The sequence below is a fragment of the Neopelma chrysocephalum genome, unplaced genomic scaffold (genome assembly GCF_003984885.1).
Source record: "Neopelma chrysocephalum unplaced genomic scaffold, ASM398488v2 Primary Assembly neopelma1_253, whole genome shotgun sequence".
Classification (NCBI taxonomy): domain Eukaryota; kingdom Metazoa; phylum Chordata; class Aves; order Passeriformes; family Pipridae; genus Neopelma; species Neopelma chrysocephalum.
Genome location: NW_020897915.1, coordinates 1,630,752 through 1,741,390, shown reverse-complemented (window position 1 = coordinate 1,741,390; position 110,639 = coordinate 1,630,752). Strand labels below are relative to the sequence as shown.

Sequence of the window (110,639 nt, the reverse complement as noted above, 5' to 3'; positions counted from 1 at the left end):
GCGCCCGGCGCGCGCGCGCGCCCGCCCACCCGCGCGCGCAGCCAATCGCGGCCGACCCCGGCAGTGTGGCGGGCCAATCGCCGCCCGGCGGCCACGCCCCCTCCGGCGCTTCGCCGGCCGCGTGACCTTTCGGCAAAAACCCCGCCTCCGCCGCTCCGCGCGCGCCTGGCCACGCCCCCGGGGAGGCCACGCCCCCTCCCCGCCGCGTCCCGCCCTCAGCGCCGGGCCAAGATGGCGGTGGAGGGTCTGTGGGGTTGGGGTGTTTTGTAGCTGGTCCTGCCACCACTCCCCGGCCTCAAGAGCCTTCTCACCCTCCCAGATACCCCCTTGGATTTAGCGGGCGAGGGCAGCAAGGCTGCCAGGACCTCAGCTCCCCCCCTCACCCCGCCTCAGCGGCGCAAAGGCTGGGGCGTTTGCCCTGGGAGGGTTTGGAGTCATAGATTGACAGGAGGGTTTGGGTTGGGAGGGACTTTAAAGATCATCCAATTCCAACCCCCTGCCATGGTCAGGGACACCTTCCACTAGACCACGTTGCTCCAAGCCCTGTCCAACCTGGTCTTCAACACTTCCAGGGATCCAGGGACAGCCACAGTTTCTCTGGGCAACCCGTGCCAGGGCCTCACCACCCTCACAACCAAGAATTCCTTCCCAATATCCCGTCTACCCCTGCCCTCTGGCAGTGGGAAGCCATTCCCCTTGTCCTGTCACTCCAGACCCTTGCTTGGATAATTTTCATCTCTGGGGGATTGTTTTTGGAGGCTGCATTCTCCCCTTGGACAAGACGTGCTGGGAAGGGCCTTGTTCAGACTCCAACGTTGTGAGTGAGGGTTTTTCTTCATTTTCAATAAAAAAGCCCAACTCTGAGATCGTCTCAAGAGACTGTTTCATGAATAGCTGAGGTCAGGGCACGCATGTAGCTTTGAGCAGAACTGGTGAGCACAATAATTACACAAAATGCTTCTGAGACATGATTTTCATTTTCCATGCGTCTCCCCCGTTATTTTACCCTCTGAATGAATCACTCTGTAACCGTGGAAACAATCAACATTCCTTATTTTTGACTTCTTCAGGCCCAGAGTGACCAGATGACACACGCACCAACCTCCCTGGGTTCAGGCACACCCAAAATCTGGGGGCGAAGCTCCCAGACTGGAGCCAGGGGAGTCACTGCAACATTTAACCTTTTATTGCAAGGGAGAGGCACAAACTGGGTATGAGTTTCCCCTTCTATCCCTTCTCTGTTTATTTCCTTTGTTTTAAGGGATTAAGAGGACCGGGAGTGTCCCATCCACGATAAAAATGAACATTATTTTGTGCTGCTTTGGCTTGTTGGACAGGGAAACTGGGAGTGTGGACACGTTTCCCCTGCATGAAAAATGACAGAGGTTTATCTTTACTGCCTCCATGGTGCCTATTCCTCATTGGAAAGATTTTATGGATATGAGGTAGATTTTACATTTTGCCTAAGTCACTGGGGGAAGTCAAGGCTTTTTAAAACCAAAATCGTGCCATAACAGGGCCACGACCACATGGGGTCAGCCCAGCTCTCCCCAGTGAGGTTCAGAGCAGAGGTCCTGTACCTGCACTGGGAATACGGTGACTTTTGGACGAGCCTCATCCAGGTGCATCCTCCCAGTTTCCAGCGACCTGCTGTGTAGGGACATCCTGACCCAGAGGGTCCATCAGGCCCATGGGATTTAACAGCTGAGCAGCACAATCCTCTGTGTGTGTATCTCAGCTCCCGACCTCCAGAGCTCCTGTGCTGCAGTGGGATATTGAAAAATGATGAAAAAATCCTTTTTTTTTCCCAGTTAAACCTTTTGTCCTTCCTCAGCAGGGCTGGGTTTGTCGGTCCTGGAGACCAGTGCTGCCCTATTTACCACCACAGGTGCTGACAAATCTTTCTGCACATGGATTTTGTGGCACCAAGAGTCTAAACCAGAGTGGGGAGATGATCTGGATCCTGTCATTCCAGGCCCTCGTAAATTGTCCCTCTCCGTCTTTCTCGTAGCTCCCTTCAGGTACTGGAAAGCCACAATTAGGTCACCCCAGAGCCTTCTCTTTTCCAGGCTGAACAATCTCAATTCTCTCAGCCTTTCCTCGTAGCAGAGGTGCTCCATCCCTCTGATCACCTTGGTGGCCTCCTCTGGACTTGCTTCAACAGGACAATTATATTGATTATATTGCCACTTTGCTGAGTCAACACTTGAAATGTGCTTTGCTTCTGTCTGGTGACCAGTGACAGGACCTGAGGGAATGGCTGGAGCTGTGTCCGGGGAGGGTTAGTTTGGATATTGGGAAAAGGTTCTTCTCCCAGAGGGTGTTTGGGCATTGCCCAGGCTCCTCAGGGCAGTGGGCACGGCCTCAAGGCTGACAGAGCTCAAGGAGGGTTTGGACAACGCTCTGAGGGACAGGGTGGGATTGTTGGGGTGTCCTGAGCAGGGCCAGGAGTTGGACTGGATGATTCTTGTGGGTCCCTTCCAACTCAGGATATCCTATGATTCTTACCAGGGCCAGGGAGGATCCACAGCAGCCAACAGAGAAATCCTCCCGAGGCCAGGCTTTGGTTGCTGAAGACCAAGGGGAAAGTTGAAATAACACATTTCCACTGCTTTCCACATTTCCACTGGTTTCCACATTTCCACATGTCCTCTCTGACAATTCCACTGCGGCATATTCTGTTGCAGAGGGAATAAAAACCTCTCCAGCCAAGTGATATCTTCTGGCTGCTCCGAATTTGCCAGCGCTGGAACAGGGCGGTCACAAAGCAGGGAAATTGAAAATTCCTGACAGCAGGACAGTCAGAAGGATGGGAAAGGAGCCATGCACTTGCTTGATGTCAATGTCTGAGCCCGAACACACCCTGCTATTTGTGAGGGGGGAAAAAGTGCTCTCCTTTCCTTCGGCTCCATGACACAAGGCAGGAAGAACGAATAAATCCCTGCCACAATAAAAGTGTTTACATTCTGTTTTGGAAACATGCTTAGGGCTTAGAATACCCAGGGACCAGACTCTTTGGTTCTTTTTAACCTCTCCTAGACAGGGCTGTATCCAACCACCAATAAATCCTGGGGGGTGGAAATGTATGAAAAGCTGCACAAACCAGCTCCAGGCACCTGGATTTTGCAGAGGACCCAGCTCCTGTTTATCCCCTGGAAAGAAAGATGCTGCTGTGTGTCCCCAAGTGTTTCCTGCAGATGGATAAAATAAAGTCAAGAGGAAACCTGGCAAAGCTCTGCTGCCATCCAGCTGGCCCCCTGGGACCTGGGAAATGGCATTTCCTTGGGGCTTAGGATGGTGTTAGAGCAGTTATGGAAGGAGAAGTGCATCTGGACTGTGTCTGCCTCGCTGGAAGTAATTATCCCATCATTATCCCAGCAGCCAAATGTAATTTAACTGCAGGGGAAGTGTTGGGAACCACAGGTGTGTTGCAGCCCCAGCCTGCCATCCATGGAGGCTGGATGTGTTCAGTGTCTTCAGGGTTTCTCATCTTTCCTCTTCATTTCCCAAACCCACTTTTCTTTTTCATGGAGAAAATCCCTGCCTGAGGCTGACAACATCTCGCCTCATTAGTGCTCAAATATCCTGGCCTAGAGTCCAAGTCAGAGCTTAAAAAATACACAAAACCAGCTCCAAACTTATTTATGGCTGTCACCCTCCTTTGCACGTGTTTTGTGGGAAGTTAAGATAGCATCAACTCGTCCCAGAAAACTGGTGCTGAGATCAGATCACGAATCTGGCTGATATATGGGGGATGAAGCCCAAATGGTGCTTTTGATCCCAAAGTGCTGCAGATACAGAGGTATGTGCACTGCAGGTGACTCCAGAGATTTGGGATCCCTGCAGGTAAAAGGACATTTTCTCACCAGCCACAGGCAGAGCACTCCCAGTGACAGATTTTTCCGTACAAAATGAGCACACTGTGGATTCCACAAGCCATTTTTCTAGATGGATTAAATAGTAAGTTTTATCTGTTTCCCTTCCATCAAGGTGACACCAAGGTGACATTTGTCTGGTGACTGTCTCTGCAGACACGTTGTCACCCGACGTCCCATCAGTGGGACACTTAAGGAGCATCTTCTTGTATTTCCCAAAGCTTGTATTTCTATGAACTCCATTAAATTCAGAGTTGAAGCTTCCCCAAAGGAAACACAGACTTGATCTCTCATCCTCTCCTTCCATGGCTGCTGGGGGATACATGTCAGGGACAAAACTGGCCTCTCTGCAGCCATGGGGCCCATCCTGCATCATCAGATCAGCTGAAACCTGAGGACAAAATTGCCACCTTGGTGGGATGAGCAGCGGGAAGGGCTCTATCCCTGATCCCTTAGTGCTGATGAAGCCATGAGCAGGGAGAACAATCCCAAATTTCCCTCTGAAGGAAGCCCCCTCCCATTGCACATAGTGGGGAGACAGTGTCCAACCTACCCCAGCTCTGATGGAGCTGGATCTGCCTGGAGATAGGCAGAGGATCTGGATGAGACAGGAGGCACTTCCCAGCTTTTATTACCTCTGACCCAACTGCAGATGGATCTGCTGTTGAAAAAAAAGGGGAAATGAAGCCAGAGCAGGTGGTTGTGGAGAGCAAAGACTTGAATTTGGAGGATATTTTAGCTCTGGGTGTATCAGAGCACTGGGAGGGGACTGTGACAAGTTGCATGTTTGCTCTGATTTCCCCCCTCTGGTTCCTGAGCTATGTTACCCATCCATGGAGATGTCCATGCCCTAGGAAGTGCTGAGGAGGGGTGAAACTCCAGGTGCCAGAATGGAGGAAAATGCCCCGAGTGAAGGACTTGGAGAGTTGCCAAGGCCTCTGGGATGGCCACAAATCTCCGATGTGAGACCAGTAAGTGGAGGTTGGTCCTGGGGATGGAAAGGGACCTGGGGATGGGCTTTCAGATCCAAGCTAGCTTTGGGCTCACTGGGAACTGATGATGGCAGATACACCCATGAGACTGAGGGTTTAAACTGACAGAGGGCAGATTTAGGTGAGCTATTGGGAAGAAATTCCTGGCTGTGAGGGTGGGGAGGCCCTGGCACAGGTTGCCCAGAGAAACTGTGGCTGCCCCTGGATCCCTGGAAGTGTCCAAGGCCAGGTTGGATGGGGCAGGGAGCTGGAACGAGATAGTCTTTAAGGTCCCTTTAACCCAAACCATTCTGGGATTCCATAATTCTCTGGTTGTCTCAGTGGCCATCCCTGTGTCCAGGCCATGTTCCCTCCTCGGTGCCAGACAGGCAATTGGGAACATGCTCGGCCGTGTCCCTCTCTCCCAACCATCCCTTTTCCCTCTAGGTGGAGTTATTACACATCAGATTTCAGCTTGTTCCATGTCTGGATCTGCTCCTGCACCCGGGCAGACGGCGAGATTCCTGCCACTGCCTGCATCCCCCTTGCCTGGGCTCTTCCTGGGAATTTAGTGACCTGAATTTAATGAAGCCCAATGTATCTTGGAGAGCTTACACGCCTGGGATGGGAAAGGTGAGCTGTGCTTTGGGTGTGCCTGGGCAGGGGAAGACAGGAATAGCTCAAAATGAAAGGAAAAGAATTAATCAGGGATGTACCGTGGGCTCCACGGAGCATCTTTCCCTTAATTCTGCTTTATGAGCTTCTCCTCCTTCCCCTTGCCTTGTGCTGTAGTTGGATGGGAGGGAAGGCAGGAAATCCTGCAGGGTTATTTCTGAACTCTGCTTAATTAATGGTATCATTAAGGGGTGGGGATTGACTTGGCCACAGAGGGCTTGAAGGACAATTCCTGAAGCGTAGGTTCCAGATGTTCTCATTCCCAGGCCGTGTGGATGTCTGGGACAATGCAGGGTTCGGCTGTGGGTGCTGGGGGAGTAGTTGGGGCCTGGAAAATGTTCTAAGCTCTCACTCGATGCTTTCCCTGATGCTCATCTCATTCCCTCACCAGTGGCATTCCGTGTTCTCACTGTAGTTCTCTTCCAGGATCCGGCACTCCAGTGCTTTTGAAGATTTAACACCCCTTTTCCTCCCCCTCTTTCATTTCCCAATCCATCTCAGACACGTTCCCATCCTCTCCTCCTGTTTATGGGAAGGGGAAAAACATTCAGGAGATAAAGCAGCTGCCCACAGCCATCACCAGGACCCTGTGGCTCACCCCGAGCTCCAGGGGAGCCCCCCGGATGTAAGGCTTGTTTCCTTGGAAGTGCCTGACATGGGATTTTCAGCTGTGAGATGATGTGAATCAGATGTGGTCCCTCGTGATGGGAACACAGCATGGATGGGGGCTGGAGGTGGCCTTGGGGGAGCTCTGTCCCTCTGGAAGGACAGGCAGGGTTATTCCCAGGTTTGCCATTCCCGAGAGCTTTCCTTGCCCTCTTTGTCAGGGCAAAAGCAGAACACACAGAACTTTCCTCAGGGTCACTGCTGGAGAACAGCAGGTCTCTGCCCTCCTGACTAAATCTGCTGAGAGCCATTAGGGAAATCAGGAACATGATTTTTCCAGAGTGTCCCAGATGAGGTCTGTCCATCCCTGCCTTCTGGGTGAGCAGGAATTAGATGGGCTTATTCAGCATCTCCTCTCCCACTGGTGGGGAGCTCAGAGGGCCTAGGTGCTCTGAAAGGAAAGAAGATGTGGAAAAGAGGGCAGGTTCAGAGGGATATTGGGAAGGAATTCTTCCCTGTGAGGGTGGGGAGGCCCTGGCACAGGTTGCTCAGAGAAGCTGTGGCTGCCCCATCCCTGGAAGTGTCCAAGGCCAGGTTGGACGGTGCTTGGAGCAACTTGGGATAGTGGAAGGTGTCCCTGCCCATGGCAGGGGGTGGAACTGGATGAGCTTTGAGCTCCCTTCCAACCCAAACCATCCTGGGATTCTATAAGTGATTAAGGAATTACACACAAGGAACAACAGAACCACTGTCATCCCATCCCATGCGCCCAGTTTGGAGGGCAGTGCCTTGGGATATGGTGCCTTTCCTTGGACAGCCTGGGATGAGGGAGATTCACTTTCTCTGGGAACCCCTGAAACTCCCCTGTGTCCCCTCATACTTATCCCTGAGCAGATCCAGTGCCTCCCACTGGAACATGTCCCCAGGCAAGGGATTAATGGTAGCAGCTCCCAGCCGGGATCACTGGTGTGAGTCAAATTTCTAACCCAGATCCTCTCCCATTTCTCACCCCCTTTTCCAGGCAGGAAATCAAAGCCCAGCTCGCTCATTAGGGACTGACCAGCTGTTGACCACAAGCCAAAAATAAAACCCAGAGCAAATGCTTTATTTGCTCAAACTGCTGCATTCTCAAGAGGAGGGGGAGTGGGATTCCTCCAGCCAGAGGCTTCCCACCAGCTGGGAATCTGCAGCTTCACCAGGAGCTGACAGCACATGGGAGCTCTGTTACCAGGTCTTTGTCTCAACTAGGGATCAAAGGGAAAAAATCCTGAATTATTTCAATGTCTGACAGGTTCCTGCGTATTTGAGCCACTGTGAAATATAGGATCGGCCTTTCCGAGCCACTGGGGATTTAGGAAAATATTTTGCTGCTCCTGTGTCAGGCTAAAAAAAGGAAAACTCCTGAAGTGCAGCTCTGCAACCTCTTTCACGGATCAGATCAAATGCTGATCAAAGCCTTGGGCTCCCTGGCAGCTTTTTCGGGATGATTTTGGCATGTTGGGTTTTTAAATTCTCCTTAAACTGGTGTTTCCCACCCTCTCCCTCCCCAGCCCACCAGGCGTTTTCAGCTCCCCACGGGAGGGAGGTCCAGGTTTGCATCCCGAGGGTATCACAGCCCTGCAGCCTGGGAAAAGTCCCTGTTTGCATTCTGGAGTTACAAAAACCAGACAGGGAGAGCTTAAAGGAAACCAAAGGAGCAGTTTCTGGGGGGCCACTCAAGCCTGAAATATGTGGAACAGCTGGAAGGATGCAGGGGATTTCAAAGGGAAGACTGGGATGCCGATGGAAGCTGCATTGCACTGGTGCTTACGGGAAGGAGCTGCAAGCAGGGAGGAACTTAATTTTTTTTAAAAAATCTATAACATCCAGCAGATATTTATGGATCTTTTATCTCTTTAGTTCCTCGGTGCCACAAATAAAAGCACACAGGGCTTTTGTGAGGCTGAAAGCAAACAAATAAACCCCTCCGCTGGTTTCCAGAAAGGTTTTGAGCAGAGTCACTGATCAGTCAGAATTTAATTAGACCAATTAAACCGTTCCTGGTGCTGTCACTGAGGGCTTTGGATCTTCACCATCCCTTCCTGCGTTGGGAGATGAGGGTTAATACACCTGGGAAGTGCAGCCGGATTGAAGCAGGCAACTCACATCCGTGTGTGGTTCCGGCTCTGGGCTGGATCCTGGCTGGATGTGCCAACACCAGGTCTGGCTTCCCTGCATCCCCAGTCAATGCCAGCTAAATGCCTGGTGGTCCTGAGCGCCCTCAGAGGGTCCCTCTCCTGGGGCAGGGCAGGGTGAACAATGCTGCTGATCCCAGCCCTGGGATGCTCAACCCAGGAGGGGTTGGACAAGGCAGGACAAGGTCGGACAAAGCTGTCACGTTCCCTCGTGGTGCGAGCACCAGGAATTTGGGAGACTGTGCCTTTGCACACAGCCAGCCCCACAGGGAGCTGGTGCCGGCCACCCAGGAGCCCCTTCCTGGCCTGAAGGCTGGAGAGTCTCCAACGTGCTTCCTGAGACACTGAAGTGACTCATCCAGCTTGGTTTTACTACGGATTAATTTAAGGAGGTTTCTACAGCCCCCGCCTGCCACAGGAAAGCCCCAGTGCCTGGGGTGGCCATCCCACAGCGGGAGGAATGGGAAGGCTTTTGGAAACCCACTTGTCCTGGTTGTAGGCAATAACCCTTCTGGAGTGGTTTGGGGTCAGTTTGTGTTATCACAGAATCACTGAATCATGGAATGGTTTGGGTTGGAAGGGACCTTAAAGCTCATCTCATTCCACCCCCCTGCCATGGGCAGGGACACCTTCCACTAGACCAGGTTGCCCCATACCCTGTCCAACCTGGCTTTGAACACTTCCAGGGATGGAGGTTTATTGCCTCCCCAAACCAACAGCTTCCCCAAATGATCCTTTTCCATCTATTCCTGTCAGCGGGATGTCCTCAAACCCGGCTCTCACCCCCTCCTTGCTGCAGGGGACAGCCCTGTTTGGGATGTATTTCTTGTTTGCTTTGTTTTTAAAAGCTCCATGGGTCTGCAAACCTCTCCCCCATCCAAAACTCCACTGATCCCACTTTAAACCCGCTCCAGGCCTTGCCCATCTGCACGGTATTAAGTTACTTGGGGCTTAAAACTCCATAGGAATCCCAGCCGACCCCCCAGCCCATGCCGGGCTCACACAGGCATCCAAATCCCCTGCCTGCATTCAGAGAGGTGGGTTTTCACCCTGGCAGCCGGTTTGCATCAGTACCTTGACAAAAAGTGATTTATTTTTTCCTTTTCCGCCCTCAAGGGCCAGGAATGGGGTCAGCGAGTGAGGAACATCATCCCCCTGGCCCTGCTGCCTGCTGGAGAGCTGGAGTTGTCCCATTTTCAGGCATCCCTGCCACTTATTTTGGCTAAACTGGGGGCTGAGCAGCCCTGTTGGCTCTGAACCTCCCTCCCCATCGTGTGCTTATCAAAATAGTTGGAAATAGTCCCTTTTTTCCCAGTGCAGCTGTGGATGCCAGACAGTCACAGCTCTTCCTCCTCGAGGCTGAGTCACTCCCGGGGGCTGTGGACACCCACGAGCTGGTTTCTCCCCGGGTTTGGTTTTGGTTTTAGTTTGGTTTACTCCAAAAGGGACAACCACAGCCAGATATTGCTGCATCAGCAGAATAAACCTCCGTGTCTGCCTCCAACGCTGGAGCTGTGGGAAGTGGGATTTGCAAAGACTTGGCTTGCCAAGACCTTCCTCATCGTCCGCTTTTGGGTTTAATGCCCAAACACCCCCAAAACCACCTGGTCTGTGACATCTCTCCCCAGCACGTCACTGGAAACCCTCTGCGCCCACTACATCCTGGTTTTCCTTTGGATAAGGAGCACGGAACAAATGGCCATAATCCCCCTTGTCCTCGCTGCCTGTCCCTGAGGTGGATCATCCATCCCTTCCCACGGGCTCCAGCTCTTACCACCTCCCTCCTTGATCCATTTTCCAGTGTGCTCCTCGTGCTTCCTCCTCACTCCCATGTCCATCCTCTGTGTGTGGTCATTCCCATCCGTGCTGTGTTTTATCTGGTGTTTCTCCAGATTTTAGGAAAACCATTTTTTTTTTTTTTTTTTTATCCCCCTAGGCTGCAACTGCTCATTTTCACTTGCATCTTTTCGTCTGAGGAGAAAGGAGAGATCACCTTGAACCCCCTGCAACCCTCTCCCTGCTTCCCAGCCTCCTGCAAGTGCCTGCAGTGCTTCCCACCCGGCTTCTCCCAGCTCCCGTCCTCGGGGGGCCGTGCGCGGCAGGGCTGCGACCGACAGCAGCCTCTGCCTTCCCATGCCCCTTCCCGACCTCCTCTGCTTTTCTGCTCAGCGTTTCCTGCCTTATCACCTCCCCCAGCTGCAAATTCAGGCCCCGGAGCAGCATAAGGGAGCCCTGTGGGATGGATGGACCGAGGGGACTTGGTCCATCTTCTCCCTCCATCTTTCCTATCCACGTTACACCTCCCCATCCAGCATAACCCCAGGCTGGGAAACGGGAGGTAAATATTTTTCAGCGAGCCGTCCCCATCACACACCCAACTCTGGAGCTATTCCAGATTTGTTGCCGTGCCTCACCCGCTCCTGCATCCAGCCAAAATCCCGGCGCTGCCTGCCAGGAGCGCACACGCCACCCCTCCACTCGTGTGCCTCTCTGGGGCTGCCTGGACTTGCCAGCATCCAGAAGAACAAGCCCTCGGGTGTGGGGCAGGATTGGGAGCATCCCTGGCACATCCTGAGCAAACCTCCGCCCCGGCTGCGGTCCCACTTGCAGTGGGAACAAGGAGTGGGAGGAATCGCCCGGCATCATCGGGCCACCCCTTCCCCTGGATTTTATGGAGCAAGGGCGCAAGGGCGCAGCCTTTCCTGGTGTGAGACTCAAGAGGATCAGTGCAGAAATGGAGGAATGCATCATTTGTGCCAGGGGAGGTTTAGGTTGGGTATTGGGTAAAATTCCTTCATGGAAAGGGGGGTCAGGCACTGGCATAGCTGCCCAGGGCAGTGGTGGAGTCACCAGCCCTGGAGGGATTTCAAAGATGTGTAGATGTGGCACTTGGGGACATTGTTTAATAGTGGGCTTGAACTAGATCCTGTGATTCCCTGCATCCTTGGGCTGCTTCCCCACTGCCTGCCTGGCCAGGGATTGGGATCTAAAGGAGACCTAAAGTGGGCTCCAAGACATCTGGACAAGGGCCTAGAGGGACAGGACAGGAGGGAATGGCTTCCCACTGCCAGAGGGCAGGGGTAGATGGGATATTGGGAAGAAATTCCTGGCTGTGAGGGTGGGGAGGCCTTGGCACAGGTTGCCCAGAGAAGCTGTGGCTGCTCCTGGATCCCTGGAAGTGTTTCAGGCCAGGTTGGATGGGGCTTGGAGAAACCTGGGACAGTGGAAGGTGACCCTGCCCATGGCAGGGGTTAGAACAAGATGATCTTTTAAGATCCCTTCCACCTCAAACCATTCCATGATTCTATGACTTGTGGGTCCCTTCCAACTCAGCATATTCTGTGATTCTGTGACTTCTTTTGCTTTTTGGTGGCATTTGTTTCAGCAATCTCAGGACAGAGCAGTGTGAGGGAGCGCAGGGCTGGCACAGGATGGATCTATCCTATGGGAGTTGCTTATGGCCCTTCCATAGCTCAGTTAAACCACAAGAACCAGGAGTGGCAGCCGAACATTAAATAAAAGATTTGACTTTTATTTAAAATAAAATGCATTTTTACATAGTCTTGAAACCACAGAGTACTCGAACACAACACTGGTTATTCCTCGGCATTGGGTGGGGGACGGGATTCTCCTCATTGGCATTAATGTGGGAATGGCTTAATGAACCTGGCCCCAGGTATCAGTTATTGAGGGTGTTGTGGCACAGCTCTGAAATCCCCTTTAACTTAAGGTAAAAATTCACTGAAATTGTATTTTTTGGTTTTTTTGTTTGTTTTTTTTTTTAATTCCTTGGTTTCTCCCCGTACCCCTTCCAGAAATCCTATAGGTACTGCTGATACACAGGATCTATGCAATATTCTAGCTGGCTTGTGAGACTAGTTAACAAAACTGTACAATTTTATAAAATTTGTGTTTTTTACATTAGTTACACAAAACCTTTACTTCATAGACCTTTTACTTCATATCGTAATGAAAAACTTTGCATATCAGAGGCAGAACAGTGACTATGCTGGTGAATACTAAAAGTGTCATAATACAATATGGTGTACAAATAAAATTAAAAAAAAAAAGGACAATATAAATGATTATCAAAAGGCAAGTTAAACAAACAAAACCAAGCTATAACAGACTAACAGAAGATCATCTTCAAGGCCACACAAAAGTCACGTCAGGCACCTGTCGCAGTCCTGGTGTGTGTAGTGTGAGAGGAGAGATGGCAGCTCTGTTTAGGAATTAAAAACTTCCAAAAAGGACAAATGTACAGAATAAAAACACAAAAAAAAAAAAAAAAAGGAAATAAAACACTCATGCATTAAACATGAAAAATAGACTTCATATAGGTTAAGCCCCTGGATGGCTTTACAAGAAGATGGCTTAGAGTTCTCTTCCAAAATTAGCTGTTTTAAGTCAGTTAAATCTTATCCTGATCTGCCCACCGAAATCTGGATCCACGACCCAGACATGGTCTTGTTATAGCGAATTAACAGAAGTGCTCATTAGTGCACACAGATTAACTGGTCTGGTAATGCAAAAAAAAAAATTTAAAAAAAAAAATTCCAACGATAAAAAGAAAAAAAAAAAAGATACATTTCAAGCTTACTTTATTAAGCAGCATTATCTCAAAGAAGAACAGCTTTGGAAAGTTAAATATTAATTAATATGGCCATGGGGGTTTTCCTCCGGGTGCGGGGCGGGCGGGGCTCACACCCAGCCACTGGTCAGTTTGTAGAACATCTCTTCATCTAAGCTCTCGTTCTGGTCCTTGGCCCGCGTGGACAGGAAGATGTACCCGCCGATGAACTCGTGCACCACTTTGCAATCCACCTCCGTGCAGATGAAGGACACCCGGACGTCGTCTGCGAACTCCACTGTCACCTGGAGCGTGGGAGAGCACAGCGTCAGCCCCCCCGGGCTTCCCAAGGGAACTGCTGCCTCCTTTCTCCCTGATTTTTCTGTCTACTCAGATGCTTTTTCCCCAATGCCTAAGTAAAATCCGGTGATGTCAATGCTGGAGTGGGTCCAGAGGAGCTCCGAGGGCTGGAGCCCCTCTGCTCTGGAGCCAGGCTGGGAGAGCTGGGGGTGTTCACCTGGAGAAGGGGAGGCTCCAGGGAGGCCTCAGAGCCCCTTCCAGTGCCTAAAGGGGATCCAGGAGAGCTGGAGAGGGACTGGGGACAAGGGCTTAGAGTGTAAGGACAAGGGGGGAATGGCTTCCCATTGCCAGAGGGCAGGGTTAGATGGGATATCGGGAAGGAATTCTTCCCTGTGAGGGTGGTGAGGCCCTGGCACAGGTTGCCCAGAGAAGCTGTGGCTGCCCCTGGATCCCTGGAATTGTCCAAGGCCAGGTTGGACAGGGCTCGGAGCAACCTGGTCTAGTGGAAGGTGTCCCTGCCCAGGGCAGGAGGTGGAACTGGATGATCTTTAAGCGCCTTCCAACCCAAACCATTCCATAATTCTGTGATTCTATAAATGATGATTTGGCCTCAACGATCATTATGGGTCCCTTCCACCTTTACACATCCTATAACTAACTCCATGATGACTGTTAGTCAAATATTTAGATACAGAAATACCTTTTATTGCCTTTTTTATTATTTTTATTAATTTTCTATTTATTTACCTCTTCATTTATTTATTTAAATTAGCATTACACCTTTTATTCCCCCATGACTCAGAAACAATCCCCCAGCATGTTTCCACCTCTCCGTGGCGGGCACGTGGCCAGATTTTCTTTACTTCCAGAGAAACAGAGACCAGGCACAGACCCCTTGAAGTCTGGGCTTTCTTTCCAGTTTTCCCTGGTTTTCTAAGTTGAATTTTTGCCTGAGAAATACTTTATGGGGGCTGGGGGAGCTCGTTTTGGAGGCGCTGAACAGACCAACCATTTATTGATGCTCCTTCTCTTTTTGTCCCCCCATCACTGACAGCTCTGTGGGAGGGAGGGGGATTCCCAGCAGAGTATCCGAGCTGAATAATTGGGATTTTGGGGCTTGCAACTGGGTCAAAACAATGACTCTGAGGCAGAGGGAAGCTGAATAATTTTTCCAACAACTCTTAACGAGCCACAAACCGCAGGACAACAGCCCTCATGTATCCCTGGCAATTTTAATTAGGTGTGCTGCCAAAAAGGAGACCAAAAATTTGTTCATCCAAACGTAACAGTGAGGGAAAAGCCCATCTCAGAGCCTGGGGAGGTGTCTACTGTTTCTTTTCACTACTTACTTAAGTGAAAGCCTGAGCTGTACAGCAAATAAAAGGAACTTGGGTATGGATAAGGCCCTGTATATTTATGTTACTGGTTAGGATGAAGCCTGAGCATCAATGCTGAGGTTTGATTTTACTTAACTGCCTTGGAATGGGTGTTCAGAGACCAGAGAAAATTATTCCTGGCTGCAGTAAAGAAAGATTCATGTTTTTTTTCTTTATTTTAAGGGTCACACTCTACTCCACCAGCAGTTGGGACAAGTTCTGCTTGATCTCCAAGGAGGGTGGAAGAGGAGGGAGGAAAAACTGTATGACATCAATATAGTAACATCAACATCTGGAGCACTGTGTCCAGCTCTGGAGGCCCCAAACAAGAAAGACATGGAGCTGCTGGAGCAAGTCCAGAGGAGGTCATGGAGATGTTCCGAGGGCTGGAGCCCCTCTGCTCTGGAGACAGGCTGGGAGAGCTGGGGGCGTTCAGCCTGGAGAAGAGAAGGCTCCAGGGAGACCTGAGAGCCCCTTCCAGTACCTAAAAGAGCTCCAACAGAGCTGGAGAGGGACTTTGGACATGAGCATGAAGTGACAGGACAAGGGGGAATGGCTTCCCACTGCCAGAGGGCAGGGTTAGATGGGATATTGGGAAGAAATTCCTGACTTCTCAGGTTGCCCAGAGAAGCTGTGGCTGCCCCTGGATCCTTGGAAGTGTTGATGGCAAGGTTGGACAGGGCTTGGAGCAACCTGGGATAATGGAAGGTGTCCCTGCCCACGGCAGGTGGAACTACAAGATCCCAAACCATTTTGAGATCCTTCCCAGATCCCTTCCAACCCAAACTATTCTGGGATTCCATGATCCTAGGAGTGGTGCCTGTGTCAGGGACAGGAGCCAGGGAAGAGGACAAGTTGTAAAAGGCCATCTCACCATTTTAATCTCCCAGTTCACGTTCCACTGCTTCATGTTGCTGAAGCGCCAGGTCTTGACGGCGTCTCCTGTGCTGGCGTCCATCCGGATCAGCCGGTTGTAGGCGATGCCGATCAGCTCATCCTTCTTCCCACCCTGGAACCTGTGACAGGGTGAGGGATTAATAAAATCAAGCCTGTGATACGCGTAAATTCAGCAGCTGAGTTAACTTATAAAATAATTTATGTAAGTCGATGCCATTAATGCTTTTTAATTTCAGTTCCAGCGCAACTTCCCCAGTTAAGGATGAGCACAAGGGTGTCCCTGCCCATGGCAGGGGGTTGGAATGAGATGATCTGCAAGGTCCCTTCCAACCCAACCCATTCCATGATGATTCCGTGATTTTTAACACACCCCACACATTTATTAAGGAAAATTTCTCCTGCCCAGCCCAGCGGCCCCACCGACCTTGCGTTGAAGTGCGTGATGCCGAACTCCGGCAGCGACTGCCAGGCTTGGATAAACCGCATCTTGGCCTCGATGAGGCTCATCTGGGCCACGTTCTGGTGGGCTTCCAGGATGCGTGCCGTGATCTGCGGGCGGCCAACACACCGGATTTAGGGAAGGGGGGGCACCTCGGCGGCACCTCGGGAGCCGCCGCGGATCCGAACGCGGATAATCAACGATCTCCACCCCAAGGTCTTATTTCAGCCCCGACTGCTCAGAGCCTGCGACCACGGCGGATAAACGTGGAGCTTCCCCATCTCCAGACATATCAAAGCAAATATAGATCTGGGCTGTCTGGAGGTAGAAGAGCCGCTTGGGCTCTCAGGGAATTTTAAGGCGCGGGATGTGAGCGAACAACAACAACAAGGCAAATTTGTGGTGTAGGGTTTCCAGTTTCGCAGCATAAATCACTGGGGATCACTACAAAAAACCAAGCAGGGCCCAGGTTTCTCAGGGAGGGTGTAGGTTTTGTTAGTGTTTTCATCGCTGCTCTCTAAACCAGAGGGGTTCTAGATTATTTTAAGTTTTATTTTAAACGTATCTTAATTTTATTGTTGCTGTCACTTACCAAGTCTCTTACATAGCCTGGCTGTAGATGGCAAGGCGAGATGGAAAAAAAAAAAAAAGGAAAAGGAGGCAGAAAGAAAAAAAAGCAATCAGAAATATGGCAACAAAGCAAAGAAAAAGTGTAAATTAACTGCAAACCAAAGTTCAAGCAAAAAAAAAAAAACCAAACCAAAACACATGCACAATTCCTTAGGTGGAAAAGCAGCCAAAGTGAATGTGAGCAGGGACAAGCGAGCAGAGATCCGCCGCTCGTGCCGGCCCTGCCGGAGCACCGGTGTGATCCCAGCTGGGTCCTGGCATTGGTTTTGGTCCTGAGATGGTTTTGGTTGGATCTCAGGAAAAGGTTCTTTCCCCAGAGGGTGGTCGGGCACTGAACAGGCTCCCCAGGGCAGTGGGCACAGCCCCAAGGCTGACAGAGCTCCAGGAGGGTTTGGACAACGCTCTCAGGGACAGGGTGGGATTGTTGGGGTGTCCTGGGCAGGGCCAGGAGTTGCACTGGATGATCCTTGTGGGTCCCTTCCAGCTCAGGGGATTCTGTGATTCTATGGACCAGCTGATGGATGAAGGGGAGGGTGAAGCTGCTGGCTTGGAAGAGAATTCATGTCCTCACATTCCTCCCCACATCTCTGAACAAACTCCAGGCCGCTCACTGACAGAGGAAGCTCAAGAGCTCACTATGAGCTCAAAAGCTCCTTTTATTTGGGATATGCAGAGAAATTATGGGGATGATGCCCAGGGGAATAAGCAGATGTAGGATAACATCAGCTGGGCTTCCCAGGGATGTCTGCCCTTGCTGGCTCTGACACCAAACCCCAGAAAGGCACCTGAGAGCTGTGAAAATGCTTATTTTGGGTTGGTTTTTGTTTATTTGCATTTAGGATTTGGTGCTTCCAAACCCAGACTGCCAATCCTATGCTGCCGCACGGGCACATGGAGACAAACATCACCAAGTGAGTTTGGGGCTGGAGAGGACCAAGAGCTTCTAGTAAAGCCTCCAGCAAGGCCCACTGCCAATTCCCATTCCAGCACTGTCTGTGGGCTGCACGACCTCCTCCTTTTCCTTCTCCTCCTCCTCCTCCTCTTCTTTCCCTGTGCCGGGGCCACGGAGGGACCCTTGCGGTCAAATTCCTTGCATTCCCACAGCCTCCATCCCTCATTCCTCCCAGCAAACATCCTCTGCTGCTCCAAGCTTTGCCTCTGGCCACGAGGAAAACCCTAAATCCGCTGTTTAGCTGATGTCTATGAGGGACCAGCATCGGCATCGTGGCCGCTGTTCCAGCTGGGATCAGGACGAGGGCTCGTGCCCATCCCCACGATCCCATGGATTTTATTTTTATAACCAGGATACCTGCACAGTAAGCAAGTTTTTCAAGCTAATATTTTTCCAGGTGCCTCCGTTTTACCGGAAACCCAGAAAGTATCACATATATGTTAAAACAGTATATTTATGCAGCCTCTCCTCCATCCAAGTGGATATAAAGGCTTATTCAGAAGAATAATAAGGGCTATATAAAATATAACTCCACTGCCAGGAAATCACCGTGCTGTGCCAATAAAAAGTTACATTTTTCCTGCTTCTCTGACTTGCAGCCTTCTTCTGGGCTCGGAGGAATCGCATCCAGCCAGAGGCTGAAGGATTTAAGTCACCAGAAGGCCACAGAGCAATGCTTTACTTATTTTTTGCTGCTGTTCTGACATATAATGTCTTTCAGAGAGTCAGGCATTGATTTCCAGCGTGGAACAGTTCAGCCCTGTCCTGCAGGGATGGGATGGAGCGCGGAGTTCAAGCTCGAGTCACAGCAACTCAAAAATGAAGCAATGTTTCAAGGACTGGCATTTGGAAGCAGTGGAAAAGCAAAGACAGAAAATATGCAAACTGCATTTCAGCCAAGTGTGGATAAAGCACTGCAAGCAACTGCAACTCCGCTGATCCTGGGGATTTCTCCATGGATTCTGTGCGGGGAATGGGGTTTTAATCCCAGCATCGGGGGATTGAGTCCAGCTGTGGGGAGAGATGGGGCAGCTGACCCCATCGCTCCACCATCACTCATCAGCAGGGGCCGAACCATTCCCAAAATTCATTTAAAATAAATGCAACCCAATTTTAAATGTTATTTGCAACTAAAGGCTCCCCGCTGCCCGGGCTGTGCACGTGCACAATCACACATCACACCCGGCACTGTTCAGGTGGTGGGTGCCATCCCCAGGTGCTGCATCCAAAACCGCGCCCTTCGGTCAGTCACGCCTCGTTTTAGTAACCACGTGCACCCCATGAAAAGTGAAGACATCCAAAAAACCACGTCGTGTTAGACACCAGCTGCCGCCAAAACACGTGCCCAGTCAGCCCAGACCACACCAACACCAAAGCCAACGCCAACGCCAACGCCAACGCCAACGCCGCGCCAGGCCAGCACCTACCTGCTTGTTCTTGTACTTCTTCAGGTAGCGAGGGGAGACCAGGCACTCGGGATTGATGTCGGTGTTGATCTGCTCGGGGATCAGCTGCGGGTCCGGGTTCAAATGCTGCATTTTCAGGAAGGACAGGATGTTCTGCACTTCCATGCCGTAGGAGCTGTCGGCCATGGTCTTGCCCTTGGAGGCCAGGCGGCAGGCGGCCATCCAGCTGGCGTACTGCGTCTCCTGCCCCCCCAAAAACAGAGAGCAGAACCCGTCAGACCCCCCAGATAAAACTCCAGGGAGCCTCCATTCCCCTTCCAGCCCCCCCAGAAGATTAAAACATGCACCAGGACAGCCAGAAATCCAGCCAATGTGTAGGCTGAAACCAGGGGACAAAGCCAAGGAAGAGCAGGGAATGATTTTCTGCTCCGCGCTCGCAGGTGAGGGAGTTGGAATGCGTTTGGAATGCTGAGGTCAGACACAGGCGAGGGCATTTTCTACCTGTTTTTTACTTAACAGCACCTCAGCATGAGCTGATGGTGGGGAAAGGGTGAAGAGGTGGCCAAGTCCAAGCGATACTTACGGTGTCGCAGCGCAGCCAAATTTCATTCATCCCCTCCGCCACCGGAATCAGGAGTTTGATGTTGAACTTCTGACCAGAGATGTTCACATCAGGAGTAACTTCACATCCTGCAATGAGGGAGCCAGTGTTTAACGGGGGGTGTGAGGAACTATGCTTGAAAAAGAGAGGGAAAAAGCAAAAACAGGGAAAAAAAAGGCTAAGTTCTCCAAGGAGAGGGTCTCAGTGCTGCCAGATGTTTGTACCACATCTTCCAGGGGATGAACACTCCACACAGCAGGGACAAAACCCACTGTCAGCTGTCTCTTTTTCCAAGTGACAGGAAAATTGGGGGGAAAAAGCAAGACCTGATTTGAAAGAAACAAAGCCAGAACTAATGTATGCCCACAGAATTAACCTCATGGATCCTGCCTGGCCTTGTGAGTGGATCCCATGGCTGGCAAATACCGCAAAATTTCCCTGGAATATGCTGAATTGGAAGGGATCCACAAGGATCACTGAGTCCAACTCCTGGCCCTGCACAGGACATCCCAACAATCCCACCCTGTCCCTGGGAGCGTTGTCCAAACCCTCCTGGAGCTCTGGCAGCCTTGGGGCCGTGCCCACTGCCCTGGGGAGCCTGGTCAGTGCCCAACCAACCTCTGGGGGAAGAACCTTTCCCTGATATTTCCTTTCATGAAAGGATACAAAAAGGTGACTGGATGGGTGTTGACTCCCACCCTGAAACCCCTCTATGTTATTTATGCCAGGATGGGATGCCCCATCCCTGGAAGTGTTCCAGGCCAGGCTGGACAGGTCTTGGAGCAACCTGGGATAGTGGAAGGTGTCCCTGCCCATGGCAAGGGAGCGGAACGAGATGGTCTTAAAGGTCCCTTCCAACCCAAACCAGTCTGTGATTCCATGATTTTGGCTGCTACAGTGAGCGGTGAGGTGTGAGCATCCCGCTCCCGGAGTCTGGAGAGAACTCCAAGTGGTTGGATAAACACGGAGGGTGATGAACTGAAGCAGCCAAGTCCTCCCAGGCGCCGCTTCAACGCCGCCTCCGAGATTTTTTAAAAGTGCCGTCACAGCAGATCTGTCAAAAGCTCCCAAAAAGGTCCTGCGGGCCGGGCTTCGCTCCGACAGCAGCCCGAGGTCGCTTGGCATCCCATCTGCTCCTGCCTCCACGGGGAAAACAAATGAGCTCTCTCTGCAGCCCCGTGGCTGCCGGAGCAGGAATGTTTAACTTGACGCAAGGAAAGCCAGCAACTGCAGGAATTTAAAAACCCGAGGCTCGCAGTGAGGCTGCTCCCAACCAGCACCGGGCTGAGGAGGGAAAAAAATCTAAGGCAGCAGAGGAGGAGAATGGTCTGTTCTTCCCAGTTTAAACTCTTTTTTCTGCCGTGGGAATTGTGACTGAACTAAGTATGACAAAAAGAAGTGCAAGTGGAAGGTGTCCCCGCCCATGGCAGGGGGTTGGAATGAGATGGTCTTGAGGGTCCCTTCCAACCCAAACCATTCCATGATTCTGTAAGTTGTCTCCTCGTGCCACTGGGGAGCTGTTGGCGCTTCCCTGTGGGATCACACTGTCTAGAAGTCCAAGTCTGTGCCACGCCATCAAACCCAGTCACCTCATTCCTTTAAACACGTTTACCCAACCCTGGGACGCCGTGACGAGGTAATAAAGCAGTGGGAAAGCAAGATGCAGGAGGAACAGCCTGTTACTGGAATAAAAAGCAGCTTCTCTTCCTTCACCTCACACTTCTCTTACCTCTCAGGTTCATCTGGTGAGCAGGAGTCCCGTTGGATTCCTCTTTGCTTTTGTAGCAGGAGATCGAGGTATCTTTGAAGGTGCACCAATAGGGCTTGTAGCCTTTCAACGTCAGCTTCTTGGGCCTGCCAGACACATGGAGGGACATCACGCTTGGTTTAAGCTCCTAAAAACAAGCTGCTGCACCAGGAAACTCATTATTTCACCCCTGGAAACCTGCTGTCAGCAGCCTGGGTTATTCCCCCACCCCTGGGATAGTCCCTGCCCGGGGGCTCAGCCGAGTTGAGCTCCAGTGGCAAGTTTGGGCTCTTCAATCCCATGGGGGCAATTTGGGACAAGGTGGGGGGAGCTGGAGAACTCTGTTACAAAAACAGACACAGCCCTGAACCGCTGCAAAACCTGCCTCTCCACCCACCACACGAAACTGGAACCACTTTGCTCGAGCTCCGAAGGGAAGCGGCACTTCCAAGGACTCGTCAGCTGCGCGCACGCACCAGTGCACTTGTTTTGCATTTAAACGCTCCACATCCCAAAAGGTTCACTTCTTTTCTATGGAAAACATGGATTTTGCTTGATTCTGCAGGAGAACTGACAGCCCTGCAAACCTGCAGCAAAGCAAAGCGACCACTTGGCAGGGTGGGACCCTGAGCTCATCCCACCACGAGCCCAGGGCCTTTGCAGAGCTCCAAGTGTCCGAATTTTTTTAACCTTCCCTAATTTATAAACCTTATTCTAAGGCTGGATCTTCAGCCTCTCACGCATTTCTCATATTTCCATCCCGGAAACAGCTGCTGATCTCTCATCTGCAGGGATCAAATATGTGATGGCCCCAATTGCTTGTCCTCAGGGATCTGCACTTCCATTTCCAAGCAAAAGCGAGCTGGAGGCTGCTCAGGTCAGAAGGAAATCAGGGGGGTGGGGGAGAAACAGTGTCTGCCTGAACCTCCCTGCTCCCACTCCTGTGATGGACACCTGAGCTGGGGCATCTGCTGCTTCCTCCTGCCCTTGCTGGATTTCCTCCTCCTCCAAAAGCCCTGGCACACCCACAGCCCTGCCCTGGGAAAACTGTACAACCACAATTTCCTTTGAAAGCTGCTTCCCACCATGGAAGAAGTCACCAGCCTCCAGCCAAGCCATCCCACACGTGCAGGTTTTTCCACCCTTCGTTAAAGGTGCCTTAATGCATCTTTATTGTTTTTGGATTTTTTGGGGGGGCTCCTTTAAATTGCAGGAAGGGCATTTTGATGCTGGATATAATATACGGAGATATTGGGAAGGAATTTTTGGCTGTGAGGGTGGGGAGGCCCTGGCACAGGGTGCCCAGAGAAGCTGTGGCTGCCCCATCCCTGGAATTGTCCAAGGCCAGGTTGGATGGGGCTTGGAGCAACCTGGGCTAGTGGAAGGTGTCCCTGCCCATGGCAGGGGGTTGGAATGAGATGGGCTTTAAGGTCCCTTCCAACCCAAAACATTCTGGAATTCTATGATTTTGGCTGGCAGGGGAGAGAGAAACATCCCAACTCTCTTGCAGCAACACCAGGCACATATAAGGACATATTTACAGGAGCTAAATCTATGGAATATTAGGGACACATATTGCAGCTCCTCTCCAAGTGAAGTGTGACAAGAGGCACATCCAAAGCTGGGCCAGCTCTGAACACTGTGCCATTTACATTGGATTTCTGGCACTAAAATACCTCTTGACCCCCATTTTTAGGAGCAAATGGAATTCTCTGTTCAATTTGACAGCTTTAAGTCCTAACCCCAGGGCGTTTTAAGCTTTCACTGGGCAGAGGAACCGGCAGCTTCTGGCTGCTCCATCTCCTGGTGCTCCAATTTGCAGGCAATTAGCTCCCTGAGTCCTGCCTAATTTTATTGACAAATCAGCAGATCAAAGGGAAGAACAAGTTTTTTTGTTTGTTTGTTTGTTCAAGGGAGGGAAGAAACACCCACTGAGGGGCTGCAGCCCTGAAACCTTGCCCTGATTAAGCCAGACCACAGGCCCAGACAGACGCAGAGACCTCGTTAATTTGCCTTTGGAGAGGGAGAAGGACTTTTTCAGAGCCAGGTTCTGGCTCCAGAACCAAACAATTAATAAAATAAAGGCTTGTTCCAGAGCTATTTTGCTGCCTACAGCCTTTTCCCCTCCCCTCTATCCTGCAGTTCTGCTGTGAAATCTCATCACTATTCCCAGTTTCCAGAACTTTCACTGTATCCCTCGCCGCAGCCGGCAATAAATTGCAAAAGACAGTCGTGGCTGCCAAAAATGTTACTCCAAAGCCCAGACGCTGCTGTTCCCGGTTTCCACGTTCCACCATCCGAGTCAAAGCAAACTAAGAAAAAATCCCTAAATCCTGAGCGAGCTGGAAGAGGAGCAGAGTCAACTTAACCTGCTCCTTCTGGCACGGAGAGGCTGGAGAGACTGGCTTAGAATTCATCCAGCCTCCTGCAAACGAGGAGAAGTTTTTAGGTCTCACTCCTAATTTTAGGATGGGTTATTATCTTTCAGGATGGTTTATCATCTCCAGGGCAGTAAATGTGTTAAAGAAATAACCCAGCACACGTTGCTGAGGCTATGGGCTGCAGCAAACTCTCCCAGTAGGAAAAACATCCTGAATTTTGTATTTAAGAACTAATCAACTTCGAGTATTGAATATTTTGAATATCTTATGGCCAGGAGATGGGGAAAAAAAAAAGGACGTTAAGAGGTAGGACCATTAATTATTCATTGCCATTACCAGTTTCACAAGCAGCTCTTCCCATCAGCACTTACTTGAAGACTTTAATGTAGTCGGCGAGCTCCGGGATGGAAGTGATGTCACCCTGAAAATCAAAGATTATCCCATTCACCCGCCTGCCCCAGCGGAGCCGGGACGGTGGATCCGGGAAGGGAAGGGATGTGGTGCAGGGGAGGAAGCCGGGGGGGGGGGCAACATCGCGGCTCAGGGGTCACGGAACGGCTCCTGAGAAAGCCTCAGAGCCGCTTCCCGGGAGAATCAAGCGGTGAAAAATCTATGGCACAGCCCAGCAGCGCTGTTTGGAAAGCAGAGGACAAGGTTTTTATTTTCCTTTGAGGAATTCCTGCTGTTGCTGGAGCCAATTCCCACCCGCGAGGTCACGGGCGGTCACAGCGGCTCGTGTTCGCACGGGGATTTTTCTCCTCCTTCAGTTACTTCCCTGTGCTCCAAAGAAAAGGAAAAGATGCACCTCCACAGAGAACTGACTGGAGAAGGGATTTCTGTGTCTAGAAAGATTTTCCCCTCCCCCACTGGATTTTTAAATATTGAGTTTAAATTCCCTTTTCGCATGAGGAAAATGTACAGGGGGGCACTCGCAACTCCCGGGAGCTGAAACTCAAGGGTTTTCAAGGGATAGAAAAAGGAAGGATTGCTCCAGCAGCTTCCAGTAGCAGGACAGTTTACTTTCAGTCTGCAGTGAACTGTTTATAGATACCACAGGGAAAAAAACCAGCAGAATCTAAACAAACAATCCAGTAATTGCCCATTATCCGTATTCAATTACTCGAATGCATCTGGAAATGGCTCCTGGTTGCAAGCCCTACGGAAAGGGATGGGGGTTTTTTTTGGATGAATCATTGTCCTCTGTGCTCTTATCTGGCAGGGCTTGTTCCTTAGTGGTGTGTTCCAAATCTGGTTTTGAGAAGAAATTAGAAAATATGTCTCGGTGATAAAAATTTGTCGTCGTTTCTGTCGCAGCCACTGCTTTATATTGCAAAGCTCTGCTGTTGTTAATGCCAATAATACAGCATCTAAGCATGGATGTAACTTCAAAAAGACCCTTCATAAACACTTAAAAAAATTATATGAAGTGCAAAACCGGAAAATTTCAGGGATTTTAAGGTTGGAAAGAACTTAAAATGAAATTTAGAGACGGTATAAATGTGCAGAAAGCCTGGAAAAGCTGTGCTGGGCCAAGGCTGACAGGACTGAGTCCTTTTAATGCACTTTAATTTTAAACCTTTACATTTTTAAAGGTGGAAAACGAGTGTTAAAACAGCATATTTGAAACACCCCCCCCAAATCCTCTGAAATAGAGACACAGGCTAAAATCCAGTCCAATAAAAGTAAGGTTTCATAAGCATAAATTAGTTCTGAAAATCACAGCAGCCGTTTTAGGTGCTGTAAAACGTGAATTAGAAACAGAGGAAGAGAAACCTCAGCGTGGAGAACTCAGTATTTGGGAAAGTCAGTAGTGAGGACAGAAATCACATCCATTTAAATTTAGTTTTCCATTATTTCATCAGGCTTGGTGTAGGGGGGGTTCAGTAAGATCCTGGTTCCTCCAGGACTTCTCCAGACGCTTTCTGTGGTTCCCCGCCCCCAGAACTATCCCTCAGTATCTAAAAAATCCCCTATTTTAAAGCAAATATTATTGGGGTCTATGTTTTGTGCCGCTTCACTGGGCTGGGGGCAACTTTCTCACGGAGAAATAGAAAAAAAAAAGGGAGAGGAAGGAAATGAAAAAAGGTTGTAAGCCTGAAAAGATTCCCAGGAGGGAAGGAGGGGACACACATGGTGTGTCTGCAACCCTTACCAGGATCGTGGACGTCTTGCCCCCTTCCAAGGTAATTTCCAGGTCTGAGAGCGCAGCATCCACCTCATCCACGTCCTTGTCGCTGTTGTTCAGGTGGTTTTCTGAGGACATGATGGACAGCTTGTTGATGTGGTACTGGAAGGCAAGGCACAGGAATGACCATCTTGGATGTTTTCAGCTCAAGGAGTCTGTGGCACAACCCCTGAAGGACCTCTCTGGGCCCCACAGGGCAGAGCTGCTCTTTCCACAGCATCACAGACTGGTTGAGATTGGAAGGGACCTCTGGAGGTCACCTGGTCCTAACTCCCTGCTCCAGCTGTTGTCCAGGACCACGTCCAGTTGGATTTTGAGTAACTTTGATAGAGACTCCTCAACCTTTCTGGGCAACCTGTGCCAGTGCTCAGTCACCCTCAGGGTAAAAAAGTGTTTCCTGATGTTCAGAGGGAACCTCCCGTGTTCCAGGTTGCGTCCACGGCCTCTGGTCCTGCCACTGGGCACCTCTGTCCATTTCCTTCCCTGCCTCCCACCAGGTATTTATGTACTTAGTAAGACCCCCAGAGCCTTCTCCTGGATGAACAATCCCAGCCTTTCCCCTCCTGGACCTTCATCATCCCTGTGGCCCATCACTGAGGACTCTCTCCAGTCTGTCCACGTCTCTCTTGCCCTGGGGAGCCCAGAACTGGATCCAGTATTCCAGGTGTGGCCTCATCAGTGCTGAGCAGAGGGGCAGGATCACCTCTCTTGACCTCTGGAAATGCCTTGCCCAGTACAAACCAGGACACTTGCTGGTGGATGGGGCTGTTCCCTCCAGGGGCACCTTCCCAGTGCCTAAAGGGGCTCCAAGAGAGCAGGACAAGGGCCTGGAGTGACAGGACAAGGAGGAATGGCTTCCCACTGCCACAGAGCAGGGTTAGATTGGATATTGGGAAGAAATTCTTGGCTGTGAGGGTGGTGAGGCCCTGGCACAGGTTGCCAAGAGAAGCTGTGGCAGCCCCATCCCTGGAAGTGTTCCAGGCCAGGTTGGATGGGGCTTGGAGTAACCTGGGCTAGTGGAAGGTGTCCCTGCTCATGGCAGGGGGTTGGAACAAGACAGACCAAGTCCCTTCCAACCCAAACCGTTCTGTGACTCCGTGTCTTTGCATCTGTTTTTGCCCCAGGAAACCAAAACATCCATGAAATCTCACAGGAAGGACTGTGCCCAACCCACTCTGGAGTGCTGGGATGTAAACTGAGTCATTATATTTCTGTTTTCTCTCGTTTTTTTCCTGGGAGGGGCCCTTGGAGCAGACAGCCCTGCTCCTGAGGGGGACATTCCTGCATCCTACAGCGACGAGTCGTGCCAGACCACACGGAATAAATGTCTGCCACCCGTCCCACAGAGGTCAATAGCAGGTGTAGGTGTAGCATTTATGCCAAATCACACCGAGTATTTCAAAAAACACATAAATAAATAGTTCTGGGAAAACCCACAGATTATCCCCAGCTGTTTGGGGGGCACAGGGCCAGAAAGGCACAGTTCAGTAACACCCTGCATGTATTGGGTGGGTTTAAGAAAGTGCAAAACTAAAAGTTAAGATAGATATAAACATGTTTGGTAAAATAAGGTGAAGTTATTTTTCATGAGAAATTATCAGCAGCGAACATTTAAATTCAAAATAGATCTAATAAACTCAATTGAGGATTAGGAGATGGGAAGTGATCCGACTTCTACCAGCTTGAGAAGGCCAAGCTCCCACCAAGGATGGCTCCCACCAAGGGTGAGGCTTAAAATACATGATTTAGATAGGATATTGGGAAGAAATTCTTGGCTGTGAGGGTGGGGAGGCCCTGGCACAGGTTGCCCAGAGAAGTTGTGGCTACCCCATCCCTGGAAGTGTCCAAGGCCAGGTTGGATGGGGCTTGGAGCAACCTGGGCTAGTGGAAGGTGTCCCTGCCCATGGTAGGGGGTGGAACGAGATGGTCTTAAGGTGCCCTCCAAGCCAAACCAGTCTGTGATTCCATGATTTCACTTATCAGGTTAATCAGCGGAGAAACCTGCAAAGCCACGAAATCAAGTTTAACCCAAACCATCAGCGTCTCAAGGCTGTGTCCCACCTGCAGTGCTGCAAACATCATCATCTCCTCCTCCGTGCACTCGATCTCCTCCAGCAGAATCGCCCACTTGGACTGCTCGTACAGCTGGTTGATCCTGATGGCGTCGTACTGCGGCACAGCACAAAAACACGGAACCGTCGGAAAACGCACGCGCCCAGTTCAGGACAAACCACCTCATGCACTGGAAGGTGTCCCTGCCCATGGCAGAGGGTTGGAATGAGATGGTCTTTAAGGTCCCTTCCAACCCAAACCATCCTGGGATTCTCTGATCTCTCAACACAACGCTTCAACCCGAGACTGAAAATCCTCTGCCACCGAAGCGAAGTGGCTCTAAGAACCCCCAGAGCATCTCTAGCAACCCCTAAACGTTAGGAAGCTGATATACAGGGAGCACAAATCCTGTGTTTGATTCTTGCACGACCCATTTTCAAACTCCATTCAAATTTTCATGCTTTTTTGGGAAGGTTTTACCAACACAAAAGCACGTTAAGAGATCCAGTCATCCTTTGCTCCAAGCCTTTGCCTGCAAGATGCAAGTGAAACAAGTAGCTCTGTACCTTTGGGTTCAGGTCAAAAAAGCTGTAGTACTTGAACCGCAGTAGCAAAGCCTCGTTTTCTTTCACCTCCTGCTCCATCAGGGATCGGGACGAATCCAGCCACCTGTGAATTGCCAACACGGGATAACACACACAAAAACACTCCGGCGACGCGATTTAAAATCAGCAAAAAAACCCCCCAAATCCTCGACTCCTCGACTCACCCTTGGTTGATTTTGGCTTTGTCGAGCAGCGTCTGGGGCTTGTACATTTTTGCTAAGGACTCTGGGGAGGTGACGGGCTGGCTCACGGCCAGGATTCCCGGATTCCCTTCCGACAGGGCGCTGTCACCGAACCAGGCGGAGGTGGGTGACAGGGGGCTGCCGTCGTGGGCGTCGTAGGTCGGCGTCATCGTTTTGCTGTACAGTCCTGGGCTTGAATAGATATTTCCTACCAGCAAGGGGAATAAAAGCCTGGAGTTAGCTTTGGGACAAGCCCTGCCTTGCTCCCAACCCAGCCAACGGATGAAAAAAAAAACCTTCCCTTTTTCCACCATTATCTTTCCACAATGGGAAAACAACTGCGCTGCTTGTTCTCCCACGGAAAGCTGTCCCTCTCCTCTCTCTCTCTCTCTCTCTCGGCTCTTCTCCAAGAGCCAAACCGATGGAAAACTCATTCCATCCCACACGGTGGGAAAAGACACAGGTCTCCCACGCCTGGAAAATCCTGCCCCCTGAGTCTCTGTGGCACCTGGGACATGAGTGGCCCCCGACTTACCGGTATTACCTGTTGCTTAAAGATTTTGGAAGTCAAAGGTTTTAGAGGAGCAGGAAAATAAACTAAGGGTGCAGCCAAAGAGACCAGAGGCAGAGGGCAAAAGTCCTACTGAGGTGGAGCTCACCTTTGACGGGGCCGATGTAAAGAATATCGGTGCCTATGGAGAGGGAAAAGAAAGGAGGGAAGTGAGAAGGCGAGAGAAAGTCACCCGGAGAGCAGGAAAGGACAGAAGCCAAAAATGGGCATTTTTAGAAGGAGGCAGAACAGCACAGGTGAGGTTGAACCACCCCAATGGAGTGTTGGCAGTGGCGCTGGTGGACTCGGCAGCAAAGCAACCAGAGTGACTTCACGTTATTTTACTCATGTTACAAGGACAGCCGGGCACGGAAACGCGGCGTTTCCCGGATGGAAAAGCTTGCTGAGATGGCCACACACATTTGGTATTAATGTGCTGAGCGAGTGGTGCGACGTGGTGCAGAACTGATCCCAAAGCTCAACGTTACTCACAGGCCCTTTCAAAGCTCTGCAGCTCGTACGGACTCACAGCATTCGAAAAACCCACCCAAACCTTTTAAAATGAGTCTTTTTGAAGAGAAACAAGCAAATCACAGCTTGGCATCTCACACCCCAAAATAGCTGAGAGCTGAACAGAGAGCTGCCTCATCCCTGGAAGCGTTCCAGACGCTTGGATTGGGTTGGATGGGGCTTGGAGAAACCTGGTCTAGTGGAAGGCGTCCCTGCCCATGGCAGGGGGTGGAACTGGATGGGCTTGACATCCCTTCCAACCTAAACCACTCCATGAAACAGCCCCTATTCATCTCACAAGAACATTGATTTTCACATTAATATAAAATCCAGATTTTCAAGAGAAGGGAGGATCAACCACCATGTCCTAATGCCAGGAGTTCCGCTGCGTGCATACGTACACTGGGCAATGAACTCACTCAGCAGCATCTGCTGGACATAAATCTGCCCACCAGGACCTGGAAGGTCCTACAACAAACTGGATTTTTGGGAAAGGGCCGTGTCCTTTTTAAATCACCCGCCTGTGATTCAGACACACAGTTCGATGCATCCCAACTCTCCCTCCCAGAGCACTGCTGAGGGTGTTGAAGGCAGTGACAGGGTTGAGATGCCACAAACAAGGTCATGTGTGCCACCTCCTGCTGCTCTGAACCGCCACCTCAGGCCACACTCCACCTCCTCTACTCCAAACCATCCCTCCTCCCTCGCTGCACAAGGAATGGCACACAGCTGAGCTAGACTGGAAAATTCCAAGACCAAACCAATAAAAAAACCTTTCCAAACCCTCATTTTTCACGACGGGTATCTCAAGGAGCAGGAGGAACTGTTTGAATCAGCAGCATCATGCCCATGACTGCCAACTTTCTGGCTAGGAGACACCAAATAATATAGAAATGGGATTCCAAACTGCCTGACGGGATGGAAAATAAAAGTGAAAACCACCAAATAAAAGAAAACCATCAGGATGGTTTTAATGCCCCTCCTAGTTTTGCTGGCATCCTGGTTTGGATGGGACCAGTGAGCACTGTGGGTACCTCCATCAAGACAGATCCAGGCATGAGCAAAAAAAGCAGCAGAAATGGTGAAGGGATGGAGATACCCCCCTTCAGGCTTCACACTTGCAAGGAGAAGGCCAGGGATGATTTGCCAGGTACTCAGACCAGGTACTTACATGTTGGGAGTTGGACTCGATGATCCTTATGGTCCCTTCCAACTTGAGATATCCTATGATTCTATGGTTATAAAAGCAGCAGAAAGGTGCTCTCCCCATGGGCTGTTACAACACTGGAGCAGAGCAGCCCAACAAGAACCAGCAATAAACCACCATCGCCATCCGTCAACCACATCCCGAAGGATGCTCCTGCCTCCTCCCCATCCATCCTTGCAGTGTCTCAGTCTCAGCCTTCACGTGGCTCAAGCGCACAGGGCCGAGCATCAACTGGACCAACAAAAGAAAAATCCCACTTCTTGCCCCAAATTGGGCAGGTTTTTCCACGGATATCCCCCCACATTCCTCTGATTGAGTGTTCGCTCCATCAGAGCAAAGCTTCCCCTCCACTGTTCTCCTCATCACCTTCTCCAAACACCCGAAACATCTCAAAAGAAGCTTCCCTTAAAAAATCTGCCCTAGGCCAGGCAATGTCATGGAAAGTTCCAGTAGAAATAGCTACAAATTTGGCTAATTTATATGAACAAGTGAAAACAGGTCTTCTAATGGAAAGTGTTGGGCAACACGGCCTGTGGGAGTATTGGCAGCCCTGCCGACCGGGATTTAAATGGTTTCACTGCCAGGTTTGGGATGCTCAGTGACAAAACACACCCAGCACATCCCCACACACTGGAACCAGCACATCCTGAATTATTAACTTGTTTTTCAGAAGCATTCAGCACACGGACTGGCGCTGGAACAACGCTAGGAACAGTTTATTCAGATTAAAACCACGACTTTTATCTAATGGCACCTGAACGCGCAGGAATTCAACCTGCTGCAAGTGATTTCATTCACAGGGAAAGCAAAACCAGCAAAGTGACTCACTGAAAGAGCAATAAATAATTAAAATAAAACCCTCTCTTCTGCCTACATTTCCCCCAAAGCAGGCCAAGTATTTCCTATTAATCCAACAGAGATGCTCTCTGTGAACACTGGTTTTTGGAAAGGCTTCGTACAGACTTTCAGGATGAAAAAGCCAAATGGAAATGAAAATTGGCTGGAGCCTTGCCCAATGTCTCTGAGCCAGGAGCGGGAGAGGAATAGCCCAGAAGCATTTTTAAGTAACTGAGAGGAGAAAGAGCAGGATCAGAGCAAAAGAGGGATTATTTTTCCCTTGCCAAGATCCGTGCTGATGGTTTGATGCGGAGCCCGTGGTGCAAAAACCTTTCTGCCTGCAAGCCCAGCACCACCGCTGGCATTAACCACACTCCATGACCTTCCCTTCAGTTAATTTAACACCAACTAATACAAGTTTACTGAATTCCAAGGTATTTCTTTTAATCAAAGATGCCCTGCTACCCTCAGATTGCTGGATTTAAACCCAAGAGCTTTGGCAGCCAGACGCGTCTCGCCCTCCCGGCAGCGCCACCGACTCCGCAAGTCCATTTGGGATAAAGTGCTCCCACTTGGCCAAAATGATGGTTTAAACTCCTGCCATTTGCCTTCAAACACCAGACTTCCAGCAGCCACAGAACAGAGCTGAAAAACCCTCTGCTTGCAAACACCTGCATCAATTTGCTGCCCAGGGTAAGAGATGTTACTCCATCAAGAATATTCCTCCATCAGGGATGTTATTCCAATCAGGGACGTTACTCCACCAGCAACTGTCTTCCCAGTGCTGATCTGGTTCTGGAATTCAGACTGGCAAACTACCACACAGCAATAAAAGGGGTTTCTTTTAGCATTAAAATCCACAGCTACACACTTAACATAAGGCAACACTAAGGCAATTAATAAAACACTGCTCTTCCTGGGTTATAAATAGGGAGTAGGACAGTGGTACAGCCTAAAACACACCTGGAATTTGACATTAGGAAGGATTTTCCTTAAGAAAACCTCTCAGTAACACAATTTGAGTGTTAAAGTGGTCACATTTGTGTTCTGGTTTATTTTATGAAGCCTGGTGTTGTTCTGCTCCCCGAAATGCGTGACAGCTCCAGACATGCATCCGTGACCGAGTGCTGCAGCCCTGCAGGACTTGTGCCATTTATTTGAGGTCCGCTTCTTGCACAGACCTCAAGGAATTAAATCAGACTGATATTGCAGTGCCAATTTTTCCCCCCTCCCATTTTTTTTCCTGGCTCACCAGACCCCGGTGTGATGAGAGGACCCTCCAGCTCGAAGGCGTCGTCTTCACATTGATCATCCAACTTCTTCTTCTTTTTCTTTGATGGATCTCTGGGTTTCCTCAAAAGGGAGAGTTCTTCTGGATGCCTGATGTCTGGGGAGAAAATGGACCACTTTTATAACAGCAGGAGGGAAAAAAAAGGAGAAAAAAGGGGAAAAAAAGGGGGACAAAAAGAATATCCTTCCGTTAGGAACAACATCCAGCAATGTTCAATATCTCCCTCGGCTGATTTTCCTGCTTTGCAATGGTTAAAAATCAAGTTGAGAGCGTTTTCCCTGCAAGCCTGTTGGAAACAAGCACTGTCCTTGGCTGGAAAGGTAACACAACATTTGGATAAAATGTGGAATTTCCCAGGTACAGACACTCAAATGTAAATATAAGCACTGGCAGAGGCTGTGGCAGAGCCTGGTACCACTTCCACCCATTAAATATAAATAATACAAACACAAATAATATAAAAGCATGAATATCAATAATATATAAATACAATGCATAATAATATAGAAGTATAGTAATATATAATAATATATAAATAATAAAAATAAATAGAAGAAGAAATACAAATAGATACAGAAATTGAAATAGAAATCAGCATGTAGGTAACAGGCCAGGTCCTCCCCCTCCCACAGGAGCAATCCAAGAGTTGAGCCATTTATTTACACAGTTACAGGCTGGACCTTAAAGCCTTTATTTAAGGCACCCAATTTTTAAAGAGATTTTGGCCAAAGGGTTTCCTTTTCACAGCAAATCTGCCCCATTTCCCTGCCCAGGACCAGCCTGAATAATTCAAAAACCATTTAAAATGAGGAGCATCTTAGTGTGTTTGTGTTTTAAGCCGTGGGGAGCAATGAAAAAGAGGATTTTAGGGTCATTTCCCACTAAGGCTGTACTTTGGGTCTGCTGCAGTCGCTTCCAAGGGGGAAGGAGCTCCCTGGGAAAGCAAAACCCACTGTCCATTGTACCAAGGAAACCAGCAAGGGACTGGAGCAGGGCCAGGGGTCCCTCACTGGCACTGAGAAAACCAGGATGGGGGAAAACCCTCCGTCTGCTCTAAACTGGGCTCAGTCGATTTGTGGGAACTGACCTGGAAAAGCTTTGACCTGGGCATGGAGCCATCCCACTGCAATGGGGAAAGGCTGCAAAAAGGGTGGAGAGTTCTGAAATACAGCTTGGATTGAGAAAAGAAAGGATTAGAGAGCTGGGGGTGTTCAGCCTGGTGGTTAAAAGGGGCTCCAGGAGAGCTGGAGAGGGGCTTGGGACAAGGGATGGAGGAACAGGACAAGGGGGAATGGCTTCCCACTGCCAGAGGGCAGGGATAGATGGGATATTGGGAAGAAATTCCCGGCTGTGAGGGTGGTGAGGCCCTGGCACAGGTTGCCCAGAGAAGCTGTGGCTGCCCCTGGATCCCTGGAAGTGCTCAAGGCCAGGTTGGATGGGGCTTGGAGCAACCTGGGATAGTTGTAGGTGTCCCTGCCCATGGCAGGAGGTGGAATGAGATGGGCTTTAAGGTCCCTTCCAACCCAAACCAGTTTGGGATTCTATGCTGATTCTATGGAAAGGAGATTATGGCACATGCCTGAGCCTGGAAGGAGTTTTGGAATCTCCTCTGCAGGTGACTGTCCCTGTTCAAGCCCCTGTGTTGTTTCTCGCTCTGGTTTTTGCGCGTATCCCCCCAAAATTCTCAGCTGCATGGAGACATGCCAAGCTTTGCCTTTGGACGCCCTGTGGAAAGCAGCCCCTCATCCCATCCCTGCTGTAAAAGACGGGCAGGACTCAGAGGAGCAGGAGCTGGGGGCAGGACTCAGAGGAGCAGGAGCTGGCTGCAGCCAGGCTGTGTTTTCCCACCCTGAGGAATGCTGAAGGAGACAATAAGTCATTATCCTAACGAGGGGCAGTTACAGGGCTCAGATCTCACCACGTGCTGGCAGCAGTGGGAGTTCCCTGCGCACCCCCAGGGGCGGGATCATAATTAAAACTGGAATTTGGTCGCCAGCACGTGACCCCAGCAGGACACACCCCCACGGCAGATGTGGCTCTGCTGGATCGTTGCTTGCCCACACCAGCATCTTTCCTTACTGAAAACAGGCTGGAAAATATCCAGCTGTGAACTTGCCCCATCCAGGTGACTTCCAGGGATGGATCCCACTGGCCCTGGTGTTCCTGAATCCAGAGGCTGGGCGCATCTGGATTTAACCAGCTTTTATGTTGCAGGTCTCCCATCACAAACCATCATCTGTCACAGCTTTAACTTAAGCTTTATTTTTATTTATATATCTAGAGACACTTACTAAGATTTTTATTTATTTTTGTATAAGCTTTATTTAATTTAAGCTTTATTTTTATTTATGTATTTATATATATTTATTTCAATCACGTAAGAGAATCCCAGAATGGTTTGGGTTGGAAGGGACCTTAAAGCTCACCTCATTCCACCCCCTGCCATGGGCAGGGACACCTTCCACTGGATCAGGTTGCTCCAAGCCCCATCCAGCCTGGCCTTGAACAATTCCAGGCCAAAAATACGTAGATTTATATCTACATGCAGATGATATAATAATATAGATAAATACGTAGATTTATCTCTTTATCTCTATAATATACAGAGATTTAAAATCTATAAAAATATTTAAAATATATAGATTTAAATATATTTTTATATATATAGTACATATACAATATTATATATATATGTTTTATACATATATAAATCCCAAATCTTCGTTCACAAAGCCTAGCCATGATGACATATATAAAAACCTATATATATATTCTATATACAGAATTTTATATATATCTTTATATTTTATTTTATATACAAACTTATTCTATTATTTATTTTTGTTTATATATTTATTCATATAATATTTATCTATTTTATTTCTTTTTACAGATAAGCTTTATTTAATTTCAGCTTTAATTTAACACCGATTTATTATTACTACACACACACTACCCCACTAAACCCCATCCCTGCACCCACCAGTTTCACTGCCCAGCTTTTTGACCATTTCTAGCAATAAATACCTAGAGCATGAATCCAGCCAGCTCCACGCATTCCCATTTATCCCAGCCAGCTTACCTCATGGAGGAAGAATCTGCTGGGACAACCGGGGTCACGCGCGGGGGACAACAGGCAGCAGAGCCTAAAACGAGGAGTTCCCCTGGTATTTTGGAGCAAGGTTTAGACTCTGATGTTTATTTATGGTGCATTAGCAACTGATGGAGCCTCTCAGCTGGAACCACTCAGGGAGGCCGGGAGAAGGGCTCCGGGCCAAGCCCGGCTCCTGGAAGCAATCTCTTGGAGTCGGCCCAAGGCTTGACCATCTGATATCAAAAGAGACTTTTTATAGTCCCTCAGTTGTTCCTGACGCTGTCAAGAGGGTTACAAGGATACAGGCAGCTGCTTCCAAGCAGCACATGGCTGCAGGGCATGGCAGAGGCAGCACATCCTTGTGATGCCGGAGCATCCCTGCAGCTCAGCACGGCTCCTCCTCGGGATGAGCCGCGAATTCCTCCCCAACAGCATTCTGTGGGATGTACCAGGGACTCCAAGCTCACTGAAGCCAGCTGAAGGAATGGCTTTAAACTGAAGGTTTAGATGGGATATTGGGAATGAATTCTTGGCTGTGGGGGTGGGGAGACCCCGGCAGAGGTTGCCCAGAGAAGCTGTGGCTGCCCCTGGATCCCTGGAAGTGTCCAAGGCCAGGTTGGATGGGGCCTGGAGCAACCTGGTCTAATGGAAGGTGTCCTTGTCCATGGCAGGGGTGTTGGAACTGGATGATCTCTAATATCCCTTCCAACCCAAACCATTCTATGGTTCTGTGAGGAAAAATTAAAAATAAAGCTTGTTGTGCTAAAAACGAGAGAGCAGAAAAGCATCAAGATCAACACTGATTTTATTTCCCGCCTCAAATTATGATCTACAAGTGTACAAACGGTCTTAAATAGAGTTGGGCTTAGAAAACATGATGTTTAACTTCTGTAGCTGAAGTAGAGTCTATCCCAGGGTGGAGGGAGGGGCTTCTGTTAACCAAAAATTGGACAAAGAACTGCTCCAGAGCCCGAAATCCGTATTTTCTGGCCATGAGAGCAAGAGTAAGATCCTTAGATTATCCAAGAGGTGCAAAAAAATTCAAATCCTTTTTATAGGTTTGGGATTTTATGGGTTTTTACTAAGTGCCACTGAACCTGGAGGAGCCCATTTGCTGGAGTTGTTCACTTGGAGGTAAAACATCTCCCCAGGGTTTGACTCTGGCCTCAAATTCCCACACCAAATCCTCAGTTACCCGCTTCATCCACATTTTCCAGCTGAAGCCAGGCTGCCAAAGGTCACTTTGAAGGAAAAAGGGGTCAGTGAGATGTGGGTGGGCCAGCAGAAGGGACCTGCTGAACACAGCTAATGTGTTGACTCTTCAATTGACACGTTGGTCGGGGCTGTGTTTGCTTTCCAAGAGGCTCCTTGTCTGTACACAGGGGACAGATGGCACTGGCAAAGTCTCCTAGAATTGACTGCAAATGAGCCTTTTAGCATTTTATTTCTATTTATTGTGTAAGCACTTAGAAAGCCAGCTCTCCAGCCTCTCACTGAATGTCCCTGGCACTGCTGGTGGCAGCCACCAGCAGAAACCATCCACAACATGATCCACACAGAGGGGAGAGCACCAGCCAGAAACTGCTCCAAAACCATTTTTCAGCTGGATCTGAGAAGGGACTCTCTGCATTATGGCATCTCCTGCCCACACTGGACCAGCTGCAGCTGAGCCATAACATTGCTGCAGATCCATGTCCATGTCCTCCATCAAATTTAGGGGATTTGTTGCCCAGAGAAGCTGTGGCTGCCCAATCCTGGAAGTGTCCAAGGCCAGGTTGGACAGGGCTTGGAGCAACCTGGGCTAGTGGAAGGTGTCCCTGTGCATGGCAGAGGGTGGAATGAGATGATCTTTAAGGTCCCTTCCAACCCAAACCATTGCAGAATTCTGTGGAAAGGAGATTACAAGTCATGCCTGAGCCTGGAAGGAAGAGTTTCAGAGCCTGAAACATGATCATGAAGGAGGCTTTCAACCTCCAAGAGACCTTCTTCCAACCCTTGGATGAAACCATTTTACAGCCTGTGTTGCCTCTGGCTGAAGGGAAACCCTTTCCCTGTGTAATCCCTCATTTCTCATCCAGTCCCTGCACAGCCTGTCTGGCCCAGCTCTTCCCATTTATCTGCCACCCAGAGACGAACAGCAGAGCTGGGATTAAACCTTCCTTCTTCACAGTGAACAACCTGCACCCAAAAAAATTACTCAAAAAAAAAAAATCTGCCTCACAGGGCGCAAAATTCCCAATTTATCCTTTTTTGCCCTAACTCCACCAAATAAATCTTGCAGCTGCTGCATCTTTAACCCCCAAGGTGTGTTGTGATGGAAATTCCAGAAGGGTTTGTGTTGGAAGAGATCTTACAGACCATCCAGTCCCACCCCCTGCCATGGGCAGGGACACCTTCCACTATCCCAGGTTGCTCCCAAGCCCTGTCCAACTTGGCCTTGGACACTTCCAGGGATGGGGCAGCCACAGCTTGTCTGGGCACTGGAAAGCAGTGGTGGGAATAGATGGGAGCAAAATCCACTTGTCTCAGGGTGGAATAAAGGGTGATTTTACTTCTTTTCCTAATCCAAGATGTAGAGTTACCAGAACCCACCAGTCAGCTCAGCAAAGGGTCAGGGGACCCACAGTGATGATTTCCGTGCTCCAAGGGATGGGCTACCCCTCCCACAAGGAATTAGATTTATGGAATTAGATTTATGGAATTAGATTTATGAATTTCTTGCATCACCCAGATATGGGAGACGATGTCACTGACTGGAACAGGCTGAGTATGTATCAACTTCCTCAAATATTAAAATTATGGGAAATCACGCTAATTTCAACATTCAGCTCTGATACATAAGGAAAATAATGTGATATATAAAGAATATTTTGATGTAGAAGGAGAATTAACGTACCAAAGAAGTTTTCAGCAGCCAATTTCCCACCCCACTTCTAGCTCCCTTAAAGGCCAGAGGGTTGGTTCAACTGGTTAGCCCTTGAACCATAAAAACTCCCTTATTTTACTTGTAGCACAGTCAGCATTTAGGGGAAATCCTCTCTTTAATGCTGATCCAGCCACCCTCCGCCAGGAAATGTGTTCTAAGTGGGATATCTCTGGGAAGTGGGATATCTCTGCACTGGATCAATGCTGCCTTGAACCAATGACTCATAAAAATTACAGCCCTTGTGCATCACTATGATGAGTCTTAGAAAAATGAGACCTCAAACCCCATTTTTCTTCCACTTCAGACTTAAAAACAACAACAAAAAAGTATTTTGCTTTGGAAGGAGTGAATCCTGCGGATCGTTTTTCACAGTGTAAGTTTACAGAATTAAGTATCCGACTTATCTTCAACATAAATTCACTCGAGATAAAGTTTTGCAAAACAGACCAGAGGGGGGAAAAAAGAAACCTAAAAAAAAAAAAAAAGACTTGCATAACTTCTGAAGTGCCTGGAGATAAGGCTGTGGTTGTACTGGACTCTGGGCAGGATCTGATGGAGCAGGTCCTCACCCTCCAGCACAGTTTACCGGGTTTGTACATTCAGAACATTTTATTATGGGTTCTTCAGATGCCCAGGAATTTAAATATTTATCTGGGCAAAAGCCAAGCTCTCCACTTGCTGACGGGGCCCTGCAGCTTTGTCAGGGCATCCCACAAAGCCTCCTGAGATACTCAGTGAGTTCTATGGGCGCAGGATCAACTTGGGCTTCCCCTGGCAGGGGCTTTGCCGGAGCCTCCCCAAATTCTGGGGGTAAATTCCAAGCACCCATTGACTTACTGATTTGCTGAGGGAGCAACAATCTGCAAAACCACCCAAAAATGGGGTCAGCGGGGTTTGTAGTGGTGTGAATGTCCGTGTGAGTGGTACCCAGAGACAGAGGAGGAAGAGGAAGAGGAGGAGGCAGCAGTGATGGAGCCAAGCGTTACTGCCAGGCCAGTAAAAAGGGCCATTGGAGACACAGAGTCAACAAACACTGAATGTCTGGATGTTTTTTTTCCATAAGTGGGACGAAATCCCCAGACTCCCGTTATCCAGATGCCTCTCAGAGCACAGGCAGAACTAACTACAAGCCTTGGCCCTGAAGTGGCTGAACTTCAGCGAAAGTCGAATTAAACTCAATTAAATTAAGCCTCACAAACCAGAGAAAAACAATCCACTTACGCCCTCTGCATCGGCCCATAAAGAGCAATCCCAATAATTCCAAGGAAGGCAGTAGCACTGGGTTTGCCAGCATCTCCTAATGTCTTCAGGATGAAAGTCTATTTAAAGGGTCTCTGTCAACAGCAGAGTAAGGATGAAAAAATTCACTGACTCACACGGTGACACAACCTGATGCTGCTCGACAGGCAGAACACGACCGGGGTGGAGAGAGGGGGGAGAATGGAGGGGTTTTTTTTTCCCATTTCAGACACTTTGTAATTAAATCTCGTTATTTCCCTGACACCAGTTTCTGGGGTTGGTCTGGATCCTCCACGACAGCTGAACACGGGCAGGCAATAAAAGGGGAAGACGCCGCCGTTGGCAGCGGAACACTTGGGCCTCGCAGTTAAAGGGCCGAGTACATTGCAATCTGGCCAGCTCTCGAAATGGTAAGATTTCCTTCCACACCCATCCCCTGGACATATTTAGAAATCGCTGTGCTGCTGCCAAACCTCTCTGCTCGTGGCGGGGAAAGGCAGCAAACCCTTCCCTGGTGTTTCGGCGCGTCCGTCTGCACGCGAACGCCACCACCTCCCCCCCAGAGCATCTTCGTGAAGCTGCTGAGCATCCACTGACTGTACCCCGAGATCACAGGATTATTTAGGTTGGAAAAGATCTCCAAGACCATCAAGTCCAACCTGTGACCGGTCACCACCTTGTCACCCAGACCAGAGCACTGAGTGCCACGTCCAGTCGCTCCTTAAACACCTCTAAGGATGGGGACTCCACCATCGCCCTGAGCAGCCCATTCCCGTGTTTAACAACCCTTTCTGTGAAGAAATTCCTCCTGAATGCTGGTGTTGCTCCCCAAATCCACCTGCCCTGCCCCGAGATGCTCATGTGCATCTACCAGAACTCCATTTTGGCTCCATGATTTTAGGAGAAACACTATTTTACTTATCAGCGGGGTGTGAAGGAAGAAAAGACGGTTTAAGAGGTTTATAATGGAAAAGCACAGGGTGGGATTCTTGGGGTTGTCCTGTGCAGGGCAAGGAGCTGGACTCAATCCTTGTGGTTTCCTTCCAATCAGGATATTCTATGATTCTATGAACTCCAGACAGCTTTGCTCCTGGAAAGCAACCATGCAGGGGGACGTGGCTCAAGCCCTGGGAACGCTGCACATCTCTGACTACCAAAGGGTTTCAGTTTTGCGAAAAAAACCCAAAACAAAACAACCAACAACCCCAAAAATCAACAAACAGTGGCTTTTTATAGAAGTCTTTTTGGCAAGAGAGGGCGTGGAAATGTTACAAATACTTCAGGAGTCACAGGACGTTCTGTCCTGGAGCACAGACCGTTTAGAAAGGGATTAAAAAAAGGTAGGGTCACATTCGGCATCGGGACTGCGGGACGGTGTCTCCTTGCCTGGGCTGGGCTTGCATCCCACCACTCCCAAATGCCATCCCACCACTCCCAAATGCCACTGTCACCTCGGCTCGGGTTCCATTTGGTGGCTGGAGGCTGAAGAAAGGAAGGCTGGCTGCCACCTTCCCATCACTCACAGAGTCTTGGGAACCTCCTTATTTTGGGGCTGGAGAGGAGATGGGAAGCAGCTCATCACCCTCACGGGACTCTTTGCATCCCACCCCTCCTCACTCCACAAGCTCCCTGAGATGGGACCACCCTTACCCCATGTAAGAGGATTTCCAATTTTCCAGCATTCCTCACCCCCTGGGAGCTGGGGATCAGATTTAAGATGGGATGTGGGCACGGAAGCTGCCACTGCTGGGCACAGGATGCTCCCCAGACTTGGTTTTCCAAAACAGGTGACTAATTCACACGGAGCTCCCTGAGGATTAGGAGGCAGCAGCTGGGTGTGATGCTCTAAGAGGCTCTGGGGAAAATAAAAAGAGCCTGAAGGGAATTTCTCAGCCTTACACAGCCTCAGGGTGGGTAAGGGAGGGAGTAGTCATGAATTTTGGAGCGTTTCCTCCCAGAGCTGCCTCCTCCCAGCCCCGGCACTGAGTCCTCCTCCCTGCGCTCCCAGCTCCCATCAGCATCATCTGGAATGATCCCTGCTTCCCTGCTCAGGCTGGAGGGCAGTGTAGGTCCCAAATCTTCACAGCCAGAGGAAGAGGAGAAGGATGTGAGCTTTTATGCTGTCACAGCATGTCCCCTCACCCTGCGGATCCAACATATGTCGTTTCCCCAGGAGAAGGAGCATCGCCAGGGCAGGAAACGTCAAGGCATGGGAAAAAACTTTCACACTTGCTGTTTGCTTTTCCTCTCCCACGTGCCCACACTGCAGCAGCAGAGCCTGCCTGGAGTCCCTTAGGGCTCCCAGGACACATGGAAAAAAACACAGGCAGCAGTAGGAGAAAGGGGATGCTGGAAAGAAGCAGCTTAAGGGCATGAGCAAGGTCTGCTGGGCTGGAATCAAACAAAGCCATCACAGAATCATAGAATCCCAGGATGGTTTGGGTTGGAAGGGACCTTAAAGACCACCTCATTCCAACCCTCCTGCCATGAGCAGGGACACCTTCCACTATCCTGGGTTGCTCCAAGCCCTGTCCAACCTGGCCTTGAACACTTCCAGGGATGGGGCAGCCACAGCTTCTCTGGGCAACCTGTGCCAGGGTCTCGCCACCCTCACATGGAAGAATTTTTTCCTCATCATGGTGGAAAAGAGGATTTTTCCATTTGTGGTTATGTGAGATGATGGGTTAGCAGGAGCTCTGCAGTGGAGCCAAATCTCCCACCTCCCCAAATCCCACTTTCCAGTGAGGATATTCCCACTCACACCAATAAAGTGTCGAGTGCAGCTCCATCAAATCCCACTTGGATATTTGATTTCTGGGTAGAAATATCTCCCCACTGGGACGATGACAGGAGGGAGGGACACAGGAGCATCCCATCCCAACCTCTGTGTCCTGCTGCCAGTTGGGCAGGAAGCACAAATATCCCTGCTGCTCCAAAAAAAAAAAAAAAAAAAAAGGGAAGTTTTACTTTCTCTTTCTCTGGTCTTTAATTGCAGATCAAAACTGGCCCTTCAGGCTGGAGTCGCCTGCCAGCAGCTGCTCCCGGGCAGGATTCCAGGCCACCCTTTGGATGAGGGCTGCCCATCCCATCCAAAACCCGCTCCCCTCCTCTCCTCCTGCCTGCTCCTGCCACAGGCAGGGTTCAATCCATGCTGTTAACCCTCCCGAGTGGTTGCTGTGGGAATGGAGGGGCTGCAATCCAGCCGCTGGGAATGAGAGTGGGTTTTTTTCCGGCTTCACACGACCTCCAAGAAAGTGAGGGATGTGCGAGTGGCTCCGGCATCTTCCCACAGCCACCTCCGGGCTGCCTCCTGGGAGCCACAGGGAGCTGCCCTTTGGAATAACTTCCCTCTGCACAAGAACAGAGACTTCTCTTTAAAAATCAACCACGCACTGCAAGGGTGACACCTCTGGGTACGATTTCAAGGGAACACAAGCGAAGGACGACCCTAAATAATCCACCCACGTGTGTTCCCGCTTGTGCATCGAGGATTTTATAAACACAACCAGCCAGAGTCCTGGCAACAGCAGGAATTACTTCAATTACTCATTAATGGTGCTTTATGCTAAAATTACTGAGGTGTGTAATTAAGTGGTCCGGGGGCAACGACAGCAAACAGGTACAGCCAAAATACAAGCAATTCACAGGTACAGCTCTGTCCTAACTTCCCTGGGCCCCAAATTCAGAAATCAAGGGAGCTGCAGACACAAGGACGGTGCTGGGATCACTGCTTTTCCCTTCCACCTTGATATATCTACTCAGTTTTCCTTGGGAAGACAATTAGCTTGATTAATATGGGGTATGAGAGCTCTCTGCAGCCAACCCGTGCAGGGGTGCTGCGGAGGGCAGGGGAAGGTCATGGAATAAATCAGGGCATGATAAACTGGGGAGGGAAAAAAGAAGAATCACAGAACCATTGAATGGCCTGGGTTGGAAGGGACCTTCAAGACCAGCTCATTCCACCCCCTGCCATGGGCAAGGACACCTTCCACTCTCCCAGGTTGCTCCAAGCCCCATCCAACCTGGCCTGGAACACTTCCAGGGATGGGGCAGCTACAGCTTCTCTGGGCAACCTGGGCCGGGGCCTCACCACCCCCACAGGGAAGAATTTGTTCCTAATATATAATATACACTTTTATATTATTTATATAAGATATATAAAAGTTAAAATAGATTAGATATATTATAAATAATAGTATTTGGACATCTATAGTGGTATCTGAACACCTATATATTATATATCACTACAGGTATCCTTTGTGGTCCAGGGAATGGTATTCCCAGCCCCTCCAGCTCCAGCAGTGCTGTCTCCCCACATCCCAATCCCTCTTCCCTCAAGCTGATGTTGAGCTGATGTCACCACCTTCCCAGTAGCTCTGCTGAACATCTGACTCCCAGTAAACACAAAGGCCAGGGCTAAACAAGATTAAATCACTGTATTTGGCCATGTAGTTTCTGCCTTCCTCAAACAGCTCAGGCTGGTAAGAGTCACTAAAAGGAAGGTGAAATTTCCAGTAAAAATCCTGCTTTCCTGAAAATCAGGAACGTTAATTTCAGTATGTCGGATTCCCTGGAAGGAAAGTCAGGATCATCCTTGACAGATGTGCTCCTGCTGCCTGCTCAGAGACCTCCTACCACAGCTGGGCTGCCACTATCCCAGCAGCTTTTCCCTGTTCCAGATCTTTAAATATTAGGATTATTCTGCTGGTTTGTTCATAAATACACCGAGAGCTGAAGAAAAAGCTGCTTCGGGTCGATGTAAGGCTCTGAGTGCTCAGCAGCATCACTGACAGATCTTCTGTTCTGTGATTAAATGTATCAGAGTTTCCTGACGTGACTCACTGCTGGAGAGATTCAGCGGCGACCAAGTGACCTCCCCGTCCAGCACGACATCAAAAAGGCCAGTGGGACACAGGGGGAAAAGCCAAATCCACTCGGAAATAATGCTGGCTAAGCCTTTTCTATTTTAAGGAGAGGCTGCCCAATATCTGTGTTTTGAAAAACACCAAAAGAACCAGGAAAGAAACAGCAAAGGTTCGTAAGCAGCTATAAATACCGACCAGACCACGGATGCACCGGACACCGCACGTACTGCCGAGCTCTTCCTGCCTCACCAAACAACTGGGTCAGCCAAGAGTAACCTCAGCTGCCTTCTGAGGGCAGTAAATAGATTTACTACGGCCCAGGTTGGGTTGCAGGCTCCTTCTGGAAGGGAGGACTCCAGCCCTGAGCACCTGAGTTCCTCAAGGTGGAATTACCGTCTCCTCGTTGGGGTTTTTTTTTTGGTGGGGAGGAAGAAACACCAGCTTTTGGGATGAGGAGTTTGTGGAGGTGGGTAAAAAGCGACACATTAAAGCAAGATTGATACAAGCCCTGTGTACCTGGCAGAGAATGACCCCTCCTTTCTTCTGGGCTTCTCCTCAACACGGAAAAGAAGGCGAAGAAGAGTCAGGGAGGAGACAGCAAGACTCGGTTCCTTCCCTCCACCAGACAGTTTTACAATGAAGCATCATCACTTAATCCCTAATGTGATTTTCCACTAGAAGAAAACCCACAGGGTTGGCAGGTTTCCCACTTCAGGGTTTGCTTTTCATCCAGCACATAAATTTGCAGGGAAAAAAATTACGACCCAACACCAACAGCTTTAACATCAAGTAGAGCTGCTGCCGCCCCGCCTGCGACAAAAAGCGAGGACAGCCTTGCTATGGAAGAGAAATCAGCACAAAAAATGTACTCTTTGTAAGTTTTTGGTTCAACTGGTCCTGCTATTTAAGTATTTGCACATAAAACGGCAGATCTGGAAGGGAAAAAGAGCGGACACCCAGGCTGGTTGATGCCCAAGTGACTGGTGGGTATTTGAAACCCGAAAACACCGACGATTTGGGGAATTTACGGGACAAGCCCGTGCACCGAAGGAGAGGCAGGAGCCAAACCAAACGCCAGCCTCCCCACGAGCGTTTTGCAGCACTTACTGAACGTTTTGCAGATGTCAGAAACAGCCTTGAAGACCCTGTCGGAGAAGTTGACTTTCACCTTGACGTACTTCATGTTGGGCAGCTGCAGGCGGAGCAGCTTGTGCTGGGGGGTGAACTGGAGCTTGGCATCCGCCTGTATCCCGTATTTATCCAACGTCCAGTGCGTTTTAAGGAGCCAAGTTTTCTTCTTTTCCCACCACAGCGCGTGATCCGACCAGTCCTTCTTGACATCTGGAACAAAGAAGCCATTTTTCCCCGGTTAGAAGCGGGACCAGAATTAGCCTTCAAAGGACAAAAGAAGTTTAAATGTGTTTAACTGAGAGGCGACTATCGACCCAAAAAACTCCAACGGCCCCTTTCAGATACAAATGGCTGCTTGTACTCAATGCTATTTTGAAGCCACCACGGATGTAAAAGCAGGGAAGAAGCCAAGGGGAATAAGGATGAACACAACCGTCCATGGATCACTAAGCCCAACAGTGATCCTGGCTGGAACATGAAGCCAAGGGGTCATGAGCGACCTGATGACTTCCCCAGGAGGGATTTTGCACAGTTTTTTGGGTTAACTCTCAATTCTAGGGTTTTCCCCATCCCCACCATCCAGGACACCTGTGTTATCCAAAGGTGAGCCCAGCCACCTCGGCACTCATGGAAAGCAGAACTAGGAGGAGGTTTGCAAGGAGAATTCAACAGGAACTCCGTATTTTCTCCCAAGACTTTCAGATTCTACAAAGAAACCCTGGAAAATTCCCCAATGAAACTAAGAGTTACCTCCCAAAGGAACAACAGTGCAAAACCCAACAGCCACGTCTCCTTCCAGGAGATGGAAGGAGGGAATGGGTTGGAGGGATGGAACCACGGGGTCTTTGAAGGTCACCTCCAAGTTGGGAACCATTTGGGGAACCAAAGCATGGTGATAACTCCAAAAGACAGACACTGTGCAATGTTTTCCCTAACACCTGGAATGTTCTTTGCTAACACCTGCCCTGCTCTCCCAACGGCCCCGTGCCATTCCTGCAGAGCATCTCCCACTCCAACAACCACTGATGATGCAGCACCCCCTGACCACAGAAGAGAGAGAGAGAAGGAAAGGAAATGAATGATCCAGCATTTTGCAAAGCTCTGCTTAGCCTAAGCCCTCCACATCCAAAAATACCGACCAGGGAACATGTCAGCATCCATGGCACCAGCCAAAACTCTCATTTCAAAGGAAGAAACAAGGATGCCATCCAGGCAAGCACGGGAGAAGCTCAAGAGGCTGCAGGACAAGTTGCAGGGTCACTTCCGCACTCAATATTGGAAATGGTAAGAGTTAGCAGTGAGTTTTGAGCTTGTGGGCTTTGAATGTGGATTATCTGAATTTTTGTAACAAAAAAGAAGCACTTTCCAGGTTAAAGCTCCAAGTTAAATATCATATTTGATATATAATTAATAAAATTAATACAATAGTTCAGTTTTCAACTCCAGATCTCCCTGTGATCCCGGATTGCCAACATGAAACATCAGTTTAACCTAAATTAACACCACCAGCTGACATTTATTCCAAGAGCTCCTGCCTCCATCCTTCAGGAGTGATGCTTGTGCAGGGCACCAGCCAGAAAGCCAGGAGCAAATCCAGAAGGATCCAAGGGCAAAGCCCCAGCAGACACAGCACCAAGGAACACACTCCAGCACTGACATCATGGTGGGACTGTTGGCGTGTCCTGTGCAGGGCCAGGAGTTGGACTGGATGATCCCTGTGGGTCCCTTCCAAGTTGGGATATTCTATGATTCTGTGATGGTGAAGATTATCCCTATAAGCCAAGTTTGAACTTAACTGGGATGAGAACAACGTGACAAGTGAACTTTTTTTCTGTCCCTATCTAAAAATGGGATCTTGAGCTCGGGGTCACTGAGAAAACCCAGCAGGAGCTGTTCTTTTTTTTTTCTTTGAACTCCTGGTTTAATGGCATAATCATGACTCCAGACAGTGGAAACGTTCAGCTGGGCTTTTCAACAGCTTTGTACAATCAAATTAAACAAAACCAAATATAGAAAAGCATGCAAACTTGCACAAGCCTTGGCTACTCGGAGAAAAATCCGAGAAATCATTACAGTGGACTCTGGTAATGAAGTCCAACTTCTGCCCTACTGAAAGCTGAACCAATTGGCACTGAAAATCGGGGGGGAGGAAAGAAAAAAGACGTTTTTGAATCACTAACATTTATGCCTGACAGAGGGGGTTTGGGTTTATGCTGCAGATTAACCTTTCAGCCCATGGCACAAAGCATCGTCTTCGGGCCTGAGAGTAATTAACACTTTGAATTAACAGTGAGATGTTGGTTACAGCCAGGAAGGTAAAGGTCTGTGCCTGTCCCACGGGGTAGTTATATATAAAAGAGGTTGGCAAATGTTTAGCAGCTGCCTCATGGGGTTGAGTTCAACATGCTGACAAGAACCTTCGGTGCTTTGCCAGGGATCCAGGATTGCTTGGAGCAATCCTTGCACACCAGGGAATGCCAGGAGCCTGGTTAAATCTGATTAAAGGTCTACAAATCTTCACCAGGGTCCCAATCCTTGAGTTACTGATTTGTGGGGGTTACAGTTTTATGGCAAGGCTTGTTATTTCAGCTCAGGCTTTTCCCACCTACTACTGTCAGTCATTGGCCACTTCATATTTATCACCTCGTCATACTGATCAACTTATTCATATTTATCAACTATTACCAATTCATCAGTTGGCCATCTCATATTCATCAGGGCTCAGGTAAGGCTCCAAGCACTGCAAAATCACTTTAGAGAACACAGACTTAAAGGGTTGTACAAGTCCAAAGCCAGGCTGAAAATCTTTGCCTGTAAATCCAGAAGTTCCTCTGAGCTGCTAAATGTGATGGGCATGGTCCTGTTGGAGCAAGTCCAGAGGAGGCCAACAAGGTGATCAGAGGGATGGGGCACCTCTCCTACGAGAAGGGAATTGGTACTGTTGAGCCTGGAAAAGAGAAGGCTTTGGGGATGACCTTCCAGCACCTGAAAGGAGCTACAAGAAGGATGGAGGGAGACAATTCACAAGGGCCTGGAGTGACAGGACAAGGGGGAATGGCTTCAAACTGGCAGAGGGCAGGGTTTAATGGGATATTGGGAAGAAATTCTTGGTTGTGAAGGAGGTGAGGCCCTGGCACAGGTTGCCCAGAGAAACTGTGGCCGCTCCTGGATCCCTGGAAGTGTCCAAGGCCAGGCTGGACAGGGCTTGGAGCAACCTGGGATAGTGGAAGGTGTCCCTGCCCATGGCAGGGGGTGAAATCAGATGGTCTTGAAGGTCCCTTCCAACCCCAACCATTCCATGATTCTATTAAATGAGCTGCACACTTGTGTAAGGGTCACAACAAATCACTGCTGCTGCTGCTCCCCTTCCAGGCAAGGAATCTGCCAGGTGAAGGCAGCAGGGATGTGGAAGCTGGAGCTGACGCAGCATCAGCTGGAGCATGGGCTGGGGACAGGGAGTTCCAGGAGCCCAACCCCAGCAGGGAAAGGGAAGCACGGCGTTTCCTTCCTGGCATCAAAAATAATCCCTGCTCCCTGCTTCCCCCCCTCCTCCCCGTGCAGCCTGAACTGAAACCTCGGCTCCTGGGAGCCCGGAAGGGCTGGGAAACACAGCTGTGATTTTTTTTTTCCCCAGGAAGAACCTGGTTTTGCATTTGCCTCCCAGAACCGTGCCAAGAGGCAGAGACATGGCACGAGTGACGTTCAGGACATTTTGTACCGCAAACCCCATGGAGCTGTTCCCCTTGGAAAACCCTTTCAGATGGTCCTGGGAATGCAAGAGGCATCTTAAATCACACAGAAGGCTGCAGAGACCTCTGTGAGGGCAGAACATTACGAGAAGGAGTGAAAGACTGCTCAATAAAGTGTTTTAAACCTGACACATCCTTAGCTTTCAACCCGTGCCGGCACCTCGCCGCAGTCACATCCCACCAGCTTGTCCAGCATTCAATTCCAACTGCAGGTTTTAATTCCCACAGCAACCACTAAATTCACATCTACAACTCAAGAACTCACATCTCAATTAAGGCAGAAAATCAGCCTTAATTGAGATGCACACAGAGTGTATTTTAATTCACAGAGAATTAAATTTAATTCACCCCCCCAACCTCCACTCAAGCAACAAAGCTGAATTTGGGCGAAGGGCAAAAGAAACAGAGGCAGCCCCCTCTGATAGTCCATTTATCCCATTTATCCCAGGAGCAGGAGCTCCAAATGCTTTCCCCCCTGCCAATCCATGGTTTTTAAAAGTCCCTTTTCTGCTCTGCTGCTCCAGCAGCTACTGCAGCTCCTTCCTCCAGGAGCACTCCCGACACTTGGCAGCTCTCCGGGCGAGCTTAGGACTCAGCAGCAGTAGTATACAAGTCTCCAGCGTTGTATAAACACTGTATTTTCCTTGTTATTTTGGGATATCCCATACTGCAGATGGGCTCTCCTTCCCTGCACTCAGGACAATGGAGCCCTGATACACTGAATAAATCTCTTTTTTTCCCCATCCCCAGTGCGCAGTTGAACCCCATGGGATGGATATCTGGAGGGCAGGGGTGGTCTCCACCTTTGGGAAAGGCTTCTGTGGGGTAGGACCAGATTCCTTTCCACACACACATCCAGGATTAAATCCACAGGAGAGCAAAGAGCCTACAAACACCCTCCACCACATTAACGTTGGGGACAGATTACTAAAAATCTCCTGCATAAGCTTGAGTAGGTACAGAGGGAATTCTGCAGGCCTGCCTGGGCTGGATCATGGATTTCTGATGGATTTTTGGAGACAAAAGATTTGCAGCTGAAGCTGGTTTGCCTGCAATACTCTCCACCTTCAGAGCAGCAGTGGATGCAGCCACAGCAGAGGTTTCAGCTCATTCCTTAATTATAAATGATGGCTTTTAGAGCAACAGGATTCTTCAGCATTCCCATGGGAGCAATCCAAAAGGATCCTCCTCCTCCAGAACAAAACATGGCAGAACTAAAGGCCATCCATCCCACTGGGTGTTTTTCCAGAGGAGCTGAATTAGCTGGTCCTGGCTCTTTCCAAATGATGTGTGAGCACCAGAGGTGGGTTTAATGAGGATTATCCCTGCTCTGGTCTAGTAAAAACTTGGGAAGTCGACATGGAAAAATGGCTTTCCATTACACCATCCCTCAAATTTTTATTTATATATATATTTTTATATTTATATATATATATTTTATATTTATATATATTTTTATATGTATATATATTTTACATGTATATATACATGTGATGTAAATGTGTATATATGTTTATATGCCTAAGATTTATATATGTAACTATAAAATACATGTTATAAGTACATATTATATTAGAGACACTATATATATGCTATATATTATATATTATAATTATAAGTAATATATTATTATGTCATATAATTACACAATATATAATATAAAGATATGTTTATATTTAAATATTAGGCATGTAAACAGACACATATATACATTTCCACCATATATACACATAAATAACATATATGCATACATAATACAGACAAAACCTAATTATATGCACACATAATATATAAACACACAAAATAGATGCATATATAAAATAAATGTGCATATATACATCACATACACAGATATATACACATATTTAAATGCCATATATCCAAGATACAGTGCAAGGACTCAAACCAACTCACAAGCCAGGCATTTCTTCCTGCAAAAAGTGAATTTTTACCTGATAATCTACCAAAAAAAACCAAAACCAACCCAAACATTTCCAGCTTTTCAATGAGTTTGGTGCAGTTGGGCTGAAACTGCCCAAGGGTTTTTATAGGAAAATAATAATTAAAAAAAAAAGTGGTCTGCATTATTTTTTGTTATTTTTTTAATTTTAAAATTAATATGAAATCCACGTTTAACTGAAAAAATACAGACGTGGACAACCCCCCAAGTGCAGGCAGCTGACAGCTCAAGAGGGGTGTTAAAGTACCTTTACGCTCAAATTCCTGCTGATAACACCTTAATCCAGCACTCCCAGCTCCAAGGACTTGCCAGGAGCTCTCCAAGCCTGAGGCTGGGTGTTGGCTGGATCCGTGCTCCTCCTGGGAAGCTGGAGGGGGAGGAAAAGTCCTTCAAAGAAGAGACTTCCAGCCAGAAATAGCTGGGAAGGGCCCTGGGTGAGCTCAGGGATGGGATGGACCCTTTCCTCCACCTCCTGCTCCCTCGGGATGCAGTGCATGGCCACCATGCATGGAAAACAAGGAAAAAACATTTAAAAACTTGAAAAGGAGAGAAAAGTAAGACTACAAGTGAAAAAACCAGAAACCAACCACCAAAAATCACTGCAGAGAACCTCCTCTGGTTGCTCTGGTGGGTTTTCCCTTTCCATGTGTCCACGAGGGATGAAGGCACAGCTTCACAGCACCAACGAAATCAGAGAATACAGCAAATATTCCCAAAACATTCAAAAGTGACAAAAAGTGGCTAATTTGGTGCATGGAGCAGAACAGTGGTGCTGGGGGAGGGCAAGAAGAGAGAAGAGGGAAAAGGGAAGGGAAAACAGGGGTGAGGGAAGGGAAGGGAAGGGAAGGCAAGGGAAGGCAAGGGAAGGCAAGGGAAGGCAAGGGAAGGCAAGGGAAGGCAAGGGAAGGCAAGGGAAGGGAAGGGAAGGAATACTCCATGTTGGCAGGGATCCAGGGATCCACAAGGATCATCAAGTCCAACTCCTGGCCCTGCCAAGAGACAGCCCCACAGCCAAGAGAGCTGATGAGGGTCCCAAAGACGCTGAAGATTTTTCATTACATTTATATCTAAAAAAAAATTATTTTTATATATATTTGTCCATATATTTATTTTATATAACTATATATTTTATAAATGCATAAGTACACACACATACACCCACACATCTGTATAGATGAATCTACTGCTCCCAAGGAAGGCTCCCCTCCAGCCTCCTCGCTGCTCCCACTGACCTCTGGAAACCCAGATTCCTTTAAACATGCCAAAGCCACTCCTTCCACGATAATTACGGAGCAAAAAAAATGTTAAACCAGAGCTATTTTCATTTATCTCGAGTCCAACAGAATTGCTGATGTGTTTTGCTGGGTGACAGTCTCTGTCTTGGGGCAGAAGCTGCAATTTAATGAAAATATGAGTCTTTTGGGGTATGGAGTGCACCGGAGCAGAGCCCCCTCCATCCCCCAGGGGGATTTAATTGCAGAGCAAAGTTCAAAATGGAACAAAAATCCTCCCAGCCCCTGGTCACGACTCTTGAAAAATGATACTTTGAAACAGGGAGATAAACAACCTATAAAATTATTATCAGACTGGTGTAATAAAGCTGCAGCCACGACAAGGGGATGCTCCCGGTGCTAATGGGAGTTAAGAGGGGTTTTAATGGCACCTCCCATACGGATGTGACACAAGCTGTGGAAAACACAATCCACAGGAGCCACTCTGCAGCAACCACCTGCAGAAGGGCTGTTATCCATGGATAAACACGAAGTGGAACCTCAAATTCTCCTGTATCTACCACCATGGGAAACTATCACCACTGTTTTTATAGAACCACGGAATGGTTTGGGTTGGAAGGGACCTTAAAGATCATCCAATTCCACCTCCTGCCATGGGCAGGGGGACTTTCCACTAGACCAGGTTGCTCCAAGACCCATCCAACCAGGCCTGGAACACTTCTAGGGATCCAGGGGCAGCCACAGCTTCTCTGAACAACCTGTGCCAGGGCCTCACCACTCTCACAGCCAACAATTCCTTCCCAATATCCCATCTAATCCTACCCTCTGGCAGTGGGAAGCCATTCCCCCTTGTCCTGTCCCTCCAGACCCTTGTCTGAAGTCCCTCTCCAGCTCTCTTGGAGCCCCTTTAGGCACTGGAAGGGGCTCTCAGGTCTCCCCAGAGCCTTCCCTTCTCCAGGTGAACACCCCCAACTCTCCCAGCCTGGCTCCAGAGCAGAGGGGCTCCAGCCCTCAGAGCATCTTTGTGGCTTCCCCTGGACTTGCTCCAACAGGTCCATGTCCTTCCTGTGCTGAGGACCCCAGAGCTGGATGCAGCATTCCAGCAAAGTCCAAAGCACAAGGAGCAAATTACCTGCAAGACAAGTCCTGCAGCCTCATCCTGCCTTGTGTTTACAACAGAAATGAAAAAATCTCCCCTCTTTCAGTTTAAAACCACTCCCCCTTTTCCTATCCTTATCTGCCCATGCAAAAAAAAATCTTATCCTACTCTATTTTCAGGAAAACAAAACGTTCAGGAGAACATCTACACACACCCCCGCGGAGGTGTCCAAAAACAGGGCGGACCTGTGCTGGAATTCAAATTTAAGAAGAATGTTTCTTGCATGAAAAATGGTTTGACTTATTAAAAAAAAAAAAAAAAAGACACGGACAAAAGGCACCTTGTTCCCAACTCTGTGATTCCATGAGCACGACCCAGTGCAGGAGACCTCCCTCTCTTCCCGGCGTGCCAGGGAACACGTTCATGGATCGTCGCCGTGAGTCCTGACGTCAAAGGCCCCGTGTTGCCCCAGAGAGCGACTCAAGAGCAAGGAAAAAAAGGAGGAGGGGGAGGAAAAAAAGCCCGTGGAGGACACCGAGCACATTGGGATGCAATGCTGCGTGTGGATGTTCCATGTGTCCCTGCTCGGAAGAATTACGGAGCGTCTCCTGCTAACGAGGGGACGTGCCGGGAAAAGAAGTGGCCTTTTATTGGGATTCTAAGTGACGTTTGCAATGGAAAGTCCACGTCTTGATGAGGCAGGGGTGGGAACTGAAGCACTGAAGAGCTGATACATCAAACCCAAATATCCCCGAAATGCTGCCCTTGCCAGGGTAGGGCTGTGTTTGAGATGCTCAACCCACGGGATACCGAGCTTTGGAGCATCTCTTCCAGAGCCAGGTCCACACACAGGCAACAGGGAAAAGAGCAAAAATCCCAACAGGCCTGAAAGTTACCATTTTTCTAAAGTAAACTCTAGGAAGGAAGCTCTTTTCAGTGGTAACAGGATGACTCAACCGGCACTTGGAAATTTCCTAATTTGGATTGAATTTACTAACTTGGAAGTTTAATTCATTAAGGTGTCCCCACAGAATCTACTCCTTGCACTGTAAGTACTGAAACATGATTATCTCCTCCTCCTCCTCAGGCTGAAATGATTTATCTCATGCTGGTCTCACCCACCAGCACCTTCGCCCTGAACATCCACTGACCTGAGGGAAGAACAGCAAAATCCCCTTTTTGTGTTTGTGGGATACCACAGGTGTAAACCAAATACATTTATTATACATATATCACAGAATCCCAGGATGGTTTGGGTTGGAAGGGACTTTAAAAACCCATCTCATTCCACCTCCTGCCATGGGCAGGGACACCTTCCACTAGGCCACGTTGCTCCAAGCCCCATCCAACCTGTCCCAGAACACTTCCAGGGATGGGGCATCAAGATTTCCTGTAAAATTTTCCCTGTAATTTTTAGCTGTTCAGATATTTGGTAGCTTTATGCTCCATTTAAATGCTTGCACAGCCATACCCAACCCTGTTTAAACCCCTGAGCAGGGAGAGAAGTTTTCCAGCGATGCTGAACCCATCTGGAATGCCAGGAGACTCTCCAGAGGAGTCGAAGGCTGGGGTCACCTCAGCTCCCCAACACCCCCAGCACTGATGGGCTCAGGAGGGTCTTTGCCAGTGCAGAACTCCTTTAAATCCCTGCACCAGCACCCCAGAGAAATTTGGATTGCTCTTTTTTCTATGGAAGGGAATAAACGAAAGCAAAGGTGGATTATTATTTTTTAATTTAATTTTTTTGAAACAGGATCTTTACAACCTGATTTTACTGACTGTTCCCCCCCCACTCCCTTTCACTGGCTGCTCCAGCCTCCACGGAATCATGAGAAATGGCAGAAAACTCAATTAAGGAAGGTGGTTTCCATGATTCATCCGGCACAAAATCGGAAGCATCGGACACAAACGCAGCAGCAGAGGAAGGAAGGAAGGAAGGAAGGAAGGAAAACCACTTCTCCAGGGAGCACTCATCTGCCTTGACAACCAGCCCAGCCTCCCTCACCCTCCAACCCTGGATCAGGCTTCCTTCCCTCTCCAAGAAGGACAAGTGTCCCAGGGTGACAGCAGGCTGCAGTCCTGACTCATCCCCAAGGAATGTGCCATAGGCAGCTGGTCCCTGCCAAGAAGACATCATTCCCAGTACAGGAGCCAGAGGACAACGTTTATCAGGATGGATGCATAAGGCAGATAAAGGAGAACCACGGGCAATCTGAATTCCCAAACTCTCACCAGTCAACTCCCCAAGAGCCTTAACGATGTTTAATCTCTGGTTAAAGCTTAATCCCCCTGGAAAGTGAGGGCTTGAGCCCCCAGGATCCCTCAGGATGCCTGGGGCAGCATCATTCCACCCCAAACCTGTGAGCCAGTGTTGGTCTCTCTCCTGCAGATCCAGGTGGGATTGTGGTCTCAAGAACAGGGCACTGGCACAGGCTGCCCAGAGAAGCTGTGGCTGCCCCTGGATCCCTGGAAGTGTCCAAGGCCAGGCTGGACAGGGCTTGGAGCAACCTGGGGTAGTGGAAGGTGTCCCTGCCCACGGCAAGGGGTGGAACAAGATGATCTTTAAGATCCCTTCCAACCCAAACCAGTCTGTCATTCTGTGATCATTTTTAGTTTCTGCCTGTTGGCCCAAGCTCACAGACAAACACAACACACCTTCAAAGGCTTTTAACACCTCTAAGCTTGACCTTGGGTCTACCTCAGCCCCAGCCCAGGCACTAAAGCCACAGGGCAGGACATGAGGGGACAATTCCTGCTGCAGATGCTCTGGAGCTGGACACGGTGTCGAGCAAAGCTCTGTGTAGCATCACCGAGGAAGGGAAGCTGAGCGAGACGGCGACAGAGCTCCTTCCAGGCAATTTCATAAAGAACAGACTTTCTAATTGAGTTTGGAGTTTCAGCAATTAACCCTTCCAAAAGTACATCTGCCTGCAGGGAGGAGGGGAAAATAGAGAAAACAACCACCAAACAAGCACGTATAATGGGCTGGGAAGAGATTTAAAATGCAATCATTGGCAAGATGGATTTTTGGGTTGCTGTCGAGCTGTTCTGCAAGCTAAAAATCAGCTGAGATTATCAAGGGGAAGGTTTAATCAGGCTTTGTTTTTATGTGCTATTCTCAGCCTGTTGGCCAAATTCAGCCACGTTTTGCCAGAAACTAGGGGTCTCTAAGATCCCACCTGGTCTGGAAGAGAGGGATCAGTGCTGACACAGGGATGTGCCATGCACACAGCTCCCAGAGGAGGTTCATACCTGACTGGCCACAGAGCGTGAGCTGCACCCAGAGGTGTTGCAACCTCGCTGGGAAATGGGTGAGTGCAAGAAAAACTGAGGAGAGCAGTTCTCCAAAAATAAAAAAATAAACCAAAAAGGCCTTCTTTTGGTTTTCTGAGCAATTCTTATCCCCTGTTCCATCAGTTCTACCTGGTGGAAACCTCGGCCTGGACAACAAGATCAATGTGTCAAAAGCAAAACCAGGCAAGAAAACTAAGTTACAGCAACTCTGCTCAACCTCATCATTTCTCTGTTCAGCTGGAATTTGGGGTTCTCAGTATTTTTCCAAATTATACACCTGAAAAACCCTGAAAACCACTGAGAATGTTCAGAACCAAATCCCACCAGATGAGTTTTCGTTGATTTTGTTTCTCTGTCCCTTCCTAAGTGAACAGTTAATTCACATTTCAGAACGAGAACAAAGAAATGCAGCTTCTCTAAGATGTTTTAGGACTACAAGACTCTTCCCCCAAACCTGCTCAGGGTTGGATGCTGGGCTGAAGTGCCAAGAGCTCCAGCAGGGCTGTAAATCTCCTTCCTTCCCCTTGTCTGTGAGAAAAACCACCACTAAAAAAGATCCCCCAAACACCCAAACCAGGAGCTGGCGGCGTCGGTGTCACCTGTGATGTTGAAACAACCAAAGTTTGCAGTGCAAATACTCCCTCCTGCCTTTCCCAACTCAGTAAACACTCCCCACATCCACAATTCCATGTAGTTATCCTTTTTTTTTTTTTCATCCCATCAAAGACCAAGGGTTAAAATCCAGGTGCCTGGTTTGCTGAATCATAGAGTCTTAGAATGGTTTGGGTTGGAAGGGATCTTAAAGACCAGCTCATTCCAAACCCCTGCAATGGGCAGGGACACCTTCCACTAGAACACATTGCTCCAAGCCCCGTCCAACCTGGCTTTGAACACTTCCAGGGATTCTATTTTGAATACAATTTGAGTTTTTATATGGTTGAGACAGACACATCCAGATGCTTGCAACACAAGCCCTGATTGAGAACAGTGGGGAAAACGAAAGGAACAGGGGGGAAAAAAAAGAAAACAAAAAAAAAAAAGGGAAGTGTGTGAATGTGATGATTTCCATGGTTTTTAGCTCCCTCAGAGTGACGTGGACGCAGCTTCCCCGCGTGCCTTATGTCAAATCGAAACCTGAGGGAGCTGGAAGAGGAAACTACTGATTTGGGCTGGGTGGGAGCAGCAAACCCAACAATTTCCTGTCTGTGGTATGACAAACCCAGGCTCTGGTATCCGCGGGAACGCCGCCGCCGCCTCCCACCCCGCTCTCCTTCCCCTCCGAGCGGGATCTGTGTCTTTGGCCGGGCTCTTTCAAGCCAAATCAGAAACACAACTCTACATAGTGACAGAATTTTAAAAAAATTAAATAAAAATAAAATCTAATTTATTTTTTTTTTGCTCTTTAAGACTCATCACCGCCCTGAGTGTGAATATTAATTGGCGTGACTGCAGTGTGGAGCTGCCTCTATATGGCCCTTACCTCCCCCCACCCCGAATTCCTCTGGTCTTTGGCAGTTCAGCTGAATATTCCACTTAGGCTCACAAAGAAGATATTATTTGAGCCATGATCTTGCAATTTGGTGTGAGCCTACGAAGAAGAGGCTTCCTGGGGTCCAAAGCTGGATGTAAAGCAACGAGCCGGCCCCACATGGATCAATGTGAATGGCCAGAGTGTGTGTTAACAGGCACTGGCATGTCACTGAATGTCACTAAAAATGTGTTATTTGGACGATGAGGGTTCAGCACAGCCCACTAGAAAAGGTATTAATCAAGTGCCAGTATGGAAATGCAGGGCATGTTAGCAGGTCTCCCTGAGGATGCTGCTGAAGTGGGAGCATCTCTGCTGGGAGCATCCCTGCTGGGCAGCATCCAGCAGCTTCCAGGGTACCAATTCCAACTCAAAATGGCCCAGAATCCTGCCTGCTTCTGGAGCAGGAGGACTTTGGTGCTCAGCAGAGTGTCGGATCCCACCCCATCCCACCTCCCGCTGGCAGCATTAAGTTTTGCTGTTCAAAAGCTTGGAAAGCAGTTTTCCAAGGAAATCTTGAGTGTGGAGCATCAGAGGAGTCCTGCCTGCCCAAACCACGGCAGTCTGAGCCACCCTCAGCAGCAGACACCACCACCATTCATCAGGTTATTCCAGACAAGCTCTCACCACCCAGCCCAAGGGAACACAAACAGCTCCCGGCAGAGTGAAGGGCCCTCGGAGCCCTCTCGTGAACATCTCCTACCTGAAAAGCAACACTGAGGAGTGACAAGAGCGCTGATTTGGAAGGGAAACGTCCCTCTTGTCTCATCTGACAACGGGTGGACAGACAAGCAGCTGCAGAGCCCGCAGGGGAAGGTGCTCAGGTGCCACTGTGGCGGCACCAACCAGAGAAACCACAGGCCTGGCACCAAGTACTGGGGATCAGATCAGTAATTTTGGAAAGTGTGGCTATGATCATACAATCATACAATGGTTTGGGTGGGAAGGGACCTTAAAGACTATCTCATTCCAGTCCCCTGCCATAGGCAGGGACACCTTCCATTAGACCCGTCCAAACTGGCCTTGGACATTTCCAGGGATCCAGAGGCAGCCACAGCTGCTCTGCCCAACCTGTGCCAGGGCCTCACCACCCTCACAGCCAGGAATTTCTTCCCAATATCCCATCTAACCCTGCCCTCTGGCAGTGGGAAGCCATTCCCCCTTGTCCTGTCACTCTAGACCCTTGTCCCAAGTCCCTCTCCAGCATCCTTGGAGCCCCTTTAGGCACTGGAAGGGGCTCTCAGGTCTCCCTGGAACCTTCCCTTCTCCAGGTGAACACCCCCAGCTCTCCCAGCCTGGCTCCAGAGCAGAGGGGCTCCAGCCCCTGGCCTCCTCTGGACTTGCTCCAACAGGTCCATGTCCTTCCTGTGCTGGAGACCCCAGAGCTGGATGCAGCATTCCAGCAAAGTCCAAAGCACAAGGAGCAAGCCACCTGCAAGACAGGCCCTGCAGCCTCATCCTGCCTTGGGTTTACAACAGAAATGAGCTGGGACAAGGACTCTGAATTTCTCTCTCATAGCCTTAAGCTGTTGCAAAGGGTTCATTCCAGTTTAAAGGCAAAGAATTTCCCCAGCAACTCTCACGAGGGCTTGTAGTGTTTATAAGCACTGCAAAACCTCAAACACAAACCTGGGCAAATCAATGACGCTGCACTTTGTTGGTGTTTTATTCATAACCCTTTCAGGGGTCCATTAAGGAAAGGAGACTTCACAGGGAGAAGAACACTAATATTTATAATTGATCTTGCCAGGAGCAGAGCTGAAATCCTTGAAAGATAACACAGCAAAGTCCATTTGACGGTGAAAAGAGCCCCTGGGGTGAATCCCAGACACATTTGCAGACTAAAACTACAAAAAGAAAGAGCTTAAAGTGCTACAACCAAAACACTTTGCATGGGACAACTCCTGTGCCAGTCCTCAGGTGACATCCCACCCTCTCCCAAGTGATGGAAAAGAGATAGCGGAGGAGCTGCCAAAGGGAACAGCGGAGGTTAAAACCAGTTGCCCAAACCCTTATCCAAGCTGTGATTCACAAAAAACCCAAGGCCTTAGATGTCATCACTGCCTGCCATTATCAGCCACTCTCTTTCAGGGCAGAGGGTTTGCTTTGTATCCATGTCAGCCCTCCTGCCCATCCCACCTCAATAAAATACAGATGTCACCATGCCACAGGGCAGCACCTCCTAAACACCTTTTGGTCAGAAGGACTGCTCTAATTCTAAACCTAGCTGGGCTTTTTTCATTCACTTATCTCTTCTCCTCAGGTACAAACCCCTAAAGGTGCTCAGTCCTCTCCCATTGCTCCCAGCAAGCCCCCAGAACTGGAGCTGGTTGCCATCCCCTACACCGCCTGTAAAAGAATCCCGGAGAGAAATCCACATTTCCATCACAAAACTTCCATCCACAGACTTTCTGAATCTGCTCAGTGCACATTTAGGTCATCTGTCTTAAGCTGCTCCTCTGCCAGACACCATTTGTCCCCCCTGTCCTGTTTCTGTCAGCTATTCTTTTATTCCCACGACCATACAGAGCATCCCCCAAACCCATGTATCCCACAGAATTCCATATATCCCACAGAGCTCCTCCCGAGCACATTTAGAAACAGCAGGATTTTTTTTCTTCCATGTGTTTAAAACAGCCTTAAGTTGACAACAACAATAAGCTGCGTTCACTTCCTTCCTTCCTCTGCTCCCAGTGATTTTAAGCCTCATTTTTTTGTTTGTTTGTTTTTAAGTCAATAGTGGCAAAATTCCTAAAAAACCCTGGGTGAGCACCAGGGTGTTTCCAGTACAGACCCCAACCCGTGTGGAGCAACTAAATGCTACTGCTCTTAAAACCTCAGCAGTTTTTTCCCTATTTTTCAGGGATGACTTTGCCAAGAACTTGGCACGGCTCAATTAACGAAGTGGCTTAATCCAGCGGGTGATGAATAACAGGGGAGCCAACAGGTCATTGCAATTCACTTGAGTAACCAGAATCCCTATCTGCTGCTTGGGCTTTTTCCAATCCCTGCCTGCATTAGAGACAGATTTTAATTGCCTATTCCCAAACAATCCGACCGCAGCCGCTCTGCGCAGGCAATGACTGAGTCCATAGGATTTATGGATACCTGCAGCCTCGCAATTAAGGAGGAGAGACTTTGCTGTGTTCCTGTTTCATCCCAACTCTCCCCAAGGCAAAGAGGTATTTACTGCAATCCTACAAGCATCAGAAAATACTGATGGAAATCTAGATTTTTTTTTTCCTTTTTCCAAGCTCTCCTTGCTGCTGGGAGGAGGGGAGGCATTTTTCCCCCTGCTCACTAATGGTTGAAGAGCTTCTACCAGCATCCTACAACCAGAGACTGGCTGCAAATTCCCAGCAATGTCCAAAACTTCAGTGAAACTCCAGGCAGGCCACAGGAATCTCCTTTCCCTGCCCTCTGGCAGCACAAAACCTTTAGGATTTGTCCTAAGAGGTGGAGCAGGCAAACCCCTGCCCAAGGCACAGACTCTCTTCCCTCCTCCTCCCACAACGTTTAAGCTCATTGGGGATCCCACAGGGAAACCCAGAACTGCAAGGCAGCTTTATTTTTAGGAAATTTCCTTAAAACTCACAGAAAAAAATCTGCTTGGCAAGACGTGAGTAATTTTTTTAACGCTGGGAATTGTTAAAATAAGGAAATAAACAGCAGCAGGGACGGAGGAACAGCGGGGAGGAACAGGTTAAAAATGCAGGGGAAGGGTTTCAACGTGGAAAAATTGCAAAATTAATTTATCTGGAGACGAGGCAGCGCAGAGGCTGGATGAAGGAAGGCATTGAGGAGCACGGGAGGACGAGGAGCGAGTCCCGTCCCACCCCGCTCCGCTAAACCCGACCCCGATAAACTGGCAGGAGCTCAAAGAAGAGCCATAAAAATAACGAGAGGGCTGGAAGAGCTGACACGCAGGAAGATTAAAAGGAACTAAATACGTATAGCTTGGCTGGGCGACAAAAGCCAAGGGGAATGGGAAGGCAACAGCTGGAATATCCACAGGTCTTGACCATCCCGGGGAGGGGAGCGCTGGGGCTGAGCCCCCCGGGGAGCACCATCCCCTCTCCCCCGGCGCTGCGGCTGCTGCATTCCTTCCCTCTAATACAATCCCTAATTTAACAAGTGGAGAGGATCCGGGCAAACATTTGGGGGGGGGGTGCATTACGTCAGGAGCTAATTTAGGTCCCAGCTGGGCTCCGGCCCCGTGCACATGCCTGGCTTTCCCTCTGCTTCGGCATCTCCCGACACCCCACACGGCTCCGCACCAAGGGGAGCATCACTTGTTCATTCATGGGTGGATTTTTTATCATTTCTAGAAAGCTCGTTTGTTTCGGTTTTTTTTTCCCCCCTGAGCGCTCAACTCCAGCAAAACTTTCTGCAGCTCCAGCGCTGAGGCAAAAAACTAAAATAAAATCAACTTTTCGGAGAGTTAAGACCAACTCCAGCACGAGAGACTCTTTGATGCAAGCGGCTCGCTTCCTCTCGAAAGGAGCAGCGTATTTATATCCGTCTCTTCCTTCCTGCAACTTCAGATAATTAATAAATCAAAACCCAAGCACGAGGGGGGGGGGGGGAGAGGGGGGGGAAGAAGCCGCAGGAGCAGCGGAGCGGGACCTGCCGGCGCAGCTGACAGCTCCGCTACTCCCACGGCCGCAGGCACGCGCGGGACCTCCGCAATTAATATTTTATTTGAGCAATTACAGCCATCAGCCCGGGCTCCGCCGCTGAGTCAACACGCCCGAGCCATAAAGCGCCGATAAAGAGACAAAGCGGGGGGGGGGGGAAGAGGCTTCGGAGCTCCCCGCTTTTCTTCTCGCCCGAAGCTCCCCCGCCGCATCCCGGAGGGTTCCCACGCGCCCCGGACAAACGGGCTCTTTGTCCAGGTGTGCGCCCGAAGTCACCGCACACCGCGGTGTCCCCAAGCCCCCCCCTCGCCCACGTCGCCCCTGCCGATCGCCCCGTGGCCACAGCGGGCCCTGGGAAGCCCTTTCCCCGCACGGGACTTCAGGGTTTAAGTTTTGCCGTAAACTGGAGAGCACCCACAAACCCCCGCCCCCATCCCAAAAGTGAAGCTGTTTCCTAGCTCTGTGCAAAATCCGGGGTGTGAAGCAGCTGGTGGATGGGGCTGAGGCCCCGGGGTGTTAAAAGTTTGGCTGGTTGTGGCCCGAGGCGGTGAGGAGGAGCAGGGGGAGAAGGGGGGAGCCTGGAAGGGTGCAGGGGGAGAGGGGCTGCCGGGGGCTGGAATGGGGGGCTAGGGCAGGGTGCGGGGATCTGGGGTGGGCAGGGTGCTGGGAGCTGATGCACACTACTGGGAGAGGGTGCTGGGAGCCCAAAACACAGTACTGGGAGAGGGTGCTGGGAGCTGGAGCACGGCGCTGGGTGCTCAGGCCCTGTTACTGGGACAGGGAGCTGGGAGTTAAAACAAAAACGCTGGGGCAGCGTGCTGGGAGCTGAAGCTGGATATCGGGAGCCAAAGCACGGTGCTGGAGCAGGGTGCTGGAGCACTGCACTGGGACAGGGTGCTGGGAGCTAAAGCAGGGCACTGGGTGCTCAGGCACTGTACTGGGGCAGGGTGCTGGGAGTTTAAGCACACTACTGAGAGAGGGTGCTGGGAGTTAAAGCAGCGTATTGGAGCAGGGTGCTGGGAGCTGGAGCACTGCACAGGGCAGCGTGTTGGGAGCTGGAGCAGGGTGCTGGGAGCTGGAGCAGGGTGCTGGGAGCTGGAGCAATGCACAGGGCAGGGTGTTGGGAACTGGAGCACTACACAGGGCAGCGTGTTGGGAGCTGGAGCAGGGTGTTGGGAGCTGGAGCTGGATGTTGGGAGCTGGAGCTGGGTGTTGGGAGCTGGAGCAGGGTGCTGGGAGCTGGAGCAGGGTGCTGGGAGCTGGAGCAATCCACTGGACAGGGTGCTGGGAGCTGGAGCAGGGTGCTGAGCAGGAGTTAAAGCACTGCGCTGAATCAGGGTGCTCGGGAGCGCTGGGAAGCGGAGCGCTGCACCGGGAGCCGGGAAGATGCCGGGCAGGGCGCCGCGCAGGGCGGGGGGTCCCGGGGCACTCACCGAGCTTCTCGACGAGGCGCAGCATGACGCCGCCGATGTGGATCTCGCCGGTGACCCGCAGGGTGACGTCGCGGCCCAGGTCGGTGACATGGACGCTGAGCTCCCACGTCCCGTCGGCGTAGCAGCCGTCCGGCATGCGGATCCCGTCCAGCGCCATGGCCCCGGCCTCCTGCGCCGCCGGCCGCGCCCGGCACGGAGCGGGGGAGCGGGATCAGGGATCGGGGGATCGGGATCGGCCCGGCAATGCCCGCTCCGCGCCCCGGGGCAGGGCTGGGGGCGCGGTGGGGCGGGATCGGGACGGGGGTGCCGCGCTCCCGCCGCCCCCACCGCTGCCTGCGGGGCCGCCGCGGGAGGAGCAGGGCGGGCGGAGCGGCGGGAGGAGGAGGGAGCGAGGGGAGGGAGGAGGAGGAGGAGGAGGGGGATAATAATTAAAGGAAAAACGCGTCCCGCGCTGCCGGGCCCCTTGGCCTTTTATGGAAGCGAAGGACGGAGCAAGCGGGGGCCGCTCCAACATCCGGGAATCGCCGGGGGGCGGCCCGGCTGGGGTCATCCCGGCCCGGCTCTGCCCGGCCCGGTTGGGCTCGGCTCTACTCGGCTCAGCTCATCTCGGCCCAGCCCGGCTCGGCTTTACTCGGCCCGGCTTATCCAGCGCGGCTCTGCCCGACCGGACTCTGCTCGACTCGGCTCATCCCGGCCCGGTTCAGCCCGGCTCGGCACAGCCCGGCTCTGCCCAGCCTAGCTTGGCTTGCCTCGGCTCAGCCCGGCTGGGCTCATCCCGGCACGACTCATCCCTGCTCGGTTCTGCCGGGCTCATCCTGGCCCGGCAAGCACGGCTCTGTCCAGCCCAGCTCGGCTCAGCTCATCCCAGCTGGGCTCATCCTGGCTTAGTTTGTCCTGGCTCAGCTCATGGCCAGTGATCCCAGGGCAGGCAGAGTGGGGAACTTGGGAACTGGCCAGGAGAGCATCCATTAGGGCCGCTGGAACCTTAATGTCCCAAACACACATGGCAACCATGCCCACTCTGCACCCTTTAGGGTGCCCCAAATTCACAGGCAGAATCCTTCCCGTTCAGCAAAGCCCTACCTTGGCGTAGTAGTCCGTGTCCGTGCCCAGGCCGGGCGATGGGCTGGCTCCCTCCATCCTCATCATCTGCGAATCTGGGAAATGGGAACTGTCTTTAAATAAAAGGGTCTGAAGTGGCACAAATGGAGGAAAAAAAACCATTATCCGCTTCCTGTAGCTCTCCACCCAGTGATACACACATCCCGCCAGGCAACCGGGCTTCCTGAAAAACCGACGCGCGGAAGGGGCTGCGGTTTGAGGTGGATGTGTCCCGCACTCTGCCGGGCGATGGGAATTCACATCCCGGCAAAGCCGTACCTTCCCCGGCAGCCTCGGGGATGGCTCTGCCAGCCCAAAGCTCCATGAGCACCATTCCCGCATCCCATGTAGCGAATGGCAGTGGGAGTTTTAGGACCGTAGTATCATGGAATGGTTGGGGTTGGAAGGGACCTGGAAGACCATCCAGTTCCAAGCCCCTGCCATGGGCAGGGACACCTTCCACTAAGAACAGGTTGCTTTGGCGCCGTGGAGGCAACAAACCCTCTCAATGGATAAAGTTTTCCCACTTTTCACTTTGCTGTTATAGTGGAGATATTTATAAAGGGACGTTTCTCTCCTTTATCATATGCACTAATAAAACCTTTCCTGAGCTTGCTCCAGGCAGACTAAAACAGGTTTTATCCAAGGATTTGGGTTAACGAGGCTGATGCTGCCAGAAGGAGATTGGGTGACTGCTGCCCTGAACAGCGGGAGGACGGACCTGCCCCCTCAAATCCTCCTGGGGCCTCAATCCCTGTCAGCATAACCCCCATTCCATCCCCCCGAACCTGGGAGCTGGAGTGTAACTTAGAGGGTGACTTTGGAGCGCAGGGGAAAGCCGGTCTGCAACAACAAAGCTTTCCCAGATGGTATCTCCGTGTTCCTCCAGCGTCAAACAATAGGGCAATAAATAGAAAGGGTTACTCTCAGCCCGGCGTGTTGGACGAGGTTCCCAGCTGATGCAATTGGATACGGCTCCGCGGAGCGAGTAACCTTTTAGTACAGCTGATTGCAGCCGTGAGCGGAGGCTGCCGGTTCCTTCTGCCCTTAAACCCCCTCGTTTCTCTTTTTCCTCTTTTCCCTGAGGACGGGGAAGCCGCTTCCCCTGCCCTTTCCATCCCCGGGGGCTCCTTCCCTCGGCCGGTGGGTGTGTGGAGGGAGAGGCAGCGTGATCTCCAGCGCCCGGGCGGCCGAGAGGCAAAGCAAGGTCAAAAATGTACCGGCGGGGCTCTTGCGTCAGAGGCAGCCAAGCATCCCCAGGGCTCTTCCCACTGTTTGCAGCGAGTCCTCGCTCCGCACGGGCAGCAATAGCCAAATAAGGTGCCGAAACGCGCGGCCGCTTCCATCGGGACAGGGATGATACCTACCAGACCTGCCCGCAGCGCTGCTTCCAGCCCACCGGTCCTTCTGCCCCTGCTTGGTGGAAACCAGGATACTTTTCCCATGAAGTGACTCCATGGGCATCCTCGGGAAACCAGCGGTGAAGCTGAGCGGCTACTTCCCTGTCGTGGGTTTATTCAATTAGTTTTGTTCCCCCCCTCCCTTTTTTTTTTTTTGACCTTTATTTTGGTTTTTAAACTCTTATGGGCAGTTGTTGAAAGCAGCTGCTGTTCCTGCTGGTGTTCCTGCTTGGCTGCTCCAGGGCTGCGGGCAAGCCGGTCCGACTGGCTCTTCCCAGGGTGACCAGCCATGGAACTCTGCCCTGTGCCTTCACTGGGTGGTTGGAGCTGGAAAAGCAGCAGGACTGAGCTCCCAGCTCTCCAGAAGTAAAGAAATCCCCCAAAATCTCCGTGTAAACAAAAGCTCTGTTTCCTCAAATTGTCCGAGCTCAGCGTGCTCTGACCTGGTGTGTGCAGCCCCTCCTTGGCCCCTGTCACCCTTTCACTTCACCTGGCCCTTGAAATTCCCTGTCTGCAGTTCTTCCTGAACGATGATGTTTCAGAAGAAAAGCCCGAAAAGGAGGAAAGCAGTTGCTTGTTATTCCCTCCAGCACATTATGTGCCTCCAACACCTCTGAACGCACTGCCACTGGTACTGCTCCTCCTCACACGGGGGTTTGCAAGATCTTTGCTTCACAAAATCATGGAATCACAGAATGGTTTAGGTTGGAAGGGACCTTAAAGACCATCTCATTCCAACCCCTCTGTCTCCTCATCCCCTTCCACCTCTAAGCGTCTGTTGGACGTAGCCAAGGTTCCCTTTTCACAAATGGCCATTTCCCAGCAGAGACAAGGTCACACTTCTGGCAAAGGAAACATGCTGGGTAACTCTGCTTCCTTGTTTATTCCTGGCCACATTCGTTCTTCCCTGATTTTGTCATTTTGGAAGCATCCACATGACGTGGCCCTTTTCTTTTTCTGAATGTATGTGCAGAGCAGTGACGCTGTCACAGCTGCATGTTGTGCATGTGCCATCACCTGGGCCATGCATGGAATTAATCCAGTATCCCTGTAATGAAAGGATGAATGAGATTTGTGATGAGGATCTTGAGGAGGCGCTTGAGATGGGCAGGTTTAGTCTGTCTGGATTGTGATTGTGATTGTGACCAAGTTGCTCCAATCCCTGTCCAGCCTGGCCTGGAACACTTCCAGGGATCCAGGAGCAGCCGGAGCTGCGCTGGGCAACCTGTGCCAGGGCCTCACCATCCTCACAGGGAAGTGATATCTTCCCAATATCCCATCTAACCCTTCCCTTTGTCAGTGGGAAGCCATTCCCTCTTGTCCTGTCACTCCATGCCCTTGTCCAAAGTCCCTCTCATCTGATGGCCAAGGACACGTGGGATGAAGCCAGAGACCAAGATTTGAGACTCACAACTGTCCAGCCTGGTCCTTCATGCCCAAAGGTTACAAAATCACAGATTACAATCACAGAACGGTTTGGGTTGGAAGGGACCTTAAGGACTGTCTCATTCCAACCCCCTGCAATGGGCAGGGACACCTTCCACTATCCCAGGTTGCTCCAACCTGGCCTGGAACACTTCCAGGGATGGGGCAGTCACAACTTTTCCTGGCAGCCTCTGGAATAAATCCTAGCCTGCAAGAGATATTTACACTCAGGTACCAGACACGAAGCCAGAGTGAGGAACCTTCTCCCCGGGTAAGTCAAGCCAAGGTTTCGTTGCCCTACAGCTACAAAATCTCACCTCATTTCCCTGCCGCAGGTTCCTGCCATCACCCGCGGTGCACCAGAGCCTGCCAGGCTTGTGCTGCAGGACAAACCCCGCTGCAGGGCTCTTCTCTGTCCCCTCTTCACCTTCTTTCCAGGAATTAGGCTCAATTAAGCTCTTGAAGCCTCAGGCTGGGAGTTTTTTTTCCTCAGCAATCAGCTCTTCATGACACACCGCTCCTGGCTCGGCCCGTGTCAGGCCTTAGTTTCCTGTTGACATTAATCCCTGCGCTGTCGTTTATCTTTTATCCTTTTTCTATGTGCTTCTGATGTTTCCAGCTGCCAGGAGTGACCTCCTTCTGATGTTCCCAGCTGCCAGAAGTGACCTCCACCAAGTGTCACTCTTGCCTTGGCCCACAAAGAAAGCAACGTGCCTCAAATCATTCTCTGGTCGGTTGTCCCCACGGTCAGAAGGGTCCTTGCACTTGGTGTCCTTGGAGCATCCTAAAACATCTGTTTTAGCCAGAGGGAGTTGTTAGCTGCACACCTGAATCCATGGGATGGAGAATTTGGATAAATCCCAGGTAAATTCTCCTAAAAGCCGATTGATGCCCAGGGCTGCAAAATATCCTTCCAGCTCCCTGCTTGGTGCCTGAGTGTCTCCCAGCTGGCATTTCCTAGGACCTCCTTCCATTACTGATCTTCCTCTGCGGCACCTGTGCCCGAGGGATGGGTTTGGTACCATTCACCTTGGACTCTTACTGTCACCTCATGACTTCCAGCAGTAAGTGCTGCACAGGGATGCAGGAACGTGTCCCACTCAGCTGCTGCCCTCCCCATCCATCTTTCAAACACCTCCAGAACCCCCAGGGATGTTGGACCATTGCCTCCATCCATCCCAAAGGTTCAAACATCTCCCACACCCCCTCTTCTCCCATATTATACAACATATTAAATCACTTTCTATTGTCCATTAGATTTTTTTTTTGAGCCTTTGCCTCTCCCGTTCTGGCTTTTTTCCACCTCCAGAAGGCCTCCTATTCATTTGCCTCTACAAATACAAAGTCCAGGCTGGAAGGCTGGATTTCTCCCATGGAGCTGGGGCTCAAAGAAAACCCAAATGTCACGCAACACTCAATCACCATCCCCGGGGTTGGTGGCTCTGGGGTGTCAGAGGGAACACCCAGTGTCATTTATCCACTGTTAGTCAGCAACACCAAAAATCCCAAATAATTCATCTGAGGGATCTGACATTCATCTGCAGAGCTGGCCAGATAGTGGAAAACGTCTATTTGGGAATGATTTACTGGGAAGCAGTGGGAGGGGGAAAAAAAAATCCCCAAATTACACCACGAATTATTCACAGCTTCTCTTCAGGCCCTTTTGGGGCAGTCACTTGATGGAAAGTGGAGCTGTGAGAATGCACCCTGTGCTGGCACCCAGCACCCTGCAGGTCTCCCAGGTCAGGAAGGAGGGGAGGAAAACTGCCCCTGGCACCCTGTAGGGGAGGAAAACTGTCCTGTGTGATTCCAGAGTGGCAGCCCCACAGCCGGCACCACCAAGTGCTGCAGCACCAATCCCCCGCCCCACCCCAGCCCTGGCACCGACACATCCCGTTATCTCTCCAGCCCTGGCTCTCCCATCCCCAACGGTCCGGGGAAACTGGCTCCCGGCCAGGTTTTCCCTCTATCAGGGCGAGGCAAAGCTCATCACTCAGGCTTTGTTAGGGAACCCGAGGGGCATCCCTGAGATGTGCCAGGTCACGCCCGCCCCCAGGGACATGCTCTGGAGTTTGCTCTGGAGCACGTGTGCACATCCCCACACTGTGGAATGGGGAAGAAAATCCAGCCCTGGGGACGGGCTGTCCAGTGCTGCTCAAGGCAATGAGGATGGGGAAGGACTGGGATGATTTTCCCACTGTGAAAGCCCCAGAAACACCAGGCTGGGCCACCCATCCTCTCTCTGGATGGTACTGGGGTGCTCCATGCTGGCCTGCACCACCAACCCTGGTGTCAGGGTGCTGTCCCCACCCCACAGCCCCTAAAAACACTCTGAAGTGGGCTTATTCTTCATCCCCATGACCAGGGATACAACAGCAGCAGCTCAGAGGGGGGGGAATGGGGAAACCCAGATGTGGAGAGAGTTGGAACACACTTATAGACCAATTATCCCCCAAAACCTCACACCTCCCCTTTCATGTGGCATCCTGAGAAGGAGCCACACGGCCCTGGGCTCCCCAGGAAGGGCATCCACTGCCCCCAAGCCCAGCCAGAAGGAAGGAGAGTCCGGCAGCAGGAACACCACCACTTCATTCCCATTGTCAGGTCCCAGAAGCATCCAAAACCTCGGGAATCAGGGACTCCAAGGAAGCCACGCTGGTGCAGGGAGTTCTCCAAGGCTGCATAGCCCCGACGGCCAAACAAGTATAGCAGCAGCCCCATAAATCACACCTGTCCTATAAATCACACCCTCCTGATAAATCCCACCCCTGCTGCGGAAAACTGAGGAGGAGGAGGAGGAGGGAGAGGGAGAGGAGGGCACTGAGGACGTTTGGCTGGCTCTGGCTGCCTTTGCTCACGTGCTGTCGGAGAACAAAAAGCACAGAAGGAGGGTTTTTATTGATTCCCACGTCAGAGCTCTGCGAGAGCCGGGTGATAACGGGCACCTGAGCAAAGCTCTGACGCCACAGGGACACCATGGGGTGTCTGGGGACACAGCCCTGATGGAGAAGGACACTTTCACCCTGCGTGAGTCCCCCAGATTTCCCCCAGACCCCAAGTCACACGTTCAGGGGGAGTGACTCAGCATCGTCCCCTACAACCACTTCTCTTGGGTGTCCATGGGGCTCCCCAGACTGCCCTTGTATCTTGTTTTTTTACCAAACCCAAATATATCTGCCCACGCAAGAGGGTTGGAACTAGGTGGTTTTAAGGTCCCTTCCAACCCAAACCATTCTAGGAATTTGGGACTTTATATCCTGGCTCCTCTTGCTGGGTTCGGGGTGTGTGCGAGCAGCCTCCCTGGGCACAGATTACCCACAGTCCCTGATCATATCCCGGTACAAATGGCTGCAGCCAAGGAAACTACAACAATTCTCTCCCTATTTTACAGGTGGAGAAGCTGAGGTTGGACACACAGCAGTGACCAGAACCACTGAGGATGCAGCTCCCTGCTGGAGCCGGGATCAGTATGCACGGGATGGCTGGCGTGGTTTGCTTTGTGGAAAAGCACAACAGCCCCTGTGTGCAGGATTGGTTAAAAAATAACCCCAAATTGCTTCCTTTTGCAGGGAAACTAACACCGGGAGGCTGCAGGGAAGCAGGAGGGTTAGTGCCCTAATGGACACCGGGCTCAGATTTCCCAGTCACATCCATGTCTCTCCGTGGGGATCGCCGGGCTCAGCGCCGGGCTGAATAAAGGGCTTTGGGGAACATCAATCAGAAAATCAATATTCTGATATTGCAATATTCCAGGGGTTGAAAATACCTTTTATTTGCCTCTCAGACACCCGAGTTCCCCCGTGTAGCTGTGGCCCCTGAGCAGGTTTGGGAGCCCGTTGTGCCGGGGGAAGCCGGAGACGGATGATGCCCAGACAGCTGGATGGGTTTGTGCTTTTTCAGCTTCAGTCCTCACCGGAAAGGTCGGATGCAGGCGGGGTGGTAATGCAGTTAGTGCTGGAAAAATAGAGACAGAGCAGGTCGGGGTGGTTTAATAAGGTCCGTGTTATTGAATCAGCCTGGTGGGATGAATTTTGTCTCCGAGCAGAGCTGGGGGAGCCACTGGCAGCTCCTGTAGGAAGGAGAGGTGGGCTCTCAGCCGGCCAGGAATGGGCAACCATGTTGGGAATGCTCAAACCCCCACTGAAGCGTGAAATTGAGGTGACTTTTGAGCCCCTGGAAGACACACAGTGACTGCAGCTGAACTCGCTGTGGTGCTCTGACAGTTCCTGGTGCAGCCTCACATCCCCTGCAAAATAGGGACACTGGGGACCCCCACTCCAAGTTCATCAGCAGATCCTGGTGAGACAGGAGAGGGACAGATGAGGAAAGGTTGAAAGAATTCAGGGTCTTTACCCTGGAGAAAGAAAGAATGATGATAAACCCTCTTTTACCTACCTGAAGATGTTATCTAGAGAGGGAGGGATGGAAGAGGGAGAAAATGTGCTGTTCCCCCTTTCCACAAGGGATGGGCAAAAAGCAATGGACAAATCACTTGGAAAAAAACTCAGATTATCACTTTAGGGAGACTGTTTAGATATAAGGGAGTGAAAGAGGGAGGGGAATCACCATCCTTAGCAGGTTTTAAAGCTGAGCCAGGAAACAGGGTGGTCTGTGTGCCCACACTGTGCCAGCAGGGCTCTCACACCTTCTCTGGCCAGCTCATTGCTTAAACTGGAGGATGGTGGAGCTGCTGCCTGATCTAAAGAGGAACAGCTTCATTCCAGCTTCTTGTAGCATCCCTGCCCATGACAAGAGGGCTGGAACAAGATGATCTCCCAAACCATTCCGTGGTTCCGTGTTCTCTCCCAAGGTGGGTCTGAAGTTACTGCCATGCATGGAGTGGCTCCAGTCTCCATTTGCAGGTAAATGTCTGCACTCACTGCGTGATGAATCCAGCACTGAGGATGCCCCAAACTCCACCACATGTTGGAATGATGGTCCTCCACTTGTGTCCTCACAGCTGAGGGTGGCTGAGACCTCGGGACAGAGAGCAATCACTGCTAGACCAACAAAAATACCAGTGACAATCCCCAGCTGGGAGCAGACCAGGACCTTTCATCCCTGCTGCCAGTTAGTGCCATATGAAGCTGGTCTGGAATGGTTCCTGAGGTGCAGCAGGATGATATTGATGGAATCAGCAATGATCAGGCACATCTCGGACCTGCTGCTCCCCGGGGAACAGAGAGGCCAAGCTAAAGTTGTGTGTGTGGCAGGTTTTCATCTCTGGTGCTGCAGGCACGGCACAGACTCTCGGTGTGAAGAGTCAAACCCAGTCACCAGGGCAAGAAGCTGCAGGAACCAGCTGAGGCTTGGAAAAGGGGGGGGGAGGGAAAAAACCCAGCCAGAAAAGAAAACAACCTGCTGCCTCGAGAGCTGCCTGTCAGTGATGGTTGTTTGAACATGGCAGAGTATCAGAGAGCTGGGGAGCTGGATGTGTGTACGGGAGGACGGTAGATGGAGGTGGTTGCCAGTATTTTCTGGCACTGTTGGGGTGGAAATATCCTTCAACTCCTTAGATAGCAAGCCGGAGATTACAGAGTGAAGGAATGTGCTGCGAGACGCTGCTGCACACAGCCGTGGGAGGGTGGGAGGAGAAGCCAAGGCCCATGGCAGCGTGATAGGAAACATCCTGGAGACGCACAGGGAAGAGGAGAAAATCAGGTCAATGCTCTGAAGTGGCTTAACAGGCCCCCGGGAAGCTCTTGGGAAGGAGATGGGAAGGGGGGAGCTGTATGGGGTGAGAGGAGGTCACCATGGCAGAGAGATCATGGGATTGTAGCATCACAGGATGGTTTGGGTTGGAAGTGACATTTAAAGTTCATCTCATTCCACACCCCTGCAGGGACACCTCCCACCAGACCAGTTTGCTCCAAGCCCCGTCCAACCTGGCCTTGGACACATCCAGGGATCCAGGGGCAGCCACAGCTTCTCTGGGCAACCTGTGCCAGGGCCTCCCCACCCTCACAGCCAGGAATTTCTTCCCAATATCCCATCTAACCCTGCTCTCTGCAGTGAGAAACCAGCACCCCTTGTCTGTCAGGACGGGGGTGGTTGGTTGTTCCCCAGGATGGATGCCATGGTTTCAGCTGGGGCTGCTGCTCCACAGGCAGTACAGACACAGGGAGAGCTCCTGGGAATCAGGAGCCAAAGCAACGAGTGGGAGGTTCAGTTCTGCCTTCTCGGGGGTAGATGGGGGGCACTGGGCAGGTTTGGGATCCCAACCCAGGCCTCTGCTCTCCCATCTTGGCCTGTCAAGTGATGAACAGGGCATTTATCACCTTGTTTGGCTCCTCAAAGCTCTCCACACCGAGCACCAGCAACTTTTGGCACCTTGTCCACTTCTCCATCCAACAGCCAAAATCCTGACACATCCAGATTTTTTTTTTCAACCATAAGGTTGTGCTGCCAGGGTATTTTTTTCAAGCCTCCAGTTCCCTTGTCCTTCCCTGCAGGGCTGTGGAGTGGCCAGGATTTGCTTCCAGCTCTCCATTGTGTTTTGGGCACTGGAGATGCCGCCAGCTGAGCAAGGATGGGTTATTCCAACCTTTATCCCTTGCAGGGATTCACCTCTGCCTCCTCCTCCTCCATCTCCCCAGTGATGACACTGGATTTGGTGACACTGGATGACGGACAGAGCCAGGAAAGAACAGAGATAACAGCAGTGGAAAGAATAAGGAAAAAAAATCCACAGTAAAAACCCCAAAGTTCCATCAAATCACATGGAAATTTGGCACCAGTTTGCAGGAGTCACTCCTGGATCTCCAAGGAGAGGTTACCATGTGGAGGGCTGGGTATAAATGACTTGTCCTTCCTGGAAGAGACCCCAGTGGAAAGATTGGACCTGCTGTCCAACAGAACAAACCCAAGTCCTGGGAGCAGCACTGGGATCTCAGGTGGCTTTGGCAGGTGGCACCACAATTGCCACCTTCTGTCCCCAAACAGCTCGTGGTCACAGCAAGTGACTTCCCAGGTGGCACAGGGAAGAGCAGCTCCCACGCTTTGGGAAGGGGCAGGGAGAATGAGAATCCAGCTTTCTGTTCCCTGGGAGAGGTGCCAGGATCAGGCAGGGACACCCTGCAGTGTCCTTACATGTCCTTCTGCCGTCACCCCGACACCCAGGGATGCGCTGCTGGAGAACCACTCAGCTGGAACAGCTTTCTCTGGAAAATTCCCAGCGTGGAGAAGCCCCGAGTTAACTTTCCAGGCAAGGCTGTAGGAAATGAGAAGTGCTACAAAGGCTGGCACGTTCCTGCTCTCCTGCATCCCACAAGATCAAACAGATGGGGGTTGTCCTGTAAGGAAAAGAGATTTCAGGGGAAAAAAAAAAAAAAAAAAGATGTTCTTTGCAGGATAGCTGCTCCAGAGACCACGGGTGACATTTCCAGCAGGGCAAGGAATGCTACACAGTCATATCCCAGCTAATATGAGGAAGATTTGGGCTCATTTCCAAGCACTTTGGCTTTGGGCCAGTCACTTAACTCTCAGCATCTCAGTTCCTGCAGCTGCAAAAGGCCAAGCTGTTCTTCCCAGTCTCTGGCATCTCCTGGGCCGTGAGGGCTTTGGGAAGTGAGGATGGGATGCTCATCTACAAGTGTGATGGACCCTGGTTTTCAGATCCCCACTCCCGTGCTTGCAGGTGCAAGGTCAGGCTCAGGAAGCATCACTGGAATGATTTATAGCCTGCTTAGGAAATCTGGCATCAGTGGGGAAGGTCTGGGGGTCAACAGAAGGCAAAGCCTTAAAAGAAATCCAGCAGGGACATGTCGGTCTGTCTGTCTCTCCAAGATCCTTTCCAAGCAGCATCTCCTGACCTTAACTTCCAGCATTTCTTAAAATAAACAGATAAAAGGCCAAGTTCACCTAATCACACAATCACAGAATATCCTGAGCTGGAAGGGACCCACAAGGATCACTGAGTCCAACTCCTGGCCCCGCACAGGATCCAGCAGGGAGATCTCATCAAAATTCCCTTGGACATTTCCTCGACATCCCAGGCACAACAATCCACATGGGAAGGGCATCGGAGCGGGACTGCCCAGCTTCTGGAAAACCATTTCTGGGGCGGGAGAGCTCCCAAAAGACACCAAGCACCCAAAAACCAGGTAAGCATCTTTCCGCTCCTCCCTTCCAGGACACCCATCCTCTCCTCCCAGGAGCTGGGATGTTTTAGAGCTCGCAGAGGCGACTCCCAGGGCTGCCTGCAAACTAGAAAACCTTCTGTCAGGAAGAAGTCACAAGGCATCCTAACCAGAAACATATTTGGGGAGTGAGTCAGTGGAGGGGGAAGCAAAAAAGAAAGTTGCACCCTTTAACTTGATGAAAAAAGCATATGGCAACAGCCAGTATTGTGAACAACATTCCCTGCTCCGGCAGCAGAGCCAGGGAGAAAATCATGACTCAACTGTTGCATTTCATCCAAATCTAAAGAAAAATCTCCTTCAGGAGGGGTATCTGCAAGGGAGAATCAGCAAGAACTGATTTAGCTGGTTAATTAACTAAATTGTTTGGAGAGGGTGAGATTTTGCAGCAGGTTTAAAACCCCTGATTTTAACACAGCTTCGGTGTGTGTTTAAAGCATCACAAGTGAGCACTGCAAACGTATCTAACACATAAAATGTATTTATCCGTGCTCAGATGCACACACAGCTTCTCCTGATAGCACAGGATAAACTCAGGGGGAGCCTGATGCTTACACAGGAACAGCTTGCAGCCAGAGCTCCTGCTTCCCCCAAAAGGCTGGGAATACATCCCCATAAATCACAAACCCAGGGAGGCCAAGAATGCCATCAGGGTTATGAAACAGGACTAGAAACTGGCAAAACGTTTGCTGCAAAATCCATAGGACTCTGCCTTTCCTTTGGGGACGCATTGCAGAGCGCAGGAATGACATTCCCAGACATTCCCAAACATTCCCAGGCATTGGCACTTGCTGTGGCCGCTCAGAGTCAAAAGTCACTGCAGGAAAAGAGAGTCTGAAGCAGCAAATCCTCAACATTTTTTCCCCTCCCAAAGACTCTGGTTGCAGTAAAGTCGTAACACTCGGGCAGCCCCAGGACTCGGGAAAGAAAGTGAATAATCCCTAGAAAGCAGCCTGGTGTTGGGTGGGGAGCTGACACATCAATCCCTCCTGACTTAAGCCATCCATCAGTGCCCGAGTTTAGGTGGCTCTGGGACAGGAAGCTCAACCCAGCTGCTCCTTAGAGGCTGCCCACAGAAAATGGGTGCACCAGGTAACCCCCAGGACTGGGACAGGCTCAGTCATGGAATTGTTTGGGTTGGAAAAGCCCCCTAAGATCATCGAGTCCAACTGTTCCCCCAGCACTGCCAAGCCCACCGCCGAACCACCCCAAGTGCCACATCCCCATGGCTTTTAAATCCCTCCAGGAATGGTGACTCCACCACTGCCCCTGGGCAGCTGTGCCAGGGCTGGACCACCCTTTCCATGAAGAATTTTTTCCCAACATCCAATCTAAACCTCCCCTGGTGCAACTTGAGGCTGTTTCCTCTTGTCCTGTCACTTGTTACCTGGGAGAAGAGATCAGCAGCTCCCTGGAGACAGATGTGTGTGCTGTGGGCTCCCTGCTCCAGCTCTGGGGGATCCCATCTAAGCAGACAGGAGATGAGCTGCCTTGCAGGACTGTCCCCAGATGAGTGTGGTCCCTGGAGGAACTGAATCCCACCAGGATAAGCCTTGTGATAGTGATATATTGGGTAAGTTCCTTAGCTCAGGTGTGCTCATGGTGAGTAGGAGGGGATCACTCAATCCCAAAGAATAGTTGATAGGACAAAGGGTGATGGTTTTAAACTGCCAGAGGGCAGGGTTAGATGGGAAATTGGGAAGGAATTCTTCCCTGTGAGGGTGGTGAGGCCCTGGCACAGGTTGCCCAGAGCAGCTGTGGCTGCCCCTGGATCCCTGGAAGTGTTCAAGGCCAGGCTGGACGGGGCTTGGAGCAACCTGGTCCCTGCCCATGGTAGGGGACGGAATGAGATGAGCTTTAAGGTCCCTTCCAACCCAAATCATTCTGGGATTCTGTGGGTAAGAGGGTGCTGGGGCAGGACTGAGCCCCCGGTGAGAGGAAGGTCTGTACCTCTCATCCTGCTCTCTGCCATCTGCCCACGGCTCCCGATGGGAACATCAAGCTCCGACATGTGTTGCACACGTGCTGGCTGATACACATCAGGCTGTTCCCCAGCGCTGCCAAGCTTTGCCTTGATTTAATCAGCGCCTCTCCTGCCTGGTTTGTCTCCCCCCCTCCTCCCCTCCACATGCAGATGTGGTCTTATCCAACACGAAGGTGGATTCGTGACAGCGGAGCACACATCCATGGAAAGAACATTTCTACCCTCTTCCCTTTTCTGCAGCCACCACAAAGCAGCCTCACCTCCCTCCCTATCTCCTGCTGGTTTTTAATACTCCAGTTTTATATGAAAATTAAAACTCCCCCTCCCACACACACACACAATTGCATGCGAGGGTCAGTCTGGAAGGCATAAAGGAGAAATCCCGAGGAGTTTGCCAGGAGACAGAACTGTCCCATCCCAACATCGGGCTCTGTAAACACAGAACATTCAACTGCTGTCTCAGTGTGAGCCCTCCCTGCAGAGCACACAAGGCTACATCCCAGATCTTTTAAGGATTCCTTTTCCAACAGGATCTCACCTCATCCAAAGCACAGAGATTAACCGGAGGAGCCTTTCAGAGCCCAGAAGTTGGGAAACTATTTGGGAAAATACGGGTGGAATGCAGTGGTGGCATTGCTGGAACAGACTCCTGTAAGACAGAAGCTGGGAGATAAAATCATGGAATCTCAGAATGATTTTCGTTGGAAGGGACCTTAAAGCTCATCCCTGCCATGGGCAGGTACACCTTCACTATCCCAGGTTGCTCCAAGCCCCATCCAACCTGGCCTTGGACACTTCCAGGGATGGGGCAGCCACAGCTTCTCTGGGCAACCTGTGCCAGGGCCTCCCCACCCTCACAGCCAAGAATTTCTTCCTAAAATCCAATCTAAATCTCTCCTCTTTTAGTTTAAAACCGTTCCCCCCGTCCTAAAAAGTGGGGTTTGTTTTGGAAGTCGTCTGTCCCTCTTTGCAAATCAGTCTGAGAATTTCCATACTGAAAGTGCGTCTTGCAATGCTGAAAGTACATGAAGTTATTTTTAAAACTTAACTATTTCTTACTTAAAAGTAATTACGAACGTGAAAATTTCTGACAAATCCTGCAGGAATAAAACATCCACATCCAGCGGGACACTGGCATTTTCAAACTGAAAAGATGGATGCTCCCCATTCGGCCCTTCGGCTCAACACAAACGGGAGCGGGATGAAAAGGTGGGAAGATAAAACATCTGTGCATGTTTTGGCTCTTCTCATCTTTCGGAGGTTTTTGCAATTTTGCATTTCCAACAGGAAACCCCTGCCCTGGGAGCTGCAGGGGGGGGGCCTGTTCCTGCCCAGCTGGACTCACAAAGGGCAGGAACTGGGGCAGCCCCACAACGAAGGGGGGAGCCCCAATCTGTCCCTGAGGGCTAGCTGGTTTCATGAGAGATTTAGTTTAGATATTGGGAAGGAATTCTTGGCTGTGAGGGTGGGGAGGCCCTGGCACAGGTTGCCCAGAGAAGCTGTGGCTGCCCCTGGATCCCTGGAAGTGTTCAAGGCCAGTTTGGACGGGGCTTGGAGCAACCTGGTCTAGTGGAAGGTGTCCCTGCCCATGGCAGAAGTTTGGAACTAGGTGACTTTAAGGTCCCTTCCAACCCACACCATTCTGGGATTCTCTGGTGGCAGCACAAACTTGTTTTTAGTTTTGGGTAGGTGTGAGAGACAGCAGTAGGTGCAGAGACCACAAATCCAAAGCCAGCAGAGCTGCTCTCCTTTCCCCCCTTCCCATGGCTCTGGTTTCCAACCAGTCTGGGCTTTGTGCAGGCAGAGGAACACGAACAGAAAACCAGAAGGGCGCAGAGAGATGGTGAGACAGAGCTGCCCTTTAAGCACACAGCATGGGACCAGCCTGAGATGAGATACTGACTTTCTGGAGATATTGAAAAAGGCATAAAAGCAGCAAGAACAACAAACTGGATGTGGGGCCCTTGGAGCTCGAGTGTCTGGTCAGGGCTGCAGCCTGCTGAGAAATTTGGACTTCACCTCTCCCATCTCAACCCCATGGGGGGTTGGAACTTAAATGATCTTTAAGGTCCCTTCCAACCCAAGCCATTCTGTGGATTCTATGATTCTGTGTCCATGCCCACGATCAATGAGGCCCCAGGGAAAGGGCAGAAATGGTATTTTATTTATGAAACAAAGAAAGAAGTTAATCCGTGGCAGATGCTCTCAGAACTTGTCGAATGAAAAACCTCTCTTTGGATAAATCATCGAGGATTTTCAAACCACAAGAGATGGCTCCTGGGACATCTCGTGTTTGCAGGGAGCCCACTGATTTCTCACTCCCAAGGGGAAAGGACTGGCCAAGGTTTGCTAGAGAGCTGCAGCTGTGGGGACAGAGGGGAAAAGGCTGAGGCTGGAATTTGCTTTCCAATGGGACCAGAGAGCACTGACCTCCAGGGTGAACTGAAACTTCATAGCCAGGTATTTCTCTCCCTGGATTAGGACTTCTCTTGGAAGGGGAGTCCATGTCAACACACTGTGAGCTGTGCTGGCAGTTTTACTGCTTCAGCAACGGCACGCAGGGAAACACAGAACATTGTGTTTCTACAGCAAAGTGTGGGTCAAATGGGCCCCCAGGGAGGCAGGAGAAACACGAGGAGCAAGGAACGAGCCTTGGGAGAGACCAGTCCAGCTCCACTGCCGGCTGATGTGCCAAAATTCATGGACAATGACAGAAAGTGCTTTGTCAGTCCCGGGGTTCAGCTGACGGCAGCAGCCAGAGACGACACAAACGCAGCGAGAGGGAACGTGCAAACCCATCCCGGGAGCTGAGCACATCCAGATGGGATTTGCTGGTGCTGAGCTTTCAGGAGAAGTCTGGGGGATCACAACACTAGGATGTGCCTCTTAGGATTCAGGTGGGTGCCAGAATTTCCCTTGAAGTCTTGAGGATGCTCAGACAAGCACAAAGCAAATGTCAACTCCAGCGGGCAGAAATCAAGCAGAAATGAAACCCCAGCACTTCAGAAGAGGTTTGAGCGTGAGAGGAGAGAGACAAAAGAACTAAAAAACACCTGTGGAAGAGGGAGGGAGAAGCTATACCAAGAAAGGGGTGGGTTTTTAGTAGAAAATTATTATTAAATGCAGCTCAAACTGGGTCTTGGTGTGTAAAAGCTTCCTGATGGTGACTGAAGATGTTTGGCAGAGACTGGGGAGGTGACCCTGTACAACCACAGATAAATCACCTGAAGTCCAAATTCAGTAGAAAAAACGATGCGTGGAGGCAGAAACCTAATCTCCAAGCCAATAATGGAAAAACAGGGAACAAGGAATTCCAAATAAACATGCTGGGCAGAGGGCACACAAGTATACATTAACTATCTAAATGCAAACAGTTGACACAGTGATTCATGGACTCAACTTGAATAAAATCAATTCCCAACTCTCCAGCTACGGGCAGAATCAGCTTGATGGGAAAGGAGCACCAGGACAGCAGGAAAGCAGGAAGAAGAGGTGGCATCCAGGCAAAATATATGGATGAGAACGTGGAACATATTTCAGTTCAGCCTGATAATACTAATTAGGAAAGGAGATAAAATAATTGGAGTTGGCCAGCCAGGCTGTGAAATAAAGCACAGGGTGCCTGACTCCAGCAACTCTGGCAGGAAAGCAGAGTGTGAGTGTATATAAATGGAAAGGAGGTTGTAGTAAAACCATGACAGAATAATTAGGAGCAAAGGGACGGAATGAAGAAAAAATAATAAAATTAAAGCTCATTATCTGCAAAAACGACCTTGTCAAATTTGGACAAAGAGCTCAAGGCCAAGTTTTGAAAACAGGTCGGTATCAGGCCCGAGACTGACAGCAGGGCAGAACATTCCCCTTATCTTGGTTTCTCAAGAAAAACCACCAGTCAACACAGCTTGGAAAGCTAAACATTGTCCTTGCAGAGGAAAACAAGTCAGTAATTGGAAGCCAGGACATTCCAGCTCTGTATTATGCCACAGACCATCTGACCAGAAAGTTTTAAGCATGAAATCTAGACTTTAGCGTGCAGAGACGTGACCCTACTTGAATCCCTGCTACACCACAGAACAGAAACGGGGCAATCCTTTTTCTGCCACCTTCAAAATCTACTTTTTAAACAGAATTTCATCTTTGCAGGAGGATGAGAGATATTATTTTGAGGATTAAAGAGATGAAAGCCTGCCCACAGCGTGCTTAACATCTCTGCATACACTTAAAATAAATCTCCATTAATTCTTTCAAGGTGTGTTTTGTGTTTGGAATTAAGCTTGGAGATAAGTAGGTGGTCCGTGGAGTTACTAATTAGAGCAGAATCATAAATAAACACGTCCATTAACTCAGGAAAAATGCCAAGGGATGAACAGGTATTGGTCCTCATTATCCCTTCTCCTCCCAGCAATATGATTTACTCCTCAGCTCCATCCTCTCCCCGATTTTCCAAGGGGCACGTACCTAAAAGTAGGATCCCATCCCTTATATGGAGAGCAGTCAGCAAGTACCAGCGTGTTCTGAGGCGAGGGGAGCAGCTATTCCATAAATCTGAAACATGTCCTGGACAACAGCAGAGTTTACACAGACCACAAGAATGACAGGAATTAACCCCTTTTGTTTACAGCCTTTAAAAAGGGATCCAGTGTGGATCCAGGGGTGTGAAGGGATAAGGCAGCAGCGACACGATCCAACCCCGACTCCTGAAACACCAACCGTGCACATGTGGAAACGCTTTGCACGTGCTAAATATAAAAGGAGATTCTCCTTTTCTGTGTTTCAGTTGTTCTGATTAGGAAGAGCTGATTAAACAACTTATCTGGGAAGGCAGTACTGTAAACACCGGGCTGTTTGCTGGAGCAGAGGTGTCCAGCTCCCTCCTCTCGGAGGGTTGTTTTCCTTTCTTCCGATTGCTCATCACCCAAGGTAAACATGTCAGGCAGGAGAGCTCCAATTTTCTGAGGCCAGATGGAATTTTTCACAGACCCACACTGAAGCAAGGTCCTTTCCACCATTTGAATGCTGGATCCTGGTTCCCTGCTATTTGTGCCATCTTCCCTTCCCATCCCTTCCACTCCTCCCTTCCGTGTTGTTTTTTCCCCCTTCAGAATTATTCCTAAGTCCATAACACCACACAAAGTCCTAGATCCCAATTCCTTCCCCCAGCAGCCCATAATAAATATGATTTGGGAGAAGAGCCACTGTCTCCCCCCAAAAAGGGAACTCTGGATGGTTTCCATATCTGAAGCTGCTGCTCTGCTGCTCTGGGCTGATGTTGCCACATCTGTTTACACTGAGAACTCTTCACCAACACCACAGACTGATTTTCTGGGTTTTTTTTAACTGAAATTTAGGTTCTGCAGCTTCCACATGTGCCATCCAGATCATAAATACCTCAGGCAAAGGCAGCTCAGAGGTCAAACATCCGACACTTCTACTCCAGAGCCTTCCAGGTTGTTTTAATCCTTTCATCCCAACTTTTCCCTCTTGACTTCTAATTAGCTGCAGATACAAGTCTAACCTAAATGCTGGTATTCTCAGGCCTCACCAAGTTTATTTTATGGTGCTCCCTTTCCTCACGATAAGATCCTTGCACATAAATATACATATGTTTTTATACAAACACACACATATATATGCATTTAATTGTGGGAAAAAAAGGACAGCTGGATCCTCTGCAAACCAATCTCATGTGCCTGGAGAAGCACTTGGAACCTGCAAAAGCAAAGGCACACACTTACCTCTGAGAAGAACGTGACTGATGTCATTTGTGTGAAACCACAAATATTTATTTTTAATGAAAAAATACTTAAAGTGTGCCACAGTGTCCATATATTCATTTGAATAGTAGTACAAAGATATGTATTTCTGAGAAAAAGTCTTAAACACTGTAGAAAATAAATGTGGTTCTTAAATTATGTCAAAAGAAACCAGTAAAAAAGTCATGTTTTATACACTGGAATAAAATGAAACGATTAGAGAGAATAATAAATTATAATTACAGTATTTCAAATATTTGCCTCATGCTTTTTTTTTTTTTTTTCCTTCAGCATTAGTTTTCTAAATGTGTCACGTAGAATAGGCCCCCAGAAGCCAGCAGTCAGAATGGGCTTTCAGTGTGGATAATTGGATGTGGAGCTGAATAAAGTCCTGGAAAAATGACACCACCGTCGGTTATTCACTGGTACATAAAACATCAGAACATGGCAGTTTTAGGTTTGCATTGAACTATGTATTTTTGTTACTGGAAATTAATTTAGTGGGTTTTATTTTTGAATCAACTAATTTTTTTGTACAGTTTAATGAACTAGACAGCAATTATGGTCATTAGCAAGGATGTCACCCAAGCACACTGCACCACGTGCTTATGGGATGGACACGCTGGATTTGGCTCTTTACACAGCCCACAAGTTAACAAGAGGTTGGAACCCTTCCAGGTCTGATCAAGCACTGCAAAATGTTTAAAACTATAAAGTGCTTCGAAATACAAATCATTTTTCCTCTTTAGAAACAGGGGAAAAAAACCCCCAAACATGCACTTAAAACCTGAAACCTCCATGCCTTGGGACGCTGCAGCTCTGCAGTCAAACATCCGTTTTGTGCCATTGGTTCGAAAAGTTCCTTTCCCATCCACAGTCAGAAATTCAAATAGTGTCTAAACTGGATTTGTCAGTCTCTTCCTGGTCTTGTTTGTACATGAAGGTTAGAAGGAACAGAGCAATATCCAGGGATGACCAGTAAGCAGTGTGGGATGTGACTGCGGACCAGTATCTGCTCTCCACGAGACCTTCCCTGAGCTCAAAGTCGATCCTGTGCTCCAGTTCCACTGGAAAATGAACACGAAACAAAAATGGTGTTAGAACTGTAAAAACACCAGCATGTTTTGCCATCAGCTTTGGGTTCTGATTCTACTTGTTGCACATAAAACAAACGTAATATCTCTGTGTTTACGTTTCACGGGACACTCGACCAAATCAAAATTTATTAATGTACAAATACATTTTAATGCACGTGCATTTAGCACAAACCTGACCTAAGAGTGGTGCTTAGCTCAGGAAAAAAAAAGCTAAAAAGGAAACTAAACCTATTGTTAGAAGTCCTTTCCAACCTATATGATTCTAAAGCTTGGGAAAAACTGGCATGTTTTTAAGCAGCTGTTTTCCTTATAGTAACTCTATAAATACATTTATTTATACTTGTTACGATAACTACAGAGAAATATTCAGCAGATGCTGAGGCCCCACTAGGAAACACTGTCTTTCAGAAGGTGGGTGCTCAGAACTTTCTGAAATAAATGGATTCCTTGAATTTTTAGTGTCTATACAAGGAGACTACACCCAATGCTACAAGTCCTTTCTGCAAAGTTGTCCCTCCACAGCTCTAGCCCTTTTAATATCCTGATTATTCCAAATATATTTCAGCAGTCATCCTTTTATTTCAATGGCTCTTTGATTAATGCCACATTCAAAGCAATGTCTACTGCATTTTAACTGGACCGATGGTTAATCTATTGTTAAGGCACTTTAGCGGTCAGAAAATCTCTACAAGGAGTAATAGAATAAAAAGGACAAAAAAACTAAAGGGCTGCTTAGCTACAAAAGCCAACCCCCCATATTGAGTCAAAAACGCAGCCATTTATCAAAGCCAGTTTGAAGGAATTTTAATTCTTGGCTCCGAGAGCACATAAAGGGAGCATCGCACGAGCACCGGCACGGAACGACACGTCTCCGTGCTCTCCCAGGAGCATCACCCCACTTTGCAGCAAGGAGAGGGAGTCAGAGCCTTGGAATACCAGGAGACAACCGCAGTCATTTCCAGGAAGATGTGTACATGCAAAAAAAAAACCCCAGTGGCTCTGCAGGAAGGACACCCCGACCGGCTCCGAGAGGCCGTTACGGGACTTGGGTGGCTGCCAAACCCCCACCACAAGCCGCCCTCTCAGACGAGAAGCCCTTGGCTGTGGATTGCATCATTCAGCCTCGCTGGCCTCTGCTCCACGTTCTCCTTCTATGGAGCAGGGATGGCTTTCAGCACAGAGGGATGTGGGATCCATGCAGAAAGCCCTGGATGCGCCGGCCGCCCCCTGGAAGGAGCTCGTGGGCAGCTCCGTGACAGTCACTGTCCTGCCCCTCTATTTCCCTCGAGCCTAAAATGAGTTTCTTGTCCTCAAACAGTGACTCAGACAGGTTATCTGTTGTGATGAACAGACAACAATCCATCATGTGAACGCTGTCACAAGATACAACACACTTGTGACTCCTCTGATTGCAAAAACCCCCCCACACCCTGATGGGGAGTTCAGAAATAAAATCAAGTATGAATTCCCTTAAAGGAAGTACCTATATTTTTAAAAAAACCCCTCAGCTGCTAAAATTGCACTTTATGTTCTGGGTGGTTCAGATCAGGACAAGGGAGGCAACTTCTGCTTCCAGTATGATGTGTCTTTAAATCCAGATTGCTTCAGAATTGGAATTGTATGGGGAAATAGGAAATGTACGGTGGAGAAAGGGTTTAAACTGACAGAGGGCAGGTTTAGATTAGAGATTAGGGAGAAATTCTTCCCTGTGAGTGTTCAAGGCCAGGTTGGATGGGGCTTGGAGCAACCTGGTCTAGTGGAAGGTGTCCCTGCCCACGGCAGGGGTAGAACGAGATGGTCTTTAAGGTCCCTTCCCACCCAAACCATTCTATAAAATTTAAATAAATCCATTTAATCATAAATGGTAAGTGGGATTCCATGTAGTAATTATATTGGTTTTCCATTGGAAGTCCAGGAATTACTGATATGCAGATCCCATTAGCCCAAACTCATAGAGGCATATATACATACAAGTACATATGGTGTACATGTATGTACAAACACATATAGAGATAAACCTCCTTTGAGAGGACTAAAAAATTAAAGGAAGAACAAAGAGTCAGTCGTTGGAGTCTTGAGAAATTCAAAACACAGGAAAAGATTCAGAGAATCCCAGAATGGGTTGGGTTGGAAGGGACCTTAAAGACCATCTCGCTCCACCCCCCTGCCATGGGCAGGGACATCTTCCACTATTCCAGGTTGCTCCAAGCCCCATCCAGCCTGGTCCTGGACACTTCCAGGCCCTGGACACTTCCAGCTGTGGGTCAGCCACAGCTTCTCTGGGCAACCTGTGCCAGTCTGTCAGGTGGACTCATCACCCACCTGTGGGTTCGAGGAAGCCCGAGCTGCTGTGGGGTAAAGGTGGTGTCCCAACAGTTGTGGCCTTCTTGTCCTCCCCCTCAGCTCCTTCTTTTCCCGTCTCCATTGTCTGTGGGGTTGTGCTGGATCGGCCAAACCTCGAGAAGAGCATCCCTCCGAGGCCCTTCCCGATGCTCGCAGCTCCTGCATCCGGCAAGGAGGGGAAAAAAAAAACCCCAAGGAGCATGAATCAAACTGCAAATTAAAGTCAGTGTAGCACCCACTAATTAGAGCTGAGTGACAGGCGACTGAAAACACTCCTCGGTGCTTTTCTAGGGTGGGAACAGCTCATCTGACTGAAGAGTGCACTGACTGAAGAGTGCACACTGTTTATCCCAAGACTAATCTTGTGCACAAGCAAAAGCTGTAATTTGGAAACTGCATTTAGGGGAAAAAAAAACACATGAGATTACTTCTGCAGGGAGAAATCCGGTACTTCTAAGGATATGTTGTAATTTCTCTCTCATAAAAAGTCAAAGACAAAATGCTTTATAGCAATGTTACCACCTCCTGCACTTAAGAATCCCATCAGGACATTTAAGGCATTCTTCTGGTTAAGGGTCCTTAAACTGGCATTGCCCTTACAGACATTTAAAAATGTTATATCATCCTTTAAAAGGACTATTTTGGTTGCTCAGGAAGACGAGTGTAAAAGTTAAGAGCAGTTGTGTCGTGTTTTATCCCGACTTTGCTGCCACCTCATGGACAAGACATTAAAGTTACTATAGTAACCCAAAAAAAAAGCCACCCTGCTTTGAAATACCACATATTTCTACTTAAGGACTAGACTGCGTTTATGTACTTCACTTATTTGACTGGGAGGATTCCTGGCACTAGGATTCTTCCAAATCCCACACAGAGAGCTAAAGAAAAGCCTTGAGTCAACAAAAACTGCAAGTGCATGCTCAAGTATAAGCTCCAGTGAAGGGGGTTTAAGCTCACTTAAACCAGGGCTTATTTTGACTCAGAAAGCCAGAAGGGAACAGACTTTATATTAAAACAGACTGAATTTCCTATTGCAGAATCATGAGTTAAATATAACTGTAATAGTTTACACGGTGTCATTTTTCTCCTATTCACCAATACCAGAAAATGTAGTCAGAACACAAGCTTTAATTTAACTTTTTTTCCATGAAATAGAGTGGAAACTATTACATCATTGGGATGTTACTTCAATAAGAGAGACAAAAATAAGGCAACAATAGCATAAACTGCATCATCTTCCAGCAAGCCCTGACTCCAGCATACGTAAACTGTTTTTTTTTCTTCAAAGTAAAACATCAGCTGGGATTAAAACAAAAAAATTAAACAAAACCTCTCTGATTCTGTGAAACAGACAGGAATAGAATCATGGGACCTTAAAGATCACCTAATTCCAGCCCTGTCCTGTGGGCAGGGACACCTTCCACTAGACCAGGTTGCTCCAAGCCCCATCCAACCTGGCCTTGAACACTTCCAAGGATCCAGGGGCAGCCACAGCTTCTCTGGGCAACCTGTGCCAGGGCCTCCCCACCCTCACAGCCAGGAATTCCTTCCCAATATCCCATCTAACCCTGTGCTCTGGCAGTGGGAAGCCATTCCCCCTTGTCTTGTCCCTCCAGACCCTTGTCCCCAGTCCCTCTCCAGCTCTCCTGCAGCCCCTTTAGGCCTTGGAAAGGGCTCTCAGGTCTCCCTGGAGCCTTCTCTCCTCCAGGTGAACACTCCCAGCTCTCCCAGCCTGGCTCCAGAGCAGAGTTTGCTTGTAACTCAGCACCACGGAGCAGTGAAGCTCCACAGGGAGCTCCTGTTCCCAACCCAAAGGGCACGAAGGACCTTACCCAAAATACTGGCTTTGCCTATGTTGGTGATGGACTCCCCGTAGTGCCGCCGGACCATCACCGGGGACGTGGTCGGGCTCGGCGCCGCCGAAGCGCTCTCGCTGTCAGGAACTGAGGTAGGTTCTTTCGTGGGGTTGAGGAAACTTGGCTTCATGTGCTCGTAAGGGAGAGGGTTCGCGGTGTTGTACCAGTGGATCTGGACAGGCGAAATGTTGCTGTAGTGTTTCAGGATTAAGGGTTCTAATCTATAGGCCTGCGAGAGGAAATTAAAACAACAACAACAACAAACAACCTCTGAGCATCAACACTCAAAAATAATCACGTTCTTTTCACATACAGAGTCCCCTCCAACCTCAAATCCAAAATATCTGTAAGAAGCAAAGCCTAGAAAGCGACAGAGTTTTGGTGTCATGGTCTGATTCACTTTTATTTTCACAGGGAAGTTTACTTGCACCTGGAAGATTTATCAGCTGCCCAGTTGTTTGTGCATTCACTTTTGCACATGCCCCTGCAACACCTGTACCTGATTGTTAGCAACACACAAGTTCCTATCAGATGGTTGTTACTATGCACTGCCAGAGCAAACTTTATATAAAGTTAAGCTGATTTTGCACAGCAGAGAGGGAGGAACTGGCTGTGTAAATGTTTTGTTTGATGACTCTTTGTTGACCCCTGCGCAAATCATGAATTCTGCTTATTAAAAAAATAATTTTCTATTGATTCATTGTTTTTCTTTGTTTACTTAAGTGTAGAAAAACATTCTGCACTTCTTTATCTTAAAACTAAGTGGAGTTATTATTTGTGGGACCACAGACTGACCATGTCCTGGACATCCCAGGAAAATTCTGATTTTGGAGTAGCTGGAGCTGAACACGACCTTGAGATGAGCAAGAACCAGCATGTTTGGAAAGAAGTCTGAATATACTTAAGGTGAAGCACTTTAAATGCAAAAGCATCCCCAAATTGCTATTCTACATGAAATTCCAAATCAAGTTTGCATCAAAGAAGTTGCCAAGGTGATGCAGCTTCATCATCCTGCCTTTTGTAACAGATAATGCTGGCTGTCTATGGAAGAGTGTAAGGACAGGGTAAAGCTACATCAATAATTCTCTTCCAAGTACTATCCCACCTCTAACAAGCTGTTATTCAGGATCATTTGGGAAAAAAAACTGTCTTTTTTTTTTCTATAGCATCTTGTGAAGCCTTTTTTTAACAGCAGTATTCTCTTTCAACAGATGATGTTTAATGGAAGTCAGAAAGTTAAACACAAAATCCTCGTCTGAAGAGGATTATTTCTTTGCAACAAAAAATAATCAGTGTAATCTCAATGTTGTGCTTATTAATATGAAAAGAGAAGCAAAATATATGATACCTCAGGCAATTATTTGTAGGAATTGTTATTCTACAGTTCTAAAACCCAAGACATTGTACAATAATCATTAACAAATCGTCCTCTGCTGGAACACACTCGGTGTTGATTCACACACTTTGCAGATCACACATTATCAGAGAGCTGATGCTTAAAAACAGTCAAGGTAAAAGCTGCAATTAAGACTCACCACTGGATCTGTTGGGTGAAAAATATTTAATAAGCGATTACAAATTGTCCTGGGCAGAATGTGGTCCTGACTCCCACTGTTTCCTGGACGGATGCCTCGCAGTGCCAAAAACACTGCTAATGGAGATCCCATACAGAAGAAATTCTCAACCTAAGGAGAGATTTCAGCCATGTTAATAAGGATGGAAATGATGCTTTTTAACACAGCGGGATTTGATTTCTCTCGCAACTGATTTCTCAGTTTCAGAGAGGGACTCAGATAACATCAGTCAGTCAAAATGGAGAAGGCCACCATAATATACAGATGGGGAGGTTAAATTTCCCGTTTCCTTTGGCTGCATGTTGTGGTGCTGCACGGCTGGAAAGCCAAAAAGCAAGTCGGATATTTGAGCTCAGAGTTCCACCAACACTGGAAAGGCTGCAGCAAGAAGAGTTTGGACGACACCAAGGAACTATGATGAGTCTGATTTCTCCTGAACCTTCCCAAAGTTTACCACACCTCTTTAATCTTATCCCTAACCAAGGACTCTATGATTTTTTTTTTTGCTACACACACCTCAAATTTCCACAAGTCAAAACTATTTTTTAACCTCCTTTTTAAAAAAAAAAAATTAATTTTACCATTATCAGATCTTCACTTTCCCTAGGAGTGCCCAGAGTGCAGGGCACTACAACTGGGCAACTCCTAGTGTGCTGCTACTCAATCAGCAAGAGAAATTGTTGAATTCTTGCTAAATGGGATGCTTGGGATCCCATGTGCCTTCCCTGTATGTCAGCACATGGAGCAAGGGCGTAGGAATAATGGTCCGTTTCATCTCTCAGATTCCAGCGCTGCACAAAACATTCCTCCTCCTCTGACTTGGCACTGGTACCCCAGCTCTGCCTTCCAAAAGAATGCCTAAGTGCCAGTTCAATGGAAAAAGGAAACTCCAGGTGTTCAGCATGGCTATTCAATGTCACCTGCAGCAAAGCACAGCTCTGTCATCTGTGTTGTCACTCGGGTCTAGTGCAAAGCTGTTTTCCTTTCTTATAACCCAGCCTTACACAGACTTTACATTCTGGCTGTTTGGACAAAGAGCTGTCTCATCTTCAAATACAATAGAAACAGATATTCCCAGTGCAATGCCTTAAATTGAATAAGTAACCTTTAACCCTGCCTATCTGATATTCCTGTGTCGAGCATCTGAACTGCACAATTACAGTTTTTCTGCTTTAGAAAGAAATCAGACAGTGCCTGCCAGCTTACACTCAGCAGAGGCTCAAAAGAGATTGAGAAAAACCTCAAAAGGTAACTGGTTTCAGTGGTTACACGGTGTGTGGCTTTTTGTTCCACTTCTGTTCCATTGTTTCCATTGATAAACACAAGATCAGCAGTGTCCAGATGCCTTCTTGGAGGGCACCGCTCCTTGCTGTGCTTTCTTACATGCAAAAAGCCTTTAAACCTGGTCCTCCAGCTTACAAAGTCAAAGTACCAGCTGGTGGGCATCTTAGGTGGCATCAGACCAATATTGAAGCAGTAAATGCTAAAAATCCAAAGTCTTCACTGAAAGGGTGGTCAGACATCGGAACAGGCTGCCCAGGGCACTGGTGGAGTCACCATCCCTGGAGGGACTTAAAAGCCGTGTGGATGTGGCACTTGGGGTCGTGGTTTAGTGGGGAACAGGTCTTTTACAACCTTAACAATTCTATTATTCTATGGTTTTAAAAACAAAGTCCTTTAAATTGCAGCCATTAGACTGTCAGTGCTGTCAGAACGTGGTTGAAAATCAGGCTGCTGTGTGATGACACCTACTGGGAACAGAAGACTAAAATCTTTATAGAAAGGACTCAAATCTTTATAGCAAACGTATTAATTTTGGTGTTTCTTGAGAAGCAGGAGTGGGGCATTTCACATCTGTTCCTGTAAACGTTCAGCAACAGAGGAGACACGTTTATGAACATGACCTTTCAGTGCAGTACTTTTCTCCTGGTTATGATTCATAAACAGAACACTTAATGAATTTATTTGTATTTTAAGCAGAAGCTGAGCCAAATGGTCATCCATTCAACTTAAGACTGCAGTATTTTCATAATTAAATTTTAAAAAAAAAGCTGAATGAGTCAACAGGAGTGAGGCAGCACAGCCCTTTAGTGCTCTGGTCCAGGGGGGGTGGGGGCAAATGAATGTGAAGTACAAGCTGGAGCTTCTTCCAGAAGTTTCTGTAACCTTGGGTGAATGAGAAGTGCTCAGGAACCCTGAAGCCCTTTGGGCCAGCACATTGCAAGCCCAAATTTAAATGAATTCCCACCTCAGAACTAAGGAGCCACTGAGGTACATCCTGCCCTCCTCTTCCCGACGGACTGAAAATCACCCTCCAACACTGCTATTTTCAGGCACCACAGAGTCATAAAGGGTATCACACCATTCCCCATGTTTCCATGTTCTTCAGCCTCTTTAGCCTTTAACTCCAATTCCTCTTACATATCTGGTGAGGAGAAGACTGTCCTTTTAAGCTTTACATTTACAATAGGTGTTGGCTTTGCTTTTAACTCACACAGCTCCTATGGGTTTAGCAGATAATCCCATCTGAGGAGAAGGAGAGGAAGAGAGAGGAAAAGAGACAAAGATACCTCACCCTCAAATTCCCATTCTGGTGGCTTGTCCAATATAGTATTGGACTCCATATCTTTATGTCTTGTAGGTTTTTCTCCTCTCCAAAGGGTCAAACACCCAGATCAAACCAGAGCTCTGCTCTGCCATGAAGAGCCAAGGGGAGGTGGTTGGTACCTACAAAGCAGTTTGTTCTCTTCCAACAAGCCAGTCACCCTCTGTAAGCTGGACTGCCTTGCTGATGAGCAATCCTATTTCATTTCCATGGAAAGCCTTTCCCTTTCTGGAGCTCTGTCCCCACCAATGGGAGTCACTTATGTAAAGCTTCACAGAACAAAACATCCTCCTGTCAGCAAGTAAGAAAAAGGATGCACTGCATTGAAAAAATTACCTGAAAATTATCTATCTGATCTACTTAGATAGATAATGTCCTCTTTTCTTCTCTCTTTCTTTCCCCCTCCTTCCCTGCTCCATCTCAAAAAAGCAACTGTTCAAAAAACCTTCAGTTTAAACACAACTGAGTGAAGATTAATCTTTCACAGAGCTGGGGGAGTATCAGCCTGACTCCAGCTTCCTTGATGGTGGAGATAACAGCCTGACACATGCTTTCAAGCAGTGATGAAAAGGAGAAGGATGTGACAAAATGAATTATGGTTCGTTTCCTCTTTTTTATGGCTCAAGATTGACCTTGGCTTCCAGGAGCCCTTCTGAACTCAGAAGGAAAGAAAAATGGCAAGTTAAGAAACAATAAACTCTTTTATTCTCATCTATCATGTCACATTTTTATGGTTTAATATTTCAGGATTGAGTTGAGCAACTAGAAAGTGTCACACATCCCACCCAGAAACCGGAAAATGCCTTTTCCCAGCGATAAGGAATTCTAGCAATTTGTACAGCTGATTAGCAAGCAATCTGTTTCATGAGACTAGAAAGTGTGCTGACTGTCAGACCAGAACAATTTGGAAGGAAAATTCACTGCTGGAGGAAATTCAATCAGATTTGCTCAGAGATGTGACATGTTAGTAGCAGTCCCCAAGGAAAATGGATTATTCAACTAAGTAGAAGTGAATTTGTTTAAGATGCATGATTGATGTAATTTCCCAAATGGCTTTTACCTTCCCATACAGTTGTATGTGTGTGTGTAATACAGTAACAATCTATATACAAATTTACATATTACATGTATTTATTATCTGCATATTTAGATATATGTTTACATATAATTACATATAAACACATATAACAGAATCATAGAATGGGTTGGAAGGGACCTTAAAGCCCATCTTGTTCCAACCCCCTGCCGTGGGCAGAGACACCTTCCACTAGACCAGGTTGCTCTAAATTTATTAGAAATATGTATTTGTAACAAATAGTAAGATATTAATAGAGTACCATGTTTACACACACATACACACACTTCATCCAACACATTCCAATTATTCTACCAAAATCATGTCTAGGGACATGGGAAAAAAAAAAAGTAAGCAGAATGACTCATTGCAGGAGTATTATTGCAGCAAGTAGGACATTCAGGAAAAACCTCTCAGACATACATACCTTAAATTTTAAGACAGGTGGTTTTGCTATGGTGGATGCCTTTAACCCATGTAACCTCTCTTCTATCTCTCTCAACCTAGAAAATAGAGATCTTTCTGAGATCCAATAAAAAATGCAGCTTTAACCTCTCTGATCCAAACAGGCATTCCTGTGGGGTCCAACAGTTTTGTCTGCTGGGAAGAGAGAGTGATGGTGTCAGTATTTCTTGGAGCAGTTCAACTGATTAAGAATCAATGTATGTCAAATCCTGTTCCTCTGAACACAGAAGGAATCAATCAACACGTGACAGTTCCCTTTTTTCCCCCCCCCCAAGCATCTGCCCACCCTCCTTCCTCAGGAGCAGGTGACTCACCTCCTGTTTCCTTGGTGATTTTGCAGCCAAATCACCTGCTTTACTTTGCTTAAAAAACCCAAACAACACCAAAGCCACGGGAAACTCCATGGCTTGAGCATTATGGAGTTCTGTGTTGCAGTGGAACACTCTGAAGGACTGGGTCCCACCCTTTCAACTATCATTAATAAAGGCTGTTCACCCGTTTTTCTAGTTATCCTAAATTAAAAAAGCAGCTACAATATAAAGCTCACATATGGATGGGCAAAACTGAACCCACTCCCAGTAGAATTCCAGAAGTTACAGTCTGTTTTCCATCATTTCAGACTGAACTGAATTAAAATGGCTCATGAAATAGGGAGCCACTCTTTCTATATAGAAGTGCCAGTGTCAAATGATACTCAGAATTACTGTAAATCCAACCAGAAGCACTTCAGAGGATGACTAAGGAGCTGGAGAATGAATGTGAAAATGGTCATTTTTCCCTGATCATATGCCAGGGATATGTCTGGAGGATCATTTTACCACTGGAACACTTCACTAGGTTTCTTAACTTCCCTTCTCTCAGAAATATTAAACTTTATCCAGCCTTGCAGCTGATAGAGACACCCTGTACCACTCCCTTATGACACACATCCCATCCTGATTCCAAGCACAGCAGGAGATCTGTTGCTGTATTAATGCTTCCAAAGTACCACCAATACTAAGACTGGTTCCAGGAAGGAACCAAAAAACTATGATTCATGATTTATCATGTCCCACTTGAAAGACTGAAGCTCAAGTTACTGTTATTAGATTCTCTATCTAATGGGTTTCTCATAACACCTTGATATCCCCATCCTTGGAAGTGTGCAAGGCCAGGCTGGACAGGGGTTGGAGCAACCTGGTCTAGTGGAAGGTGTCCCTGCCCATGGCAGGGGGTAGAAGTGGATATCTTTAAGGTCCCTTCCAATCCCAAACCATTCCATGAGCCTGTGTGGATTCAGAGCTCCTCCAGCAGGGCCTGCCCAGTCCTGTGTTTAGCATCCACCACCCAGCCCCAGCAGAAGAACATCACCCACAAAAGATAACAGCCATGGAGGGTTCTGGAAACACTCCAAGGTCGTTATCTAGGGCTGTGGTTTTCTCCTTGAACAACTGGAAGTGGATGCATTACCGTTGCTTAGTTAGGTAAAGTTCCTCAAGTAAACGCTGCTCCTCGTAGCTCATCCAACGGTCTTCCAGCTCCTCCTCTTCCTTCTGCAGCAACTGTTCATAAAGCCTGACTGGATTCCAGCCAGTCATGATGTCGTAGGTGATGACACAGCCCAGTGAGTGGGACACGATGGAGACCTTCCCTCCTTTCTCCTCAAACTCCGGATTCCGGGAGCAGAAGAGCGTGTACAGCCGGTTCAGCTCCTGCTGCAGCCCCTTCACCAGCTGTTTCAAGAGGGTGAGGAAAGACAGTTAAACATCAACATTTCATTATTCCTGTTGGTGTTCAGGAGTGTTCACATCCTACACTGATCATTTACTAGGATAAGCACGGAGGTCTGTGCACTTTGGCTGGGAAGATGAACACAATCTCAAGGCCGGCAGCAACAGCCTGGCTGATTGTCACTGACTCCAGTGGTTCATCTCCCCCCTCCAGAGCCACCACACAGGACACGTGGTGACCCCAGAACTGCTACACCACACAGCCCAAGGCATTGAATTGAACTAAACACTTCAATACATGACAGTTGTGCTTAAAGTACTTCGCAGCACCCTCTGAGGTGAACAAAGGGACGTGGTTTTCACCAGCACAGCAGTGACTTTTAACACAGTGGTATTTTCCTTCTTGCTTGATTCTCCCTCATTTTCTCCACTTTTTCACAGCACTGAATGTTTCTCCCGTGTCAGAGGTTCAGCAACTTTTTTAACTTAAGGAGGATGGAAGGAGCCTGAGCTACACATGACCTGCAATCAACTCATATCTCTGGCACAATCCTGGCATTACCCTAAACAAGCCATACCCACTTCTCCATTTATCAAAGTGAGCAACAGCATTCCTACCTCATTGGAGGGAACTGGGAAGAGAAATCCATGAAAATGGAAGTGCTCAGATACTACAGTGAGAGCCTGAATGGGTTCTGGGAAAAAAAATCCTCTAAGTGCTTTTGGATCTTGAAGTCATCAAGCCTTTCATTCCCCTGCCTGGCTGCCAGGAGATGGAGTTTTGTGTCCTCCTTCCCCTCCTACACCTGCACTTACTGTGAATTCTTCCAGAGGAATCTGAAGGAAAGGATGCTGCTAAAGAATAAAAAGCCTCATCTCAGGTAAAAGGATAATACAGCAGGAGAAAAAGCACAAATGAGACAAGGCAGAGACAGGATTTGAGCACTTTATACAAACAGTGCCAAGAAAAATACTCTTCTAGTTACAGGGTTTCTAGGAGAGTTTTTATGGGGGAAAAAAAAAAAAGGAAGGCAACATGGTTTTTAAACATCACAGACTAATCCATAGTACCACAGCAATAAATACATATTGGTCCTATGAGTCTCTGAGAAGCTTATCTGCTTGGAATCCTACACTATAGGATAAAGAGGTTCAGATTCACACAAGTATTTTAGAGAGAAATGTTGAAAAACAGGAGATTTGGGAACTGGCCAATACAAAAAAAAAATGCAGCTTTGCCTGTGAAACTCAGCATGGAAATGGAGCAATGCTTCCAGGCTATGGCACAGAGGAGGACAAACAAGAAATTGCAAATCATTCCCTTGTTAGCAACGGGAAATTAAAGCTATAGAACATGTAATTTCAACATGATTTTTCAAGAGCCTGAGTCATTACTGAATATAAATATGAATAGCACCAGGACTGCCAGTGTTTGATACACATTTTACTGAGTGAGGATCCACACAACAAACCTGATGCCTGAAGCGCTGTGAAATGATTAACAAAGCCTTGCAACAGCTCGGAGAAATGACTATCAGAACACTTATTTTCAAGTATTTTTGACTGTGGTGCTGCCTCTTCTTGCATTTGGGTCTATACAGACTGTGGGCACCACTTTCACACATGAATAAACAGAGCTTTTAGCAAGAGTTGGAGCTGAAAATATCAATCAGGGCTAGCTTTGGCTGGCTGATATCTTCTCAATTTAAAAAGGTTTGATTAAAACCCAGAACAAAACAGCAGGGATCAGTTGAAATCAACGTGGTTTGGGATTCCTGCCAGGAGCTCAGTGAAATGAGGGAGCACTGATATAGAATCATAGAATGGTTTGGGTTGGAAAAGACCTTACAGACCATCTCATTCCACCCCCTGCCATGGGCAGGGACACCTTCCACTAGACCATGTTGCTCCAAGCCCTGTCCAACCTGGTCTGGAACACTTCCAGGGATCCAGGGGCTTCTCTGGGCAACCTGTGCCAGGGCTTCACCACCCTCACAGCCAACAATTCCTTCCCAATATCTCTCTGGCAATGGGAAGCCATTCCCTCTTGTCCTGTCCCTCCATCCCTTGTCCCCAGTCCCTCCCCAGCTCTCCTGGAGCCCCTTTAGGCCCTGGAAGGGGCTCTCAGGTCTCCCCGGAGCCTTCCCATCTCCAGGTGAACACCCCCAGCTCTCCCAGCCTGGCTCCAGAGCAGAGGGGCTCCAGCCCTTGGAGCATCTATGTGACCTCCTCTGGACTTGCTGCAGCAGCTCCACGTTCTCCTCACATTGGAGATCACAGAGCTGGACACAGAACTCCAGCAGTTTCCATGGGTGGCTGCTGGGATACCCTCCAAAGTACCCAACATCCATCATCCTGCCATCAGGGACCTCAACAGCAACTTGCTCAACAGCCCTGTACCCTACTCTCCTATAGCTCATTCCTGCACAGTCTATTTCCCTGGAAAAGCAGACAACTTCCAGGAAGAATGATATTGTGTCATCTTCCCCCCAGGCACAGAGTGGGTAAACAATCTTCTGACACCACGGCATTTCCATTACAAACACCTTTTTTTGTTGCAATCTGGAGGCATAAAACAGAATATTCTTGGAAAATCCTGGTTGGACACTGAGTCCAAACCTGTTTTTTACCATCCCTGCTTCTTAAATATATGGTGTTACTGGAAGTTAGGCACAAACATGGACATCAACTAAGAAACTGTGCATGGATTTCCAAATAGCTGCATACTTGGAAGTTTGCAGAGCAGAGTCCAAGCACTGGATTCAACTGAATCATCTGATGGAGATTATTCCTGAACTCCAAATTCCTGGTTACCAAACTTAATTGTGGAGTAGAAGCAGGAAATCCTCCAGATTTCCAGGTACTGTGAATGGTCTGGTTTTGCTGCTCTGCCAAACCAGAAGTCCTCTACCTGCAGTGAGCACTTATGGATGTTGGTGTCCTGCCAAAAGTTCTGTGCCAGCACTAAGATTAGAAACTGAACCTTTTTGGTGTATAGTAAGAAAAAAAAAAGAAGTTAAAAGAAAAAGTATATTCATTTAAAGTCCCAGCTAAAAAACTGTTTGGTTAAGTAATATATGAAGATAAGGCAATATTTATTGGTGGTTGGAACTAGATGATGTTTAATGTCTCTTCCACCCCAAGCCATTCTATCATTCCATTATATGATTTAGTCCTGATTTGCTTTCTTGGCATAAAATATTCTACCTTGTAAAAGGAAAGTTTGGTTTGAACAGGGTTTTAGTCCAGCAAGTGCAACATGAAACGATTTCAAACCTCTTTTGCAGTTACAGCTTGATATGTATCCTAACACTCTCTATAAAAATACCTTTTTAAAAACAACAAGTGGCTTTGCATTTCCTAAAATCAGTGATATTTTTCATTGGAATTAAAACATGAAGAAATGTAGCTGTCTATCAAATTTTCTCTCCCAAATGGCATCACTGTAATAAAGACAGTTTTTTAAGAGCTGATTTTTTTTTAACGCACTATTGTCTTTTCGCTCCCTCTGAAGGGTCTGCGGGAGTCTTAATTAAATACTATTAAATAAAAAAAAAACCCAAATGACAAAAAAAATAACAACTCATCCTCCCAAACCCACGACACCCAAGTGGTTGCTCCATGGCTGCACCTCATGGTCAGGTTATAAGTTATGGGTGCCTCACCCTGAGCTTGTTGAACACTTCTCCTGCTCTCACTGCACCTACATCAAGGAATTCCTGATTAAAGGAGCTCTTTTCCCACTGGTTTCCCTTTGGGAAACAACCCAAGCCTCACTGCCTGCTGATCCCCAGGATCTACCCTGTGCTTAGAGGAAGCACCTGCTGGTTCTGCCTGAAAACAGGAAAACAGGAATCATCCACAAAAAAAGAAAAAAGGAATAGTGGGATGCAACACGACCAGACCCCTCTCCCTTTTTCCATCTCCCCTCCTCCCTCCCAGTTCCCACCTCGTTTTGGGGACCAGTGGGACTGAACACTCACAGAGCTGTTTCTCCATCCAAGGTCTTCACCGGGCTTTCCCCACAAACTGAGTTTCCTTGAGTTTCCCATATTCCCAACCCATATAACCACCTCCCAAGGCTTCTCCCGCAGACCAAACAAGCTCAAATATCTCACAGCAGAACAAATGAGGCAGCAGCCGATGTTTTTCCCAGTCAGTTGCTCCCCTGATCCCTGTGCAGCTGCTCTGACTGCTGATTTTCTGCCTGCTCTGCTCTGGTACCCTCAGCTCTTCCAGAAGGACCAGGGAAATGCAGCATGTTTACCTGTCTGTTACTGAACAGATCAAACACTGCAACAAAGGGAACTCTTCCTATTTCTCCCAGAAAGAGCTGTATCAAATCCCATCCTCCCAGCCGGTCTTCCTACCTCAGTGTTAGTTCAGCATCAAACACTGAAATATTTCAAGGAAAGGCAGAGAAAATCTTCTGCTGTTCCTGTTCTCTTTCTCACAAAAGTCCTTTCTCCTGTTCTGATTTTTAGGGAAAAATCTGGGAAGCACCTTTTGCTGTTTCAGTACTGAAGTTTAGTGCAGGATTAAAATGCTACAAGTCTTGCAGGTGTAACATTAAATACTCACAGATACCCAGAGAAAATCCTTCCAGTGCCTAGAGGGGCTCTTAAGAGAGTTTGGGAGGGACTTTGGACAAGGGCCTGGAGGGACAGGACAAGGGGGAATGGCTTCCCACTGCCAGAGGACAGGGTTAGATGGGATATTGGGAAGGAATTCTTGGTTGTGAGGGTGGGGAGGCCCTGGCCCAGGTTGCCCAGAGAAACTGTGGCTGCCCCTGGATCCCTAGAAGTGTCCAAGAAATGGCTGGACAGGGCCTTGGAGCAACCTGGGCTAGTGGAAGGTGTCCCTGCCCATGGCAGGGGGTTGGAACTGGATAATCTTTCAGGTTCCTTCCAACCCAAGCCATTCTATGGTTACTATTTGCCTGAAGCTCCAATTAGCAGCTGAAGTTTTGCCAATAAATCTTCCATGCAGGAAACTCAAGCCCACAGGATCAAGTTGCTCAGAAGCCATCAGCTTATATTCAGACAAACTGAGGTTAAACACTGTGTGCTCTTCACAAACCAAATTAAAGGCAGAGTCAGGAAGGGTCTTTCTGCACATTCATTCTTGTGACAGTTTGTGCAATTCAAGGTAAAGCCAAAAACCAGACTGTCGACCAAGGACCAGGTTGCTGGACTTGATCAGGCCAAAAATGCCCTTTACTTTCCAGTTACATGCCTGCTTGGCATATGGCTTCCAGGGAATCCAAAGGTAACAGCCCATTCCATCCATTTAGGAATTTTGGTGGAACAGGCATGTGCTTTATACGGACAAGATGGGAGTCTGAGTCAAATAAAACACATCACTGTCATTTCAGAAGGATTTGTGGGAAGGCTGACAAAAAGGGCAGCAGGATCATGCCTCTAATCACCTCCTGGGCATTGGGCAAGTCTGAACTGCTGGATCATGATGGGGAGTGAGACATCCAGAGCTGCTGTCTGGCTCAGTTCTGTGCAGAACATTAACAGCATCCTGTGCTGAGCTGGAAAAACCCAAACCTCTAAATCCCTGGCACCAGCATTTCAAACAGCTGCTCTTTCTCCTCTGAGGCAAAGCAGCCCTGTGAGACAGCAGCACAAATAAGGATGAGTAGCATGTCTGTTCTTTCAAAGCAGAAGGAAGTGGGCTGTGTGTGTGGTGGACAAACTCCTCCTGGACCCACACCAGGGAGATCCAGGCAGGAGGAAGAACTCCATCCCCTGGTCCCTTCTAGTGGGCAGATCACTGGGGTCAAAGGGGCTTTTCAGTGCGTGCCAAAATTACCACTGCAGAAAATGACACTTTCCCCTCAATATCCAGGAAATGAGTTTTTTCAGGAAAACAAGGAGTACAAACCCCCTGCTGGCACCTGGGCACAGCAGTAACGCAGAGCTTGAGGCTGCTCTTGCTCAAATCCTCATTCACACAATCATTAAGGTTGGAAAAACACCTCCAGGATCGTCAAGCCCAGCCTCTGACCCATCACCACCATCATGCCCACTAAACCATATCGTGAAGTGCCACATCTACTTATTTGTTGAACACTTTAAGGGATGGTGATTCCACCACTTCCCTGGGCAGCCTGTTCCACTGCTTAAACCACCCTTTCAGTGAAGGAGTTTTTCCTAATATCCAACCTGAGCCTCCCCTGGCACTTGCTGCCAAAACCTGGACAATGCACTCCAGTCCAAAACCTTTTTGATCTGTCAAATCCAACAAAAACACTTCCTCTCCTCTTGGGCCATGTGGATTGTCCTCTCCTGAGACTGCTCTCAGCTCTGACCATCCCTTTGCTGTAACTCTCAGAGTTCCTTTCTCCATGCCACCCTCACCCACTGGACAGTCTTCCCACATGAACAGTTTGAACCTTAAGAGAAATAAAATAACAGACAGCTACCTATGAAAAGGGGAGTGCAGGAAACATGACCTCTGCATCCCCTCCAGCTTGAACAGCATGACTGTGTTTTTGTACCTTTGTGGGAAAGGAATTTCAAGGGGATCCGAGGAACAGTCAGTTTTTCAAGCAGCCCTTTCCAAATGTCAAGAGAACTTCAGGAGAAAGTGCAAACTCATTTAAAATTCAGCAAGCAGGCAGCGTGTGAGCCAACTGGGGGGGGAGAAGAGGGTCCTTAAAAAGCCAACAGAAGAGCTGCAGCTCAAGGATGGACTGTAAAGGACCGTGAAAGCGAAGACAAGGAGCTTTTGCTCCACGTGAACCAGGAGAACATGCCAACACATGAGGCAGAGCTGGTGAGGCTGCTGACCCCCAGGATACAACAGTTGTCACACTCCCTGATGGCATCACTGAAGGATGCCAGGGGATTGTCACAACAACAGATGAGAGGCCAGAATGAGCAGGAGCTGTGGGAACAGATGGGAAAGGCTGTGTATTTTAGTGATGAAACAAAAAAAAGGATCTGTGGGTCTGTCCAGACCCAAGTGTCTCTCTCAGGACCCCTCTTGCTGCTGAAAAGCTGAGTCTAACCCATTTCTAACCAGTCACTGTGTTCAAGTCAAAGTTTAGGTTCAGGCAGAGCCATTAACCTATCACTTTATAAAGCTGAGAATTCATTCAAGGACAATCCAATTAATTAAGCAAGCCATGCAAGTGCTGCCAAGCAGCATCTTCATTATTAGGTTCAACAAAATAAGCAAAACCAGTGTTAAACAGTCTCAGTTTAAAATTTCCTGCTCCACATCTTGTTTTCAAACACTCCTAAAACAGTTCCCTTTAGTTGCTAAAAGGGATACACAAAGAAAGGATATTCCCATTGCAAAACCTCATACGCAAGAGGGATGAAAGTTCTACTATAAGTTAACACATGCCCTAGATTTCAAGAGTATGGTCATTAATTCTCCTTTTTAATATGTGTTTAATGGCAAACCACGAAGCCATTTCAAGGTCAGGACTCTGAGCAACCTGGTCTAGTGGAATGTGCCCCTACCCATGGCAGGGAGTGCAATGAGATGGTCTTTAAAGGTCCCTTCCAATCCAAACTATTCCATGATTCTAATGTGGACAATGCAGTTTTCCTGCTCTTCAGCTGAGAAGGAAGTAATCCAAAGACATCTCCTACTGATCTAAGGCTACTACAGTATTTGCACCAAATCTTCAGAGATTTTGGGATGACTGATGTAAATAATATTTATCCTGTACTGCAGGCATTTTTTGCCATGACATATATCAATAATTTACAGAATTACAATTAGCCTGCAAGTGAGTACAGTGAAGATCAGTAAAAAAAGGCATTTAGCACTATAATGAAGGTGACAACACTGAATTTACTATGCATCAATTAGTCTTTTTAATCTCTGTTACAGCCATTTATTATTAAAGAAATATGAAGCTACAGTGACACAGATGTGAAACGAAGTCGCCCACTCAAGACACTAAACCCCAAGATTAGGTTACCACAGATGGCACCAGCAAGGTCAGAAGTAGAATGTGAAATGACTGTTCATTTAGAAATGGGTAGGTCTGCAGCAAAACATCAATTTATTGCTTTTCCTTATTATCTGATAATGCTTAAAAAGGGATTTGGTATGGGTAAGGACCTGAACAGCACAACTTGCAGCCACACAAAACCACCACGGCTGAATCTGTTGGCTGCAGTCTGAGACCAGACTGCCTGAGATGTTCACAGGGCTGTGCTGAATTATTAATGCCTGTCTGGTATCACATCGCATGTCAGGAGTCAGAGGAACCTTTTGGATACTCTCCCACCGCGCTGGAGAAGAAACAATACTTGAAATCAGAGAGGGGGTCAACCCACCACGCTGCTGGAAGGCTCACCTGAGCCATCCAGTGCCTCTGGGACAGCTCTTTGCTGTCCCGTGTGAAAATGATATGAACAAGGACTCTTCCCCCTGAAAGGAGAGAGTGGCTGCCTCTCACACTGCCCACCTGCAAATCCCTTCAGGGGCTGTTTGAAGAGTGCTAAGAAGCTTTAAAGAAGCACTTCTGGTACTTCCCGATGTGGGGAAAATTCTTGAAAGGAGAAAGAAAAGTTGTATCCAAGTATTGTGCAATGTGTGCTGGCAGCCCCAAAAGCCAAACGCATCCTGGGCTGCCTCCCCAGCAGCGTGGGAAGCAGGGTCAGGGGAAGGATTCTCCCTCTTCCAGGATCCCATAGACCCCACCTGGAGCACCGTGTCCAGCTCTGGGGCCCCCAACATCAGAAGGATGTGGAGCTGCTGAAGTAAGTCCAGAGGAGGCCCCGGAGATGTTTCAAGGGCTGGAGCCCCTCTGCTCTGGAGCCAGGCTGGGAGAGCTGGGGGAGTTCATCTGGAGAAGGGAAGGTTCCAGGCAGACCTTAGAGCCCCTTCCAGTGCCTAAAGGGGCTCCAGGAGAGCTGGAGAGGGACTTTGGACAAGGTCCTGGAGGGACAGGACAAGGGGGAATGGCTTCCCACTGCCAGAGGGCAGGGTTAGATGGGATATCAGGAAGAAATTCTTGTGTGTGAGGGTGGGGAGGCCCTGGCACAGGTTGCCCAGAGAGGCTGTGGCTGCCCCTGGATCCCTGGAAGTGTCCAAGGCCAGGCTGGACGGGTCTTGGAGCAACCTGGTCTGGTGGAAGGTGTCCCTGCCCACAGCAGGAGGTGGAACTGGATGATCTTTAAGGTCCCTTCCAACCCAAACCACTCTGGGATCTGATGACTGCTGAGTGTCATGAGGTGAACAGCAGCTTTACCCTTCTCTAGGCTGAGCTCACCACATTGCTCAGTTTATTTCACACAGGCAAAGTGAAGTTTAATAAACTCCTTTCAAGATACTTTCAGGATTTCTGGATGGAAAGCACCAGAAGTGCCCACGGTACACAAGGAATTTTGTCGGTGCAACAAAGTGCTGAGCAGGTACATTAATTCTGGGCAATGTGTGACCATGTGAACACTTGAAGACAAGGCTCATTTCTGAGCTGGAATGAGCACTCAGAGTAAAGTGTCACAAAACAACTCCACACCGAAGATGGGAAACCCCCCAGCATTTTCCAGAAGAATGCTCCATCTGATACTATTGTGTTAAACTCTGCAAAGTTGGGTCAGAGAAAATAAAATGGGATAAGGAAGAGCAACTTGGGTATGTTGTTGCAAACACTTCAAGAAAATTCACTTGATTTGATGAAAAACACAACTTAGTGTAACCAGATCTAAGCACAGCCACAGCACACTCATCTTATTTGTCAATTCTCACACCCGAGGGATGGTGATAAACCTGTAAAACTGCAGTTCTACCGAGCAATGAATTAAGTTTTTCATGCATTGCTGGCCAGCACACCTGAACTTCACTCACTAATCCGTTTCCCATAAGATGTCCACAGACACGCCAAGCCTCTAATGCAGTTTAAAAATATCTGTTTTAAAGCTGCCAGGGAAATTTTCGTCACTTGCCACAATAGTTCATGTTGGCCTCAGTTACACAACAGGCATAGAAACCTGAGACACAGGGGAGAACCCTGATCAATGAACTCTGCAGTACTGAGCAGGAAGAGGCACAGCTTTCAGTTTTAAAACTGACAGTCTAAAGGACTTAAACACACCTAATTTTACTGAAAAGTAGCATCAAAACCCCTTGTAAGCTTTGAAATCTCACCCCTGCCCCAGTCTAACCATGCTCAGGGCACCAAGATTGTCAAAAGATTAACTATTACATATATAATGTAGCCAATACAGAAAAAAACTACAATTCCTATGGAAATTAACCCTAAAACAGCCCCACAGGGGTTTTCCAGCAAGTGTGATAAACAAGGGATGCTACTGGAGTGATGCACTGTGCATGTTTTACAGGCTACTTCATTTATTTATTTATTGTATTTTATTATCATTTATTCAAGGGTTATCATTAATAGAGGCTACTATCATTTATTTGAGGCTTTTCCCCTCTGATTCACGGGGTCACTTTACAGCTGCACAGACTAGAGCACACATGTTCCTACAGAGATGTGGCAAGGTAAGATGGGAGCATCCAGAATAAACTGGATAAATAAAAAATAAACAGTCCCCTAATAAACTGAGTAATTGTGAATAATTTCGCCTTCCCTACAAGGCCAAGTGTACACAAATGCATTAAAACTGTCTTGGGCATGTTTGCATGTGCTGCCATCCCATCTGACAAAAAGGAAATGACAAATGTCCAAGGATTTTGTGAGGGGTAAGAAGAATCTCAGCTCTACGGACTCCCACTGCTCTATATAGGCAGAAATTAATGAAAACACTGTTGGAACCCTTCCCATTTCTAAGCTGTTGGTACAGAACCGTTTTAGACAGACATTTCTGCTCTAAATAAATAACACTGCACCCTTTTCTGGCTTCTCTACTCCCGCCACTTTTAAAACTCTGTATTTGACTACTGTGGATGACCATCACGCTCCTAGAAAGTGTTAACATCCTTCACACAGGGTTTCTCAGAAGGAAACTGAGCTGACATTCCCAAGTCCAGTTTTTTTCAGCCTCCAAGCCCTGCTCTAGTAAAACTCACACAAAACCAGGCTTTGCACACTTACTTCATCTCTGTACAGAGGACTGGTGTAGTACATGATATCCATGGCGCTGCTGTTCAGCATATCCCGTAAACCTCGGACTTTATCCGGAGTAATGGAGTCCACAGTGTCTGGAAAAAAGAAAAAGGAGCCTTAACTTACATACAGGAGAGTGATAAAATAGAATCACAGGCTGGTTTGGGTTGGGAGGGACCTTAAAGCCCATCTGGTTCCATCTCCCTGCCATGAGCCCGGACACCTTCCACTAGAGCAGGTTGCTCCAAACCTGCCCTGGAAAACTTGCAGGGATGGGATGTGCAAACGAAACCAAAGAAAAATCCAAGCGAGCCACAGGCAGAGAACAAAGGCTGAAAATTCTGAGGAGGATTTTGCAGACTGCAGCTACTGGCAACAGCAAGAGAACCAAGCAAAGTTACCTCCATCGAGGGTCAGTTTTGATCTCCATTCCACTGGAAGGAATTCCACATGTGTTGCAAGGTTGGAAAAATACTTTTCTTCCACTTTTCTGGCAGTATCTCGCATCCTATAAAAACAGAAAGGAACATGCTCCTGTAAAGATTGCTGTTGGTGTTTTTAGCAAATAAACCAATGCATCCAGCAACAACACATTTCCTGCAGTGCTACTTTTCAATCCCTACCATGTAGGTGATTCCCTAAAGTACTTCTTAAACTCTCACAGAATGAAAAATTCTGTATATTACGTGCTCAAAAGAGTTTAAATTTATCAGACTACGGGCTTAGCATAAGCCACCTAAATTCAGTTCAAAGATACCTCTCAATCCTGGTAGGTTTGGAGTTGAATGTGAAAATTAAAAATCAGAAAATAAGAATTAGAAAATCGGAAAAGAATTAGAAAATCAGAAAATAGAAAATTAAGAATTTCACCACTGCCTCGAAATCTAGAACCCACTGAAATCAACCACTTAACCAGTATGTAAGGAAGACTGTTCAGTGCCTTTAAACACAAAGAAAACTATTAAAAACATGGCTTGGAATGTGAGAATTTTATTTTAATTTTACATACTGAATTGCAAGGCTTGAGAGCTCAGAGGGTGAGAAATAATGTCTCTTACTAGTGTTTTAACTTGCAGTGGCAGATGGAGAGGCTTTGAAAAGACTTTTCATTTCTACAGCCAATCTGAACATGAACATTGATGCACCTTTCTCAAGGGATGAGAAAAAATTAAAATACCTATAACCCCAAACCATACCTGACCCTTTCTTCTGTTTGAGGGAAAAGGGGAATAACAGTATGTTATATGCTTGTAAAAATGTGACTTTACTTGTGTTGTGTGAAAACATCCATCAGCACAAAATGAAAACCAAGACATTAAATATCCATCCATCCATGCTATCAAAACCATTCAGCCTCCAAACTGAAAGTGTTATATTTTCCTTTATCTCCTTGACATGAATTCTGGCCCCCAATGGTATAAGCATTTTTAAGGACAAGCACAACAAACTAAATAAAACCAAGGGGCAGCAGTGCTGGGTTTCCAGCCCCCTTGAAAAGGAAGAGGATGAGCCAGGAAGGTGTGTGAAAATTACTGCCTTGAAATAAACATTTTCTACAAAGACAATTATTTCTTCTTCTTTATAATATTTTTTTCCAGGAAAAAGAAAAGCCTGTTATACTACTAAAAAACAGATCAATAATGTAACACATTTTTTAAGAAGGCAGTGAAAACACTTTTCAATAACTGACAGTTTCTGATGAAGGAAGGGAAAAAGTGGGAAGGGGAGAAAAAAGGGGGAAGGGGAGGAAAAAAAAGGGGGAAGGGGAGGAAAAAAAAGGGGGAAGGGGAGAAAAAAAAGGGGGAAGGGGAGAAAAAAAAGGGGGAAGGGGAAAGAAAAAAGGGGGAAGGGGAAAGAAAAA

General features: G+C 48.6%; 2 protein-coding genes across 5 annotated transcripts in view; both read right to left on the bottom strand.

Annotated features, from left to right (window-relative positions):
* Positions 1-12,062: 12,062 nt before the first annotated feature.
* On the bottom strand, positions 12,063-65,392 carry FERMT2 (fermitin family member 2). 4 transcript variants are annotated; one of them, XM_027703969.1, is made up of 16 exons: positions 65,207-65,390; positions 46,251-46,484; positions 32,981-33,115; positions 29,284-29,316; positions 28,607-28,832; positions 28,404-28,506; positions 27,847-27,954; positions 25,753-25,887; positions 23,972-24,021; positions 21,202-21,326; positions 19,455-19,561; positions 18,893-19,114; positions 16,476-16,496; positions 15,869-15,993; positions 15,422-15,563; positions 12,063-13,176 (listed from the first exon to the last, which is right to left on the bottom strand). In XM_027703969.1, the coding sequence occupies exons 1-16, from the start codon at positions 65,361-65,363 to the stop codon at positions 13,003-13,005; spliced, it is 2,097 nt and encodes a 698-aa protein (XP_027559770.1). In that variant the 5' UTR covers positions 65,364-65,390; the 3' UTR covers positions 12,063-13,002. The 4 variants fall into 4 exon arrangements, with proteins under 4 accessions (XP_027559770.1, XP_027559772.1, XP_027559771.1 ...); XM_027703971.1 differs by lacking the exon at positions 29,284-29,316 and having other exon boundaries at positions 65,207-65,392; XM_027703970.1 differs by lacking the exon at positions 16,476-16,496.
* Positions 65,393-85,015: 19,623 nt separating this feature from the next.
* Positions 85,016-110,639, bottom strand: part of DDHD1 (DDHD domain containing 1) — a 69,190-nt gene continuing 43,566 nt past the window's right edge. The window contains exons 5-12 of the mRNA XM_027703957.1: positions 109,180-109,286; positions 108,767-108,873; positions 97,472-97,734; positions 95,985-96,060; positions 91,839-91,988; positions 90,280-90,532; positions 88,427-88,606; positions 85,016-86,074 (exon numbers count right to left, since the gene is read on the bottom strand). Of these exons, the coding sequence (XP_027559758.1) occupies positions 85,893-86,074; positions 88,427-88,606; positions 90,280-90,532; positions 91,839-91,988; positions 95,985-96,060; positions 97,472-97,734; positions 108,767-108,873; positions 109,180-109,286 (1,318 nt within the window). The 3' untranslated portion in view covers positions 85,016-85,892. The remainder of the gene's footprint in view (positions 86,075-88,426; positions 88,607-90,279; positions 90,533-91,838; positions 91,989-95,984; positions 96,061-97,471; positions 97,735-108,766; positions 108,874-109,179; positions 109,287-110,639) is intronic.

What these genes read in the sequence shown, in the direction of transcription:
- FERMT2 (XM_027703969.1), bottom strand. Translation starts at nt 65,363, where the DNA reads ATGGCGCTGGACGGGATCCGCATGCCGGACGGCTGCTACGCCGACGGG. An exon ending in TTTTTGACCTGAACCCAAAG is followed by an intron (nt 27,955 to 28,403) that starts GTACAGAGCTAC and finishes GCTGTGCCGCAG; the next exon opens with TACGACGCCATCAGGATCAA. An exon ending in CAGGCTATGTAAGAGACTTG is followed by an intron (nt 15,994 to 16,475) that starts GTAAGTGACAGC and finishes GGCCGCCCGCAG; the next exon opens with ATCACGGCACGCATCCTGGA.